The sequence below is a fragment of the Ochlerotatus camptorhynchus genome, unplaced genomic scaffold (assembly GCF_037179485.1).
Source record: "Ochlerotatus camptorhynchus isolate MF236.1 unplaced genomic scaffold, CSIRO-AGI_Acam_v1.1 ptg000241l, whole genome shotgun sequence".
Taxonomy (NCBI): Eukaryota; Metazoa; Arthropoda; class Insecta; order Diptera; family Culicidae; genus Ochlerotatus; species Ochlerotatus camptorhynchus.
In genome coordinates this window covers 514,775-658,953 of record NW_027040731.1, presented here as the reverse complement: position 1 = coordinate 658,953, position 144,179 = coordinate 514,775, and the positions used below count along the sequence as shown (strand labels likewise).

Genomic DNA, 144,179 nt, shown 5'->3' with positions numbered 1-144,179 from the left:
TTCATACAATACTTCTCCGTCAGTAGGTTCAGTACCAAAATATCTATCACCAAAATTACCGATACCGGGGATGACATAAAATTTCTCATTGATTTCAGGATCTAGAGCAGAAGTAACAATTTGAACTTTTGGAAAGGCGTATGCTATAGAATGAACACCAATCTCGGCCATCAACAGTGAAACTAACATTATATTTTTCTCTGGGACGTCATGATCGAGCAACACTCGGATAGCCATAATAGCTGAAAACATTCAAATGTTTAAAATGATAAAATTTAAACAAATGTAGTGTGATCTTACCAGCAGCACCAGTAGCAACAGTAGCGTCCATCAATATTACTCTATAATCTTTTATGTCCTTAGGGAGCCGTAAATAATACAGCTGAAAAATTAATAAATGATATATTTATGTTAGTAGGTAGCATTATTGATCCTAAAATAGATTACTTACAACCAGGGTTGCTTCCACTCACTTGTTATAAAAACATATTTTTCGGAATTATGCAATCATTAGATGATATAATTATATGCTGTACTTGTAAGTAATAAGAAGAGGGTTTAATGTATGTGTTTGACTCATAAAACCTGTCAATTTTGCTTTCAGATCGTCACAATAAACGATCTTATGATTCGTGAGCGTTCACTCAGAGTGAGCACTCACGAGTCGTAAAATTGCTGTTTGTGACGCACTGAAAGCAATATTGACAGATTTTATGTGTCAAACACATACTTCACGTCCTCATTTTGTAACTTACAAGCACTAATTATCACTATACCATCTCATGATTTCATAATTCTGAAAAAAAAAATGTATAGCAAGTGAGTGGAAGTAACCCTGTTTACAACAGTCATAAATTAGTTTGATTAATTGTAATATAATATAAGCATATTATCAAATATATCATATTAACAATATGATCCATTCATGCCTTTTCCAAATGTTGCAATGGCGACCCGCAAAATATTACCTCACGCACCATCTAGCGTTGAAAAAGGTCAGCAATAATCAATCAATTACAATCGAGGGGTGCGAATATAGCACTTATTACAAAAGTAAGAGTCAAATTATTTTCATTAATTACATTGTGTATATTGCTTTAAAATTTATCTGACATGTCACTGTTGTCATCAAATAATATAAAATGCTGAAATACATTCATTTGAAATACTAAACAAATTTTCATTTGGTTTACCCCTCGTGACGATAAACAAATACATTGGTAGCCTTTTTTGACCACAGAGGCGCTTTCATCGCTAAAAATTCGGTTCGCCAGCTAAGCGAAAGAGTTGATCATATTGTTAATATAATATATTTGATATTATGCTAAATAATAGCAGGCTCACTTCGTGCTAAAGTTGGATCAATCAGCTATCAACATAACCTTTATATATGTATGTTTGTCGAAAGTTTTTCAAAAAAGTACTGAGTTGTCGTCACGCTAATGCAAACTTTTTGTGTTATATTTGACAGTTCACAAGAGTGCTCTGACTACCTAGCAGGGTTACTTCCACTCACTTGCTATAAAAAAAAGTTTTTTGGAATTATGAAATCATGAGACATGAGGTATATAGTGATAATTAGTACTTGTAAGTTACAAGAAGAGGATGTAAAGCGTGTGTTTGACACATAAAATCTGTCAATATTGCTTTCAGTGCGTCACAATCAGCGATTTTATGACTCGTGAGTGCTCACTCTGAGTGAACGATCACGAATCATAAGATCGCTTATTGTGACGCTCTGAAAGCGAAATTGACAGGTTTTATGAGTCAAACACATAATTTTCATCCTCTTCTCGTTACTTACAAGTACAACATATCATCTAATGATTGCATAATTCCGAAAAGTATGTTTTTATAGCAAGTGAGTGGAAGTAACCCTGCTACCTATTATGCAGTATCTATTATAATCAACGAAACGATCGCCTTAGGGGTGGGGGGGCGGTTGTTTGTTTGTTGGCAATAATCCACGGCCCATACAAACAAACAAATTTTAAAAATTGCTGGGATAGGGGGAGCAAGGCGTTCCATATTAAAGGGTGATACGGTCAAAATTTGGTCAATATCAACTTGACGTACTTCTTTCAATTTTGCATTTAAAAAACCTGAACACCCCTCATTTTGAAGGTGTGTGTGTGTAGAATGTTGCTCCTATTTTGATTTTGGATTTCACTCTTCAGTTGTCAAAATGCCGTCCAAGCAAGAAGAGCAGCGTATCAAAATTTTGCTCGCGCATCGCGAAAATCCGAGCTACTCGCACGCAAAGTTGGCAAAATCGCTAAAAGTTGCCAAATCAACCGTTACCTTTCCTGAAGAAACACGGTTGTTCCGTACTGTTTTGGCCGGATTTGGCATCTTGCCATTACGGTAAAAAGGCCATGGAGTGGTACGCCGCCAACAACGTGCAGGTGGTTCCCAAGGACAAGAACCCTCCCAACACGCCAGAGCTCCGCCCAATTGAGAAATACTGGGCTATTGTCAAGCGGAACCTAAAGAAGACCAAAAAAACTGCTAAGGGCGAGCAGCAGTTCAAGGCAAACTGGCTTTCTGCGGCGAAGAAGGTGGACAAGGTGGCTATACAAAATCTGATGGCAGGGGTCAAGCGTAAGGCCCGGCAATTCGGATTTGGAAAAGCGGAAGCCTAACTGAATATTTTTCCTGAATTTTATACTAATTGAACTTGAAAAAGAAATTTAATTTGATTTTTTAAATAAACGATTTCACTGATTTACACGCGTTTTCCCTTGACCAAATTTTGACCGTATCACCCTTTATGCACATATATGGAGGGATAGCTGTACATTAGTATGCACACAAGCGCTGCATAGTGAGCTAGTTCAGAGTCTAGCATTCTGAGGGCCTTTATCACCTGTACAACTTTTTCGAAGATAGCATCTTCTTACACAGTCAGAATGTTAAGATATAGCAGCATATGCAGGAAGATCATATGGACGCTAGCGCTACGTAGTGAGAGAATTCTGAACTAATCTGTATAACATCCGGAAGACCTTGATCACATGAAAAACTATGCTGAAGACGGTAGCATTTCATATATCCAAGTTCACGAGATATCCCGTACTGGAAATATCATGAACATGTACCACTTTTTTTCTTTTTTCTTTCCTTTATTTAACGTCGGTCTCTGTTCCGCAATCTAGTGCCAATCACCGACGGACATCGATTGCCATCCATTGACGGTAATCGAATATGCAGGAAGGCAGCTTCCACACCTGCGTAGGATATCGCACCCATTCAACAACATACATGGGCCGGGACCAATGGCTTTACTTCCCTTCCGAAGGAAGACGTGACCAGAGATTTTTATGCCTCAGAAAAATCCCACCGACCTCGACTGGGATTGAACCCAGACCCATTGGGGTGAGAAAGCAGTCACGCTTACCAATGTACCACTTTTGCTGGCAACATTTTCTGGATGCGGTAAATTTTGTTGCACATCAACAGACACAAAAACTTTCGAGTTTATCAGCCAAATTTTGTTATTTTTTGTATGATCACATTTATTTAACTCCTCTGCAACATATTTATGCAATTTAGTTGAGAAAATTTGATGAATTGATTTTATTATTAAAGTATTTTGAATAAGAGCGTCTCCTGTAAAATAAACTCTAGCGGATTTAGTACCATTTTCGCTCGCAACGGTTCAATGACGTCGTGATTGTCTTTTTTGATACAGTTGTCATTCTTGTTTTCATCGCAAGGAACCAATTCCTATTGAAAAACAGACAATTGACACCGTTTTCAACCAGAGATTGCACATACTGAACACTTAACACTATACAACGGACAACATACAACATCAAGTGACCAGTAGGGAAATATTCGGGTTGCGAAAAGTTCCACCGGCTGGAGCGGGAATGGAATCCTCACTTCATGGCACTCACAATCCGCCTGAACTCGGGTGACGCCGCTAACCGCCCGACCACGAAGCCCACGGTCCCGCTATGTATACCCTTCGAAGGTATAAATAGCGATAAATAGCAACATAAAGCGCCCATTACACATATCAATATATTGACATTAAATTGACATACTGACAATAATATTGAAAAGGTGATATTGAAGACGATAATTGATGGCAAGTATTGACGAAAAGCTGATTTTAATTTCATTTTGTCAATCCTCAGAATGTATTGACAAAAAACCGTAAATTTCGTCATCAATATCATTAATATACGAATATTGACAACATTAATGGCAACACGTTAGAAGCCTTTTTACTTCAATAGTCAATATTACATGTCTCAATTCCTGCACACAAAAAAACATGGATCAGCGAACGAAAGTGTGTATAGAGTTAACGTTTGCATTCGGGTCCAAACAGAAACGATTGCTGGACCTGTTTGTATAGAAAATACTAGCTACACACTGAATTCGATTCACCGAAGGCGGTAAATTTTGCCAAACAAAAAAAAATCAACAAATTTGATTTGTATCTTTAAAAGGGGTTTAAAAATCTCCAAATTTTAAAATTTTCCACTGATTTGTAAACTTTTACCGAACAGTTCCGTAGTTTAAAAACTACCAAACAGCGGAGTCCTGATTTAGTAGATATATATAGAAACCAATTTTCACCCAACTTATACTTGCACATTTTAAATTATTTTCCAGGATTTTTAGAATAAATAGTGTTATATAATGATCTAGTCCAAGTCTATTCTTAAGTTCTCATATAAATTTAAAGGAATGTTGTTTACAGAATGATGAATGAACTAGGTGATTAATTATAGCATCCAATTTTATTTTTGATATCACTGAACTCTCCTGTTTCGTTAGAAGAATAACGTTTACCTAATGTTGCCCATACATATAATGCTTAGTTTTATCACAGACAAACAGACATAACTCATTGAATATTTCTCACTGTAAAACATCGTCGCTAAAACATTACCGCCATCTGTTGAGTACAGTGTGGTGGGTAGTACGCTGAACAGATGGCGGTAGTGCGTAAACGTCAAACGCAAAAGAATTGAGTATGCGCGCCACAGGTGGCGGTACTACCAACTACGATACTTTTAAATTGACCGTTAAATGCTTGTTCGATGAACAACTTGCGAGTGTTATGTCTGTTTGTCTGTGGTTTTATCTTAATGATACACTATATTTATCATGATGAAAATCCTCTTATACTTTCTGAAAAATTACTATTGATGATTATTAAAGTAAACTAATGACCAGAAGACGTGCAAGAAAGTTAATGTAATGTGTCATACAAACTGTATTAATGGCCACACATATAGTTTATTAATTAACATAGGAAGTACCGTGAACGTGAGTTATTTTGCGACTTGTCATTCAAATACCAAATGTTGTAACTGTTTGACAGGACACAGAAAATGCACAGGACAACAGATCACATGACATGTACTTCCAAATGTTTCAAATTTAATAAAAATCGATTGTCGAGTGCGTTTTGTTAAACATTCATAAATGAAAATCATACATATAATAATTAATTTACGTTACGTGTAGGTATGTGAAACGCTGATAATATTTATGTTATTTTGAAGTAAAAAAATAACATGATTATGCTTGTGATTTTGTAGAAAATGTACATCCATATAAACGAAGCCTGGGTGATTGTTGACTATAAAAAAATACATTTTTTATTTAGTTTGAAATCGATCTTATATCACACACGAAGATTTAAACAAATGGCAACACTGCATGCCTCGCTACATGGGCAAAGGTGCATTGTGAGTCAGTCGATCTAAATGACGTACGTTCTCCCTCCCCTTGGGTAGGGGAAGAATATTGACAAAGTGCAATGAAAATCAGTTTTTCAACAATACTCGTCATCAATCCATCGTCATCAATATTACCTTTTCAATAATATTGTCAGTGTGTCAATTTACTTTCAATATATTGACCCGTGTAACGAGTGCTTTAGTGTGTTGTCATTAATGTTGTCAATATTTATGTATTGATAATATTGTAAGAAAAATTGACAATACGATGTTTGTCAATATATTGACATGTGTAATGGGCGCTTTTCATTACTGCAAAATCCTGGAGTGGCATATGATAGTGTTTGTTTGTGTTTGAGAGCAATACTACGAAACATTTTCGGAGATGAAAAGTGGTGACGACACAAGAACCAACTCTCCGAACAAAAATCGTGATTGTGACGTCGCAACTTTATTGTCTCTGGCGCCTGAAGCTTCGGGTACACGGGGCCACACTACCACCCATAAAGTTTGCCCCGCTTACTAATACATTCGTAAGAGGCACTGCCTCACCTATAGGTAAAGCTCATAGAGTTGTCAGGACTAAGGTTCAGTGGTAGAGGTACAATGCCTATCCGTTTTTGGTAACACAACCCCATCAGCTATTACTAGTGCTTTCTGGACATTTTTTTTTCATGAAATAGGGTATACGTCCCTAACCTCGGTCTAATATGCAGCCATCGATTACGTTTTTAATCATAACTCATCAATGAATTTACCTGCAAACGATATTCTACTGCTAAATGGTATGCTTAGATATGCTTATCATGTCGTTTGCTATCAGAAACCACGAAAAGTTGAAAAACTTACTTTTTTTAAGACAATAACTCACGAGGGAAATGTATGTAATATGGGTCTATTGTCCCCAAATTGGGTCTATTTATGGATGCAACTTCGTCCTATCTTGTTTGATCCTCAAAAAAACGCTCTTGGTAACGTTTTCTGATGTATTTTTTTTTATCACTATCACTGTTAACTTAATGCTCTTCATTCCTCAAAACATTTCTTAGAGAAAATTTTACGAAAACTACATTAAATCACTCAATTTAAAAATTAAAAATTAAAAAATTTCGCTTATCGTCTTTTGACCGCAGAATATCTAAATCAGAACATTGTGATGTTCATTATACAGGTTTGGCAGAAAAAATCTCCCTTCCTGTTCGTTCCTTATCATCCAAATGCAAAACAACATTGTTGACGTTACTCTTATTGCTATATGCTGTCAAATGAATTTCATGGGCCATAGTTAGGAACATAGAAAAGAAATGTGTCCCTAAAGTTGGGTCCATGTTTTACTTGTGAAAACGTTGTTAAACAATTAAAATAAACATAAAATATTCAAACAGCAACTGTAAGTTTTACGTCTAGTGTGTATTATCAGGTAATTCCAATCAATAAATGCCATAATCAGGCCATTTGATGATCGTCAGTCAACCTTCCCATCTTAACCTTATAAGTCATGGCGGCTAAAAACTCCGAACATTGTGATATTCTCAACCAGTTTTATTACTTACGAGAGCTGAAAATGTATTGAAATGTTGTGATATAAATTGATTTGTGTGTGGTACACATTTATCAACCATCAGTGATCAATATTTTCCTTATTTTTTGTGTAATATTCCTTAATTAATTATTTATTTGCGTGATAGGCCGAATGAAAGGACTAGACCCACATTACATACCGTAACCCTACCACATGGACCTCTAACCCATGAAGAGTGGTACACTACCGCTCATGACAAGCCCGTCCCATAGCACAAATCAGCAAACCGAGGAAAACGTGTTTTAAGTTTGCTTCGTATCATTGCTTCGTACGCAACCTGGGCAATGTTGTCAATCCGACAATAGCAAAGCGAGGAGGTGCGGCACGAACACTGGTACGATAACCGTAGCACGGCGTTAAAGGAAATACTTCGCCAACAGGAGTGTCCACGACGGAGAACAGAAAGCAACAGAGAAAGATTACGAACTGATTTTATGGCAAGGACTTTAAGCGCAAAACAAGTACAATTCGTATATTTTAAATTAACCATAGACCGTAGAAAATACATGTAGGGTAGATAGGGGCAATATGGTCCCCCTAAGAAAACACATCATAACACATGAAAAACATTCATAAATGTATGATAGCTGTGATCATGCTCACGCTTTGGAATATGTTTGATAATATACAATGTTCAAAATATGGATAAAATATGATAGACTCAATAATAATAATAATTATGTTTGAAAAATTTCAGTTATTGCTCCGAAGAACAACCATACGGAGCAATATGAGCACCCTAGTAAAAGTTAACGTTTTGACAGGTTTTCACTAGAAAATAACATTCAGGAATCATGTAGAAACATAAGTTCTTTTAGCAACAGCTACGTGTATTGCTCGCTGTAGAACCAGCGGATCAGTAAAATGTAATATACAGAATGCAATGCTTGTTTTCTTGACTGCATATCTTATAATATTCTAGAGATGTTGAGCTAATGTTACATTTCCATTATTATCTTAGACATGTAATTAAATTTTGATACGATTTTCATGGAGATGCACATTAGAAGCATTTTCAACAAGTTTGTAAAAAAATTAGGTTGAGTTAATAGGTATTATGCCCAAACGAGCGGTGAAACAGTATTTTAGATTTTGTAATTATACAAATGTATTAAATACTTAAATGGAATAAATATACTAAAAAATAAAATTGTTCTTTTAAAATAGAAGACAGACAACTGAAACCAAAATAGGAATATCACTGAACCACCCGCATAAACAATAACCATAAGAAGAGCCTAACCACCAAATCGGGATATCATCCCAACTTTATGTGGGATGGTCGTACCATCTATGATATCGTTAGAGTATGGTACCCGTTTATTAGGGCATTGTTCACTCAATGAATAACAACGGTTGATTTACAAATTTATTTTATACTTCAAAAAATTGGTGGGGTTGTGTACAAGACACGACCGTCACATTTTTTGTATGGACCTTAATTTTTTTTGCATGGTTCGTCACAGTTTTCAAAACCCCCTCTCCCCCCCCCCCAAATGTGTGACATAATTAATGGACGACCCTTTACCCCCAGTACCTTCCCGTAAGACGTAGTCTACGTCAAAAATAAAACTTGTATCTTCAAAGATTTTTTCGCTATATCAAAGCAAAGAAAATAATATTGCTGACTCAGTAAATAAAAATAGTTGATTCAACAAATATAAATTGTTGTTTCAAAGATTGTTTCGCCATTTCAAAGAAAATATGTTTTGGTCCATGAGTTATATATATTATAGAAACAAAAGTTATTTTCATTGAAGTCAATAAAAAAAATTATTGGTGTCAACAATATTTATCGTTAGTCGGGTTAGTCGAAAAAACAACGCCATCATTTCATTTACTCAAAGACGCTCTCAATACGCTCAAAGGATTGATTTTTGTTGAACCCTCAAGATTAGAAATGTGCCAACACCCAGTTAGAGCTGAATTTATATTAGGCCCAAAATCATCGAAATACCCTTTTGTTTAAGTAATTTCGCAACTCTATTTAAAATTTGAAAATAACAACCATTCTCAACCTACACCGAGTAATTAATCTAGCGAAGTCAGTCATACTTATTGATAAGTTCCTGTGATTAAGAAATATTTTCCAGGTAGTCGACACCCTGGAAAAGGTGATTCCTATGAGAAAAACTTCAAGGAGGAATCTTAACGGGAAGAGCAGATTAGTTTTCAAAGAGAATTATAAAAAAGAATTTATGCGAAGAGAATTCAATAAAATTCGGAGATAAATACAAAAAAAATCGTATTCCAAGGTTAATTAAAAGAAAACCAGAGGAAAATTTAAAAAAAAAAATCAAGAAAATTCGAAGGGAAATGTATTTATGAAGTTCCGAAGGATTTCTAAAGAGAATACACAGAAAATTTTGACAAGAATCCAAAGAGGATCGAATTCTCAGTATAGTTTAACGCAATTCTAACGATGATTCAATGGAAATTAATAAGAAAATTCCAAACGAATTCCAAAGAAACTTCCGTGGTATTATGAAAAGAATAATCTGATTAATACCTTGAAAATCCTGAAAAAGCTTAATTTTCAAGACTTGACCCATTTGAATAAATTTTGCTTCTATCTTTGACAATACAGCAGAAGGACTAGCCTATGTTGGCAGCTTGAACACTGGATTCGTGTGTATTGTTTCAAGATAGCTATAGACAAAATTAAAGGGTTGTGTCCTAGACACGACCGCAGTATGACGTAGAACCACACAAAATTGATGTTTTTCATGCATTTTTGACTTTTATACTTTATCTTAAAATTTTCAAGTATTTCAATGTTTCGGTTATGGTTCACTCAAAACAATTTAAACATTTTTCTTGACAAATATATTAATGTGAAATTCCACATGATTTTCATTTGACCACACATAAACAGAATCCACTCAGAAGTACACATGATATTTATACGCAAATGAATAGTATGTGTGGTCACGCATGGTTTTGTGGTTTTTATATGTACATATATTACGTATGTGGACGACACATGGATATTGATTTGTTGATCACGTTGCAACAATTAATGTGTGGAACACATAAAAACTCCAGAACAAGATGCTTGGGATGATCCTAAACAGTCCAGGACCCGAAATTCTTAGGTACACCGCTTGGCTGGCCTTCAGCCTCTCGAAGAGCGACGAACGGTCTCCTTGGAAAGGTTCAGAGACACCTGTCTGAGATCAGATCTTCAGATCATACGTTAGACTCGTTATCAAATTTTTCAATTAAAACAAGACACCTCCCAAGGGGTATTCTGTTAACTAGATGAAATACGCAAATACTAAATTAGAATATCCAATGAACAAAGATGAAGAGTCAGATAGACTAATCAATTGAAATGTAAAATCAATGTATACACCATAATCAACAGAAATAAACGAAATTTTACTACTACTACTTTTACAGTGAGTGGTGTGTAATCCATCAACATAATATCATCGAATATGTCTTTCAAGCAATCTTTTTTCTCAAATTTGAAAGTTATGGTGCCGGAAGAAATTAAGGGAAAAACTTCTGTTTTTACTAATAATTGTGGTTTGTTTATTTCCCGGAAAAAAGTGATTGTCAAAGTCCATGTCTTTTTCGGGTTATTGTTGAGGGGGAGGGGAGGTTGTTGTGAAGGGGGAGGGGGTTTACATACATTGCTTTTCCTCATTCCTCATTGTGTCGCATTCTTCATAGTGGTCACGCCGTGATTCACCTTTAGCCACTGACTTGGTCCTGCTTGCTACAGGACCAAGTGCCACGCCGTCCGAGGCGACAATGAGCAAAAGCACGACAGCAGCGCTGTTTTATATCTTTTCAGGATCAAGCAGAACGATGTGCAACCGAACTTGATAATGATTTCCCGCCATTTTTTATGAATGGGGTGGAGCAGAAAGTTTCTTTTGTGCAGAATATGTAAAATAGGATGGACTTTGGATGTTAATATAATTGCATATATAGAGGTACCAGACATGTTTTACAGTCAGTTTTTTGTAATCCATCGAGTGTATGTCCCTGTTAAGCAATTGTTTTTTTGAAAATGTTGGCTCTGCATGTAAAAAATCAATTGTTTATACATAATTGTAGTTTGCTTAAAATTTATTTCCCGGGAAAAATGATCGTCAAAGTCCATGTCTTTTTCGGGTTATTGTTAAGGGGGGAGGGGGTGAGGTTGTTAAGGGGGAGGAGGTTTTACATGCACGTTTTATCAAGTCTCATTCCTCATTGTGGTGGACACGCCGTGATCCACCTTTAGCCGCTGACTTAGTCCTGCTTTCTGCAGGACCTAGTGCCACACCGCCCGAAGCGGTAATGAGCAGAGGCAGGAGAGCACCGCTGATTTATATCTTTTCATGTTCAAGCAGAATGATATGCAACCAAGTGGTATTCGTTTATGATGTCTGGGTTTGGGAAAAAGGCTTATTTCATGAAAACAGTGATAAAATTATCATTTGTACATTTTCAATAGTTTAATTACAGAAAAATTGGAAAAAAATTAATTTAAGCAGGTTCGTAATGTAATATCCTATCGATTGGCGTATTTGGATTTTAATTTCATCTATAAATGACAAAGTTACAAGCGTTCAAAACCTAACACTCCTTCACCATACATATTTTTTGATTTGCACCCCAGTATAGTCGACAAAGACGTAGTTCTACGTCAAAAATGCTGTGACGTGTGCGCGCAGATACATCCACGTAGTAATCCGATTAAATAAGTAAATCCGTTTCGAACGAAATATCTAAATCATGTATGTAAGTTACACAAACCGCGCTAATTCCCAACGCCGTGCAAAACAACCGAAGCGAGAAAAAAAGGCTTGTTATCATTTAAAGAGTGTCACCAAAATAAATGTGATAGCATATGTTGGCAAGTTGATTAATTTTGGTTTACTCCCTTGATATTCTACTTATTTTACTATTGAGCTTTGTTTCAAATAAGATATTTTACCGCACGTTTTAACCATTTCAAAATTTTGCGACCGTACCGAACAAATTCTAAACTACATAAGCTTAAAAAACTTTTGGCAAGCTCTACCGAATTGCGAATCATTTCTGCGTAAGATCCGTAGACGTAGGCACGTTGAATCCGACAGCCGCGAAAAGTTAAACATGCATCAATGCCACATAAGGAAAGATCGATTTTACGGTTACGTAGGGTTTAGTTCATGAATTAACTGCTGTTTACAAATGTAAGTACTTGAACACTAAGAAATAAGTTAACTCAAATGCTTTAACCGCATATATCAGAAATTTCGCGTATTGAGAGAATAATATAGTAATCGAGAACAATAAACTCAGGGGAAAACAATAACTACAAAAGATTAAAAGTTATTAATTGTCACATAGAGGTATTTTACGTATTTCCCAAACTATTCCTCTCCTTGTTAATCTGCTTAATGCTATTGGTCTGCTTGCGTTTTCTTATTGAAGTTCAAGACTAAATAGGAAGATTTATTCTACAACTTTAAAGGTTAGTTGCCTCCCTAAGCGGACCCCCTGCATGCTAATTCTTTTGTTAATCTACTTAATGTTATTAGACTTTCTCAATTTTCTTATTTAAGTTCATTTGATGATTATGATATCTCATTAGTCTAATTTAATAAAATATTGAAATCTCTAATTCACCTAATCGATCATAACCCATGCTTTATTAAGTACCTGCACGTGTGCTTGTAATCTAAAATTAAACGTGTTTCAAGTACTTTTGACTTTGACCTACATTTATTATATCTTAGTTCGACCCAGGTGACACCTTCAAGTGACTAAAATGCTTCACTTTGAAGTTAGTTTCCTAGCTGATTTTTAAATTATTACGCTCATACGCTTCCACTATGTCGGACCACAAAAATACGTATGGGTATTTCATAGTTCAAACACTTATCCCAAATCAAAATGAAGCACATATAAGATTATTTACAATACCATGTACAAATGGTGTTTAACATTGTTCCCTGAGTAATACTTCAATGAAAACAACAATGAAAGTTTTTCACGCAAATTGAATGACTGTTGGGCACTTTCTGAAATATTTCAACAGTATAATTTAAAATTCCCTTGCAAACTCAAATAAATCTATCTGCGTAAAAATAAATAAAATAAGAGTGATTTGCGGAAAAACCCCGCAGTATCGCACACAACGTCCGTGCCTATACGTAAGCAGACTACAACGCGGCTCTCAAACAAAGGAGTAACCAGTGTGATACTATCACTGCTAGACTAGATCTTTGGTTCTTTCATGCAGTGGTTGGTCAGAGAGGGGAAGCTTAGTAATCCCCATCGCCTGCCTATGGCGCCATTCTATCGCGGCATGATCCAGGAACACCGGTCATATACCTACCGTCTCCAACACTCCACTATAAAGCATGAAATTAAGCCCGCCCACCAGCAACAAGGTGCAAAGACTAGCCAAGGGGAGGGAAAATAATTGCATGCTAATTCTGAATTGAAACTGTAAAAAAATTCTCGGAAATGTTTTAGGTAAGTTTTCGTTTTCACGCATATTTTTTTTTTTCCTAAGTCCAACATCTTGAATATTTTACTTTAAGATTGATTCCTTGAAGAGTCCACAAATGACTGGCTAATATGCCCTATCACTTCATGTTTTCTAGAGCACAACATTAAATAACATTGACGTACTCTCTTCGTCGACTTTATCTTTGCATCCTCAGTTTGAGTGCGAATATTCAGGTGGCTCTGGAGTATCTGAATATTTCCTCTCGGGATAATATTTTTAATGATTCCTGGGGGACTGACTTGGACGAAGTAAAGTTTATAACGAAAAAGTTTCAAAATATGAAAGCTCCAGGTGATGATGGAATTTTCTATATCCTCATCAAAAAAAGCTTCTAGCTACCGTCCAATAAGTTTGCTTTCTTCAATAAGTAAACTTTCTGAAAGGATAATTTTAAATAGAATGATGCTTCACATCAATACGAACTCAATTTTTGCAGATGAGCAGTTTGGATTTCACCATGGACATCATCAACTCGGGCTACCAATTTAATTAGTTTTAACAAATCTGGCTGCTCAATTAGAGTTGCTCTTCTAGACATAGAAAAAGCATTCGACAGTGTTTGCAAAAAGGATTGATTGTCAAATAAAAAAAAATCCAATCTATATTATAAAATTAGTTCAAAATTGAAGCAATTGGGTTGTTTTGCGGACTGCTTAAATAAAACAGCAAAAAAAAGTATTATCTTCCATTTGATTCCACTTTATTAATTTTGGTATCCATGACAGATACGTATGTCGACTACAATGTGCAGTCTTCATCAATGTCATTCCCACTAAAGACTTATATCTAAATCCTTATCCTTTTGTTAGACTTATAACAAAAACCTAACTAGGAAAAAAGCACTTCAAAGGATTCAGAACAAAATTCAGAAGATGATTTTGTAGTTGCCTCCCTGGTACAGTACTACCGAGGTACACATAATTTCGAATGTATAGACTCTAGATCAAATGTCCAACAAAATAATTAATAATTTCAGACAAAAATCGTTGCAATCCTTAATTGCTACGATAAATTCTATTTATAATTAGATAAGATTTAATTTAAGTTTTTAGTTATAAGATGTAATTTGTTATTGAAAACCTTTTTTTTTTTGTTTCTTCATTTAAGAGGTTTTCAGCCTTGTTTCCTAGGCTGGTTTGCCTAGGAAACCTGTTTAAAATACTGAACTGTCAAGGCAAGAATAATGTAAACTCGAATGTAAACACATATAGATACATATTACACTGAAAACGAAACTAGCTCAGATAGTTAGTCACTTTAACTCAGTAGTGAGTCACTTTTATTCATTCGTATGGATAAATTTCTAAAATTATAGGTCACTCAACGTATGAGTACCTAACCTTAGCTTTTAGAAATTTATCCATACGAATGAATAAAAGCGACTCACTCTCTGAGTAAGATTCGTTTTCAGTGCATTACAAGTTTTGTGCACTCTAAGCTACGATTAACTAAAATTATCGGTATTTTTACCGATAAAGATCGTTACTTTTTACTTTAAATATGCTATTTTTTACGTTAATTATTGGTTATCCATGATTATTGATAATTTTGGTATGTGCAGTTTCTTCGATTATCGGTAATTTTTACCGATATCTAGGTATTCTTTACCGACTTTAAGGTATGTGCATCTAAGTGTGTAAGTTACTTTTGCACACTCTAAGCTACGATTACCTAGAATTATCTTTATTTCATACCAATAAAAATCGTTACTTTTAACTTTAAGGCTGTGGTCCATTTGGTGAATTTTCACTTAAATTTGACACTTCGAAACTAAATTATAATGTTCGAAAATCCCTCTGTTGTTGATCGGCCAATTTTCGAGAAGGTGTGTGTCAAAATTGATTCCTTGTCTGTCAGATATAAGTCTGCTGGAATAGCAGGTTAATTTGGAAATTTTCCATCTGTCAAGTTTAAGTGAAAATTCGCCAAATGGAACACAGCCTAAGTATGCTATTTTTTACTACAAATTAGGACATTTTTAACGATAATTTTTGGTAATCCATAGTTACCGATAATTTAGGTATGTGCATTTTATTTGATTATCGGTATTTTTTAGGTATTCTTTACCGACTTTGAGATATGTGCATTTCAGCGTTGTCATATTGTTTTCAAGCTTATCGGTTTTTTTCCTTGATTTGTTTTCCGTCGATCTTGTTTTCCGGGCTGAGCACCAATGCTACCGACGCCAGGGAGGCAGCTCCCACACCTGGCCTCTACCTTTCGACCCATCAACTCATAAACCGGGGACCAACGGCTTTACATACCTGAAATCCCCGCTTACCACTTACCTTTTTTTTTCGAGAGTTGACCAACTGCAGTCTTAATAGGCTAGCATCTCGGTTGGGCTCTCCATGCGATACACAATACTAACAGACGACTTGAGCTATGGTGCTCACTAGGTCACTGCAGCTTTTAGGCTCGTATTGTGATCAACTGTGTATTAGATTACGACCATATATATATATGTGGTAAATCATTTAAATGTAAATGGAATACAGTAATGTCCCGATTTTGTCAGCCCCCTTTTTTGAAAATGTTTTCCAATGTTCTACAAAACCCATGCCCTTTTTCAGTAATCTTCTTGAACCTGCACTTTAAATATCCCTCTTAACGAATGACGAATGAGAAAAAATTAGATTTATGATTATGTGAAATTATTGACAGAAAAAAATTTGAAGCGCGGAGGGGCTGACAAAATCGGGTCATTACTGTATTTAAAATAAATAAATTTATTCTTATGGTTGTTTGATTATTAATTGCTATTATTACCTGCTTAGAGTTGGCTCTTTTAAAATACTGTGTAGAATTTACCTCATTACTCCTCAGCTCTATCGATTTGCGTTCCTGCGTGGTTTTTGTGATAGAACCACGCTCAGCATATTATCCTGTAGTACGACTTGGGCATGCACCATGCAAGTAACTCATCTCTCGTCAAAATGATGGGATATGGGGTGATGGTGAAGGGATATAGAAAACGAATAAAAGAACAGAGCGAAAGGTATTAGTATTGGTTACATTAACCACCCCCCTCCGGGGGGGCCCCTCACACACACACACACACAACGAAAAAGAAACATAAATGCACAGACAAACAGAAATAACACATTTAATATTTCTCTCCACAAAACATAGTCCCTAAAACACTACCGCCATCTGTTGAGTATCATGTGATGGATAGTACGCTGAACAGATGGTGCTAGTGTGCATACGTCAAACGCAAGGGAACCGACCGTGCGCGCCACAGGGGGCGGCACCACCAACCAAAAACACTCAAATTGACCGTCAAATGCGTATTCGATGAACAACCTGCGAGTGTTATGTCTGTTTGTCTGTGATAGATGGGTTATTAGGAAAGTACAACTACATTATAACTATTAGTGCAATGGATGAACGTTAGTTTCGGGGTCATGTTAGTGTTAGAGTTTTGTTAGTATTGACCCGTATTCAGCCCTGTCGGCCCACGAACACTAGTCGCAGGCAGTTGTTGTTAGGACATGCAACACTGTCACTGCTACTATGTTAGAGGTATGACCCGTCAAGTTTTGAAGTGCAAAAAAAAACTGTTAGAACTTTCTTATAAATTAACTTCACACTCAAAGCAAACTATTTACCTTAGCATTACAAAAGCGAATTTAAAATTACTATTTTATTTTATGCTAATATTAAAATTATGATAAAACTACAATTTACGGCTCCGTGAAATTAACTCGCATGAACCTTTCAAATCAATGAACTGGAGAAAAACTACAATTTCAACAAATTGCAAAAAAAAAATCAAAGCGACACTAGACAAATCATCATCAAGCCCCTCATCCTTGGACAGGGGGTAATCACGCTTACCACTTATCGGTATCAAAAGTTTTAAAAAAATAGGTATTTAATGGTATTTACTGTTTTAATTTATTAAAAAAAACCGTTTTTCAAGGCGAAATATAAACTTTTGGACTAGAACGGAAAATTTACTTTCCAAGAGAAGTCGAAAAAATTTTCGGAGAATATTTGAATTAGCTTCTGAAGTAAGCACAACATCTTCCAGAGAAAGAAGAAAGAAGCTCTTCTGGAGGAAGTTTGAAGAACGTTCAAAGAAAGTCGGATAAACATCCTGGGAACTTCCAAGACAATATTAGGTGATTTCTGGGGAAACTTTGAAGAAATTTTCGAAAAAAAATCAGACGACGCATCCAGAGGGTTTTAGAAACCGGAAAAAAATTCAGGGGAAGCTTGAAGAAGCTCAGAAAAACCTTCCAATACAAGTCAGTAAAAACCATCGAAGGAAGCTAATGGAGAAACTTCCAGAGAAAGACGAAAGAAACTTCTGAGAGAAATCTATAGATTCTTCCGGTTGAAGTTTAAAGGAACTTCTTGGAGAATGCGGAAGAAACTTCATAAGGTAGTCTGTATGAAACTTCTGTAGAAGGTCAGCACCTTCTTCCAGCAAATGCCAGAGGGTTTACGGGACAGTCGATAGAAACTTCTAGGAAAAGTTGGGAAAAGAACTCCGGAAGCAAGAAAGATATTTCCAGTGGAAATCGGAAGAATCTTCTAGGGAAAGTAAGCACAATATTCCGGGGGAAGTTGGAAAAAAAACTGACAGGAAATGACGGAAGAACCTTTCCAGCGAAACCAGAAGCTTCCGAGGGATGTCGAAATAACTTTCTGGGAGGAATCACAAAATAACTTCCAAGCCAAAATAAAATAAATAAAAAGTTAAAAAATTTGACCTATTTGGTGACTGGCTAAAAATATTTCCCGATTTTCAGAAAATATCAGGATAAGCCATCAGCTGTTTCTCGATTCCTGGGTAGCCATCAGTATAACTGGCAACGCCCTGCCTTAATAAACGGGTACCATACACTAACGATATCATAGATGGTACGACCATACGGCCATACCATAAAGTTGGGATGATATCCCGAATTGGTGGTTAGGCGCTTTTTATGGTTATTTTTAAGCGAGTGCATCTTAGCGTGTAGATAAAAACATGAATGTAAATTGATTTGAATTTGAAACAGCAAAAAAAAACATCAGCTAAATGTCAAGTCCATGTTGGGCTAAAGTTGGGTCAATGTCGACCCAATTTAATGGACAATGTCGATTTTTCCTAAAATTATGACTGAAAATACACCTTACCTCCGGTTCGCCCGTTAGTTGATTAGTCTGAATAAGAATTTTTCCAATTCTTATATGTTTGCAAACATCACTGACGGCCTGCTCCATTGTTTCTCCAGCACGAAGGATAGACACACCGCAGATTTTCTGACAAGCCATACGTTTTCCCTCATATGGAACGCCTTGTGGAGTTTCCACCTCTACATCCTTAAATGGCAGCAGACTGAGAGCGTATTCCAACACTAATCTGATCAAGCGTTTTGAGTAAAATATAAATTCATCTCGAGGTGTGCTGGCATTGCGAATAAATGTGTGAAGACCTTTCACCTAGAAATGCAAATCAAAAACTAAGTAATTAATCATATTTCAAGCGCATGCTCAATACTGTTATAAATCGTATGAACGTTACTCATAACATACATATGAATTATAATAGCATTGATTTTGCAATGGAAAGTGAATAAATTTCCTACTTGTGGAGTCATAGATAGAAGTTTCAGAGAATCTGGCATCGGTTGACCGATGTATGAATGTGCCAGTGCTTCTCGTAGTTTGAACCCTCGCTAAAATGAAGTAAAGAAAAACCTTAGTTCATACACAATAAACACAAACTAATGTTACCAATTGGAGCTGTGTGTGGACGTGTTGAACGATTAGTTGAATAGCCACAACGTTGCTAGAACCGCGTGGAACGATTATATCGGCGTGTGCCATTGTCGGAGCTATGTAATTACTGTATGCTGGTTTCACCATTGTTGAATATTGCTTTAATACACCCACTAAGTCTCGACCGCGTTGTTGAATATCACGCTTCAGGCGTCTTGCAAGACGAACGTCGGAATCCGTATCGACAAAGATTTTCATGTCCAACATCTTGAGAATCTCTGGATTGTGAAACGTGAGGATGCCCTCGAAAATAATCACATTGGCACCGTACATGGTTTTCTGAAAAATAAGGATGACAAATTATATCTAATTAAAGGTTGTGTGTAAATAACGTTGAATTGTAACTGGGAAGAGGGTTTGTCGAAGTTGTGACTAGAAATACTCAGAAGAAGAGATTAGCGGAGAGATTTGTTAGGACCGGGGGTAGATTACAGACGGTATAGTAAACACAGACCGGCGGATAAAAATTCAGTAAAATTGGCAGCACGGTTATTTTTACATTATTTTTCCTATTGTCTAGCAACACTTGCAAATGCTTACACATAGAATGACTCGTATTCAGTGCAGCAAACTGTTATGTAAACAAGCTTTAATTTTGGTTTGAAAATGAAGTTTTTATATCGAGGGGGCGACACATCTAAAATTTAGATGCTCAATAAATCTCACACTAGCGAATAAATTTTCAAAAAATCTTCTTTCATTTCTCGCATTCTGCATCGCGCATCATCTTTTTGCAGGAAATCTTCAAAATCGTGATAAATCTCCTTTCTATCTACTCAGTGTACGCACAGCTAGCCACAGCAAAACACAATATTTCCTGCATCGTAGATAGAGTCGTCTCCCTCGGTTTATATAAAGGATGCATGAATAATTCCCACTATTGCATAAAAAATGTTGGGTTTTCCCGATTCCCCGCGAAGAATGGCATTCTGAAACAATGAAAACTGTTTTGCGGACTGCCGGAAGATTTTCGAATAGTCGGAAGTAACCGACTTTGTAGCGTAAGTAAACTTATTTTTCACAAGTGAAGACTTAACAACAAAGCTTTTCAAACCGATTTTAGTTGCACTTTGGCGAGGAGCATGTATATTTGGACTGTGGAGGAAAAATCAGAAATGTTTCCGGGGCGATTCCCTGCTACTCAGATGTCCACCAAATTTCTCATCTAAAACGCACTGATCGTAGTATGGAGGATAACGTTGATGATATTGAGAACATACATCCAAGCCCACAAACCTCGACAGTATCAAGTATGCAGTATCAAGTATGCAGTATCAAGATATTGAATATCTTGACGAAATTTTCCTACAGCCGGATGAACATGACGGTGAAAATAGTGCCGATTTTGTTTATTATTCTCAATCCGTTAATGATACAAGTATGCAATCAAATCTTACGGAGAATCTTGAATGTAACCAATTTGTCTGAAACAAAACCCAGAGTCAACAGTGTCAAAAATAAAGTTCTGTGAGATCAAATAGTGATTATTTTGTGTGTTAGATCAATGTGAATCTATTGCGTACTTCACGTCTAACTGGACAAATGATCGCATTTTAACTTATTAAAAAGTGTGATAAAAGTGCTCGTTTACGTCTCATGTTATTGGTGTCTTCGGTGCGCTTATTTCTTGCATTATAAAGAATAAATGCACCCAAGACACCAAGAAGATTAAACGTTTTTTTATCATTAAAAACATAATAACGGAAAACCATGTTCGGGATTACAATACTCTCCACACATTATTCGTTTGTCCGTTTGGCTCAACATTTTGACAGTTCGTTTGGCTCCGCTAGATTCGTATCCGCCGGTCTGTGTTTACTATACCGTCTGTAGGGTAGATCTCAAAGTTTGTTTCGAGAGAAGCCAATTATCAAATGGATCAGGGGGCTGTCCGTCAGCAAACCACGTGGACTTTTAGGATTTTAGGCTCTCGCGCGGGGGGCATGGAAAATAATTCATGTTTTTATCTTTTTTTTTTTTGACGATAGTGTCTCCCAGGGATGGATCGCTCTGTTGGGACTTTTCATTAGTTTTTAATATACAGGGTGGCAAGTGAATTTCTGATTTTAAATTCCTGGTTTTTTCCCGGGTTTCCTGGTATCTTCTACAGTCGTACCTAGATATACAGCAACGTTACGTTATATCGAGTTACGATATATCGAAGCAAAAAATTTTTTTTTTTTAAATCGGAACTTGTTTATTGTAATGGAAATTTTTTTCTAGTCATCTAACAGGTTTACAAAACCTTTCTTGTATAATTTCCCCCAATTTTATTAGATAAGTTCCCAAAGCTTACATGAAAGATATGATAGGTAGATATAATTCCACGAACCCCTCATGTTGTCTGTCAAACTTTCATAGCGAAACATATTGTAGTACTAGAATTTCGACTGAACTAAAGAATTTGACCAATTTTAAATTTACTCTTTTGCAAAAAAAAAATGGATGGCCTGGACAAGGGCCCTTTGGTTTATAGCGAATTTGTTTTTGATTCAGTTCCAACCTGGATCGGGAATCAAGATTGGGTCTGCTTGTTGTCTATTAAACGACAGTGTGATAGTTTGTTTTTGTAACGTGCTCGGGTTGAGGTTTGCACTGACAATAAACTGGGGTTCGCACGGGTTGGAACTGGTTCCCCCTGGATAATAAACAAATTCGCTATTAGTTACACTTAAGTGTAGAAGGCTGATAATACGAGCAACGGGAGGTCTTTTGAGATAATGATGACACACTTAGAGTGGATTACACAAAGGTTCGTATTCTTCTGGTAGTGGTGGGTTCGATCTTTGTCGTGGTTGTGGAATTCTGAGATCTTAAGGCACTTTCTTCACAGCTACGGTGAGCTGGTTTGATGTTTTTCGTCATTACGATAAGGCGCTTGATGACGTTGGCCCATAGTGATGTGTCTCACGATCAGCAACTGCACATTGGCGGTGTGGCTTCTTCACTACTTCTCTGGCTATAGCGGTCTTGTAGGCAACCTGGGTGCAAGCTACTTGCGGGAGCCTATCCCCGCATATCGTTCGATATGAACACGTCCGAAGTTCGAAAGGAAATGCGGCTTCGGCTTGTTTCGTTTGGTAACAACTATGTGATGTCTTTGTTAGGAAAGGCACCTTGTGGTCTAAGCAAATATATGGGAAATTTTGATGCCACAAATTTTAGATAAAATTTCTTAGTTGTTTAACTATTTTCACTATTCGTACTATATGCCACAAAACTGCTGGATTAAGCCCCCGTCGAATGGCAAATTGCATGACATATTTCACAATAATGCTTTGGAGAAATATGCGTTTGAAAACCCCCCAGTATAGTAATGAAAGACGTAGTCTTTCGTCAAGAAACTATAAATTGAGGAAATTAAGTATCGAATTTGAAATTTTAGGATTATTTATTTGATCAACAAGTTTTCATGGTTTTCCTTGAGCAAAAAGAGTAATTTCTCAATTTTATGTATTCACCAATTTGTCAACAACTTTTGAACGCATCTCACGCAATGTATACTGGCTATTTAGCGGTCAACCATTCTCCTCTGTGTATCTGATGACCACATCAAAACCGTTTAATGCTGCCTCATCGGATACGATTGAGTTGTAGTCACTCTCGTCACAAGTCATAGATTGTAATGTACCATCCAGCGTTGGTCGCGTAGAATCGTCTCCGGCATAGAAATTGTCCACATCTTGACTAGGGTTCAGGACGCTTGCGATGATTTCATCATCCTCCGTTGCGTATTAAGCATCTTCCTCGTCAATAACCTCTGACAATGTAATCTTCTCCGCAATATCCAGCAATTGTTGTCTAACAACAGATAGTGGTACATCATCCTTATCTTCAATTTCTCCAGGCTTGTAGAGCATGTTCCATGATTTGCGAATCGCTTCTGCAGGAACTTGCTCCCATGGATGAGCAACCCAAAAGATGGCTTCCTTGATGTTAATCTTCTTCACACATTCGCCGAAATCTCCTCCACGAGCCTGAATTTCTCGCATCATTTGATTTTTGGATTTCCCAATTATCATCAGAGGAAGCTTTAACGTACCATCCATATTACTGCATGGCATGAATGTAACCCTTTCCTTGATTATTTTGCACCCGGGTGCAGAATTTGCATCTTTGTCAACGTAGGTTTAAAAAACAACCCACTTTCGTAAGAATTGGAAATCTGACACGGAGATTTTTATTCCACATTTCTGCTACGAAATTGGCTGTGTATTGATCAATAACTGCCACATTACTGGATAATTTTTCCCCACTTAGTTTCAGTAGGCGAATACCGTATCTTTTTATGAACTTTGCAATGTAACCGCGGCTTCCGAAGTCTCCTTCTCCAACAATTTGGTTGAAAAACTTCTTTCTCTGCATTTGAAGCGTCTCTTGACTTACCGGAATATGCAGCTGTCGTTTCTGGAGAAACCAGATGTATAGAGCTTCATCCACCTTTGGTTGTTGAGCTTGTTTGAAGCGCTTGCGGTTAACTGTAAATGGTCATTAATGATAGTTCAACTTGGATTTACTCTATGTACATATGTACTACACAGAAAAAAAAAGTTGTTGAATATTACATCCAAACTGCTGCAACCAGGTCAATCCATCGGTTGTGTAATATAACGTTGTACGATGTACATCGATTTTGCGACCAAAAATTACATCCATTGATGTAATATTGTATCTGCTTTTTGCTATTACATCATTATTTCATACATCAACTTGAATTACATTGATCGATATTACATTTTTTTTTTGCTGTGTATGTATTGTGTGTCTTACCAAGAGTTCCTTGCTGTTCCCCGAATTTCGTGAGAATTTTGTTCTTGGCATATTTTATGCTGTAAATGGTAAAAGCAGACCCAATTCTCCATTTTCGAGCTCTTGTATTATCTTTACCTTTTCAGTTAACAATAAACACGCACGTTTTTTCATTTGCGCTTCTTTGCGCGGTGAACGAACCATTTTTATTTTATTTTCGAAGACTTTTCTTCCTGGTACGTATCCGTAGCAATAGATAACCAACAATATTCAAAATGTCAGACAGAACAGTGTGTGCAGAATTTTTGGAGATTTACAAATTCTTATTTACAGTGCTACCTAGAGGTAACTATGGTGCTACTGAAAAACATGAAATACATACACGATATTTGAAAACTTCCCAAATTTGGGTACAATTCACCCTGATCGCTCAAAACTGAACCTACCCAAAAATGGGTAAACTGTGTTGGAAGTGACAAGTTAACAAATGAACTACGTCGGTCGAATTCATGCCAATGTTTTCCATTTGTCAACTTGTCACTCCCAACACAGTTTACCCATTTTTGGGTAGGTTCAGTTTTGACTGATCAGGGTAGATTCTACCCAAATTTGGGTAATTTTGAAATAGCGATTACTGAAATGATAAAAATATGAGAGAGAGGAGACAGCTTTGCTATCGCTCACGCAAACGTCATCGAGATCCAGTCATGAACTATCACTGCAAACTACACGGTAACCAGTGTAAACACATAAATGAGTAAAAAAAATACACATTTTTTATATTTATATGCAGCTGTCAAAAAATGTGTAAATTTGGAAATCCTAAAATGTGTAAAAAAAATACACATTTTAAGAATGTAGTGCCAGTCAAAAAATGTGTATTTTTATACTCATTAATGGGTAAAAAAAAACTTCAAGCTTTGCTGCATCCTGCTTTGTTGACGCACGCCATTTGCTAAATTTGTGCGCAGCGATGGACATGCTAGAGGGTAGGTGATTTATACTTTTTCCATAGCTTTTAGTTTTAGTTTAGTTTATATACTTCATATACTGATTTTTGTTATTCTTCCCTTGATTTGTTTTCCGTCCTGAGCACCAATGCTACCGACGCCAGGGAGGAAGCTCCCATACCTGGGCCTATAGGCCGAACGTTAGAAATGGGGCTATCATCCTTTTGAAAACCACTTTTTTCGTGCGGACCCAAGCTTGCCTTCGCAAACCAACAGCACGATTGGACAGGGGAGAAAAAAAGAAGAAGAAAAAGAAAACAAACCATCCGTCATTGAGCTGGCTCCTCTCTCTCGGATAAAAATGATGTTTATTCAACCCAGCGTTATATGAAAAATTTAATAATACTATGTATAAAATAATTTAAAATGGATTTCTAAGGTTAATAATCGATTTGCTGCACTTGTGCTTGTAATCTAAAATTAAACGTGTTTCAAGTACTTTTGATTTTGACCTACATTTATTATATCTTAGTTCGACCCAGGTGACACCTTCAAGCGACTAAAATGCTTCACTTTGAAGTTAGTTTCCTAGCTGATTTTTAAATTATATAGGGTATAAGCTCTAATTACGCTCACACGCTTCCACTATGTCGCACCACAAAAATACGTATGGGTATGTCACAATAGAAGCACGCCAGTTTGAGATTCAGTTTGACCAAGGCCCAATACCGTTCAATAGGGCGGAGTTCTGGGCTGTTGGGAGGGTTGTGGTTTTTGGGTACCACAGCCACGTTGTTCGCATTTTTTTTTTTTCATTTGCCTTTTTCCCATAGTGGCAGCTCGCCAAGTCCGGCCAGAACAGCACAGGTCTATTATGTTGCTTTAGGAATGGTAGTAGCCGCTTTTCCAGGCACTTCTGGACATAGATCTCTTGATTGATGGTTCCCGTAGTTATGAAAATGCCACTTTTTAGACCACACGTGCATATGACCAGCCAGACGAGATATTTTTTCGTGAACTTCGATAGTTTGATGGTTTTGAAAATTTCAGCCACCTTCCTTTTACCTGATGCGGTATAAAACTTCTGTCCCGGAAGCTGCTTGAAATCCGCCTTCACATAAGTTTCGTCGTCCATGACGACACAGTCGAACTTTGTGAGCAGATTCGTATACAGTTTTCGTGACCGCTACTTTTCCGACGTGTTTTGTTTGTAATCTCGATTCGCCACCTTCACCTTCTTAAACGTCGACAACCCGGCTCGTTTCTCGGCCCGCTGTACAGTAGTATGGAAATCAAATGCAAATCAAAATGAAGCACATATAAAAATAGTAACAATACCTTGTACACTAGACCTGTTCATTTTAACAGAAATCTTCGGGATGCACCGGGTCAACCGTGATTACTTTTCATCATGTTAATTTGAACTACTATGCACATTTTCAGCAAAATCGGTGATGAGTGAGGTACTTCATGTAAATTTTATGTTTTTAATGTAATTTACGGCTTATAATATTCGTATCTCGAGACTGACACAACGAAAACTGCTGTAACAACTTTCATAGTAAAGCTTAATGTGTTATCTACCAACTTTGTCACCAAAGTCAAAATGAATAGTCAACCAAAGTGATTTAATTGAAGTTTGACTTAGTTGCATACTCGAATCTCTCGAAAAGTGAAGAATTTTAAAGTATTTGTTCTACGAACTTTTCACCTATACGATATAAAAATTTGTAGTCTACGGCATAATATTCCTTATACTGTTCTAGAAATAACATTCAAACATAGTTTTCGTGTAGATTCCATAGATAGAGAGATAAAAATCAGACAAGAGGCAGTTATAGCTAAAATTCACAAGACAACAGAGCCAATAAAAGTTTCAATTAGATTGACAGGACATAGTTGCATCATAGAGGTAACTCTAAGACCAGAAGGTCTCGAAGAAACACGCTTAACTTTTTGGCTCAGCTCAGCAATTTATAAAATAACGAACGTTTTGGATGGCTCGAGTGACACTTGCCTTTGATAAACAAAAACATGTCTACTGAGGATTCATATTTCTAAAAATCAAGACCAACAATTGAAATGGCCTTGACTTCATTTTGTAAACAAACTTTGTAAAGCCATTTTCCCGCGAACCGAAACCTTCATTCGCAAACCTAAACCACAAACGGGTAGAGGTGAATTTTCCCTACCTGTTCACCTGGTTTCAACAACGCTTGGGCGTGACTGATGCGAGTCTGTGAACACTGAGTATTCAATAGCCGTATGAAATTTGTCATTCTTCAATAATGGAACTGCTGCTTCTACAACACAAACATCTTCTGTACAATTAGTAAACATAAGATCCAAATAGGAATTGAGCTGGTTACGAACATGGTTAATTTGATGAAGTCCTAAGTGGATGCTTTTATCAAAGATGAATTGCAAAGTGTCGTTTTCACCTACAATTGGTCACAGCAGATAATCATTATCACTATCCTGTATAAAATTAACAGTACAGTATTCTGGTTAAAATCTCCATAAATATGTATTTTGGTTCTTGGATCTTCTCTTTGAAGTTTCAGTTCTGCAATAGTGAAAAACTTTTCGTAAGCTGTTTTTTTTTGGAAAAGTGTGGAGGAAAGTAGACAGAAGCGAAAAGATGTTCTTCACCGTTTATTAAAATTTTAACCCACACATCTTCAAATTCTTTTTGTCTTTCACTAGCAATTTGTTCAGCTTGAAATGTAGCATTCATAGCAATAAGTACACCACCACCTGATTTTTATCTGTTAATGATAAATCGCGGTCACATCGAAAAACACTAAATTTACTACCAAAGACCTCTTCGCTATTAATACTATCAGACCAACTAGTTTCTTTTCCAATTATTATATCATATGTGCATCCGCTTATTTTATTTTGAATTTCATTTATTTTATACGCTACGCATACGGTTAAAATTTTGGCAATAGACTGTAGTTTCACTTAAAAAAGAGCTACTTGATGAACTAGCGACATGGTCACTTACGTCGTGCTGGTCAGGGGGTGAAGTTGCTGCATACTGTCCGAAATCCCTCAAGTTATGTGAGATGCCATGATCCTCGGGTGTCATATTCTACCTCAGGTGAGTGCGTCAGTTGTGCGCCGAAACCACACATGTCTACATGTGAACGGCTGGCACGATGTAGAGGAAGAATACCCCGGAGCCATACCATGTGAATTCGGAAGACCACCCGAAAAAAAAATTACAGTGAAGTTTTCAGTGGAAACAATGCTCTAACATTAATATTTATTGTCGACAATAAAAATGATTGTTATAATGTTGTACCCTTCCGAAAACGGCAAAACTGCTACCTAGCTGTACAATGAATGTACATAATAAAATGTTGTTACAATGATTTTCATTGTATTTTTATTTATTTTATTGTTAACATGATTCGATGACGAACAATAATGAACAACTCTACTACAATAAAAATTGTTGTTACATTAAATATTGGTGTGTTTTCATTGTGGGTTACTTCACGAACAATAAAAATAAATCTGATTGAAGCATGCAGACTATGAGAGGGTCAGCAACACTGCCAATGTAATCAAGAAGCTGCTCGTATGGCTCTTGCTTTGACAGTTCGTTTGGCACTATTCGTTGCCAAGTCAATTGAACGCCTACGACCAGATCGGTTTAAGTTGAACTCAACTCTCCTGCCTCATCTAAATCCCGCTTAATGCAGACCTTTTCCGTGTAGTCAATAATCATACAATAATAATAAAAAAATCCACCACTTGAAGATGTCAGGAAATAACTCTCAGGTGGAAGCATATTTCATGGGCGATTCACTCCAGTTGAATGCATTAACTTATCAACGACGCTCAACCACCAAGGAGACGTGACCTAGAGAGATCGAGTGCAGGGGAGTTGGCCTCCATTTCTGACAAGTTGCGGATCGAATCTCAATCCATAACCAGTAAAAAAAAGGACTCACCCGTAACAGACATACCACCCCCTTCCCTTCCCGGGGCGATGTTTTAGTTTTTCGATTTATTTTTAAAGTCGATAAAGTAGATCTGTCAAGCCAACACATACACTCTAAAGTACACTGTTATTTTTTTTAATCAATAAATTCGTCAACCAACAGTAAAATAGCAATAATATATAATGTTATTGAAAAAAAAATTATATGGGGAAATCACGAAAATTTCATTGTTAAGATACTTAACAACCCCCCTTTTTTATTGTAAATTTTCCATTTACCATGAAATTTACTGTTTTGTACAACATAAATCAAGGTAAATTTATTGTAGACGTAACAATATAAATCATTGTTAAGACAATAATTTTCGTCTTATTGTAACATTGTTTTTTATTGTATTTTTGTTGTTATTTTTTTTTCGGGCACCTTCTGGGTACGGGTTTATAGTTTCCCTTTTTTCAAACTGCATCGTAGGTTGATAATTAACCGGTGTGGTTTGTTGAAGACATTTTTTGCTGCTGAAAGAAGCTCTCGATCAGGTGGAAGAAAACGGGGGTTGCCATGATTTCTGATGTGGAACTGGTAGGAACTGTTGTTTTTGTTATTATTGTTAATGTTATCCTGGTCGTTATGTCGAATGATGCTCCGGTGGCCGAACCGTTGTGGGAATTCATGTTTCGATGATTACGATGATTTAAACTGTTGCTGTGTATGTTGTTCCTTACGTTAGAATAATTTCATGCTGTATTTTGTTTCCTTTTCCTTCTAGCTTTTTCAGCATGTTTTTGTTGATTTAGCCGTCGTTATTTGCGCGCGTCGTAATCTGACCAGTCTGTCTTACAGACCCTCCTTATGCCCAAAAGACGCCCCCCTGAGTCATCAACGTTTTGCTCATAGTTTAACTCTTCCAGCAAACTGGGGAGGGGGTCAGGTGATGGTGATATCACTTCATATGTGGAGTCAGGCGTATTAAGTGTGACACAATTAATTTGGGTTACGATGTTGCCAATCAGGCTTGCAATTGCTCGTTACAGCTAAAATGTTAATTTCTGGAATTATGAAACTATGAGATACTATAATGATAATTTTTATTTGTAAGAAGCAAGAATGGGTGGTAAAGTTTGTGTATGACATACACAATTTATTATTTTTGCTTTCAGAAGGTCACAACTAGTGATATTATGATCTCTGATTGCTCGCTTATCACGTTGCTCATCGTTACAGCTAATCGCTATTGTGACCCTCTGAAAGCTAAATCAACCTGTTTTATGTATCATACAATACTTTACTTTCTCTTCTGGCATCTTGTCAATAAGAATTACCATTAAAATATTTCATAGCTTCATAAATCCGAAAAATAGCATTTTAGCTGTAATGAGCATTTGCAAACTTGTTGCCAATACCCGCCGATAACGTATTCCAGCTCTTCTAATACAATACCTAACCCTAGTATAGAGCATTTCTAGCTCAAATCGTTAAAAAAAATGTCAATTTTGTCTCGACCCCTTCTGATTTGAATGAAACATTGCTCACGTGTTCGCTGCTACTAATGGTTGCATTTTTCATTTAAATATGATTTTTTCCTCCAGAGTAACTTTTGAAAAGGGCGTATAAAAAAATTGATTATTTTTTTTTCAAAAAATCATAACTTGAAAACTATTGATCTGATCAAAACGGCATATGAGAAAAAGTTTTAGGTAATTAAATTATCTTTGCGGAAAAAATACACCGAAAGAAAAAACTTCGTAAATTAGTATTTAAAAACGTAAAACGATGATTATCTCAAAACACCCCCCCCTTCGATATTTATAATTTTTTTTTTCAAGAAAATTGATGGAATACCCTTAAATTTCGTGAAAAGTGTATGCTGGTAACTTCCTTAAAAAGAAATCTATAATTTTTTAAATTTTTGTTGTTTTTTACAAGTTGATGAAAATGCATATTTTTTTGAAAAATAATAACTTATTTGGATTCTACGCATAATTTTCGATAACTTTGCGTATGGAAACTTTTTTCCTAAGTCCAGCCGTTCTCAAGTTAATGCAAATTAAAAAAATATAATTATAACAATTTTCAACATTTTAGGCCATTTTCAAATGTTCGTCGAGATGTCCAGCAACGAGATTTTATTTCATGATTATATATTAAAAAACAAACAATTCATTCTCAGATATGGTAGCTGTCAGACTTACCCTTTTCTATCTAGAGGCAGCGGAAGAGAAGCACGTTGATGTGGTCAAATGGAAGATTTGTTGAGATAAAAAATAGTATATATTTATTATTTTATTTTACAACTCATATTATTTGAATACACTGGAGTCGCTTTTTACGCGGGTGATACGTCCCGCGTAAAAAAAACCGCGTAAAAAAAACCGCGTAAATGCCGGAATCCGCGTAAAAAAAACCGCGTTAATTCCGAAATCCGCGTAAAAAAAGACCGTGTAAGAAAAAACCGCGTAAAAAGCGATATACCGCGTCAATTCTGAAATCCGCGTAAAAAAAAACCAAAATCCGCGTAAAAAAAAACCGCGTAAATTCCGGAATCCGCGTAAAAAAAAACCGCGTAAATTCCGAAATCCGCGTAAAAAAAACCGCGTGGAAAAAAAACCGTGTAAAAAAAACCGCGTAAAAAGCGACTCCAGTGTACATTGAATAATTTGGGTGTATCGTTTGAATTAGAGAATATTTTTACTGCAATTTGGTTGTTTGAAACTGGAATATAGCAATGATATTTTAGAGTTCCAGGAATTGGTTTCACTTTCTTAAAAATTGGATCAAATTCCGTGTCAGCCTTTTTGTATTCTTCCGTAGAAACATAACAAAATGACTTTTTTGTTTGAAGATCTTCTTTACGACTATTTCAGTGCTAACATTTGAAAACGGCGCAAAAGCCATTTGTAAACAAATGGTTTGTGGGCCCTTTACTCGCTACCCGAAGAACGCCCACGCAAACCAACAGCATCGTCAGGAAGGGGAAAATTTCCCCTACCCGATGTTGCTGTTGTGTCGCGTGGGTGTACTTCAAGTAGTGAGTAAAGGGCCCACAAACCATTTGTTTACAAATGGCTTTTGTGCCGTTTTCAAATGTTAGCACTGATTTGCCCAGTCGTACAGTTGTTAAGGGTTCGTTATAGGGTGCTCGTGTTGCTTAGCTAAACTTGCTCTGGTTGCCATTCTCTTAAGGGTACCGCCAATCGCATCACAATGACCTTTGCCGTGTGAAGTTGCAAAAATATGCCATTCAATTTCTACATTATGCTTATCTTTAAATCCACAAATGCTAGCAATTTTTTTTTATGTTTTTGTATTGTGATGCTGCTCCATCTGACATAAAAATACACTTTTGGACTGTTATTTGCAACTTTAAAAATTCTAATAATTTTGAGATAAACAACTGAACTGCTACTATGTCATGCTTTGAAATTGATTTAGATGGAGGTTTACAACACTTGAAATTGTTATCCATCGTAAAAAACTACTTGCTTTTTAACATGAAACGCTAAGAGAGATGAACTGAATGGAACAGGTGAAGATCGTCCCAATATATATATATGTAGCAGCATAATTACAATGTTGACATTATACCTATCTTCATTAGGTACAATTGATTATAGCAAACTTTTTTAAGTGTGAGTGTAAGAAGCCTCCACGGGGTGCCTTTTTATGTAGTTGTGATATCGCGGGATGAGCTCTTAAGGCACAATATGGTATACGTCAGAGAAGTACCTAGAGAATTTATCTCAATTACAGGTTTAATAACATATTTGTTTACCTGTTTATGTTTTGAGCCTCTGTTATGACATACACAATTCTATCCAGGTATACAACTAATAGAGGACAGAAAAAAGGCACATGAGTGGGTTTGTTGATTATTTGGGTATATTTGAGAGTATTTACTTATAAACTTGTTTCTTTTCCGCTGCGTCTAAATAGAAACGGGTAAGTCTGACAGCTACCAGATTTGAGAATGAATTGTCTGTTTTTTAATATATATTCATGGAAAAACATCTCGTTGCTGGACATCACGACTAACATTTGAAAATGGCCCAAAATGTAGAAAATTATTATAATTTTTTTTTTAATTGCATTAACTTGAGAACGGCTGGACTTAGGAAAAAAGTTTCTATATGCAATGTTTTTGAAAATTATGCGTAGAGTCAAAATAAATTACTATTTTACTAAAAAATATGCAATTTCACCAACTTGTAAAAACAAACAAAAATTTCAAAAATTATAATTTTTTTTTTAAGAAAGTTACCAGCATACACTCTTCATCAAATATTAGGGCATTTTTTCAGTTTTTTTGAAAAAAAAAAAATATAACGATCGAAGGGGGGGTGTTTTGAGATAATCATCGTTTTACGTTTTTTAAATACTAATTTACTAAGTTTTTCTTTCAGTGTATTTTTTTCGGCAAAGATAATTTAACTACCTAAAACTTCTTCTCATATGCCATTTTGATCAGATCAATAGTTTTCAAGTTATGATTTTTTGAAAAAAAAAATAATCAATTTTTTTATACGCCCTTTTCAAAAGTTACTCTGGAGGAAAAAATCATATTTAAATGAAAAATGCAACCATTAGTAGCAGCGAACACGTGAGAAATGTTTCATTCAAATCGGAAACACTCATGACCAACCGGTTTGCGTTTTGGGCTGGAAATGCTCTATAGGGTTTTGTTGCATTGCAACAGTAGAGCACAGGTCAGAAGTTATATTGCTGATATTTTTCAGCTCGTCCTTGAGATAGTTTAGGTCTTCGGAAATTCCTGATGTTGGCATTGAATTTGCAAAATTTTCTTTTGAAGCTTTCATCGCTATGTCAAAAAGCGAGGTAATGTGGTTTTTAATAGCACTAACGTTGTCAGTAGAACCACTGCTTCCAGTTGCAGTCAGCTGTTGTTTTATATCGACGAGTAAAGCATCGAGTCGACGATCGCTTCATGGACAATGTCAGCATTATTTGGGTGAACCGTGGAGCGATGAGTGACCTCAGTGTTTTTGTTGACTTGGTCGACCAGCCACGCTTGTTGCTCCACAAGCGCGTTGAACTCAAAACTAGCCGTGATCATAGTTTGGCATGAGCTACAGCATGGTAATACACACAAACGAAGTGACAGACGACTTACTGGCGAAGAAATCCATTAAAATAATGTGGTTCACTGTAATAGAATTTTCTTGGAAGCTTGTGCCATCATCCACCAGATGGGTTAGTTTTTTTGTTTTGATTTGAACAAAGTTGATTTTGTGTACAATGATTCTTTGACAGTGTGCAAAGAGTGCGTATCATTTTGTCATTTTTTTATGCATTTCAGTTTTGATTAGAGTGAAAGAGATAGAACCAAAACATTCTAGTACATTCGGTTAAAATGCTAGTTCAATCTAGTAGTAGTGTTGCCATGTGGTACAATCCAGTGGTAGTGGTGTTGCCATGTGGTACACTGAAAAATTGCAATAGCAGGTTAGTCACCAAAGTTTTCGAGCCGCTCCGTCTGTCACTTCGTTTGTGGTAATACATATGACAAAATGTGTCTTGTTGCGAATTGAGCTCCTCTGAACAGGCACAGGTACAGATAATCCTAGGTAGTAGGCTGCGTGGAATTCACGCGGGCATCCAGCACATTCCCTAATAAAAATTGTATGGTTAATTTGCTTAACGACGTGTTCTGGGTATCATCCAAACCATTTGTGGAATAGTTCAATGATTTGGGTTATCGTTCGTTTATGGTTATTTTTTATTAGGGTTTCCACATGCCGGAGTCAGTGAAAGAATCCACAGCACAAATTTCACAGCTCATTTTAACGGCGTACAACAACAAAAATTAAAAAAAAAACACACACACACACACACACACAAAACGGCACCCGCAAGCAAAAAAATAAAATAAAAACGAAATTAAAGCGCACGCGGCTAGGAGCGACTGAAAAACGCGCCCACACTGATTGACGATTGAAAACCAATGTAACGGCCTCTTTTCTGATTTTTATCTCTCAATCTATGGAATCTATACGTAAACTATGTTGGAACGAAATTTCTAGATCAGTATGAGGAACATTATGCCGTAGACAACACATTTTTATATCATATGGGTGGAAAGTTCGTAGAACAAATACTTTAAAATTCTTCACTTTTCAAGATATCTTCGAGCATGAAACTAAGTCAAACCACAAACGAAGTGACAGACGACTAACTGGCGAAGAAATCCATTTAAATAATGTGGTTCACTGTAATAGAATTTTCTTGGAAGCTTGTGCCATCATCCACCAGATGGGTTAGTTTTTTTGTTTTGATTTGAACAAAGTTGATTTTGTGTACAATGATTCTTTGACAGTGTGCAAAGAGTGCGTATCATTTTGTCATTTTTTTACGCATTTCAGTTTTGAGTAGAGTGAAAGAGATAGAACCAAAACATTCTAGTACATTTGGTGAAAATGCTAGTTCAATCTAGTAGTAGTGTTGCCATGTGGTACAATCCAGTAGTAGTGGTGTTGCCATGTGGTACACTGAAAAATTGCAATAGCAGGTTAGTCACCAAAGTTTTCGAGCCGCTCCGTCTGTCACTTCGTTTGTGGTCAAACTTCAATTAAATCACTTTTAATAGACAACCTTTGGTAGCAAAGTTGGTAGATAACACATTAAGCTTTGCTATGAAAGTTGTTACAGCAGTTTTCGTTGTTTCAGTCTCAAGATACGAATATATATATTTCAATAGTATAATCAACAATCAATACGAAACTAACGATTTTAAATTGGCTCACTACTTGACTAGCCTATTGGTCACAAGCAAACGATTAACGTACCCCATTCTAGTCGAAATTCTAGTACTACACAATGTTTGTTTTGATTCGCTATGAAAGTTTGACAGATAAAATGAGGGGTTAGTGGATTTTCCTACACGAAACGAAAATCAATTATTTTATTCATGTGTTTCACTTATACATTTTTGCCAAAGCATCAGCCTTATATATTCCATAAGACAAACCACATAGGTCCTACAAGAATGCATAAAAGGTATGTGTGACCGCTTATACATTTCATTTGACACATGAGCTTCATTAACTTTTTGCAAGGCGTCTGCTTATTAGTTGACTTATACATTTTATGAATAATCAGCAATAGAAATTTGACAAAAGGTATAAGGAGATTTCTATCCGTGTATGTTTCGAGGGGTGAATCGATTAGCTTGGGACCGAAGAGAGTACCAGAGCTCAGCCAAAAAGTTGAGCACGTTTCTTCGGGACCTTCTAGTCTTAGAGTTATTTCTATGGTATAATTCCCTTGCAAACCCAAATAAATCTATCTGCGTAAAAATAAATAAGAGTGATTTGCGGAAAACCCGCCAGTATCGCACCCACCGTCAGTGCCTATACTTAAGCGAACTACAACGCGGCAACAAGTGTGATACTATCACTGCTATACTAGATCTTTGGTTCTTTCATGCAGTGGTTCATCAGAGAGGTAAGCTTAGTAATCCCCATTGCCTGCCCATGGCGCCATTCTATCGCGGCATGAGCCAGCAACGCCGGCCATAAACCTACCGTCTCCAACACTCCACTAAAAAGCATGAAATTAAGCCCGCCCACCAGAAACAAGGTGCAAAAACTAGCCAAGGGGAGGGTATCAAATAACTAGAATTATTGTTATTGTTATTGCTCAGTTCACATCCTGGCTGGCTGCTGCCTACCGATCTGCACTTAAGCCAGGCATGAACCTACGGAAATTTAGTCGTGGCCTATGCTAGACCGTATAGTACAACGACTTTCCTTTCACTAGCAGGCTTTTTGGTCCCAAATAGATTAAAAGAATAAAGTTGTTTCAGTCTTTCAATACTACGCAGCCTACTGACCAAATATTTAAAATCTTTTCCTTGATTTGTTTTCCGTCGATCTTGTTTTCCGTGCTGAGCACCAATGCTACCGACGCCAGGGAGGCAGCTCCAACACCTGGACCCTACCTATCGACCCATCAACTCATGAACCGGGGACCAACGGCTTTACTTCCCTTCCGAAGGAAGGCGTGATCCCAGGCCTGCTGGGGTGAAAATATTTAAAATCTTGTCATAACTGCTTTCATTACTTTAAATAGATTGTACGACTTTTCCCCGAAAACCAGTTCCCCGAAAACACTTTCCTCGAAAGTTTTATCCCCGAAATGCGATTCCCCGAATGAACTAGTTCCCCGAAATGAACGTTTTCCCGAAAACTATTTCCCCGAAAGAACTAGTTCCCCGGAAGATACAATTTACACTGTGCGATCTATTTAAATATGATCCTTGGGTTTGTTACAACTATCTATCTATATGAAATTGAGAAAAATATCTTTGCTGAATATTGATAAACAGAACAAAGTCGTTCAACACCCTAGATAAAGTTTGTGGTTATGACTTGTTATGACATTTGGCGGTTTATCAAATTGATATCTGATTGTAATGAGCATAAAGACTGAGCTTTGATATAAAGAAGGGAAAATTGTGTCAGTTTCATCAAATCTTTCGCTGGTTAACTACTTGTATCGAACAATACCACAATACACATATCAATGTGTGTCGAATTAAAGTGGACTCTACACGACTGTTTGTATTGACAATAATCGTATTGTCAATGCATTTCATATTGACGTCAATACATCGGTATTGACAATATATCTGTATTCACATCATCAATATTATTGTCAATACTTTTAAGTATTGAAAATATTTCTTAAGGGCCACCCACATTAGATCCGTTTGCGTTGCGTTGACGTAAATTTGACAGTTAGACAATAGATTTAGCTGTCACTTTGCCGCAACGCGTCCGATCCGGATCTAATGTGCGTGGGCCTTTACCGTGTGGGGTTCGCTTAAGACAATAGTTTGACTTTCGTTAAAACTACATGTAAAGGTCACACACTAAGATTATTTCACCGAAATCTGTGAAATTTTACCGAAATCTCAACAGCTGAACGTCCGGTAAACAGTTCGGTGATTTTTCACAGATTTACTGTAATTTTTTACCGAATATTCTGAAATCGGTGTATGGTGTTTTCTTCTTGCTCCATACAATTTTGGATTCGGCCTATAAGGAGTCGCAAAGTGACTATAGCATGTATTGCATGGGGACGCATGGTATCTTTTATTTATTAGTATGGAGTTTTTTAACGTTCGTACCTGTCCAACACACACACACACACACACACACACATACATTGTATGCAATTAGCTCCATGGAACATACCAAGTTATACGTCAAATAATCAACTAAGATAAAAAGAAGGAAAATTTCTTGCAACAAACAAAATTTTCCCTTCTTTGTATCACAGCTCGTTCTTTAACGTTTTGAAGAATAAATATCTTACTAATTTATAAAACTGATATCTAATCGTAATCAAATTAAAAAAACGAGCCGTTAGGGGCCATACATTAATTATGTCACGCGAAATTGAGGCAAAATTAATCAATCACAGATTTCTACACGTCCCTCCTTAGGGCGTGACATAATTTGTACATCACCCCTTATACAAAGAAGAAAAATCGTTGTTTGTTTCAAGAAATGTTCCTTCTTTGTAGCACAGCTCGTTTCTTAACGTATCGCATAATATCTACCCTAATAAAAATGTTATGGTTAATTTGCTTAACGACGTGTTCTGGGTATCATCCAAACCATTTGTGGAATAGTTCAAACATTTGGGTTATCGTTCGTTTATGGAAATTTTTTATTAGGGTATCTAATTGGTTTTATCAAAGAGATATCATTTTCCTTTCTTTGTATCACGGCTCGTTCTTCAATTTTATTACAATGAGATATCGCTTTGATAAATTAGTAAGATATTTATTCTTCAAAACGTTAAAGAACGAGCTGTGATACGAAGAAGGGAAAATTTTGCTTGTCGCAAGAAATTTTCCTTCTTTGAATCATAGTTCATTCTTTGGCGTATAATATGGTATGATCCATGGAGCTAATTGCATACAATGTGTGTGTTTGTTTGATAGGCACGACCGTAAAAAAAAACTCCATACAAACAAAGAAAAGATTCATGCGTCCCCATGCCATACATATTAGTCACATGGCGACTCCTTATAGGGTGAATCTAAAATTGTATGGAGCACGAAGAAATCAATATGTGTTGAATAAAGACAAAAGTTTGACTTTCGTTAAAACTACATGGAAAGGTCAAAAGCTGCTGAAATTTTTTTGCCATTTTATTAATTATTTTTAATTATATGTTGATTACTTTCAATACCGCTAAAAGTATTTAAAATAAAATGATTACTGTCCTCAGAGTATTTAAATTACTATGATGTATTTTAAATATCAAGCACTCATACCTGGTTGTCCCCTGGAATAGAGGATTTTGTTGTTTTGCTGAAAAGAAATAAAAAGAACCAAAAAAACACGCCGGCTTGTTGTGCAACATCAGGTTTGTTCGCTTTCATTTCCGTTCCAAGGGGCAACGTCCATCGTCGTCGTACTCAAATACCTGGGAACCTCTAGAGGTGCACAGGGGCAACGTGAAAGACTTCCATTCTAGGCAGCTGCTTAACCTGGGCCCAGGTCAAATTCCTATCGGCTTGCTTAATTTACTTGTTGACGCTCCACCGCCTTAGTATTTGCGTTTGCTGCGATGTTCTGGCGGATTTAATTCATAATCAAACGCTTGCCTGCAGACTTCATTTCTATTGCTATCGGCTTCTGATGACATTGACATCTGAGATCCATTTGTGAGGCCACCAGCCACAAGTTATATACCGCAGGCAGCGGTTGATGAGACCTGCACTGCCGCTCTTCGCATGTCGGTCCCATGGCAAAAATCAGCAAGCCGAGAAAATCGCATTTTTAGCTTGATTCGTATCATTGCTTCTTATGTGATGAGACAACCAATTTGGCTGTCTTTCCAAACTTTTTCAGAACAAAGTTATTGAGTTCATCCAGTATTAAGAAAATATGAGTGATCAGCTACCATTTGCATTGTAAAACTCAGTTTTGACAAAAACTGCTATGGGACCGACATGCGAAGAGCGGCAGTGCAGCTTTTGAGTGTTCTCCACTGGTACTGCACTGATTCCACGTTTTAATCGAAGTTTCGAATTTTGGTACGTTGACCAATCTGATTTGATCTCCGGTTTTGTGTATATGTCATATTATCACCGACCTTATTACCATCACCTTAGTGTGTGACATCAGGTGTACGCTCCTCTGTGTTTTCGTTACCAATGCAGTTAATTTGACACGTTTGTTGCATTTCCGTATGTCTCACTCGTTCATTGTGTTATGGAAAGAAAGAAAGCTAAGGTTAAATACTATTAGTGGACATGTTTTGTAACCCATTTATTGTGTCTGTTTACTTGTTTATTTGTTGTGCGCAAGAGGATGAGACAGAATGTGGAAAAGTAATTTATTAGACTAGAAGAGATCAAGACAATCTAACAAAACTTGCTACGAGTGGTGAAATGGGATCGGATGTGGAAGAAGAATCTATTAGACTAAAAGATATCAAAGTATAACAGGGCTAACTGTTGGGTTGCAACAAGTGGTAAAAAGTATTGACTTGTTAGAGTGAAAATAACTAAGGGTGACAGTGATGACACATTAAATGAGGGACCACTAACAGATGTGGATAGTCGTTAGTTTCGGGGTCTTGTTAGTGTTAGAGTGATGTTAGTATAGACCCGTAGTGAGCGCTGCCGGTCCCCCGACCTCAGAGGCAGGCAGTTGTTGTTAGTTCATGCAACACTGTTGCTGCAACCATGTCGGAGGTGTGACCCACCAAAAATCTTAAAAGGACTAAAAACATATTTCACAATATTTGTATATGAATTACATATTATTCTTGCTGAACCACCGTCAAACCCACTATCCAGAGGCAGCGATCAAATAACTAGAATTATTGAATCAATTTTCCTTTGACGATAATGAAATATGTATCAACTTTCAAAGCAGAGAAAATAGGGAGGGGGTCAAAAAGCCAGACCTGTATCGAAGTTGGCACGGGTTGGTATCCACTAGTTGCTCCACTAAAACCTATTCCTTACTCTCTCCTCTGCCTGGATCCCCCGGGACCACGGTGAAGCGACTACTTCGAGGGGACTGTGCTCATGTACTTCTCATACTCCCAGTGCTAGCTGGCGGTGCTAGATCACTGCTCATCTCTCCATTCCAAGTGTCTTCCTCTGGACACATTTCTTCGACGAAATTCTCCACATTAAGGACAGACATCTCCCTTCGCACTGTCTTGCACCTTTGACAGTCAAAAACCACATGCTCCAGCGTTTCATTCACGTTGCCACACTGCGGACAGAGGGGTGACGCTGCGTGTCCGTACCGATGCAGGTATTTCCTGAGGCAGCCGTGGCCAGACAGGAACTGCGTCAGATGGTGGTTGACTTCTCCGTGTTTTATGCTCACCTAGGTTGAAAGAATCGGTAATAATCGATGTGTCCATGCCAACCGTTATCCACCGTGTTCCACTCCTATTGCCACTTTGCCAAAGACTCCGCACCACTTCCCGTACTCTACCGGCTTCTCTCCAACTGTAGCACTCGCTGTTCTCCGCCGGGTGATGCCGATAGGGATCATTCCAGCGATAGCGCATACTGCTTCCGATGAGATGGCTATGTATGCACTCACGATTCGCATGCCTTGAGCCGAAACGTACTGCTCAGATTCCTTTGGGTCTGCATCGTTTCCAGTGCTGCAAACCAGGCTGGATCTCCAGCTATTGTGTTGATAGCCTTCGAAGCATTCTCACAGACATATTCGATTAGAGATGAACTAGCCTAAGGCTAAAAATCTCTTTAATAAAGAATTAAAAAAAAAAAGACATATTCGACGTGGCTGGTGAAGTTTAGCCGGTCATCGATCATCACTCCCAGGTATTTCAACACGCGCTTCGAGGCGAAGGCGTGCGTTGGACCAAGGATTGAGCCTTGTGGACCTCCCGCTGTGATCCTAATCGATCTATGTCCCATGTCTGTCTCGTAGATCAGAATCCTGCAAAGGTAGTCAAGAACCCTCATTCTATGCAGCACTTTAGCAATGGCTTTTCCAGCTGCTGCGCTGTTGAACGCATTCTTGACGTCGATCGTTATCACGGCGCAATATCGATCTCCTCTTCGCTTCTGTTTGGACGTCTTCTCGGCTCTCTCGACCATTGTCCGAATCGCATCCACCGTTGATCTCCCTTTCCGGAATCCAAACTGCCTCTCCGACAATCCAAAACAAAAACTTATAGGGCTGATTAGTTTGAAGCATTGTCCCTTTCAATTGACGATGTTATTTATCTCCGTTGAATTCGAGAATTTTGGATGACGAAATCTCTTGAAAATTGAAAGTCAATCAAAACTTTTATGTACAATTCAATGAAATATGTAATGATCTTTTTTTATTTTCTAAGAATAAAATGTTGCTGACAATGAAGCAATGTTTTTATTACAATTGCAAAAAAAGAAACACATTTTCCGTGGCAAAAATAATTTTTCCAGCAAACAGCAATTCAAAACTAATAATTCCTAGTAGGAGAATATTAAATTAATGAAAATGAATTAAAATGTAAAAGGTACATTGGATGAAAGACCTGTACGTTGGATTGATTGATATTTTAATGAAAAAGAACTTAAAATCGTCAATTGTTAATTTTACACCGTATGAATATTTTATCCCCGCAACCCCTACCATTTACATTTCAGCAAAGTGTAAGAATAAAAATTATTCACAGCGTAAAGTTTGAGAATTCATGTTTAATAACTCAAAAATTTAGTGAAATCTGCAGGCTGACAAAATCGGGAAAAGAAGCTGACAAAATCGGGAAAAAAGCTGTCAAAATCGGGGGTAGACAAAATAGAGAAAGCACTATAAATAGTTTAGTGCTATTTAATTCAAAATTTCAGCACCGCAGAGACACACTCTGTGTTTTCACTGAAGGTGCACTTGGGAGCGCTCTCAAGTGCATCTTCAGTGAAAACACAAAGTGTGGATCCACCGCGTGGAAATTTTGCATTTTGATAGAGAGATTATAGTGCTATTAATTAAACTATCTATTTTAAGATGAGTTAAATGAACATTCAACTGGATTTAACGTAAGCATTCTATATTAAAAATTAATGACAAAGTCCCAAAAGAGCGATCCATTACTGGTGTCTCCCTTAGATCAGTCGTTAAAGACGCAGTTACAAGCAAAGCTAGTTTTGAAGGTGGCTAGGTTCGATTCCCGGTCCGGTCTAGGAATTTTTCGAGTTGAGAAATTTCTGGATTTCCCTGGGCATAGAATTTATTTTAGTTTTTTTTTTATCATCGAAACTTTTAGCCGTGGATTGGTCCTAGGCATCATAGTTAGCGTATGATTGAATTTGTCACACAATAATATTAATGAAAGAATTTCACATAAAAATTGTTCGCTTCTTGCCTAATTGAGAAGTATGAAAATTAAATTTAGTCAAAGATTTCAATGCAATTTTGATTTTGAGTTTCAAGCAATCATACAGTTTTGACCTTACAACATCTGTTTTCAATTGGCGTTACTGGGTCGCGAGCAAATTTCTTCGAATTTCTTAAAGTGGATCGCAATCAACAAAAGTATAGTATGTATATTAGCATATAGTATAGTGAGTATAGTGTTTTAGTCTGTGCAACCTCTGGTTTAAGATTATATAAAGTTATTACTATAGGTACTTACCGTGTGCGATTCTCTAGAATGGCTGACAAAATTATAAACAGGTACTTCAACCTTACGACCTTCCTTTAGGCGTTGAAGTACATCTTTCATTAGTTCTATATCGAACGCGTCCGGATGATCAAAATTATATTCATTACGAATAGCTTGTTCATGCTGTTTCTGATTTAGGATTTTATAGAAACAATCCATTGACAACAGCGTGACCCATGGTACATCTAAACTTTCAATTATTTTCTGTGCTACTGTAGTTTTTCCGGAAGCACTGCCGCCACAAATACCTGAAAAAATAATGACAATGATAATAATTAAAATAACATCGCTATCATTACATATTTCTCACCAATTACGAACGGTTCGACTTGTTGGCCCGCGCAATTGTACCAGGGAGGTCTTCCAGCTGTGTAAATTGTTCTGTTGTTGGAACGAATTATTGCTTCGTTTGAATTAATCGTGTTTTGATTCACGGATGTTGTTCGCTGTCGGCGAGGTTTCGGTGAACGAATTTGCGAACCAGACGAATTAGACCTATTCGATTTGGCAGGCACTGTCGTTGGGGATGCTGGACAACATTCGGTTAATACATCTCCAGATTTCGGGATATCGCACTCGATGATTCCCGTGGCTTTGAATGGATCTTCGATGCACTCCTTCTGTTCAGTAAAATCGCTAAAATGGAGACGACAATTATTAGACTTCATCCTAACAACTAAAATTGACCGGTTGGTTTTCCTTGGATTATTAGTTATACTATGTATTGTACTTCAGACATGTAGTCAAAGGGACAGAATTACATCAATGCTTCACATCACTGAAAGACGTGCTCTATTTTTAGAAGAAACGTGTTTTACTTGAAAAAAAAAAGACGTGACCCAATCCCTTACCCTGACGAAACATTTACGCACCAGGCATAATGTTACCTAAATAAATCACAAAATGTAAAATACAATACAAATACCTACATATGAGGTATGTATTTTATTTTTTCACATTACGATTATGATCTGATTAGGATAACAATGATATCACCCCGGGACGGGACTTGACAATCGAGCTTCTCACTCTTCTTAATGTTTTTGAAGAATGCCCTTCGGAAACTTGTGCGTGGTGTTTGACGGAGTTGACCAAGGATGCCAGGAATGTAAAATATTTATTCTATATTAATTTGGATTTTATGCGGAGTTCCTTCCGCAGCTTAGCAACATGTGCATCATTTTTGCTCAACACAATAAAAACAACCATAAACAAACAACAATATCCAACGCTTAAAACACGCAATGTACTCAATTTTCCAACTTTCCTTTCGCAAATATAAAAAAATTAACAATGCCATTCACGTCAACATTGATTCCGGCATCACTGCTAGCCAGATTGATGCGATCCCTCTGTCCTTTTTATTCCACGATTGCTACTGTCAAATCGACCAATCAGAAACTGGCTCGGATTTGACAGCAAATTGGCTCGAAATCGCTACCCGATTGTCAAGTCCCGTCCCAGATATCACCCAAAGAGAAACCGAACTAAGAATCAAACATACAAATTTTATATGTACTACTTATTTAATACTACTTTACCTATCCGATGAAGCAGAACTTGGAGCGTTTTGGATTTCCGACATCTTTGAGACTGATTGGATCACGTTAGTATCTAAAACCATCATAAATTCAAGTCAACAGTGCAACAAATCAGATCACTTTAAAATGAAAAAAAAAATTGCCGATGAAGCCACTTGTGACAATAAGATCTTTTGCAATTAAATTAAATGATAATGTAGCATTTATTATTCATCATTGCAAAAATCACCGAAATTTGTAATTTTCACTAGATCGCAACATCCGCAAAATCAACTATATCTGTGTATGCTGTTAACTGACAACCGAGCTGACCAGCGAACAGTGACAATCAGCGATGCCACATTGCCAGATTTGTTTATACGCACGAAAAAAGTTGGGACCCCTTTGCAGAGCTGCCAAAACAATTTTTTTGTTATTGTATTTAATTCACGGAGAAAAAATAGGGGAATTTACGTATTCTCGTCAATCTAAGCAGCTTCCGCACTTCTATTAGCATTTTCTCAGTGTCACGCACACATATGACGTGTCTGTTTGTTTACATTCATTTGCTGCTAGCTATTCTATCCATTCCAATCAACAAAACTGTCCAAAACGGTTTGAAAACGTTTTTAAGGCGCTCCAAACTTCGCAGGTGAGTGTGACTATTGTCGGCAGCCTCTTTTACTTCGGCAACCTTTCCGTTTAAACTGCGTGTTAACCAGCTGTTCTATTATCGGCAACTCGAAATCAGCCGTATTTTGATGTGCTTATGTTTCTTTTGAAGAAACACCTGACATTACAGGTTTTATCAGTCGTAAAAATGTATTAGGATTGAAGCTGAAAGACTAAGGAATCGTTTAAATACATTCAGCGAAGTGTTTTAGTAAGAAAATACATCGAAATTAACGTTTAAATTGTGGTTGCCGAAAACAGTCGATGGCTGCCGAAGCCATCATTTACCCTACTTGAATTATTTGACTTAATTTTGAGTTGTCAAAAAAGGAACGAGAGATTCGACCCAACCAGACATGGAAAATCATTTGCATTCATTTGCCTCTAACTTTTTTCATCAACAGCATTCCGCAAAATTATATATAGAGCTTTTGTAGGTTTTGTTATTACACACAAAAAATTATCGTTAATATAATTGAAAAAAAACATTGTTAGAATTAAAAGTTATCATTGGTTCTTTTTGGTAGAAAGTACAGAGCTTTAAAAATAAAAAGCTGAAACTTGTCAAATTAAAAGTTTCCCTCATTGTTAATTTTAAAAGTTGAAGCTTTTGAATCAAATTGTAGAACCGTCAAAATAAAAACCAAGGTTTTTAAAATGACATATGAATTGTTTCACTTCAAATGATGCCGTTTAATATTTATTTTTATCGCAAAATGAAATTATTTTCAAATTAAGAGTTCTTAAGCTTAAAAAGAAAGTATTCAAACTCATATTCTTATCATTTCTAATTATTATGTATATTCATCATATAAATCAATAAATAAAAATCACTTTTTTATTCGTATGCCATTCATCGCATCGTCAAATGCCATTTATGATATAAAGGAAGTGACACTTTGGCAAACGGAGCCTTTTTAACAAATTCCCAGCACCACTCCAGGGTAGCGTAATACATGTTCCGTGTGAATCTGGTGCCCTACTAGAGAAATTCAATTTTCAATCGATGATCTAACGAAACAGCATCAATACGAAACTAACGATTTTAAATTGGCTCACCACTTTAGTAGCCTATTGGTCCCAAGCAAACGATTAACGTACCATATTCTAGTCGAAATTCTAGTACTACGCAATGTTTGTTTTGATTCGCTATGAAAGTTTGACAGATAAAATGAGGGGTTATTGGTTTTTCCTATGTTTCGAAGGGTGAATCGATTAGCTTGGGACCGAAGAGAGTACCAGAGCTGAGCCAAAAAGTTGAGCACGTTATTTCGGGACCTTCTAGTCTTAGAGTTACCTCTATGATTCTTCCCCGTTGGAGACCTTCCGTTTGAAGTCCAAATTAGGCTTTTCCGGCGGAACAACCACAGCTGATGCAGTGAACTTACTTCATCAGTTCCGCTGGTTGTGGACGATGGGATGGAGCAAACTGTTTCGGGAAAACAGTGATGATCTTCAGTGGGAGTCTATGAATGTCGAAAAACCATATAAATGTGAGTTAAATGGTTTTCCCAATAAAGAGATCCATTAAACCAACAATAACTTCAACGATTCACAGATTGACTTACTTTTAAAAATTTGTTGTCCCAAATTTCTACTGCAAACGGCTGACCAAATTTCCACTATCGGAAAAGGTAGAGTCGGTGTATAATGAGTCACGCCAAGAGTGAAGCCAAGTCTACCTATTGAACTGTCAAATCGGCTACCTATCGTGCAAAGTAAATAAACATTACGATGCTATGAAAGGTCCACGAAAGGTATTGCAATGAAATATAAAATAAAATTGAAGAAATCATCATAAACACGCAGCGAGCATTAAATGGTCATGGGATACGTTTGGTTTTGATCAGTAATGAGAATTTCTACTATTTTTTGATAAGTTAATTTGACAAAATCACTGATAGTATGATTCTGGGACGGGACTTGACAATCGGGTAGCGATTTCGAGCCAATTTGCTGTCAAATCCGAGCCAGTTTCTGATTGGTCGATTTGACAGTAGCAATCGTGGAATAAAAAGGACAGAGGGATCGCATCAATCTGGCTAGCAGTGATGCCGGAATCAATGTTGACGTGAATGGCATTGTTAATTTTTTTATATTTGCGAAAGGAAAGTTGGAAAATTGAGTACATTGCGTGTTTTAAGCGTTGGATATTGTTGTTTGTTTATGGTTGTTTTTATTGTGTTGAGCAAAAATGATGCACATGTTGCTAAGCTGCGGAAGGAACTCCGCATAAAATCCAAATTAATATAGAATAAATATTTTACATTCCTGGCATCCTTGGTCAACTCCGTCAAACACCACGCACAAGTTTCCGAAGGGCATTCTTCAAAAACATTAAGAAGAGTGAGAAGCTCGATTGTCAAGTCCCGTCCCGGGTATGATTCACTACAGCCGTTAGTTTTGGTTCTCGCTAGAAGTCATTTAAAGTTGATGTAGAAGTCCTCTGTTGCCAAGTGAAAAGAAAGGGAATCCTTCGGAAACCGTGATGCGAGTTCAACTGTTTTTCTCTTGGCGTGACTCATTATACACCGACTCTAGAGTGAACCATATTGTTAATTTATAATATTTGCTGGTATGTAGCAATTTTTAGTTCCGTGGCCCCAACCATGGCACTTACGGCACTGAGTGAGGATTTGGAAATTTCCTCCAGTCTTCTTGAAGTGTTCCCACTTCACTCGGACATGGAGCATAAGGCTAGCTTTTTCTAAGGCCTTAATACGTTAATACCCCGTTCACATTACAGCGTATATCACATGCCACGAAATGAAATGAATGTCTGGAAAAGTCAAAGATGCACATCAGTCTGATCGTAAAGATGTTTTCTTCTTCAATTCGAATGTTATATTGGAAGGATTTTACACAGGCTTGATGAAAATTATGATTTAACGCTTATTTTCACGAATTTTATATGCAGTATTTCAACATTATCATCATCATGCAGTGCGTTGAGCTTTACGGCAATCTCCCAATTAAATCGCGAAGGGACGATCCTTCTTCATCGTCCTCAAATATCGTTATCTGTCATGTTATAGTTAGAGATGGGATCGATAAAAAACGATAGTATTCATTTTAGAGATTTGAGCGCGATTATATCGGATGAAATGGATTTATTCAGATATAAATCAATTCATCAAACTAAACAAAAGTTTTTGATACAATTTGAATAAATCAGGGAGTTTCGTCCCACTTGAATTCTATGCATTTGTGTTTCTTGGGACCCGTTCATGGTTAAGAAGCTAGTGGACGGAAAGTACAATTATATCCTCGATTATAACACAATACTTAGGCTCTGAACCATTTGGTGGATTATTTTAACTCTTGGTTAAAATTTGACAGATGAAAAGTTATCGATTAACCCTGCTATCCGAGCATGGTTATTTCTGACAGACAAGAAGTTAAATTTTGACAACCGTGGCTCGAAAACCGGCCGATCGACAGCACGGGGATTTTCGAACATAGAAAATAACTTTCGAAATGTCACTTTTAACCACGAGTTAAATTTAACTCGGCAAATGGTTCAGAGCCTTAGGCTGTGAACCATTTGCTGAATTAAATTCAACTCGTGGTTAAAAGTGACATTTCGAAAGTTATTTTCTATGTTCAAAAATCCCCGTGCTGTCGATCGTTCGGTTTTCGAGCCATGGTTGTCAAAATTAAACTTCTTGTCTGTCAGAAATAACCATACTTGGATAGCAGGGTTAATCGATAACTTTCCATCTGTCAAATTTTAACCAAAAGTTAAAATAATCCTCGAAATGGTTCAGAGAAGTGACATTTCGAAAGTTATTTCTTATGTTCGAAAATCCCCGTGCTGTCGATCGACCGGTTTTCGAGCCACGGTCGTCAAAATTTAACTTCTTGTCTGTCAAAAGTAACCACGCTCGGATAGCAGGGTTAATCGATAACTTTTCATCTGTCAAATTTTAACCAAAAGTTAAAATAATCCACCAAATGGTTCAGAGCCTAATGCTCTTTCAAATGATAGAAATCAAACCAAACGAGCAATCAACAAAAGATCCCCATGTCTAGCAGATTGGAATCAATTCTCTTTGGTTCTAGTCGAACAGATTAAACCGGAAACTGTTCGTGACATACAGCTGCTCTGCTCACTTCCTTAATAAAATTAATGTAAATTTCATATCAAATTTACAAATATCCACACACAAATCTCCTAACATTAAATAATCAAACAATTTAAATCGGTATAGGAACCGAGCAAATAAACTAACACTGAGGTAAAAAATCTAGCGAGATTCATCGTTTTGCCTTATGTTTATTTGCCACAAGAAATCGGTAAGCATTTCATTAGTTTGCCTTATGAATTTAACTGAATTTCATCAAACAGATATCATACCTTTTTCATAAGGCAGCATTATGAAAATTTACAATCAGCTTTATAGAATTCGATCCATCGCAAATATGGAACCCGTTATTTATTATAATAAAATGCATTATTCCCCATTTAGCTTTTCATTGAAAGTAATTTATAAATTTTATTCTGGCCATTTCTATAAATTCTTGATACATTTTAAAACATGTTTGTGACGATGACAAATGCTAATCGTATACATGCCAAACCTTCTTCAGACGGACCTCCTCCTCTGCGACTATAACCGCCAATGTTATTTGCTGTGAGGGAATGACTGAAATATTTTTCAGGTTCAAAATATGCATCCGGCCTTGCTTCCGCCTGTCTGTCTTCCGAGGCACAGTTTCCAGAATATGAAACCGCTTGTGCTGATAGCTCGTTATTTATAATTGTGAGATTAACCAGACCCTGAAATATATTAAATAAAAAATCTCATTTTGATTAATTGGGATAGCTTATTAATACTATTATAGAATACTTACGTTCCTTTTACGCCAATCTTCTATCTAGCACTCAACTCGCTCTCACTATACGTCAATAAATGAACGGTTTTGATTCCAGAACCTGCAATTAAATTTTATTTTGCAATAAGTAAATTGTTTATTTATTTTATTAAACATTAAAATTAACTGCGATCAGCCATAATTCGTCCAATACAATGTTCGCCATACCTTTTTTTCATAAGATTAATTTTATGATTTTTTCGCACTGGTTACAGGAAAGAAAATCATAATGCGCCCCAATGAAAATTATGTGTATTTCATAAAGATTTCTTCCTTTTCACTTATAAAAGTCATTCAAACCATATGAAACCCATAACAGACTCATGGAATCATGTTTTAGGAAAAAATTAAGGCATCATAAGGTAAATTTTATGAATTTCGCCAGTCAACTTGCCTGAGTGAACGTTAGATATTTCATAAGTGTTTTGAGGTATTTTCAGGTATCTTAGATATTACTAAGAACTTTTGTTGTATATGAGAGAAGTTTAGAGTGGGATACCCCTAGCTAAAATCATTAAAACAATTATGGGTAACAGTTTCGTATCAAATTGGTAAAAAATTTACCCATTAATCAGTTAAGACACATTACTTCAAAATGGCTGAAATTCTACTCATTAATGGGTTATTTTCAATTAGCGTGAAAGGATTATTGATTCTTTATAAACATAAAAATATATATATCTTGGGAAAGTACTAGATTATTATGATGACGAATTCAGTTCGTTATTTATGTGCGTGTGAAAGAAAGGAATTTCGTTACTACAATTATATATCATAATAAGTTTGCTATGTTTTTGCTTTTAATCTGCATTTTATGTTTCTAATATAAGCAAAAACTGAAGAAATGCGTGGTGAAGTAAAACTTTCATAAAATCTATGTCAAAGTGCAGATTTCTTACGGAAAAACAAGGTGCGTAGACCAAGGGAGACAACGAAAGGACGTCAGCTACATATTCACAATTAGGCTCTAGCATTTGTAATTCTTTTTGTTAAGGCAATACAGTATTAAGAAGGCAAGTTTTTATTTCTGTTTTATGGAACCTGTGTAAAAATAATCGTAATTCATGGAGAGATAGTAATTTTCCTTCATTTGGGACTCGGAAATTCCACTAACTTTCATAACGCATATGAATTCGAGGGATAAAATAGCCATAAAATGTGCTCTGGTGGCGAATATGGTAACTACAATTCATCCAAATAATGCAGGAGACATTTGCCCTGAACAATAAGACGCACATTTCTCAAAGTCGATAAATAATACCTAAATATCTGTAAAAATTACCGATAATCGAAGAAAGTGCACATTCCTAAATTATCGGTAATCGTTAACTAGAAAACAAATTAACGTTTAAAATGTCATAATAATTCAAAGTAAAAATTAGCCTATTTAAAGTAAAAAGTTACGATATTTATGGGTAAAAATACCGGTAATTAATAAATTAATTAATAAAAAAATAAACCGGTAATTTGAGGTCGTATACGTTTGTCAAGACGATCGTTTGTTTTTAAAACCTACCGCAGGTTGAGGTTCGCACTAGAAATACTCAGAGGGAGAGATGGGCGGAGATAATGTTTTGAACCAATCGAACATTCCCATTAGAATTTTCCGAGGATTTCTTATTCTTACTAGATTAAATTTGAAAGTATTGCAATCGAACACAAATTCAATCACCTTTATGTTTCGTGTGCTTCTCAAATTTAACTAGGTTTTGGAATCAAAAACAATATTCTAACTCTTGATTAATTGATCTTAGTTGGTTAATTAATGGCAGCAAGAAATGTGTAAAATATTGCGATGCAATCAATTATTATTTTGCACGTAAGTCGAATCAAAAATAAAAGTCATGTAAAATGCTAGCTTCTAGCAACCCTAATAAACAAATACCATAAACGAACTATATCCCGGATGGATAAACTATCCCACAAATGGTTCGGATGATACCCCGAACACGTCGTTAAGCTCTCTTTCATGGTTATTTTTATTAGGGAAGGGTTGCAAGATAATTTAGGTACAAATTCCTTCTTGTATTTTGTTTTCTCCGCACATCTCTCCCTCTGAAGGCCCACGCACATTAGATCCGGATCGGACGCGTTGCGGCAAGGTGACAGCTAAATGTATTGTCTAACTGTCAAATTTACGTCAACGCAACGCAAACGGATCTAATGTGGGTGGCCCTTGAGTATTTCTGTTCAAACTATAGTCGCTATATTCATAGTCTGGCGGATATAATTTCGATCTATCAAAAAGCGGAACCTATTCAATATATTTTAGACCAACAATTGAAAAGGTACTATCAACTTTTATAAACAAAACGTTGATTATTCTTTCCTCGCCAATCGAACGCAAATTACCGGCATCATTAGATAGGGGAAACTTTCCTCAACCCAAAGATGGCGTTAGTTTGCGTAGGCGAGCCGTGACTCACGAGAAAAGGGTTTCCGAAGTTTTGTTCGAAATAGTTGATATGCTATTTTCTGTTGTTGGTCGTGATTTGCTCGATTGGTTCCGCTATTTGACAGCTCAATTGGTTCCCAAAATTCTATCCGCCAAACTATGAATATAGCGACTATAGTTTTCCGTGCTGAGCACCAATGCTACCGACGCTAGGGAGGCTCTGAGTATTTCTAGTTCGCACTGACAAAAATAAACAAATTCGCTATTAGACGCTGTCCAGACTGGAGAGTTATAACATGTTATAATGGTTGTGAAATAATTAACCACTACATTCGAGCAGTTAAAATGACGTTTACTACCACTCGAACTTTGAAATAAAATATTATTTTGAGATTTTTTCTTCTAGAACCTCGAGAAAAGTAGCCAACATTTGTGCGTTTCATAAAAGAATAGAAATTAGTTGGTCCAGTTTTGTGAAATCGCTGGTAGAAAGTCACGCCAAAACTGCGTTCTAGAAGAAAAAATCTCAAAATAATGTTTCATTTCAAAGTTTGAGTGGTAGTAAACGTCGTTTTATCTGCTCGAATGAAGTGGTTAATTGCAACACAGAAACCACCATCAAGATAGCGCTATAACACGTTATAACTCTATAGTCTGAACGTACTATTAGTTAATACTACAGAGTTATAACAACAATCAATACGAAACTAACGATTTTAAATTGGCTCACCACTTTAGTAGCCTATTGGTCCCAAGCAAACGATTAACGTACCCTATTCTAGTTGAAATTCTATTACTACACTATGTTTGTTTTGATTCGCTTTGAAAGTTTGACAGATAACATCAGGGGTGTGTGGATTCATGCAGAACATGCAGGAGTGAGTGAAATAGCTTGGGACTGCTTGGGACCGTTGTTCTGGTACTGAGTGAGCCAAAAATAATAATGATTTTCTTCGGGACCCAGTGGTCTTAGAGTTACCTATATGGTTATAACCTGGGAGGGAGAAACAGACTCGGAAAATGTGAATGTCAAGTGAAGCCAGAAATGAGCTGTCACAAACTGTCAGTGGGAGCCAGCAGTACAAAACATCAATCAATGGGAAGTATTGATATCGAATACAAAATATTTTCTTGCTTGAAAACAATTTGCACTGCAAAATTTTCGTTTCTTCAGTTCAGGAATCGGTTTGTAATTTAGCTAAATTGTAGGGTATCAAGCATGTTATATCGTAAATTTAATAGTTTTCTCAAAATGGAGGGGGTTGTATAGATATTCAGGTACGGTTACTCTAAATTTTCGGGTTCGTGTCGTGTACGAGTATACGAAGAAAATATTTTTGAGTTCGGATCGGGTAAGGGGTATATTTGGGTACGGGTAGCATCGAGGGGCACGCAAAAACTTCAACTCCGGCACAGGAAGTAGCCGTAATTAAATTAATTCCATTAATTACAGGGGTCAGGTCGGGTTCGGGTTCTTGAAATTTTTATGAATTGGGAACGGGTTTGGCTCAGGTATTCAAATGTCTATATCTGACCATCTTTATGGGATTGTTTGTTAATGTGATGTATTGTTATTGGTAAATAAAGGAAATGCTTAAAATATTCACACATTTATTCATCATTTCATAACAGTTGGTAACAACAAAATTTCAGCTCAAAAAAACTCAACATAGGGGAAATGACGGCTTCGGCATGACAGACTATTTTCGGCAACCCAAATTGAAACACTATTTTCACTGGATTTTCTTACGAAAACACTTCGCTGAATGCATGCAAACGATTCTTTATGCTTTCAGCTTCAATTTGACTATATTTTTACCACTGAGAAAAAGCAATCTAGCAGGGTTTTCTTGAAATGAAACACACGCACTACAAATTGTAGCTGATTTCGAGTTGCCGATAATAGAACAGCAGATTTACATGCAGTTCAAATGGAACGGTTGCCGAAGAAAAACTGGTTGCCGACAATACTCGCTCTCACTAGAGAAGATTGGAGCTTTGTAAAAGCGTTTCAAAACAGTTTTTGACAATTCTTTCGACTGAAATTGTTAGAGCAGCTGGCAGCAAAAGATTGTAAACAAACCAATACTGCATATGTGTGCGTTCCATAAAAAGGCTATAGAAAGAAGGTCGCTGCTTAGGTTGCCGAGAATACGTAAATTCCCCTACTTCGGCTATCAAATTTTCTTTTCCTCATTTTATGAACTCTGTTAGTTTTCATTTTGAAGAGCAAAAATCTTTTAACAAGCTTGAATTTGATATTATGGCAATTGTGAATTTGCAGCGGCAGCGACATCAATGTCTTTTGTGCCTGAAGGATTACACTTCTGTTAGCTGATGCCTTGTCAGTGAAATTTTCTTTGAAAATTGAGTCCATACACGTAAAGAAATAAAATATTTCTTTCGAAACTTAGGCATGAGGCCTTCCTCTCGCCTTTGCTTGGTAGAAACAAACTTGTTATGTGAAATTGTTAGGAAATTATCTCAGCAAACCATTACAAATATAATCATAACTTGTTTTCTAACAAAAAAATTACAGTCAAGGAAAAATACTAAAAATATTTTAAAAAATCAAAAGAAATAAGGAATAGAGTGATGAACACAACTGAAACTTTCAGAGTGGTATCTTTTACCGTTTTTGAGCTATGTTGGTGAAACTTAAAGTAAGTCATATGCCACCAATCGTTTTTTGTTTGTTTTTGTGATTAGTTTATCGACGATAACTCAGAAACTGTAAACAATACCACGCTGAAATTTTCACTATTGAAAGAAAAGAAGTTTTCAAGTAAAGAAAAGTTTTCATCTCGCTGAAAATGAGTTTTCCTAATTTCTTTTGATTTTTTTTTAATATTTTTGACATTTCTCCTCCAGTGTGACCTTTTTATGTAAGAAAACTAGTTAAGATGATATTTTTAATGGATTGCTGATATAATTTCATAATAATTTCACATCTTAAGTTTGTTTCTACGGTGTTCGTTTCATGAGTTATTGATTTTTGAAATATTTAAAGGTTCGCAATAATCGGAAAGCTTAAATAATAACGTTCGTTTTTTTTTATAAATAGCTCAACAATGGTAAATCACACCACTCTGAAATCTTCGCCAGTGAAAGGAAAGAAGTTTCTAAAGAATAAAAAATAAATTTCATGGCTCGGGAACGGGTTTTTCAGGGATTTTTATTAATTTTTGCGCAGTGAAACGGTATACGAGTTCAACATACACCCACACACCCCCCCCCCCCCACACACATACACACACATACATACACACACACACACACACACACACACACACACACACACACACACATACTACTAGGACCACTGTTTTACACATGCAGGCAGATACGTTTAGGTCCTCAGACGTGGTCAAAACATCATACTCTGGCTCTGGGATTCCCACATCATTCCGGTACATGATATTACTACGCGTTTATTATTATACCTGAGCAACTTGAATGAATTTTCCTTCTCACTAGCTCTAATCCTTGAGCCCGAATGAGTTCCTTCGATACACGCTGTACCACAGACCGGTTCACTTTGTGGTTCGAACTTTTCCTCCAAATCTAGATCGTTCCTGGCGACTTCCGGGTCTGAATCCTCTTCAGTGTTCTGTTCATCTTTTTCATCTTCAATAGCAATCCATTCAGGCACCACAGCAGCAAAGCTCGCGTAGTTATGATCCAGAAGAGCCGGCGAAGAGTAGAGGGGACGGGATTTATAAAAGTCCAACAACCGATCGCTCTCTTCTGGTTCGTCGTCAGGAGGTAGCAAGAAAGCTTCAATCGACGGAACGGCATCTTTTTTTTCGTTTTCTTCCCATTTTTATCGACGCGGAAGCAGTCCTCTAAGAAATGGGCCTGCACATAATTAAAAAAGATCATAGCAACATTGATAAAATGCAAAACACTTATACCGTCAACACTTACGCTACAGACTTGCGAGCTTGGTTTAATTTCGCCGGTTCCGGAATCCATCCGACAGAACTTAATCCATTGGGATCTTGTGATATAATCAGTAGGAAAGCGCAAAAAAACCCAATCCAGGATAATTCCTGCTGTTCCGGCCGCAGTGTTTCACCTGACACTTCATTTTGGCTGATTCACTACGAGTCTACAAGTGATTTTTCAACTCCAACTTTCCACAAGCATTAAGTCATCGGACGGTAACACGTAAACAACAGAGACACGAAAAACCGAAACCCCTCATTATGGGAATAAATTACTAGATAATTTTTATTTGCCAAGAATTTTCTTGTGCAATATTGTGATTGATTTATTAGATTTTGTGTGTAGTATTTGCTTCTCCCTCCCAGGTTATAACATGTTATAGCGCTATCTTGATGGTGGTTTCTGTGTTGCAATTATTTGATAACCGTAATAACATGTTATAACTATAGTCGGTATATTTATAGTCTGGCGGATAGAATCTTCGGAACCAATCGAGCAAATCATGACCAACAACAGAAAAGAGCACATCAGCTATTGCGAACAAAACTTCGGAAACCCTTTTCTCGTGACTCAAGGCTCGCCTACGCAAACTGACACCATCTTTGGGTTGGGGAATATTTCCCCTATCCGATGATGCCGGTAATTTGCGTTCGATTGGCGAGGAAAGAAACGATTTGTTTATAAATTTGATGGAATCTTCTCAATTGTTGGTCTAAAATATATTGAATTGGTTCCGCTTTTTGATAGATCAAAATTCTATCCACCAGACTATGAATATAGCGACTTGGACACCGCTTTACATACACCGAAAAAAAGTTTTTATATAGTTTCCATTGGGAACGCACATGATATATTTTTCCAAAAACAAAATTAATGATTTTTATCTGAAATTCACATAACATTCATATTTTTTTTTTGTCTTTATTAGAGAGATTTTTAGCCGTTGGCTAGTTCATCTCTACAGATAACAAACATTAACATAGCATTCATATGATCACATGAATTCTATGTAATAAATCACATAAATTTCATTGGACACATAAGGTTCATGTGATTTTGTAGTGCGATTCCCAATTATGAGATCACATGAAAGTTATGTGATATTCTAATGGATATTTTCCATTGGAAATGTAATTTATGTTTTGAGGGTAGCATCGTAATGTTTGTTTACTTTGCACGATAGGTAGCCGGTTTGACAGTTTAATAGACTTTGACGCGTAGCTGCAAAGGGACAGCTAAATTGATTGTTGTTTATTAATTTATTTGATAAGGCTCAATCGAATTAACTTTACAGAGCCGAGGATTTTTGTTCACTATACAATACATCTTAAAACTAGTCAATAGGTAAAAAACAATAAACACTTTATCCTCCGCTATCCAAAAAGCCTCCTCATCAGAACGGGAGCTGCTTCCAGTGGTTTCATTGTATGGCAGTATTGCCAACGTGGGTCAGAACGCTTCAATTGCAGCAATGGACGCAAAACGTGGTCAGCACTCACACACTCACCACTAAACGGTTGCTTTCCAAAGTCAACGACGCATCGACCGAAAGAACTGCTGATGAAGAGCAATGAGAAGGACCACACAATGGTTGCTGCCGAGAAAACAGACGATCGCGTGGCACACATCGAGAGTGGCCTGCTTTTGTCGACAGCCGAGTGAACACTGCGAGCTAAATTTATTTATTGTACAACTATAAGTCTGTAGAATTAACTGCAACAGAAGAAAAACGGAAAAATGATAGCAAAAAGAAAAAAACGGAGCGCACCCAGAAACAGCGCTCAGAATAGCCAAGACACAACCACATCTAGACTACGGACTAACTATTTCAGCAGGTGCTTCAAAAACGACATTCGCCAAATTATAAACTGTATTATTTATATATCAGAACAGCTATGAGATATCTAAAATCCACTCCAAATCAGGTAATCCTAGCAGAAACAGGTGAACTGTCACTTAAATCAAGAGCAAAATATTTAGTTTTTAAGGAAATTACTACGAACATTTACTACGGAAATAGCCCAATAGTACCATTTCTCTTCATGCTCATACTTTCGAATGATATTCCTAAACACAGCTCTTTCTTAGAAAGAACCGCAAGCATAAATAATTTTCATTTATTACAATTAGCGAAACTTACTTCTTTTGAATCAACATTTCATTTAAAAATTAGATCAGAGATTAAAAATCTTGCGAAAAAAAAAAACCAGCACAAATAGTTCCTAATTTGATTAGATCGCAATATTCACAATGCTATCATATACACACATGTGGCTCGAATTCGAAGGACATAACTGTATATGGATTTTACGATAGTCAAGAAAAAACCTCATATAGTGGAAGATTAAAAAGTCAATTTCCTATCATCAATGCAGAAGTAACAGCAATACTCAAAGCTATAGATTATATTATTAAAAAAAAGTTATAAAACAGTAGTTATATTTACCCTCCCCTTGGCTAGTTTTTGCACCTTGTTGCTGGTGGGCGGACTAATTTCATGGTGGAGTATTGGAGACGGTAGGTTTATGACCGGCGTTGCTGGCTAGAGAATTAAACTATTGAAATATTTCAGAAAGTGCCCAACAGTGCTCCTTCTATTTGCGCGACAAGCTTTCATTGCAGTATTACCATAGAGGTAACTCTAAGAGTAGTAGGTCCCGAAGAAACGTTCTCAACTTTTTGGTTCAGCTCTGGTACTATCTTCGGTCCCAAGCTAATCGATGCACCCCTCGAAACGTAGGAAAATCCACGAACCCCTCATTTTATCTGCCAAACTTTCATAGAGAATCAAAACAAAAATAGTGTAGTACTGGAATTTCAACTAGAATGGGGTACGTTGATCGATTTGCTTGGGACCAATAGGCTAGTTAAGTAGTGAGCGAATTTCAAATCGATAGTTTCGTATTGATTGTTGGTATTACTCAGGGAACAATGTTAAACACAATTTGCAACTAATCTTATATATGCTTCATTTTCCAATGGAGTATCCAATGAGACTTGATGATGGTCAGTTATTGCCTGATGTATCTGTGATTTCCAGGGAGAGCAGTCGTTCGATTCCTTGCCGCAAGCAGGACGTCGTGATCTTCTACCAAAACGCCGGTGGAATGAATTCGGATGTTGAAGAGTAGCGGGTTGGAGGCAAAGGCCATCGAGAACGATTCATGGAACTATGTGGAGCAGGTTTAGACAGCCATCAATCTGGGTGATCGCACACTATTTCTATGCGCTTTGTACATTCCAACTGATCGAGTCCGCGACAATGAACTCATCGATACTCACTGTCGGTCAGTTTTCACAGTTATCGAAAGTGCCACTCCAGTTGATGAGATATTCAATTTTGGTGACTTCAATCTGCCAGGCGTTTCGTGGAGTCTATCTCATAACGGATTCCTGTACCCACATCCTGATAGCTCTACCTTTCACACAGGAGCTATTAGCCTTCTCGACAACTACAGCGCAGCGACGCTTTCTCAAATTAACCATGTAGTTAACAAAAATGGTCGTAGTTTCGACCTCTGCTTCGTGAGCACACAAGACAGGGCTCCATCAATTTCCTCGGCTCCTTGTGCACTAACTAAGCTAGTTCCATATCACTCTCCTCTAATTGTCACTGTTGAGGACAAACTCGTGCGCGATTTTGACGACTATCCTGCTACGGTTTCTTATGACCCGTAAAGCTGACCACCGTAGCATCATAGATGTATTGTCTAGCATGGTATAGGAGAACATCCTTGATCCAGATGACGTTGAGGCTGCAGCGCAAACCTTTTCACATGTCTTGGCATATGTCATTGACAGACACGTCCCGAAAAGAACTCACCACAAAGTGTCTCACCCTCCCTGGCAGACGAGAGAGCTACGTAGGTTGAAGTCAATCAAGAGAGCAGCATTGAGAAGATTTACGAAGTATTGCACGCTTCCTCTGAAACTACATTATGTGAGGCTGAATCACATGTACCAGCGAGTCTGTCGTGAATGCTTTTCAAGTTTCCAACGAGGCATCCAGCGCAAACTTAAGCTACACCCGAAATCCTTTTGGAACTACGTGAACGAGCAACGCAGGGAATCCGGCCTCCCATCGTCTATGGAATTCAACGGAGAAGTTGCTGCCACCGTTCAGGATATATGCCACCTTTTTTCCGAAAAGTTTGCCAGTGTATTCACTAATGAGATACTAACTGACGACCATATTAACCTGGCTGCCAGGAACGTTCCAGTAAACGATTAAACGCTGGGTGCATTTGATGTTAATGCAGAAATGATTTCTAAGGCCGCGACTCTGCTCAAGTCATCCTTCAACCCTGGACCTGATGGAGTTCCATCTGTATTTTTGAAGAGACATATTGCTAGCTTGTTAATTCCGCTTCTTCGCCTGTTCCGAATGTCTCTCTCCAGTGGCATATTTCCATCTTGCTGGAAATTTGCGCACATGTTTCCCGTCCACAAAAAAAGGAAGGAAACGAGCTGTGGATAACTATCGAGGAATTACATCGTTAAGTGCCGTTTCGAAGCTATTCGAGCTAGTGATTATGGAACCGTTGCTGTCCCATTGCAAGCAGTATTTGAGTGCTGATCAACATGGGTTTACGGTCGGCCGCTCTACAACCACCAATCTGCTGTGTCTCACATCGTATATAACCGAAAGCATGTCGGATCGAATTCAAACGGACGTTATTTATTCAGACCTATCCGCAGCATTCGACAAGTTGAACCATGCTATTGCGATTGCTAAGATATTGCCTAGATATTATCTAGGGAGGAAACCAAAATTAATTAACTTGCCAACATAGGCTATCACATTTATTTTGGTGGCACTCTTTAAGTGATAATAAGCTTTTTTTCTCTACGGTTGTCTCGCGCGGCGTTCGCAATTTGCGCGATTTTCGTATCTTACGTAATTAAGATTACGATTTTCGTATCTTCCGTAATTCAGATTCGTATCTTACGCGATTTTCGTATCTTACACAGATTTAGCTCTAAACTGTTGACTGATTCGAGGTCGTTCATTAAACGCTTTTGGTGCATGTTAAACCTTTGGATTCAACGCGCCTACGTCTACGGAGCTTGCGATTCGGTAGAGCTTTTCAAACGCTTTTGAGCTTATGTAATATAGAATTTGTTCGGTACGGTCGCGAAATCTTGAAATGATTGATAAGTCCGTTAAATTAACTAATTTGATACATAGCTCAGTAGTAAATAAGTAGAATATCTAGGGAGGAAACCAAAATTCATTAATTTGCCAACATAGGCTAACCACCAGGCATGGAAAATCGTTTGCATTCATTTCATACATTTATTTACATTCATTTGCCTCTAACTGTTGTCATCAACCGCATTTCGCAAAATGATGTATAGCGCTTTTGTAGGTTTTCTTATTAGCTACAACTTTTGCTCATAACTCAAATCTCTATCTCTTATGCATCACGAACTAGAGCGGGCAGAACTTGTGGCTTCTGTTCGTTCTTGTTCGTCATGCATCAGAGATATGGATTTGACTTGTTAACAAAAGTTGTAGCTAATAACAGTACCTACAAAAGCTATATACATCATTTTGTGGAATGCTGTTGATGACAAAAGTTAGAGGCAAATGAATGAAAATGAATGTATGAAATGAATGCAAATGATTTTCCATGCCTGGCTACCACATTTATTTTTGTGGCACTCTTTAAATGATAATAAACCTTTTTTCGCTTCGGTTGTTTCGCACGGCGTTCGGAATTTGCGCGGTTTTCGTAACGTATATAATGTAGATATTTCGTTCGAAACGGATTTACTTATTCAATAGGATTACTACGCGGATGTATCTACGCGCACACTTCACAGCATTTTTTCTATAACTATAAATATTGAAACAATACACACGGAATCCAGTGTTCAAGCTGCCAACATAGACTAGTCCTTCTGTTGTATTGTCAAAGGTAGAAGCAAAATTTATTCAAATGGGTCAAGTCTAGAAAACGAAGCTCCAGCTTGATACCCAATAAAATAAAATAAAATAATAATAACGTTTAACGGTAATCAATTTGCCCCCAGTTAACCGTACCACAATGTTTAAATCATTTCTAAATACGAGATCCTTTCAAAATGTTCAAGTTCGTTATCTCGATTTTTTCACTGATTCTCAATTTTTGTGAAACATGAGATACCTCAATCAAATTCTATGTTCAATTTTTTACTACCCGTAATTTGATCTATAATGGCCTCACGATCTAAATATAATCTCAACTCTCCTTAATCACCTGTTTACATATGTGCTGGTTCATAATGCTGATTAACCAAAAATGGTGATTAAGGTTGTGCCATAAATTGATGCGCTAATGTTAATCAGCACCGATAAACTGTTTAAATCATGCTAATAACCATGGGTTTGCGTACGACAGGCTCACTAGCACGTGATTTCGCTAGATTTCGTAAACCACGAAGCAGCAACTACTGAATTTTATGGTCGTCAATGATCATACTCACTTGTGAAGGTATGCTAACAGATAATTATTATTCTTTTCATGATTATAGTAGATATGTACATTACACAATCGCATAAATCTGAGCAAGGGTAAATGTCGGTTTCGGCAACAACAATTTACCGTAAATTTCACTTGATGGGGAACAAAACACTTCGCTGAATGTATTCACACGATTCCTTCAATATGATTACTTTTTTGCGACTGATTAATTTTGTTATGTAAGATTTTTCTTTATATGAAATATTCCATACAAAATGCGGTTGATTTAGAGTTGCCGATAATAGAACAGCTGGTTACCACGCACTTCAAATGGATAGGCTGTCGACAATAGTTTTGAACAATTATGTCGAATGAAATGAACATTTAGTGTCAAAAAATTGGGCATTTTTGTTGATAAAGGGTGATACGGTCAAAATTTGGTCAATATCAACTTGACGTATTTCTTTCAATTTTGCATTTAAAAAACCTGAACACCCCTCATTTTGAAGGTGTGTGTGTGTAGAATGTTGCTCCTAATTTGATTTTGGAATTCACTCTTCAGTTGTCAAAATGCCGTCCAAGCAAGAAGAGCAGCGTATCAAAATTTTGCTCGCGCATCGCGAAAATCCGAGCTACTCGCACGCAAAGTTGGCAAAATCGCTAAAAGTTGCCAAATCAACCGTTACAAATGTAATTAAAGTGTTTGGGGAACGTTTGTCGACAGCCAGGAAGTCTGGATCGGGGGGAAATCGAAAACCGGAAGCCGCTGAGACGACAAAGAGAGTTGCCGGTAGTTTCAAGCGAAACCCTAACCTCTCTCTCCGAGATGCCGCAAATAAGCTGGGTGTATCGTCTACAACCGTGCATCGAGCCAAAAAACGAGCCGGACTATCGACTTACAAGAAGGTAGTGACTCCAAATCGCGATGATAAACAAAATACGACGGCCAAAGCGCGATCCCGGAGGCTGTACACGACGATGCTGACGAAGTTTGACTGCGTGGTAATGGACGACGAAACCTACGTCAAAGCCGACTACAAGCAGCTTCCGGGACAGGAGTTTTATACGGCAAAAGGAAGGGGAAAGGTAGCAGATGTTTTCAAGCACATGAAACTGTCAAAGTTCGCAAAGAAATATCTGCTGCAAGCCATCTCTACCTGTGGCTTGAAAAGCAGCATTTTCATAGCTTCCGGGACTGTCAACCAAGAAATTTACGTAAAAGAGTGTTTGAATAAACGTCTGCTGCCTTTCCTGAAGAAACACGGTTGTTCCGTACTGTTTTGGCCGGATTTGGCATCTTGCCATTACGGTAAAAAGGCCATGGAGTGGTACGCCGCCAACAACGTGCAGGTGGTTCCCAAGGACAAGAACCCTCCCAACACGCCAGAGCTCCGCCCAATTGAGAAATACTGGGCTATTGTCAAGCGGAACCTAAAGAAGACCAAAAAAAAACTGCTAAGGGCGAGCAGCAGTTCAAGGCAAACTGGCTTTCTGCGGCGAAGAAGGTGGACAAGGTGGCTGTACAAAATCTGTTGGCAGGGGTCAAGCGTAAGGCCCGGCAATTCGGATTTGGAAAAGCGGAAGCCTAACTGAATATTTTTCCTGAATTTTATACTAATTGAACTTGAAAAAGAAATTTAATTTGATTTTTTAAATAAACGATTTCACCGATTTACACGCGTTTTCCCTTGACCAAATTTTGACCGTATCACCCTTTAATCATAACATCACAACGGAATTCATGGTTCACAACAATAGAAATCATGGTATTTGAGAAATTTACAGTAACAAAGGGGGGTTGTTAAGCATCTTAACAATAAAAAAAAAAACTATTTTTTCTCGAACAAATTTAATCTCATCACATAAATTTTCATTGTTTGAGCATTGTATCTATGTATAATTTATTTTTCTCCGTACAATAATTAAACAATAATTATTAATGTACTCAAAATTCAACAGTAAAAATCTTTGTAATTTCATTGTTTTATTATAAGCAGATTAATATGTTATCGTATAAAGTTCTACTTATTAATTTACATTTTTTCTATTTTCAGTTTATTACGTCATGGTATGAGGGAACCGAATAGTTTGGAGGAAGTTGTAAGTACGGTTGCACAATACATCCTTGAAATATGTTATACAGTAATTCTTCATGAGGTTCAGTTATTTGACTAGTCGACAAAATATCACCGATGCACTCTAATAAATCAACAAAATTGATAAACGTACCGTAAACCCAGTTATTATGATTACTTTTAATCTGAAGGGTTAACATAAACGCACTTTTTGGATACTGATCTGGTAGTTTTCCTGATTTTGGTAGTGTGATCAGATTGAGTAGGATTCACCCATATCGGTCAAAATGGAACCTATCCAAAAATGGGTAAACTAATAGTGAATTTGTTTATTATTCAGTTCCAACCTGGATCGGGTATCAAGATTGGGTCTACTTGTTTTCTTGCAAACGTCAGCTTGATCGTTTGTTTTTAAAACCTAGCTCAGGTTGAGGTTCGCACTGACAAAAAGTTCGGTTTCGCACTGGGTTGGAACTGGTTCCAACCCCGATAATAAACAAATTCGCTATAAGTTGAAATTGACAAGTTGACAAATGAACAACATCGATTGGATTTACACGCTATTTCTGACTAAAACTGAACCTACCCAAAAATGGGTAACCTGTGCTGGGAGTTACAAGTTGACAAATGAACAACGTTGATCGGATTCATGTCGATGTTGTCAACTTGTCACTATCAACTTTGTTTACCCATATTTGAGTAGGTTCACTTTTGAACGATATGGGTGAAACCAAATTTGGGTAGTTTTGCAATAGCGTGTTCCGTTCCGATCAGCGGAATGCTGTCAACAAAACAAACTACATAATTGTTTAAAAATGCATTTTTTTCCTTGTCGGGTATTTTCATCACTGCGACCATTTTTCTGATCTATTGTGATATATTCCCCATTTTTTTTTTAGCTATATCAAGATACCGTATCACTATTATTAGGAGTGATCGCCATCGTTTGACTAATAGCATTTACGGTGTGTTTAAATATTTGACGATTTTTTTTATGTCTTCATGTAGTAAGATGATGTTAAGGATGACTACTGATCACCTCTCAAAATTATGAAAGTTTGAACTGCAATAGCAGGGCGTTGAGGTGTCTATATGACTTTGAAGTCATATTTATATCTCACTATTCTTAAAACATTCAAATTGATATCAGCTTTGTAATTATATGTAATTGGAAGAAACATATTAAAAAAAGACCCAGAATACCCAACAAGGAACAAGTGAGCGTTTAACGAATAGTGATTGGACATGAAGTCTCGACCCACCTCCAATCCTTTGAACCAAGGATTCTTCGACACCTTAGAGATGATCGAACATAGCTATCGTCCCAAACTCCCTTCACTCCATTTATTTTGCCAGCTGGTGAGCGATTGTTGACGATAAATGAAGAAAAATGAATTGAAGGCGATTTGTAGCTCGTAAATATCGTCTTCCGCTATCTCATTGCCGGGAGCAATGAGATGGGATCCATGCAAAGGTGATGAAAAAAGATCTTAAAGATAAAGCAATAGCCTCTACAGAACGGAAACCATCCGTAAAAATGAAATAAAGATCTGGTGAAAGTGAAGCGATAGTTTCTTGCGTATTGCCGCCAGCTCAGTGACATATACGGAACAACGAGCTTTAGCAGCGGATGCCTCCATTAGTGATCCATCTGTGAAGAACGATCTTAGTTAATTCAACATGGCCAATCTTTGCAGCGTAAATTGACGGAGCAATCATGCTCTGGGATCCGATTTAAAATGGCTAAATGAATAGTTATTTACCTTTTTCTATAAAATTCCAGGAAATGTCGTACAATCACAGGCGTTCATATTTATGCTTATTGATTTACTAACCAAAAAAATCGTAAATCCACACAAGTGTTGAAAGTCACGTATGACAGAATATGAAAACTTGTTTCGGGTTACGAAACGCAAAAGGAACGTTTTTTTGTCTGAAAGAGCCGGAAAATGTCTCTCTTGTCTTAACTATGTATTCCAGTCCAATGCATCTCAATGAACCAATATTTTTTTTTTTCAAATGTAAAGGTCTTTAATAAAGTTTCGGAAATGTTCTATGCTAGGTAGAGTATTTAAGTTTTTTTTTTAATTATAGACGCCTGTAAGGCTTAACACTTCCGAATTGCGAATAATGGCGCTTCGACAGCAACAACAAATTGATACCCAACAACAATTATTAGCCGCCAGAGAGCAACGTCTCCGTTTCTTAAAAGCGCAAGAAGCTTGTGAAACCGTAGCAGCAGCCGAAGGAGAACGTTTACGTAGACTTCGAGAGCGAGTGGAAGCCCAAGAATCGAAGCTACGTCGACTAAGGGCATTACGAGGACAAGTGGATTTACAGAAAACGTACAATGTAACTCTTGGTAAGTAATAAATTTATATTGATTATGTGGGGTGACTGGATATGGATTGATCGAATCGTCCCCTTTTGAATTTGGTCACACAAATCAAATCTCTTAAAAACTGTTCCCGTGGTTTCCGTACGGATCTATAACATTCGCCCAAATGTCATATATGAATTGAATTTTCCTTAAAAATAAAAAAAATCTAATTAATTCGGGAGCAAAAGTGCTGGCACCCACCCTGTTGGCGCCTATGTTTGTATTTCTTAGTTCATCACTCGGCAAGTTATATATTGAATATAACTTATTTAATGAATAGTTCTATAATTGACGAAAATATAGGATTGAAATCTGCTGGTTTTGTAAGACTGAACATACCGTTTGAGTATCTCGTTCTTTTTGGTGTTTGGTCCTCTTGGCTCTGTTTGCAGTGTCCACAAAATGTCGGTATGAATGTTTCTCTCCTCCAGTTGCAACTGTTTCAATTAGCAATTAGCTGTAAAATGGAGGATTCCCTTTCTTCAAAATTGCATTTCACTTTTATTTATTTATTGATTGATTGATTGAATTATTTATTTATTTATTTAATTTAATAATCTAGGTAGGCATATACGTAGAAACTCGAATGAGTTCTCATCCAATGAGTATCATCCCTTCTTATTATAACATGCTATTCTTTTTGACTGAATGCATGTCTTGTAAGTAAACAAGTAGAAGTAGCTTATCAGAATTTGATACTCATTGAAAATAGAATCAAATTAATCATGAAAGGACTGGAGTAGGTGCTGATAAAATCCTTTAAATGTTGTGGTTATTATTACTAACAAGGATTCACGGAGGCTAGCACTTTTTTCCCCTCACCGGCTATTTTTCGCGGCCTGTACTTGGCGGATCGAAGGACACCTTACAAAAGATACAAAAGGCGTCTTCATATTTATCTTTGCGGGTGACATCGTTATCCTCGCCGCAGGACATAGACCCACCTTGATCCTCAGGAAACTCCAAAGCGCCATCGAGGCAGTGCATGCTTGGGCATCATCCTTGGGTTTTGCATTATCGCCATCCAAGAGTCAATCCTTCCACCTGTGCTCAGGAAAACACCGCGCAAAAAGGAATCCCCCAAGATCGGCGAAGAAGAAGTCCCTTTCGACGCCACGATCCGCGTCCTCGGAGTATACCTAGACCGTCACCTGAGTTTTTAACCTCACTGCAAATGGATAAAGAAACAATGCGAAAATTTATTGAACCTGCTACGAATCTCACCAGCAACCGCGACGTGGTAGGATAACTGGGGGTAAAATGAAAAAGCTTATGAAGGTGAATTGCCCATACAAAATACCAATGAAATCCTCTTGGTCATACGTCAAAATCTCAATCGAGTTCGACCTGCTTGAACTTACTCGTACGTCGTACTAAATTATATGAGCTGTTCAATCATATCGCATTCGGTTGTGTTTTGGCTGAATGAACACCGGCACAAGCAACGCGAAATAGGTTGGGTCGGCTGAATGAATCAGCGGGTTTATCATTTTCACTCACTCTCTCGATCATAAGATTGCTTATTGTGACTCTGAAAGCGAGATTGACAGGTTTTATGTGTCAAACCTCGGTTGTCGTCGTTGTTCTTCCGTTTGTCATATCATTTAGAGAGCTAGTGTTGGCCAAGTGCCGTCGTTCGTCCGTTGTCGTTTTATTGTTCGTTACGGGGTTATACGTAGATTCAATCTTCCAGTAGATCTTTCCCTGTCTGGGTCATTGGATAATGCGTCTCTGATGCTGATACCGATACCGTTTTGATAAGCAGGACAATTTATTATGAGATGCTCAACTGACATTTTTGGTTGAGCACCCCACACATAAGCCGAAAATTTATCAAAAACTGAATTTGTTGAAAACCGCATCCAAACAATCTGCCTTTGTGCTCGCACTCGGCTCGTTAAATGGTTTGCATTCACAAAAAAATGAAGCCAAGATGAAATTGAATTGTTCTTACTACCTGACTTTTTGGGAAAAACCAGTCAGTGGTAAACTGCGGGTAAGAGAAGGGTAAGGAAATGAAAGATGCGATAGAGGTGAACGGTTTATTTACACATACCGTATGCGTGATAATGTTTGCACCATGGTACAAATAAGGTTCCCGTTTCACCTGTGCATACAATGCCTTCACGCAGAAAAATTGATTTTTGTTTCAGGGCCTAATGTATTTTATTATTGTTTCAAACATATTGTATCACTATTTCAACGAAACATATTTTTGAATCAACAAACAGATTATTGACTATACAACCGGTTTTTTTATTCAAAAATATGTTTCTTTGAATTAACCGAATAATATATTTGAATCAATACCAAAAATATATTAGGCCCTGAGTCAAAAATATATACATTTGAATTCAAAAATCATTTCTCTGCGTGTTGGTTTTCTTTGCATGCACGAAAGCTATAGCGAGACCTATAGCTCATACCGTAGTAGGCTGCCGTGGGAGTGTCCCGGTGGACCGTCAAAAGGGTTTTAGACCGAGAAAAGAAAGGACAACTATCCGCGAAGGTGGTCGCAGGTCGTCCGAGGTCAGCTCGGGTTCCGAGGGTTATCGCTCCTATCAAAAGGAAGATTCGGGTGAATCCAGTGCGTTCAATAAGGAAAATGGCAAAGGAACACGGGATCAGTGACTTTACGGCACGGAAGATCGTAAAGGAAGATTGCGGGGCGAAGTCGAGGGCCCGGAAAAAAAACTCACATGATTACCAACCGCATCCCGCAACCGTAGGTCCCGACTCGAACAAGAAAATCTTGAACTTCCTTAAGCGAAAAAATCCGGTAATCCTGTTCACTGACGAGAGCATGTTTACCGTCGATCCCGTATCAAATTCCAGAACCGATCGGTAAATTAGTTCTCTTCCGGTAAAAGACGTGGCCGACGAGCACAAGAACGTGTATCTGACCAAGAATCCTGCTAGCGTTATTGTGTTTGGATTGGTGGCTTCCGATGGCAAAATAAATGGACCCGGTGTTCATTCCAGAAGGTGACAAGGTCAACACGGAGGTCTACATCGGGATTTTAAGTAAGTGTGTTCTTTCGTAGATCAAAGAACAGTACGGTCCGAAGCCAAATGTTGTATTTCAACAAGATGGGGCTCCATGCCACACCTCGAACCGCACTCAGAAGTGGTTGCAGGAACATCTTCCGTTCTGGGCGAAGGATATGTGGTCGCCATTCAGCCCCGATCTTAATCCGCTGGATTACTCAATATGGCGTGTCATGAAGGCCAAGGCCTGTTCTAAATGCCACCCGAGTACAGCAAGCCTCAGACAAACATTGACCCGTACCTGGAGAGAAATGGATCCAGACTACATTATTAGAACCTGCCGTGCATTCCGGAAGCGTGTGGAGGCCGTAATTGCAGCAAGTGGAAACTCGCTCGATGATTAACATAGTTTAAGACTCTGAGAAACATCCCCCTTTGAATAAATAAAAAAAAAAACTCGAGAACGAAATTTTTGAGATTTTTTTTTTAATTTTGACATTGCTCAATGGTGCAAACATTATCACGCATACGGTACGCAACATTCTGATTGGGTAGCGAGTTGTGCAAGCAGTTGAATGTGTGTACCGTAAAACGGGGTAACATTAATAGTTTTTTAAAGTATATTCTAAATAATTTTTAGAGCAATGAATGTTTTTCAAATTTTATATTTTTAAAACAAGTACTGAGGATCCAAGAGTTAATTCGTTAGTAATTTGTTTAACGAAAATTAAAGCATTTGCACTATTTATTTTTTTAGTTTTGTGACCGAATTTTAGTTTTTTGATTTGGGGTTACTTTGATAATGCTCGATGAATGTAGAAAAAAAATGGGTGAAACTCAAACAATTTAGTTCTTTAAATATGAAACTTTGAATGAGTATATAATCAGAAAACATCATAAGCAATAAGAATACAACATTGAATTTGTGATGGCTATATCGGAGATACATTTCATAAGTGATGGTTTGAGTGCTTTTTCAAACAAGCGAAAAACATGAAAATTGTTTTTTAATATGTTTGTTAAATATGTAACACATACTATATAAAAACTATATACGATATCAACGGAAATACCTTAAGCTACAACATGAAACCAATTTTTCTAATTTGGAAAAGCGCAGCGAGTAAATTTAATCTTTACATTATACTATCAAAGTTACCCGCATTATCAAAGATACCCCGTTTTACGGTAACTAGAACGTTCAGCAAAACGAACCAAGAGCAATCTCGCTGCTAATTACGATTTTCGTTTGGGAATACTTCCCATATTGAATTTCCCTCCCCATGGACATGGAGTTTGCCGGTACGGAAGCAAAGGGTTATGTTTAATTTATTTATATTTGCAACGATGCTGATTTCCTATAGTGACACATATCACCTTAATTCTTGATTGTTAATAGAACTTCCTTGATGAAATTGGCTGCTTCATGCAGACTGAGCAATTCTGATTATAGTATCAGATTTGTTCTATATACAGAGGAACTGGGAGGGCTTATTGGAAACTTCTCACCAATAAAGTAATGGTCTTCTAGTAAATTTTCCATATCATTTTATTAAAATTTTATTTTATTTTAGTATATTATTTTTGTTACAGTCAATTGGCATTAGCATCAGAGCTGAGATTTGTAATTGTCATTGAAAGACTTTCGCGCGATATTGACAAAATTGTTCGTCACACAGTCACTGATAGACTTGATCCTCAAAAAAACCTTCGTCAAAATCTCATTCATTTTTTCGTCAATGACAAAGATTCACCTAGTAACAAAAAGTGTAATTTCGTACATTCTGTGTTACATTATTGTTATCCAAGCAGTTCAGAATGTAGATGCTTGTTCACATTAATGGCTCCATGTAATAGTGTTGCTCAAATCATTTAATTTTAACGGCGCCGGTGGTGTAATGGTAAGCGTGATTACCTCTCACCCCAGAAGGCCTGGGTTCAATCCCAGTCGGCGCCGCCGGGATGTTCTGAGGCATAACATCTCTGATCACGCCTTCCTTCGGATGGGAAGTAAAGCCGTTGGTCCCCGGTTCATGAGTTGATGGGTCGATATGTAGGGTCCAGGTGTGGGAGCTGCCTTCCTGGCACGTCGGTAGCATTGGTGCTCAGCACGGAAAACAAGATCGACGAAAAAAACAAACCAAAGGAAAAAAAAAATCATTTAATTTCGTTACAAATTTAGTTAATACAAAAATCTACACATGTTCGTCACTGACAGCATTATCATTGACAATTGACATGGTTTGCCTTGACTGTGACTGTTAGCTCAAATGAGTGACCAAAGCAGAACTGTCAATATCACCGTGTATTGTCGAGATTTTGCAGCACTGATTAGCATACGATACAAAAGATTTAATATTACTTGCTCGTTTTTGCGTAAAATAATCAATAATACCTTTGAAAGTTTTTAGGATCTGATAGATCTCCCAGTTTGGTTAGAAGTTTTGAAGCTAACGCATGTCCTAAATAGAAAGATAGGCCAAAAAAGTGTAACATGAAGAATCGTTGTATGCAGGGTTGCTTCCACTCACTTGCTATAGATGAGTGATTTTCGGAGTTTTGAATTCGTTAGATGTTGTAATGTAGATTTGTGTTGTTGGATGCGGGATGAGATTGAAGGGCGGGTGTTTGACGTATAGAGCCTGTCAATTTCGCTTTCAGAGTGTCGCAGTCAGTGGTTTTATGATTCGTGAGCGCTCGCGATTCGTAGAATCGTTGATTGTGGCTGCAAGTGGATTTGACGGGTTTTGTGTGTCAGACGCTTGCCTTTTGGCCTCTTCTTGTGTTTAGCATGTACAGAGTATCATTATAGCGTCTAATGGTTTTCAGATTCCTGGTTTGTGAGAATATCTTTTTGAGATTTTAGCAGTCACGTTTTGTTTATAGTTTATATTTTGTTTCTTTCATGTAATTATCGTAAATAATAGTTATTCAATAATAGATAATTCATCCATGTATTCAATAATAAATTTACGAATGACTATAATTTGGATACAAGTGGACAGAATCACTAGCAAGAATAGGTTGCGAAGTGTTCGTCTTCGAAAATATCGAAAGACATTAAATTGGAGGCGAATTCTGGTACGGAATTATAGGCTGCTATTTTGAGCAACTTATCGTCATAAAATCAAAAATTAAATGTAGGTAGGGTTACGGTATGTAATGTGGGTCTAGTCCTTTCATTCGGCCTATCACGCAAATAAATAATTAATTAAGGAATATTACACAAAAAATAAGGAAAATATTGATCACTGATGGTTGATAAATGTGTACCACACACAAATCAATTTATATCACAACATTTCAATACATTTTCAGCTCTCGTAAGTAATAAAACTGGTTGAGAATATCACAATGTTCGGAGTTTTTAGCCGCCATGACTTATAAGGTTAAGATGGGAAGGTTGACTGACGATCATCAAATGGCCTGATTATGGCATTTATTGATTGGAATTACCTGATAATACACACTAGACGTAAAACTTACAGTTGCTGTTTGAATATTTTATGTTTATTTTAATTGTTTAACAACGTTTTCACAAGTAAAACATGGACCCAACTTTAGGGACACATTTCTTTTCTATGTTCCTAACTATGGCCCATGAAATTCATTTGACAGCATATAGCAATAAGAGTAACGTCAACAATGTTGTTTTGCATTTGGATGATAAGGAACGAACAGGAAGGGAGATTTTTTCTGCCAAACCTGTATAATGAACATCACAATGTTCTGATTTAGATATTCTGCGGTCAAAAGACGATAAGCGAAATTTTTAATTTTTAATTTTCAAATTGAGTGATTTAATGTAGTTTTCGTAAAATTTTCTCTAAGAAATGTTTTGAGGAATGAAGAGCATTAAGTTAACAGTGATAGTGATAAAAAAAAATACATCAGAAAACGTTACCAAGAGCGTTTTTTTTGAGGATCAAACAAGATAGGACGAAGTTGCATCCATAAATAGACCCAATTTGGGGACAATAGACCCATATTACATACATTTCCCTCGTGAGTTATTGTCTTAAAAAAAGTAAGTTTTTCAACTTTTCGTGGTTTCTGATAGCAAACGACATGATAAGCATATCTAAGCATACCATTTAGCAGTAGAATATCGTTTGCAGGTAAATTCATTGATGAGTTATGATTAAAAACGTAATCGATGGCTGCATATTAGACCGAGGTTAGGGACGTATACCCTATTAGGCAACAAATGTGGATAGTACGTTAGATATGTTATGGTATGAACTTTTGCAACGTTTTTTGTTTGTTTTTTTTTAGTTAATTATTCTTGAACGCAGTTAAAACTAGGAGATGAGGAAGAAATATAATCATTTGGTGCAAACACACACACACACACAGATACACAAACACATCATGACATTAGACAAGAAAACATTCATACATTAAAACTGACGTACGAATGAGAAGAAGACATAGACAAAGACAGACCTGTGATTACCGAACCATAAAGATTTTCAAAAAGATTATGATTAATCAAGGTCGTGAATCCGGTGTTGAATTGGTCACCATAGACTAATCCGTCAGGCATCGCAGTCACTTGAAAAATTTTCTCATCAACCCCGATCATTGCAATCCTATGGGGATAAAAAAAAGAATACTTCCCATATTGAATTTCATCTTGAACGAAGCAATCATCGTCATTGAATACTCAACCATCCGGAAAAATAAACCTAACATCACTTTCTCTCTCATTCAGCATCTGTAGCTTTTCTGCTCTTACAACTGAGTCGCCTCGTTGAGTGGTCCGCATTTGTGTTTTCGGCCTTTTGTGATTCGGACCGCTTAGTACTTCCGTTCACAACTTCCTATTACCTATAACTTACAAGTACAAAATATCATCATAACATCTAATAATTTAATAATTCCTAATCGCAACCTAGCCTAATAAAATTAAACTCTACTATTGTTGCAATGCATTGGAGTGATACTGGTATCAGTTCCGAAGACAGCACTGACTTAATAATTAACTTGTTTTTTTTTTGTAGGTAATGATTTAGACTCAATACGAGCTTTATTCAGTGAAAAAGAAAAGGAATTGACGCTCGCAGTAGCCAAAGTCGAGGCATTGACAAGGCAACTTGAGGAGCTTAGACGAGATAGGAGAGGCACACTGAATTTGTTTACCGGTTTACCCAGTCATGCACAGCTGAACAGTTCGCCTGCAACCATAGAATTAGAGAAACTTAGAAGAGAGCTCATGGTAAGGTCATGTTCACGTTCATGTTACGCTTTCACTTTATCTGTTCTATTGTTTCATCAGTATCGAAATCAATTATCTTTGCAACAAGATGCGCGACTTCATCTGCAACGGGAAGCTTTACAAAAACGGCAGGCGGAACTTCAATCAGTAGATCAGCGAATTCTAGAACTGCAAGGCCGTCTAAACAAAAAGAGGACATCGAATATCATTCAACACCAACAGAGCTCTTCAACGCAAATATCCCATTCCAATAATCATTGTGCTAATCATGTTCGGTGAGAAACTATTTGTTATATTCTCAGAAGATCTCATGCTCAAATTATATCGTTTTAGGTCGGTATCTTCAAGCTTTTATCCTCAACAAAGAGTCCCACGAAGTAATATCGTTGCCGTTGAACCATTTAACCACATACCGCAGAAAAGTATCGCACTGGGTAACAACTGCAATAAGATGAACATTTTAAATAACAATACTAATATAAACAATTCAGCACAAACTCAAGCTGTCCACGAGATTGCAAGTAACAAGTCTCAAGATAATCGTCAATTTCCAGCACAAGTGACCAGCAGTTTTAATCTGAACGAACATAATATGGCTGCTGAAAGCGATGAGAATAAATTGGCCAGACAGAAAAAACAGGAACATGTGCTTAAAAATACAGCGGAATATGATCATGAACCCACATTTTCGGCCATGGAAGCGCAAATCTCACAAGTTTCAGATGTCAGTAAGCTATCGAATAGTCATGATCAGATGAATAACAATAAAACGATGTATGTGGAACATGACATTCATAACGACGAGCTTATTGTAAACAACAGATACGATTATAATCATGAGCGCAATTCCGACAATAATAGAACTATGTGCACGAATAATAATGATGTCGTAGATAACCAACAACTATCCAGTACGAATGATTGCGATAGCGATAAAGTTTCTGATTTGAATGGGTTTTCATCGCGGACGCAAGTAACTGCAACGGTTCACAGTACGCCTTTAAGCTTCTTAAACAAATCCGTTGCTGTACCGGTAACGCTGTCGAATTTACCCATATCCAATGATGAGCAAAAAGCACTGATCAAATCTAAATCTTTGCAAAACAATAGCAAAGGATTCGCTTACAGTTTGTTGCATAACATACCATCTGGTAATTTGGTTGTGCCACCTCGTAAACCAAACAATGCATCACCGCTAGCTGGAAAACATGTGTCTCAAGATATCAAAATTAATATGGTAACACCTCAAACACAAAACCAACACATGTCTCAATCAGAGGAAAGTGTTGACAAATTAAAACCAACCCTGCCACCGAAACCCAACAAAAATAATACTCAAACACCAGAAATAGACTGTGGATTTAAATCTGTTGCTGAAAACAATAGCAATAACGAACATATGCCAACTGGTACCAACATTCCATCAAAGGCTAGCATTAGTAACAACCCATCGGACAATTTACCTATTAAAGCCAAACCACTGACAATTAAAAAATCACCACATTCCGAGCAACCCAGATTGAAACACATTTCTAACAACATCAATGCATACAAAGTTCAGCATTCGGGAACGCACCGCATGTTGGAATCATCATACTTGCTGGCCGAAGTGGGAAAATCTGGCGATGACCCTCTATCAGATTCACTCCTTATAACAGACGCAGAAAAAAGTGACAATGCAAACAGACAACTAGAATACAAAAATCAAACTCAACGTACTGCCATCAAACGCTTGAATATTGAAAATTCATCGGAGATCAATATTGGTGACGAGCAATCGCATGATAAGAAATTGGAGGAAGTATCAAGGCGGAAGCGTAGTTTCATATCAGCAGTAGTAAACGATGGGAAAATAAAACTAGCCCGTCGTGTAAGCTTTGATCCATTAGCTTTGCTACTGGACGCTAGTTTAGAGGGTGAACTCGAGCTTGTGCAGAAGACCGCATTGCAGGTAAGTTCAAAATGGACATACAACTTAGCAACTATGTCTCCCATGCTGAACGTCATCATTAACCTAATCAAAAGTAGGGTTCTACATTTTCGAAGCTCTAAAATGAACTCGAGTTTTGTTTTTTTTTTGCATACAACGTGTTTAACGCATCATTTCTATAACGCCTAGCTAGCACGAAACTAAAATTTAAAAGGACGAAAGGCTGGCCGCTGACTGTAGATTTTCACGTCGTTGCTTTGCTCACCCCCAGTGTCATAAATATTCATTCGTACGTAGGGGAAAGTGGGGCGATATGACCAATGGGGCAATGTGGCCATCCGCTTAAAAATCAACTTATTGAACATTTTTTACAAAAAGATCTGTTGCAGCCTTTATGCTTGAAGCCTCTTTTTTACTTTTCTCTAGAGCAAATATTCGAAACATGTTAGACTAGCTCAAAATGTCAAAACTGTTAGGGGCTGTCCATAAACTACGTAGACAGATTTTTCTCCATTTCCAACACCCCCCTCCCCCCCGTAGACAACCGTGGATATTTAGCAACTCCCTCCCCCCCCCCTACCTGTCTACGTGGTTTTTTCCAATACTCCTAAATACGCTGAAAAACGAAAAAATAGAATTCTTCTGAAAACAACAAATTCAAATTTTTATTTTTTTTACGTAGATATAACTTAAATATAACAAGAAGAAAAACTGAAGAGGAAAGTAAGAAGTAAAGAAATATAAAAAAAAAAAACAAAAAAACCTTAATAGTGACTCTCCATATAGTCTTCAACAAAAGGTTGCTCAAACCAAACGTTGAAATTGTCAGTCACCGAGAACTCCATGTCTGAATTATTGAACAACATTTCATCAGGAGGCAACTCAACAGAAACGTTATCCAGCCAGACAACTTCCATGACATCTGCTGGGCCTTCAACCACACAAAGCACTTCCTCCGATCGCTAATTAAATATTTTAAGTGGTCGTGCCTTGAATTGACTGTCAATCAGTTTGTGGAAGTTTTTAATGTGAGCTGCCACATTGCTCTTTGATGCAAACTATAGGCCATATACAGTGCACACACATCCTGGAAAAAGGTAAACATTAAGAAAATAATCGATACCGATTGTCGTTTGGGCAAATCCAGACCAATGAGCTAAAATCGGAATTTCAGACTCGACCCTTTCAGATTACCGTGAAACTTTGCAAATTGTTCGCTATGGGAAATCATTGACACTCCCGATAAAAAATTTGGGGATACCCTCCAAATAACATATCATTTAACGTAAAATTTCCATTTTCTGTGTGAAATTTGAAAGATATTGAATGAAATTTACTTCGTAAGTATTTGGATCCATAAGTTTTGTAAAATAAAACTTCACCTAAAGTTACATTTTCCCAAATTCACATTGAACAATCATGACTGATTTTCTCAGAATTTGGTTGGCCAAATTTTGAAATTAAAGTGGTAGTAGCACCCTTATTGTATACCCATCAAGCACCGTTCATGATTTTTTTTTTTGAAAATATTATAAATAATTAAAATAGTTAATTATGACATCGCTCACAAGTTTGGAGTCACCCTAAAAAAACTGAAAACCTCGTACTTTGATAATTTATAACTCATTGTCGAAATTACGTTGTATAGAGAAATGATAAGAAAATTATCTCATCAATACATTCAAATAGCAATCTATCTATCTGAAAAATGTTTTCAACGGCATTTATCACAGTGGAGGAAAATCGAATTAAAATCAGGAAAATCCTTCGCCAGGTTTATGAAAATTTTCTTATGATTTAATACATCCTTGAATACTTCTTATCTTTCAGTGGTAATACTAACGACCGGCCATAGGATCTCTAAGAAAACTATCATTTTCTTGTTTAATGATTTTCTTAAAATGGCCCATAATCGTCCATTAATTTTTCCGATAATTACTTTAAAACGGTAAAAGATACCAGTAATTTACACCAGTAAAAGATAAGAAGTAATGGTCACCGGGGCAAGTTGAAACGGTATTTTGAAACTTGAAATTTAAGGCTCTCTGGAACAGTAATAAATTTAGATACACCAGATGTTTTTACACCAACAGTTTCATGAAAGAGTTTTCCAGAAGCATATTTGTTAAGCATACAATAATAGTGTGAATTATTTCATGTTACCCCATATAGTGGGGCTGTTTGAAACACTTATTATACAGCAGTTTAACGATGAAAATTGTAAAAAAATCCTTAAAACACTATTGTTCATGTATAAAATAACCCTTTGCGGATATTATACATAAACTCCTGGCGGGATTAAAAGTATCTCCCAAAGTGTACGGTTTATTTTCCTTGTCGGGTATTTCCATCACTGCGACCATTTTTCTGATCTATTGTGATATATTCCCCATTTTTTTTCTTCAGCTACATCAAGATGCCGTATCACTATTATTAGGAGTGATCGCCAACGCTTGACTAATAGCATTATCCCAGTACGGCATTATACTTCGAATAAAGTGCACTGCTGTACTGGGAGTTGTTTCCCAAATGTCAAAGGGTTTTATCAGCCCCTTGTCGAAGAACTTACGCCTTTTATTGAAAATTGCCGGACAGTGGCATAGCAAATGTTCCGAGTCTTCCTTTTCTATGCCACAGAAGCGACATACATCATCTTGAAGTTTTCCAATCAGCTTCAAGTGATAACGGCTCGGACAATGACTAGTTATAAGACCTGCATATATACTAAGATCTTTCTTAGAAAGTTCCAGGATTTTGTGGGTCACAGAAATGTTTGGATTAATGAATCGCTTCGACTGCCTAGCAATAGAAGTGTTCTTTCAGTTTTCCTCCACTTTTGAAGATTTCCACGCTTTTAGCCCCATTCTAAGAGATGCAGCCGATAAGCCACAAAAGGGCTCTGGCCCGATGAACTTATGAGAAGATCCGAGTCTTGCTAGTGCATCAGCTCTTTCATTTCCCTCAATCCCGCAATGACCAGGAACCCAATATAAGTTGACTTCATTATGACAAAACAACTTTTGAAGTGATTGAACATTTAAATGATTATTTTTAGCAAAATAGACGATAAGCCTGAAGGATTTTGGTGAAATTTTATCCTTTTTATTAGCCTTGGGGATAAAAATAACCCACACTTGTCGCCACACTGCCGGTATATAGCTTAATATTAATATTTGTTAGAATAGGTATTAAAACCACTTTTCCCTTCTGTAGTAGTACAGGAAAAAATCCATCCCTACCTGTTGACTTGAAAGGTTCAAAGGAGTCAATCGCCCATTAAACTTTTCTTTCAGTATAGATTTTGTTGGCCAAAGTGCAAGCATCAGCTCTTGTTCTGTCTAGCTCAGTCGTTTCATTCAATATTTCATGAATATCCGTCCTGGTTTCATCGATACCTATTGCTGTTGTCGTTACGTTTTGGTCTTCGTTAGAATTAATAATAGAACATGGAAAATGCGTTCTCATAATCAACTCTAACGTTTCATTTTTAGAAGTAGTAAAAGAGCCATCCTCTTTTTTTTCAAAGTGCCCAGACCAGTGCCCAGGAATGATCTTTAGCGAGAATTTTCTGCAACCTAGCAGTTGCTGGAGTATTTTCAATGTTCTAACATGTATGCCTCCAGTGTATCTTCTTTGATCTCCGTATTTCCTTATTATAAGCGGTGAGGGATTTCTTATATTGTTCCCACTGTTGTGTTCGTTTAGCCCTATTGAAAAGCTTCCGGGCTTTTTTCCGAAGTTTCTGTACTATAGTGAACGGTTGGTAGTGTAGTACATCCAGACAATAATCAAGGAATTACAATGAAATAAACATTAAACAAAATACTTTCAATTGTTTAGTTGTCGCATTATAAATGTAATTTATTAGCAATATGAACATATTTAGTGTTACTACAACAAGTTGACCCCAGTCTATCTGTAAATGCATAATACATTTATGCATTATAATAATCTGTAACAATGAAATTAATTTTAAATGATCGGATAGAGCAACAATCAATTACTCGTCATCAATCACTACTATTTCCGGTTTGTGTTGCACTGCACAACTGCACTGTTTTTTTGTAATGAGATTGTGACAATCATCATCCATTTTAACTTGCTCCTGTACTCATTTCATTTTACCCTGTGGGGTGCAAAAATATGGGGCAAGTTGAAATGCTTTAAATATTTCGGAAAATTAGTGGGACCGAAATTTTGTGTGCAATCACTCTAACTGGCCTTCATATGTACATCACTGGATTAAATTATACAAAACTCATCTTTTTGGAGAAGATAACTACTTCCAACTATTTGTTTTAACAGTAAAAAATGCATATAGGTGCTTATTATACTGAGTAGTTCCACGCCAAATGACGAGTCGATCAGACGCGACCTTCTCCGATTTGAATGAAACTTTTCATAATTGTTTGTTATGGTCAATCATGTACATTTGAGCTAAAATTTGGCGATTTTGAATCTTGCAAAACAAACTTCAAAATGGCGTATTCAAAACTTTTCAATGAACCATAACACGAAATCGTTACTTCCAATCAAAATGACGTCCGAGATAAAATTGTAGGAAAAAAATGCTTTGCAGAAAAAATATAAAAGATTCATTAAATTAATGTAACTTTTGGTACGAATCCTTAAAAGTGTTAAAAACTTTAATAACAGAAAATGACCCTCTTCAATATTTTTGAACCATTTTTATTAAAAAGCATACTCAAAGTTCTATTGTATTGTGAAATTTTCAAGTTGAACACTTAAAAATTGACAAAAATCATGGTACAAGTTTTTGTAATTTATTTCACAGAAAACAATTTATTAGGTCTAAGCAATCAAATTGTGTGCAACAATATACCAAAAAATCGTTTTAACAAAAAGTTAAAACATTTGACTCGAAGTTCTTGTTCTATGATCTTTATCAATTTTTAAGTGTCCATTATGATAAATTCTATTTTTTGTGAAATTTTCATGTTGGACACTTAAAAATTGATAAAAATCATAAAACAACAACTTTTAACCAAATATTTTAACTTTTTGTTTTGACGATTTTTTGGTATATAGTTGAACACAATTTGATTGTTTGGACCTAATAAATTGTTTTCTTTGGGAAAACTTGCAAAACGTTGTATAAACAAAAAAATTTAAAGTTTTTCCATGATTTTTGTCAATTTTTAAGTGTCCAACTTGAAAATTTCACAAAAAAATAGAACTTTGAATATGCTTTTTAATAAAAATGGTTCAAAAATATTAAAGAGGGTCATTTTTGTTATTAATGTTTTTAACACTTTTTAGATTTTTTACCAAAAACTTCGTAAATTTTTGTACCATTTATATTTTTTTCTGAAAAGCATTTATTTCTTCCTACAACATTGTCTCAGATGTCATTTAGATTTGTTGTGGCGTTTTCGTGGATTTATTGAAATATTTTGAATAACTTTTTGCATGATTCAAAATGGCTTAATTTTAGCTGAAATGTGAATGATTTACCATACAAGGCAACTATTTTTATAAAGTTTCATGCAAATCGGAGAAGGTCGAGTTTGAAAATCATTTTTTTTGCTATTTGGCCTGGAACTGCTCTGCTCAATCACAGTGATATCACATTTCAGCTAATAGTTACGCCTTCCTTTTCAACTTACCCCGGTGTACCTTATTCAAGCATAAAAAAATATAAGAAAAAATGATTCACCCTGGCAATGGTTTTCCGGATTTTTCATGCGGGTTTTTCGTGGATTGCTGAGATGATTTACTTATGCCACGGATACACTTGTATGAGAATCTATGAGCATAAGCATTTCTGAGCACTTAGCATAAACTAGTAATCCTATCCTATATATATATGTGACCAAGATTACCAATGGATTTTTTTTTCAAAAACGATTTTATTTTAAAGTCAATTTTTGAACCGCACGGCCGATTCCAAAGATCAAAATATAAAATGGAAGGTAATTAAAAATGCTTCTTAGTAAAAATATGATGATAATACTCAACTTGTTTTTTTTTTATGTTAGCTTTGTATCAATGGAGAAGTATGGTAGTCTAGTCGCTAAGGAGTATTGAGTAAAAACCCAAAACTTGATAACTTCTAAAAATATAATTCAAAACCAAAAAAAAAAAAAATTGCTGATTTTTTCAAATTTTGTGTAAAAAGAGAGAATATCTATTCGTATTACTATGTCCTGTGGATTTCCTATATACATGGAACTGTTATGCGAATAGCGGTGGTATCCACAACCTATTTCCACTTATCTCAGACTCTTCCTGGGTCTCTCCTTAAATGATACTGCCAAATAATTTGAATATCCAGCTAATTAGTCAAATCTTACTTAAAGCTTACGCACATTTGTTTCGTTTACGAAGCGTTGATGCAAATTTGATAGTTAGACAATAGATTGAGCTTTTATTTTGCAGGAACGTATTACAACCGGATCAAATGTGCGTGATACTTTATGCATTGTGCGCCGGCCTTCAACCGTTTGCACTAAGCGAAATGGAATCCTTTTAGATGAATTGGAACAGCATTTCACTGCTGACCTTATATTTTATTCTTACTGAATAATACTCCAGATAGTGGTCATTTGAATTTCATAGACTTAACAACTAATCAATAATCCAAAAAGACCAATAATTCGGTCAGCTTCGCATCCTGATTTATCCAAAACTGAATTTAGGCACACCAAATTTTGTGCAATTCAACTGTCTATTCCTGTGGGTTATGTTTCCTCATAATGTTCAATTATTGGGTTATTTGTGGTTTTGTTCTTGATCTCTCAATGAAAATGTTCTATTCGGAATAAATTTGTAGATGGAAGCATCACAATAGTAAGCGGCTAAATACATAAAAAAAACTGTTCTAATAAAACCACGTAGACAGGACCTTCACCCCTCCCCCCCCCCCGTAGACAAACGTAGACATTTTTGGAACCCCTCCCTCCCCCCTAAGTGTCTACGTAGTTTATGGACAGCCCCTTACAAGATTTCTGAATCCGGTCAATCAGTAGTTCTTATAACTTATCGTTGATATTCCTTCAGCAGCTTTAGCAGTTTTTAAAAACATTAAATATTTTCTTAACAAAATATTACTAAAGTCCATTCGGGGCAATATGAGCACCGCTGATATTCCAACTTAAATTCTTCAATTTTGCATTTTTCTTTTCATAAATATAATTGTATCACATGAAATCACGTTTTACAGTAGTTGCTTTGTTAAAAAATTCGTCATTTTCAAGACTGAAAAAATATAGCCCTAAATAGCAGTACTTCATAAATTTAATTTATTCTACAGAAAATAATTGCTTCTTTTAAATCTTTTTTTGCTAAAACTGTTTGCTGTTGGCCCTTCATAAAGCCTCAAGAGAAGGGAATATTCTTACCCGTTGTTTACAAGGTCGCTCATACCACCCCGAAAGGCGCTAATTTTACCCAAACGGTTTTATTTCGGTTACAAAACGAACATTTTTTAAACCTTTTTTCATAAGATTCAATTGTTTATTTTTAATATTCAATTTGTATTTATGATGTAAATAGACCTTGAAATTATCCCCTCCCCTTGGCTAGTTTTTGCTGTTGGTGGGCGGGCTTAATTTCATGCTTTATAGTGGAGTGTTGGAGACGGTAGGTTTATGACCGGCGTTGCTGGCTCATGCCGCGATAGAATGGCGTCACGGGCAGGCAATGGGGATTACCAAGCTTCCCCTCTCTGATAAACCACTGCATGAGAGAACCAAAGATCTAGTCTAGCAGTGATAGTATCACACTTGTTACTCCTTTTAAAGGGTGATACGGTCAAAATTTGATCAAGGGAAAACGCGTGTAAATCGGTGAAATCGTTTATTTAAAAAATCAAATTAAATTTCTTTTTCAAGTTCAATTAGTATAAAATTCAGGAAAAATATTCATTTAGGCTTCCGCTTTTCCAAATCCGAATTGCCGGGCCTTACGCTTGACCCCTGCCATCAGATTTTGTACAGCCACTTTGTCCACCTTCTTCGCCGCAGAAAGCCAGTTTGCCTTGAACTGCTGCTCGCCCTTAGCAGTTTTTTTGGTCTTCTTTAGGTTCCGCTTGACAATAGCCCAGTATTTCTCAATTGGGCGGAGCTCTGGCGTGTTGGGAGGGTTCTTGTCCTTGGGAACCACCTGCACGTTGTTGGCGGCGTACCACTCCATGGCCTTTTTACCGTAATGGCAAGATGCCAAATCCGGCCAAAACAGTACGGAACAACCGTGTTTCTTCAGGAAAGGCAGAAGACGTTTATTCAAACACTCTTTTACGTAAATTTCTTGGTTGACAGTCCCGGAAGCTATGAAAATGCTGCTTTTCAAGCCACAGGCAAGGAATCAAAAATATCTCCAAATGACAAAATAACAAGCGATCAACGAACCGAATAATAACGCTATGTCAGAAGTGGAAAACAATAATGATATAATCTTCACCGTTCTTTTTCATGACAAGCAGCTCGTGCGACCCAATTCATTCGGGGCGGTAGAAGGAAACGAGCAAATTGTTGGCAAGCTGCTTCACGAAGTAAAGCCGAAGATGATACACGTGTGTTAATGGGAATTTTTTTGTTATGTCTTTTCCCGATTCATGTCAAGCTATGTCCTCATCCGTGTATATTGCAACAAAGCAGGCAAGCAATATATCATTATCCTTCTACCACTCGGATCGAGCTTTGTTACAGAGCGAGTTTGTCATGGTAGTCGTAGCAACCGTTTTGTCTGTATCGTTGGTTGCTTTATGTATTTGGATTCGCTGGCCACAGGTACATATGGCTTGCCAAACCAGATATTTCTTTGCGAACTTTGACAGTTTCATGTGCTTGAAAACATCTGCTACCTTTCCCCTTCCTTTTGCCGTATAAAACTCCTGTCCCGGAAGCTGCTTGTAGTCGGCTTTGACGTAGGTTTCGTCGTCCATTACCACGCAGTCAAACTTCGTCAGCATCGACGTGTACAGCCTCCGGGATCGCGCTTTGGCCGTCGTATTTTGTTTATCATCGCGATTTGGAGTCACTACCTTCTTGTAAGTCGATAGTCCGGCTCGTTTTTTGGCTCGATGCACGGTTGTAGACGATACACCCAGCTTATTTGCGGCATCTCGGAGAGAGAGGTTAGGGTTTCGCTTGAAACTATCGGCAACTCTCTTTGTCGTCTCAGCGGCTTCCGGTTTTCGATTTCCCCCCGATCCAGACTTCCTGGCTGTCGACAAACGTTCCCCAAACACTTTAATTACATTTGTAACGGTTGATTTGGCAACTTTTAGCGATTTTGCCAACTTTGCGTGCGAGTAGCTCGGATTTTCGCGATGCGCGAGCAAAATTTTGATACGCTGCTCTTCTTGCTTGGACGGCATTTTGACAACTGAAGAGTGAATTCCAAAATCAAAATAGGAGCAACATTCTACACACACACACCTTCAAAATAAGGGGTGTTCAGGTTTTTTAAATGCAAAATTGAAAGAAATACGTCAAGTTGATATTGACCAAATTTTGACCGTATCACCCTTTATTGAGAGCCCCGTCGTAGTACGCTTACGTATAGGCACTGACGTTGGGTGTGATACTGGCAGGTTTTGCCGCAAATCACTCTTATTTTATTTATTTTTACGCAGAGAGGTTTATTTGGGTTTGCAAGGGAATTATACTATTGAAATATTTCAGAAAGTGCCCAACGGTGCTCCTTACATTTGCGTGACAAGCTTTCATTGTTGTTTTCATTGAAGTATTACTCAGGAAACAATGTTAAACGCCATTTTTGTGCATGGTATTGTAACTAATCTTATATGTGCTTCATTTTGATTTGGAATAAGTGTTTGAACTATGGCTCGGGATTGTGTGCTTCTATTGTCAAGGTTGCAAAGACTCATTTCAGCTAAAATAATGTTTTTCGGAATAATAAAACCAAAAGATGGTATGATGGCATGTTTTACTTGTAACAAGAAGAGGTTACAAAGTATGCGTTGGAAACATAAAACCTGTAAATTTTGCTTTCTATGAGTCACAATCAGCGATTTGCTGATCGCTGAGTGAGTGAGTGAGTGAGTGAGTGAGTGAGTTTGTGAAAAATCGCTGATTGTGACTCTCATGAAGTGAAATAAACAGGTTTAATATGTCAAACACATTCTTTGCAACCTCTTCTTGTATCCTACCAATTCAAAATTTGATCATGGCATCTAATTATTTCATAATTTAGAAAAACAATGTTTTAGCTGAAATGAGTCTTTGCAACCTTGTCTATTGTGACATACCGTGTGCTTCTATTGTGACATACCCATATGTATTTTTGTGGTGCCACATAGTGGAAACGTGAGAGCGTAATTGGAACATTTACCCTATACAATATACAATTTAAAATTAGCTTGGAAACTAACTTCAAAGTGAAGCATTTTAGTCACTTGAAGGTGTCAAAGCCAGAAGTACTTGAAACACGTTAAATTTTAGTTTAAAAGCATGGGTTATGATTGTGTAGGTTGATTAGAGATTTCAGTTATTTATTAAACAAACTTCAATTAGAGAATTCAGAAAGTTAATTAACATAAGAGATAGGACGCGGGGTCCGCTTAGGGAGGCGACTAGCCTATGAAGTTGTATAATAAATCTTCCTTTTTAGTGTATTTGTTAATTACAGACAATGTCAATAGCGAAAGTCATATCTTCAACCAAGCGCTTACGAACAAGTGAAGTTTTAAGAAAGATGTGTTAAATATGTTGATAGGTTTGAAATAAGAATTAGGATTGTTGTGCTTTAGTTTTCGGTAAGGTATGATGTGTCAACAAAACCCTTTTGAGCAAATTTTCAAACATCAAATTGATTGAGTGATTTATTGAAAAACATTGCGTTGCGTTGACAAGTCGTACATGTAACATAGTAGTAGTAGTAGTAGCAGTGTCGCATAATCTTATCACAATTCCTGCAAATAGTGTTGGAGGGGCCGGCAGGGCTGTATACGGATCAAAACTAACGTAACTACTAACACTAAAATGATCTTTCTATTGTTTGGATCAAGTACAACTAATACTAATCTACCTTTATGTATGTTTTACTCCCTTTTAACCCATTATCTTTAATGGCGAATCATATGACGTGAGACACGTACAAGCTGGAACTCAAAGAATTACTTCGAACAGGATATCAAACAAATTCAGGACCAATCCAAATGAGACCAGAAACCAACAAGGTATCGGAGCGTTATATACTCGGAGAGGTATTTGATAAATAATCAAAAAGTGATAAGTTAAAATCATAGTGGAGCCAAGGATCATGATAGGTAATTGTCAATAATTCATTAATTAGTAGAAATCTCGATAACTTTTTAAAGGGAGCGTATCGGCTTTTGTAGGCGGTGCGTTTGGTCGTCGATTTGGCGTAACTGGTGGCTAGCCCGCGCGTGCTGACACTATCATCAGATAGGGGAAATTTTCCTCTACCTGCTGCTCTGCCGCTCTTCGCATGTCGGTCCCATAGCAGTTTTTGTCAAAACTGAGTTTTACAATGCAAATGGTAGCTGATCACTCATATTTTCTTAATACTGGATGAACTCAATAACTTTGTTCTGAAAAAGTTTGGAAAGACAGTCAAATTGGTTGTCTCATCACATAAGAAGCAATGGTACGAATCAAGCTAAAAATGCGATTTTCTCGGCTTGCTGATTTTTGCCATGTGACCGACATGCGAAGAGCGGCAGTGCTGGTGTTGATAAGCGTGTGCGGGCTGCCGGTTGCGCTGGATCGACGATCGGATGCATTGTTTGCAGGAGCTGGTGCTTCCCTTTGAAAAAGTAATCGAGAAATAACCATATTATCCTGTAATTGATATTACTATTTTTATATATCAATGAAATTAGTCATGAGTAACAGAACGAGTTTAAAAACAGGTGGGGAAGGACAATATACACAAGTTGACACAATAAACAAGACAAGGGGGGGTTAATACACAAGACAAAATGACAAAATAAGTGACGACAGAAGGCAAGACTGGGACAAAAATCAACCTTTTAAAAAAACAAGAATGCGCAATTACATTATCAAAACTATTTGGATCAACACAAAAACAACAGTGACCAAACGGGCACCATTGCCTAGGAACGTCTGTGTGTTGATTTAAAATAAAGGCTCATAGAAGCAAAATTTATCAATAAAAGGGGTCCAGTGTAAACTTCAAGCAAGTTGCTGCCACTGTGATTACAAAAAAAAAAAAGGCCTTGAAACTATCCATTTGGTTGAACACATCACTGAATTTTGTATGATGATGATGATTTTCTTAAGGTGGCCAAACTGCCCCATTTTCTGTATCCGAATGAGTACGAACCGTCGTGAAGGAAACGTGAAAAGCTTGTGCCTTGCACGTACGCATTCATTGTCATTTGTCCGTACTCATGCAAGCATTTTGAAAGCTTATCAGTTGCTCTTAAAGTGCATTCGGCGATACTCGTGTAAGAAGTAAAGTGAAAATCTTCATCGAATGTGGACATATCAATTTCAGTAAAACATCCGAAACAAGATGGAAAACTAAATCTTATCTATCGACATCTGCATCAGTGGTCGTGACCGATGAAACTGTAGGGGAGAAAAGGCAATGAAAAAGATGAAGATTTCAAAAGATTTTATATGATTGGATAGATATGAATGAACTTTGACAGGAGGCGGTTACCCAACGGCAACATCAATATCATCAAATTCTGTCAGGCAAACCAACTCCTGTCATTTTGTAAATGGACTGTTTTCTTTTACATTCTCTTCCGTTAATAATTCAGCTTCAAGCTGTTGTATTTGACATTCTGAGCGCTACACGCAGAGAAATATGTTGTAAATCCAAAAGAATTTTGCTTACCAGTAATTATTTTTGATTCAACTAGTACGGTCATTAAGTTCCACTATAAAGTTTGTTGTTACAAGAATTGCTCTAAAATTTCCAGCTGTCACAAACAAAACAAAATCATTGTTGAAACAAAAATATGCTTTGTTAGATCAACGCAGATGTGTATACACTCAGGCAAAAATAGCAAATGATTTTCATAAGATCCATCTTATGAAGCGAGTTTTTATTATTTTTTTGTGCTTTCATAAGATTCTTATGTAATTCACACGATCTGAGCGAAATTTATACGACACAACGTTATTTTCCTTACGTTCCGCACACCCATTTCATAAGCGCTCTTATGAAATCCGTATGTCACATCAGTGTGAATAATCATAAGTGCTTCGTGTGAAAAAGAAAAATGGCGACCGAAAGTTACTTGTTGTCAGACCTACCGATTACTTCTTCCGTTTTAAACACATTTAAAGGTAATGTATTGTTTGAAATAGATAATAATCGATAATTCAAAATAATTTTTCACACAGATTGAGGAGTAGGAACGGTGCCACAGCAGCAATAGAAAGATTAAATGAACTGAGTGTTATACATATTGAAACCATAGATGGACCCCCTTTCAGAGTACACGAGATAGCTAATAAGTTCTTGTATAGAAATAAATGTATATTTGATAAATAGAATAATGATGTCTTTTATATGAACTTCAATTATAAATTAACATTTATTACACCGAGTATTGCAGGTTCGGTATTATGAATGTTCAAGATGCTCCATGTATACATAAACTTAATTCCATTAGAGTGTCTTATGAAGCCCATAAAATAGATTAGATGTCCGCTCACAAGATATCTTATGAAAAATTCTAGACCATAGTATGAAAAAAAAACTTCTTATGAATTTCAAAGTTCCCTGTCCAAGGATGAGGGGCTTGATGATGATTTGTCAAGTGTCGCAATGATTTTTTTTTGCAAGTTGTTAAAATTGTAGTTTTTCTCCAGTTCATTGATTTGAAAGGTTCATGCGAGTTAATTTCACGGAGCCGTAAATGGTAGATTTATCATAATTTTAATATTAGCATAAAATAAAATAGTAATTTTAAATTCGCTTTTGTAATGCTAAGGTAAATAGTTTGCTTTGAGTGTAAAGTTAATTTATAAAAAAGTTCTAACTGTTTTTTTTTGCACTTCGAAACTTGACGGGTCATACCTCTAACATAGTAGCAGAGACAATGTCGCATGTCCTAACAACAACTGCCTGCGACTAGTGTTCGAGGGGCCGACAGGGCTGAATACGTGTCAATACTAACAAAACTCTAACACTAACATGACCCTGAAACTAACGTTCATCCATTGCACTAATAGTTATAATGTAGTTGTACTTTCCTAATAACCCATCTATCACAGATAAACAGACATAACACTCGGTTGGACAGGTTGTTCATCGAATACGCATTTGACGGTCAATTTGAGTGTTTTTGGTTGGTGGTGCCGTCACCTGTGGCGCGCACGGTCGGTTCCCTTGCGTTTGACGTCTGCACACTAGCGCCATCTGTTCAGCGTACTATCCATCACATGATACTCAACAGATGGCGGTAGTGTTTTAGTGATTATGTTTCGTGGAGAGAAATATTAAATGTGTTATTTCTGTGTGTCTGTGCATCTATGTTTCTTTTTCGTTGTGTGTGTGCGGGGGGGTTAATGTAACCAATACTAATACCTTTCTCTCTGTTCTTTTATTCGTTTTCTATATCCCTTCACCATCACCCCATATCCCATCATTTTGACGAGAGATGACTTACTTGCATGGTGCATGCCCAAGTCGTACTACAGGATAATATGCTGAGCGTGGTTCTATCACAAATCGATAAAGCTGAGGAATAATGAGGTATATTCTACACAGTATTTTAAAGGAGCCAACTCTAAGCAGGTAATAATAGCAATTAATAATCAAACAACCATAAAAAGGTAAGAATGAATTTATTTATTTTAAATACAGTAGTGACCCGATTTTGTTAGCCACTCCGCGCTTAAGACTTTTTTCTTTCAATAATTTCACATAATCATAAATATAAATTTTTCTCATTCGTCATTCGTTACGATTTAAAGTATACTTTGGTGCAATAGGTTCATGAAGATTACTGAAAAAGGGCATGGGTTTTGTAGAACATTGGAAAACATTTTCAAAAAAGGGGGCTGACAAAATCGGGACATTACTGTATTCCATTTACATTTACATGATTTATCACATATTTCCGGAGAGCTTCGAGGTTGGAGCGTAGTTGCTTTTGTAGATGGGCACGTCATTTGTCGGTTTCTCGTGAATTGGGGCTCAGTCTGGAAAAACTAATAACACAAACAGGTAGATGAATAGTTCCTCTATGATTTGGTATAGTTTGTTTGCAGGATTGTTCTTTTGTTCGCGGGAGACCGACGATTGACGTGTTTGTTTGCAGGGACGATTGCGCCCGGATCTCGGGGTTCTCCGGATTTATGGTCGTAATACACACAGTTGATCACAATATGAGCCTAAAAGCTGCAGTGACCTAGTGAGCACCATAGCTCGAGTCGTCTGAAATTATTGTGTATCGCATGGAGAGCCCAACCGAGATGCTAGCCTATTAAGACTGCAGTTGGTCAACTCTCGAAAAAAAAAAAACATGAATTTCAAAGTTTTTTCTTTTGTCGAAATTTCATAAGCATATCTTATGGAGCTCATACGTAATATTTCCTCAGTGTAGAAATAGCTAAAGATATCTTTTTGAAACAAAAATACGTATTATTGTTTTAACAATTTTGTATATTAGTTCCAAAAATATCAACGCATTGTATCGAAAAGCGATTTTGTTCACTTTACGCTAGATTCTTTTTGTGTTTTTATTACTCATAATAATACAATAAAATATTTTCTTTGCGTCATTTATTATTGTCACGAAATTACAAAATCTAACGCAAATTAATATTACATGTTTATAATACTTTTACACCTGTAATTACAGTCCTACTCATTGTTTTGTCTACTTCAAAAGATTGAAAACATTCATCAAAACTTCACGAGTGTATGTTGTAACATATCATTAAAAAATTGTCAAGGTTGTCTAGTATGATGTCCTCTAATTCATAGATATTCACTAAATTATAATGACTTATGTAAAATATGGTTTTCCTTGTGAATTCCGATCCGTGTTTTAAAAATTTATCAACGTATTTCACTGCGTCGCTATCAATTTTATAACTTTTATGGATAATTCCAGTATTTATTTATTTATTTATTTATTTATTATTCTCTTCATCGGACTTTTGTTGTCTAAATGAAGCTTGATGGGGAAAAGCCTATTTGGCAAATATTTGCGCAAATAGGCGTAAAAACCCCATATCTTTTCAATCTTATGTTCACTACTATTAAGATACATGACCGATAACTTAGACTGGGACAAATCAATAATTAATGGAGTAAACGAATTACTGAATCCATTACAAGAAAATTTCAAACCAGCTTTAATACCAAGCGATTTACACAGATTGATCTTGTTATTATTAACTCACCAAAACAAATGATTGATTCAAAAATAAAATGTTGTTGACCTAAATATTGATATTGTTGATTTAACAAACATGAATTGTTGAATCAAAGATAGTTAGCACAATCAAGAAGAAATATTGTGTTCGAAAGTAATTTTTTTTGTTTTGAAAATACGGTTGTATTAGAAAAAAACTAATTAAAGGGTTGTGTCCTAGACACGACCGCAGTATGACGTAGAACTACGCCAAATTGATGTATGTCATGCATTTTCGACTATTATACTTTATCTAAATTTTTCAATTATTTCAATGTTTCCGTTATGGTTCAAAACTCGCGACAATTCATGTTAGCATAATCGATCACCGTTCATCTTACGCATGAGATAATGTATATAAATTTACTGTAATAGTTAAGAATTGACAGAATTTTCCCTACATAACTACATAGGGTTGATCAATGTTGAGATATTTTGCTGTGATCAATATGCACTGAATTCGACATCGACTACAATAGGAACTGACACTATTTCGTCAGGCATTTTTTGTTGATTTGCACCTCAGTATAATACACAAAAACGTCATGCATGTTGTGGGATAAAACAATTAGTAAAAAATACGTTATTTTTTTCAGTAGTTTTGAATTACGTCTCTGAAGCAGAGAAGAGAGTGAAGGTTGCATTTTATGATAAAGCAACAGGCAGTTGTTTTCCCTATCAGAAACCGGTACTTTCAATATTGAACAAAATGTTGGTTCATATGTCAGCGAAGTAGGGGAGGAAGGGGTATAACGATCATACGGGGTTAAAGCACCTCTTTGTTCTCCATAACATAAAATTATCATGCATCATCATTATGTACTTTACAGCGTGTTCGTAGAATGATGCAAAATAGAATACTGTGACGTTTCTGAAATCAAACAATTGGTTTCCAATAAGTAGGTGCTTAGTACAACACCTGTTCAATGTTTTGATAGTAAGCATCATAGTTAAGGTACACCGGGGCAAGTTGAAACGGTACGTGTATCTCTTAGCGGAAGTCAATGTTCACTGTAATTATTTGTGAGAGGCATTGTGTACTACCGCAAACTACTGTATTAGAAATAATCTCAGTCGTTATTCACTTCCGCTAACAGATACATCTACCGTTTCAAGTTCCCCACGCACTTCTTTCTCTATTATGCACGGTACATGCATCATTTAGGTTAACATCCGACGTCCCTCCTTCTTTACATATTCTGCACAAAAAATACTTTCTAAGCCCCGCAACTGACAAGATTTCCCGCCGTTTTTTCATGAATGGCGCGGGGCAGAAAGTATCTTTTGTGCACAATATGTATAAAAGGATGGACTTCGGATGTTAATCTAAATACATATATGTATATAGGTACCAGATCTGTTTTACAATCAGTTGTTGGTAAATCACCAATGCCGCTTAAGCAATTTTTTTTTCTCAAATTTGAAAGTTCTGGCTCTCTGGTAAGCGGGTAAAAAATGAACGAAATTTTGTTGTTACTTATAATTGTAGTTTGCTTAACAATCATTTCCCGAAAAAAAAGTGATCGTCAAAGTCCTTGTCTTTTTCGGGTTGTCATTATAGGAGGGGGGAGGGGGGTGTTTTTCATAAATAACTTTTCCCAGTTTCGGTTAGTCACACGGGACCCAAGTCTCATCCCACCTCAAGGTTGTCAAGGTGATCACGCCATGATTCTCCTTTATCCGCTGACTTGCTCCTGCTTGCTGCAGGATCAAGTGCCACGCCGTCCGAAGCGATTATGAGCAGAGGCATTTTTTTTTTTTTTGATTTAAATGTTCTTTATTTCTTGTGTTTCTGTGGTTTACATGTATGAATTTTTAAGTGACATAGATGCGTCTTTTCAACTAAAGTACATTTGAAATCTTAATTATAAATTACAGTTCCTAGTCCTATCAGGCCTGTTTTAGAGAATGACCACCTTGGTGGGATTGGTTTGTTTTAAATTGAAAAAGGAAACTACTTATAACTACTATTTACAACTACAACTAACCTACAACTACTATATACACCTAATCTACTATATAGAAATTGCTTATCAAAGCATGTTCTGATAAAATACATTTTTGTGCAAATTTAGTGTTAATTTCGTTAATTCTGGAATTTATATCTTCAATGCCTGCCTCAACGTGCAAATATGTTATTCTAGTGCCGAAAGGACGATCAAGAACCATCCTCAGCACTCTATTCTGAGCAACCTGAATTTTGTTCCTGTGAGTCTGTGCCCATGATTCCCACACCGGAGCTGCGTAGATGATCGCAGGGGCTATGATTTGTTTGTAGACAGCCAGTTTGTTCACCTTTGAGAGGCGGGATCTGCGGCAAATCAGCGGATACAGACACCTAACCAAGGCAGAACACTTGACTACAGTTTTCTCTACATGCGAACGGAAGAGGAGCTTTTCATCGTACAACATCCCGAGATAGGTTACTTCGGCAGACCACTCAACCCTTGAGCCATCCATGATTACAGTACAAGATGGAGCCGGTTTCAGTTTGGGCGATTGCCGATGGAGGAACATGATCGCTTGTGTTTTGGAGGGATTGATTTTAATTTTCCACGTGGTGGCATAATCAGCAAAGGCGTTAAGGCATCGTTGAAGTTTGTTCGTTATTTCGTGAGGTATCCTTCCTTTGACGGCTATTGCGGTATCGATACCTTAAACGACCTTTGCTGGAGGTAGTTACGGGTGATTTTGATAAGATGTAAAGGAAAGTGGAAGTTACACAGCTTGTACACAAGTCCATCATGCCAAACATTGTCAAACGCCTTTTCAACGTCTAACAAGGCCATGGCTGTGGACTTGGATACAGCTTTGTTACTTCGGATGTTATTCATCACCCGTACTAGCTGGTGATTGGTGGAGTGCCCGTTTCTGAACCCAAACTGTTCCGGAAGGAGAATGTTATTTTCCTCGACAAACTTGAGCAAACGATTGAGAATGAGTTTCTCGAACAATTTGCTCAGCGCTGAGAGGAGGCTGATTGGTCTGTAGTTTGAAGGCAATGTTGGATCCTTCCCGGGTTTGCGGATTGGTATGATTTTAGCTACTTTCCAGATAGTTGGTCATGACGAGAGGAGCAACACAATAGTTGGGTAAAGAAGAATTGCATTGTAACACACCATCGACTGGAAATGCTCTCGCAACGTAGGGCTTTAGGTAGTGATGAAAACGTCGCTAGAACTATTCCACAGCCGCAGTCAGTTTATGAGCAAAAGAAAGACGCACATTTTTTGCCTGTAGACTTGGAGACATACTTCAAGTCTCCGCGTACATCGTACGGGTTAGGCAAAAGATGTGCGTCTAACTTTAAAAAACTGTCGCATTAATGGCCCTTCGCTCATTTTCAACTTCTATTCAATTTCCATACTGCCGTACTCTAACGGAACTATCCACCTACCCTCAGCTAAAGATCATTCTCTAGCTAATAAATTATCACACTTAAGCTTCATGTTAGCATTTCCAACCAACTCTGAAAATCGCTAACTTCGCGTAAGAAGTAACATAAAAAAACACTTTGAATGTCATGAATCTTGTTTGAGGATTTCGGTCGAGCAGCTTCTCAAAGTGTTCTATTACCAAAGGATTCATTACTTCATATCGGATGAGAAACCGGAAAGACAGCTCAGCGAAACGATCTGTCAGTGGGAGAACACCCGCGCGTACTTCGAGGCTCATCGTATGAGTCGAGTGCATACAGCCTAGCGCAATACGAAGGCAACGGTATTGAATCCGTTGCAGCTTAAGGATGTGTGTTTTTGCTGCGGATGCCGTTCTCTAAAACCGAAAGGATGGTTGTTCGGTACAACCTGATCAGATCTTCCGGGTGTGCTCCCCACCAAGTTCCGGTAATTGTACGAATAAAATTAATCCTTTGCTGGCATTTTTGTTTCAGATACGCAATATGTTTTCCCCATGGGCATTTGGAATCGAACCAGACACCTAAATACTTGAAAGATATACATTGAGTGATTGTTCTACCCTTTAGTTGAAGCTGTAACTGTGCAAGATGATGCTTCCTAGAATAAACAACCAACTCAGTTTTCTCCGGAGAGAATTCGATACCCAGCTTCATTGCCCAAGTAGACAAATTGTCTAAGGTATCTTGCAATGGTCCTTGCAGGTCCGGTGCACTTGGCCCTATAACGGACACACACCATCAATGTCTTTTACATAAAAATTATAACAGGGCTAAAACATGAGCCCTGGGGGAGACCCATGTAACTAATTCGTGAAGTTGTCGAGTTTCCATGAGAAAAGCTAATATATTTCTCAGACAACAAGTTGCTCAAATAGTTGTTAATAATTGGTGAAAGCCCACTATCGTGGAGTTTATCCGAAAGGACATCTATACAAACAGAATCAAAAGCCCCCTTAATGTCCATGAAAACTGAACCCATTTCTGTTTTTGCGCATAGGCCAGTTGAATTTCAGTTGAAAGCAACGCAAGACAGTCGCTCGTTCCTTTGCCTCTCCGAAATCCAAATTGCGTGTCTCAAAGTAAACCATTCGACTCGACCCATTTGTCTAGACGAAAAAGAATCATTTTCTACAACAATTTCCGTATACAGGACAGCATCGCGATGGGACGGTACGAGTTATAATCCGACGCGGGTTTACCGGGTTTTTGAATGGCGATAACTCTTACTTGCCTCCAGGCATCCGGAACAATGGTGTGCTCCAGAAATTGATTGAATAAGTTCAACAAGCATCTTTTCGCGACGTCTGGGAGATTTTTGAGCAAGTTGAACTTGATTCTATCCATTCGTGGAGCTGAGTTGTTACATGAGAGGAGAGCAAGTGAGAATTCCACCATCGAAAATGGGGAATCTATTTCGTTATTACCCGACGGACGATCACGAACGTTGTTTTGAACCGACAGCGAATCCGGGCATACTTTCCGCGCGAAGCTGAATATCCAACTGTCTGAGTACTCCTTGTCTTCGTTGACCGGTGATGACGCGTTTCGCATTCTCCTGCCGACATGGAAGTCTCTCGCGACAAACCATCGATGAACCGACGCCAGTAACCGCGTTTTTTGGTTTAATCAAGCCCTTAAAGTTTTCTCGAGGTCGGTGTACCGCTCGAAATCCTCGACCTTACCGTGTTTGCGGAAGCGTTTAAACGCGGCGGACTTCTAGCTGTTCGCGTTGGTGCAATCCTTATCCCATCACGGAGTGAGAGGTCGTTTGCGAACGGAAACACCCGGAACGCGTTTCGTCTGTCATTGAAGAGCGCAGTCAACGATAAGTCGCGATAAAAAGGAGTACTCATCCAGCGGAGGGAGTATCTCAACCGAATCAGTACCACCGAGAACCGCGGCCGCAAATTGTTGCCAGTCGATGTTTTTCGTGACGTCGTACGCGATGTCAACCGAGCGAGTGGAAGATTAACCGTTGGTAATAGAAATTTGGATTGGCAAGTTGTCACTACCGTAGGGATCTTGAATTACTTTCCACGAGCAATCCAACGATAGTGAACTCGAACTGAGGGAGAGGTCTAATCTACTTTCTCTTGCTGGAGGTTTGGCCACTCGTGTTACTTCCCCAATGTTCAGAATTGTCATTTTGAAGATGTCGCACATGTCGTATATCAAGGTTGAGTGGTTGTCGTCGTACAGTTCCCCCCAGCCTGTACCGTGGGAGTTAAAATCTCCTAATATCAACCGAGGTTCAGATAAAGCTGAGCAGATATCAGAGAAACCTTGGCGAGAAATCGCAGTTCTTGGAGGAAGATATACTGAGGCTTTTACCTCGGATATTTACCTGACATGCGACAATTTCAATGACCGTCACGCAAGGCAGATCGATTCTATAAAAGGAATGGAGCTTATTAATCCCGAGAAGCACCCCTTCATACGAATCTGCTCGATCTAGGCGAATAATGTTAAAATCGTGGAAAGGGAGATCGGTGTCTGGAGAAAGCCTTGTTTCACAAAGAGCAAATGCATCACAAAGTGAGTTGTGAAGTAAAAATTTGAATGTGTCAAGTTTCGGTATAAGACTTCTACAGTTCCACTGAAGAACAGAGATCATATCCCCGACCTCATTCGGAAAATTATCCATCAAAGGATATGATCGACGCAAGGAAGGACCACCTAGAAGCTAGTTGCTTCAAAAGAGTTTTCACAAAAGGAAGCACTAAATTAATAATGTTCCTAGTTGAGTCAGAGACGTTGAATATATTGAAGATGCTCTCCACAATTCCAGAAAACGTGAACATGGCAACGTGGGTTTAAAAAAAATCCAGTTTTTCAGAAAACAAAACTTTTTGCGGCGGCGGGAAAGTAGCGTAAAGTGAACTTGCTCTGTCGAACGTTCGACGAGGAAAATGAGGCTGCACTTTCATGCTGAGTCTCTTCTCGATCAAGTTGAATATACCGACAAACCCGGGAGCCTTCATGTTTTTTGTGCATTTCAGCGCTGAGCAAATCTGTTGTACTGTAATCATATCCGCCAGAGGCACGACACAAGAGGAGGCATCTACCCAGAAAACCAGAAGTCGTATAATAATGTACAGACAGTATCGTGAATTACTACAGTTTTAGTCAAAATCGCATATAAGAATGGCATACCTCGCATTATGTTTAAGTTAAGTCGTATAGAATGCAAATTTCCGACCAATATGACCCATTTTGCCATCGTACTGTATCACAAATTAAATCGGATTACATCGTAAGACTTTTCAAAATGAATTTGTTATTACAGATTAAATCGTATATGATGTTAAATCAACTCGTTTAAAATTAAATTAAAATATGGGCAAGCGGGTGGAATTAATTTAATTTCATTGTTATACCCCGTTCACATTACAGTCTACATCACGTAATATAGGCTATCTTGCAATGAGCACTCATACATATGATTTCCAGTGAAAACTAGATGTATGAGTGCTCATTGCAAGACAACGTATATCACGTGATATACGGTGTAATGTGAACGGGGTATTAGTTGATTTATCGAAAACAGGTGATCGTCAAAGTTCATGTATTTTTCAGGTTTCCATTATGGTGGGAGGAGGGAGGGGGGTGTTTTTTGTGTACGTAATTTCCGTCGTTCATACTAGTTACCGTCTCTCCTTCGACATCACTGGTTGTCAAGGTGATCGATCCCCTGCGTTGATAAAAAAAATAAAGTGGTATGGGATAATTGCCTCTAGGGAATCGTTAAATCTGTGTGGATTAGCTAGTGCTAGTGTACTAGCCAACTAGCACATACTGGAAGACGCTGATGACCTGCTTACATTATGCTGGCTGGCTCTCAATAAAGACTATAAAGTAAGCATTTTCGAGGGAAAAAGGGACTACATTAAATGAGTAAAATGTTTACCTCTTATAATATAGGCTGTCTTGCAATGAGCACTCATACATAGGATTTCCAGTGAAAACTAGATGTATGAGTGCTCATTGCAAGATAGCTTATATTACATGATATAAGCCATAGTCTGTCCAGGGTATTAGGCTGTGAACCATTTGCCGAATTAAATTTAACTCGTGGTTAAAAGTGACATTTCGAAAGTTATTGCCGATTTCTCTTGAATTAATGCTCAATCTTATAAACAAACTACATGGTGACAAGTGAACCAGGAAAACCAGGAAAATGTCGGGAATTTTGTTTTATCAGCAAAAACCGGGAAAATAATAATTTACAAATGTATGTCGGTTTGAAATGATGACGTTACTATTTATGTGTGATGCGTGCAAAATAATATACCTGCATATTTCCAGTTCAGAGAAAAAATAAATTTGACAACCAAAATCAACAATCGTCATTGATAGCTGCTTTTGAGATTTTCGAACACTGATCCAAAATCGTTCCTTGAAGACCGAGTTGAAGACCTTGTTCGCATGACAACACATATAAAATAATATGAAAGGAAACATTCAAAACAACAATTCAGGTGGAAGTTCGCAAGATAAATTGAAGAAATTTTGAAATATTTGAATAGAAAAATAAATTAGAACTGCTTTTCAGCGCATTGGCAAAAGAAGATCCTCCTGGACTACTTCACTATTTCATTTCATGAGGACACCGTCTCTACAATTATTTATTAGATTCTAGGGTTACATGCGGTTTCAGTATAGCCTGATTGATACAATTGATAATCCAGCGGATCAGGTCGATTGCATCAAGAGGGATTGATCTGTCTTTAACCGAAGCTTCGGAGAATGATATTTATTATCCGGTTGTGTTTATGTTTGACAGCTGCGGGTGTTGCTTCTTCTTATTTGTGAAATGTCGATGCATGCTAAGATATATGTGAATCAGCAATATTCAATACACTTTCGTTGCTGCTGTTATGACAACGCAACTTTGCTTTATGTTTTTAGGCTTTGTTCCAATTGGTGAATTTTCACTTAAATGAAAAGAAATTAAGATGTTCGAAAATCCCTCTATCCCCCTATTTTCGAGAAGGTGTTTGTAAAAATTGATTCCTGGTCGGTCAGAAATAAGTCTGGTACAATAGCAGATTTATTTTAAAATTTTCCTTCTGTCAAATTTAAGTGAAAATTCACCAAATGGAACACAGCCTCAGTTCAAATACGATGAAAGCTCATAGAGATCAGTGCACGGTCCCTAACCTCACAATTTGGTCTTGTTGTATCCCTTTCATTTAACACCAGAGTAAAAGTGATGGCAACAGATAACCATAGAGGTAACTCTAAGACCAGAAGGTCCCGAAGAAACGAGCTCAACTTTTTGGCTCAGCTCTGGTACTATCTTCGGTCCCAAGCTAATCGATGCACCCCTCGAAACATAGGAAAATTCACGAACCCCTCATTTTATCTGTCAAACATTCATAGCGAATCAAAACAAACATAGTGTAGTACTGGAATTTATACTATAATTGGGTACGTTAATCGATTTGCTTGGGACCAATAGGCTAGTCAAGTAGTGAGCCAATTTAAAATCGTTAGTTTCGAATTGATTGTTGGGATAACTACAAATGTGAACCGAAACAAACCACCCGAAATTGTCAAATTTGACATCTACGTGCACTGATCTATCACAAATCTTGCTTTCGGTGCGGGATACGTGATTAAGGGTGTCCATCCAACCGGGAAATCCGGGAAAAAACCGGGAATTCGGATTTACCGGGAAAAATGCGGGAAAACCCAAATTGCACCGGGAAAGATCATATATACTCATCCCAAGTAACAATTTTGATTTTATATTAGTCTTGTAGGTAATAATTTGGTCTTGAAGAATCCTTTAAACTTGTAATGTTACTTGGAATCAATCAATTTTATAACACATACATCATTATATTCTCTTGCTTACAACTTTCATATTATTCTTTTCTCTCACTCGCAATTTGTTTGTTCCCGGATTAAGCGGTGATTTTGTCGTTGTTTCCACTATGCTGGCTAAATTTACAGAATTTCATATGGTGTCATTCGAATACATTTGGTGTCATTGCTTGAATTCTTTTGCAAAAGTTTTCCTAGTGAAGTAGTTCTAGTATAAAAGCCTGAGCGAGACATATCCTGTTACGAAGCTACTGCAAGATAGAGCAGCAGATTCATGCCGTCTCAAACTCCTTGCAAACTCCGATCATGCTTGGCATGCAAATGTTGGCACCGGACATAGAGATAAATTAAACATTAATTTCTGCACTTTGTGCTAACCAGATACCAAGATTAGGACATCTTTGAATACCGAGGTTAGTCTATAAAACATAAAGATCTGAATCCATACCTCTCACTTCAAAATCATGAGTTCAAATCTCACCGGAATAAAACACGAATGATTCAAGAGTGTGAAAATTACTATTAATAAAAAAAATACTTTCTAAAGATTATTTTAAGATTATTTCAAAAATCATGGAATTCCCGTGCATTTCTCTTCTCAATTCCAATCCCCAATTGTGAATAACATGATTTGACCTTACTACATATTACATACTGTATTCTTTAGGGTCAACACTTAAGCGAAATAATAATCTATGCTTCAAGTAAGGATTTGGGTTTTATCATGCGATAAACTTGTGGCGATACTTAGTGTATTTTACCATATTTAACTGTTTCAATTAAACTGGGAAAACTAGGTTAGACAACTGGAAAAAAAACCCGAAAAAACAGGTTTTTAAATTCTAAAATAGAATGGTAAGAGTGAATTTGTTTCAAGTTCGTTATCTTCAAGAAAAATTTGGATGTACAATTTTTTTCCATTGTCTATGATCTCGAGATATTACAAATTTTATGAGGTTTCGAAAAAAATAAGCTCTGGTTCCGATATCTCTTCGTCATCTTGAAAGTTTTCCAAGCCTTATATGTCTAGGAAACTTTTCAAGTGCTAGAGATTTTTTCAAAGACCTGAATTTCGATAAATCTTTAAAAGCCGGAAGCTTTAGTATCGGCAAACATCGAAAAATCATGTAGTAGAATCTTCTTTTTTCAGAAGTCCTGCACTTTCTACAAGTCCGGAATCAGCAAATTTCCAATCCCAGATTTTAGATAAATTCTATTCATGAAATATTTTCTACATTTTAGAATCATAAAATGTTTCTCGGACTGTATACTTACATTCTAACATATCGTAAATTATTGCACGCTTTCTTAATTTGTTTGTATTAAAGATAACGAATTACTAAGTACCAGCATTAAACAAAAAAATGTCAAATATCTCTAAAATGTATACCAGAATCTTACAACTTTTTTGAAGATCGAGATTTTTCGAGAAAATTTTCCTCGTTCCAGAAAAAATGATAATTATTGATACGATCCAGAACACTTGTCTAGGCTCCAGAGATATGAAAATTTGTCTATGTTTGAAGTTTTACAGAAGTTACTATATTCGAGATCTTTAAAATTGTCTAATTGAGCTTGTCCTAAAATTGATTTTTTGCTGAACATTTTTCTCTGCGCTTCATTTTTTCCAATTTCAAGATTTCATAATAAATTTCTATGTTAAATCTTTCGTATCCCGAAATTTAACCAATGCGCGATCTGAAACTAAATTCAACTTATTCAACGGTTGGTTTCCAAAAATTCGTGGCAGAAAAATGATAACTGTGTGAGGAAATGGAGGTTTATTTAAAATAAAAAAGCTTGTAAAATGCTCATGGTGGTTTAGGAATTTATAATATTTGAGATCTTCCTTTTGGCGTAGGCAGTGACTAGGGTGGTCCTCTTTTTTCAAAATAAAAAAATCGTAACTTTTTATTTATATGTTTTAGGGGAATACTTGCTTGTACAAAGTCAAAGATAATTTAATTTCAAGCAACTTTGCCGAAAACATCAAAATTCTATCTCATCAACACATAATTCTTTGAACGTTTTTCTAAATTCAGATAGGATGGTTCTGAAAAAAACTGTTTTTTTTTTGTTCTAACTTGTTTTTCTGTTTTATTCTGAAAGTCATCTTCAAAGAACTTCAGGATCATGAGAGGACGCATCTTTTGAGAAGAGGTGGGGATTGATAGATGTTTTTTTTTTTTCTTTTTGGTTTGTTTTTTGTCGATCTTGTTTTCCGTGCTGAGCACCAATGCTACCGACGCCAGGAAGGCAGCTCCCACACCTGGACCCTACCTATCGATCCATCAACTCATGAACCGGGGACCAACGGCTTTACTTCCCATCGGAAGGAAGGCGTGATCAGAGATGTTATGCCTCAGAACATCCCGGCGGCGCCGACTGGGATTGAACCCAGGCCTGCTGGGGTGAGAGGCAATCACGCTTACCACTACACCACCGGCGCGGCTGTGTTTTTTTTTTACAAAAAGTTATTCCTGTTTTTGTGTAAAAAAAAAAGTCAAGTTTTCCAGGACACTTTCCTCCATAAGGAGCAAATATGAGCAAAATTTCTACGCATAATCTAAAAGAACATGGTTCTGCCCACACAACCTATAGACTATTATCTGTACCCTTTTGTACCCTTGATGAGAAAAAGATGATTGGAACTAGAGATAACATTGGTTGAAAAAGGGCCAAAAGCACCCCGTACAGGGCTAAATAATTACAAAATAAAACTTTTAAATACTTAAATTCACAAAAAAATCTATACTCTATAATCTATGTATAAGCTGTAATTCTCTAATAAAGAATAAGAGTAAAGTTACAGTAATGCATACATTTAAATGTGAGAATTAATAGATTTTACAGTTATATCATACAGTTATTGTGTGCATATACAGGGTGCGTGACGAATTTTTGCAGTAAATGGCATATTTGAGAAAAAATACACCAGTTAGTTATTCTAGCAATGAATTTTGTGCGATTTATTTTCTTTCGCAACATATGGAAGTTGCAAGTAAATTTATTCAAAAAATAATCCAACGGATTGATATCGGGACTGCTTGGGGGGCAAATTTCTTCCTCCCAAATTTACGAAATATTTTCCGTAAGCCATTTCTGTGCTTTATTAGCAGTATGAGCAGGTTATACTATTTTATATTATTTAATAATATATAAATTAATCTTTTTATAATATATAATTTTAAATATTTAAATAATAATTTATGTTTTTAGTTTTATTATTTATTTATAATTTTTTAATAATACGTCTTATCACTTTCCCAAGCCTTTTTTAATATTATACACTGTTCTTTCAGACACATTTATCGATCGAATTATTTCTTTCATGCATACTCCGGCGCGCAACAAAGCGACAACGGCTGACAGATTGCTCTCTTGTTTCGACATCTTTACGTTTACTCAACATTGTTTGTTTAAATCTTACACCTAACAGTATAAGCTATCCAGTGCTGCCAAATATATCTAAATCATGATGCACAAGCATGAGAAATTACTATTTGAAATTTACTGCAAAAATTCGTCACGCACCCTGTATTTCAACTTAGTCGTACGTCTGGTCTTTGATGTCCATATATCCTTCAAACCAATGAAACCCTAATTCTTGCAAGCAGTTAAATAAATCTTTCCTTGGGTTGTTCTTTCTTTTGTGAGCTGTGAGAATTGGGTCGGAAGATTCCATCGGCCGATAAAATACATCTACCATATTGGCAGCTCTTGAGACTTTCCGTGCGTGAAATAGTCGATCGTTTCTATAGTGCACTAAAGTTTTGTGAAGTGTAGCTGGCATGGGATACCATTCGTACATTTCAATATTCACAATTGGTCGAAGTCCTCCAGGTTTTCCCATTTCTAGACTGTTTATTATCAGCAAGTTTGCGGATAGGTTCCTAACTAGGTTCTCGTCTAGACCGAGTCCCAATGCAAGTTTACATGGTTCCAATGAAAGCCTACAGCATAATCCCCCTGTTAATATCGATCCAGCTCCACCTTGCTTAGGAATATCAACGTGTGCTATGAACTCTTGGAGTAGAATCTTTTGAACATCCGCTTTTCGTTGTTTAAAGTAATCCTTTTCATCAGGTTTCCTAATTTGCCAAACATGAATTCCTATTCTGTATGAAATGTGCAGCAATCAATTGAAAATATTAATTGTCGCGTGCAACGGCTGGCAACCAAAGTGGAGTGCCTTGTGTGATGTTGGATAATCTAGCCTATTTTTCTTATAAACCTGGCTTGGTTTTGCATGGCAAATAGGACAAGATTGAGATGATTTCGTATCTGTCAGTATGTTTAATATCTTTCCGTCAATCATCGTTTCTTAAAATTTACATTCAATTTTAATGTTTTTATCGTTATTAGAGAACTCAAAGATCTCCAAATTGTCAATTTGATCTTTCACATTTTTATCGATTCTTAGTACGAATTCCGCTTGTTCTTTTGCATACTCCAGTGGTCTTACTGATCGCACCGATTGTGGTGCATCGTTTTCCAATAAGACCTTTCCACATTTACTTTTCCATTCAAGGAGTCATGGTTACGGTAAAAAAGGAATGATCGTCTACCATTTCTCCTTTGTCATCGGCTTAGGTATATACAAATTGTCCCATTGTTCCGTCCAATCTACGGGAAAAAATCATGATAGGGAAGAGCGCTACTTCGTCGTAATCGCCCATTTCCGTTCTATCGAGCAGAAATCATCAATAATACACACAGAGAAATGATTTTTAAATTCAAATGGATATATTTTTGGCTCAGGGCCTAATATATTTTTGGTATTGATTCAAATATATTATTCGGTTAGTTCAAAGAAAAATATTTTTGAATCAACAAACCGGTTGTAGAGTCAATAATCTGTTTGTTGATTCTAAAAACCATTTTGTTTGATTCAAAAATATGTTTCGTTGAAATAGTGATACAATAATATTTGAATCAATAACAAAATACATTAGGCCCTGAAACAAAAATCCAATTTTCTGCGTGTATCAATGATTTCACAATGCACAAAACAATAATACGTTTGTTCCGATGCGTTAGTGCATTAGCTACAACATAAATCCTATTAGAGCGCATTATATGCATATTAACGCTCATTGTTCTCAAAACAAAAGAAGCGCTCCTAGCACATCCCCTTTTTCTCCGTTTATCCGTAGGACGAAGGAAATCTAATGGCGTTTCAATGCGTTTGGACGGAATTGAAACGCGTAGGACGAATTTAGAAGCAAGAAACAGTGTTAGATTTTTAATAATATCTCAACATTGTTTGACTCTTTATCAAATCCAACGGTACGTATGGAAAGTTGGATAAATTTAGAAGTTATCTTTGATGAAAACATTCCATGTTTTGTTCAAACCCTTTCCAAAAAGCGTGGTAAAGTGCGCGATGTCCTTAGTAGGACGGAAATTAGATCAAAAACCCTAGCTATAAACAAAAATGAAGATCAAATGAAATGAGAGTAACTTATGTTTACCTTCATCTGCTTGTTCAATCAATGAATTGTGATGCACAATCCTACTGATCGTATGCTTAGCAAGTGCACTCATCGTTGCAGAAGCTTTAGTTGAAGTGATTTTAATCTCGTTGTTATCAGGACGACATTCATCCTTCGTTTTCATGACCTTAACGATAAAAAAGAAACACAGCTTTTTCAAACATTTATAAGATTGAGTAATTTGAAGTTCAACAATATTTGAGCTAGGGAAAATGTTTAAGTTTTTTTCCTTCGTGTCCCTTCTTAGTCTTATGTAAGTAGCTTTACTCATTGATTCGTCCAACAATAAACTCAAAGCTCAATCGAGATTTCAATACACGCCAATACGATTTGAACTGTCACCGTGTCCTCCTTTCGAATCTGCAGAACTATCTGACAGGAATGAACCCAACTACTGCGGGTGCCGGACAGCGAGGTAATGTTGATCTCTCTACGGCGGTAAATTCCGAATCCCTTTCGTCGGTTGTCCTAGATCAGGACAAGGATGCCACACACTAATAAAAATTCAATGTTAATTTTTATGTGTCCCACACATGAATTTTTGCAATGTGATAAACAAATGATATGTATGTGTCGGACACATCGTTCTTATGTGTACACATAAAATTCATGTGTAACCACACATACTATTCATTTGGCTTATAAATATGTACTTCTGAGTGGATTATATTTATGTGTGGACACATGAAAATCATGTGGAACCCTACAAGGAAATTCGCCAATAAAATACGTCGAATTTTATTAGTGTAGTGGAACATTTATCTACACTCAAAAAATAAATCACATTTCCAATGGAAAACATCCATTAGAACTTCACATAACTTTCATGTGATATCATAATTGGGAATTGCACTACAAAATCACATGAACCTTATGTGTCCAATGGAATTTATGTGATTTATCACATAGAATTCATGTGATCATATGAATGTTATGTGAATTTCAGATGAAAATAATTAATTTTGTTATTGGAAAATATCATGTGCGTTCCCAATGGAAACTATATGATTTTTTTTTCGGTGCAACATCGAAGACGGTGAAAACAAGAAACAACAACAACTCAAGGAAACCATATCCTCACCGCAATTCCAATAAGCGCTGTCCATGTTTTCCAATGCCCTACAATAGGGACAGCTGGGACCGGACGTATCGCAATTTCAGCTGAACACGGAAGCCGTGGCAGCAGCCAACAAGGGCGATTTGGAACAGTTTATCAAAGCTTTGGAAAATGCCCACAAAAAGAACCCCGATGCGGAAAAGAGCAAATCAAGGAAAATGAAAAGAATTGGTTCGAAACTATTTTTTTTTTCAAAGATGTCTGAACTTGCAAATTTAATTTACTGCTCCCTGAAATTTGATCAAGATTTCAGACTATCATTGGAATTTCTACAATATTTCCATCTACAACACTCCCTGAATCCCCCCGAAATACTTCAAATTCTAACAGAGCTTATATGTAGTTCCAAGAATTTCTACAAAATTCCTTGCTCTACTTGCAATTCGTTCAACTTGTACAAAGATCAGTAAAGTGCTTTAAACTCACTGCCCTTCCGGAGGAGAAATCTAAGGAGGATAGTTGACCCACAATTTGTACAATTGAATACGCTATGCTAAATATAAGGAATATGTTAGTAGAACTACATTAATTTATAAGGAGAATTTAGAAACTGTAAGTTGAATTCCAAGGGAAGGAAAAAATCCAAAGCGATTTTAGAAATCAATTCAGTTCTGAGAATAATTCCATTGAATTTTTTAGGAGTATGACATATAAATTCAAAGGTGAGTTCCGGAAAAGCATTTAGTTGAACGTTGAACTAAAAAAAAATTCATCTGAAATATCGGGAGAATACTAAGAGCGAATACAATAGACTGTCCAAGAGTTCAAAGTTCTTCGAAAAAATCTAAAAAGATACCAGCATTCTCAGAAATTATCGTAAACACCCAAGACTTCAGTATAATCATTCTTCTGGAAATATTCAACAGCTCAACACGCCACAGGTATGAAGTTCTTCACATTTCCCTGAAGTTCTACGAAATTCCTTGATACTCTATGAACTTCCTTGAGCTTTCACAAATTCCTCGGAAGACATGTTTTTCAATCTTCAACTTGAATTTCTTTGATGATCTACAAACTTTCCTGAAGTTCTGTGAGCTTTCCTTATGTTTTGCAAATTTCTCTGATGATCTATCAATATTTCTAAAGTTCTGTGAACCTCTTTGAAATTCTGCAAATTTTTTGATGATCTACGAATTTTCCTGAAGTTCTGCAAATTTATCTGAAGATATAGGGGAAATGGCTCTAATGTTGGCCTATGGATCTAATATTTGGCCCATCGGTGAAAATCTGCTATTTATCAATTTTATCTAGATGAACGCGTCATTGGGACGGTAGTAATGGTTATTTTGGTCGTTATTTAAAATTGAGTCGATTGCTGAAATTATGTATGGGCCCAAATTAGGGGCATTTATGCCGACATTACATCCATTTCCCCTACAAACTTTCTTTGAAGTTATGCGAACTTTCCTGATGTTCTGTCTATGAAATTTCCCGAAGATCTGCAAACTTTTCTGATGATTTCTAATGCATTCCAGGGGAAGTTAAGTTTTGTATTTTTTTCTAAAGATTGACCAACTTTCTTTAAAATTCCATGAACTTCCGTGATCACCAGTGGTGAGAAATCTGGAACATCAAACAAAACTGTAAACAAATATCACTAAAATGAAGGAAATTGCCAAAATACTTCAACGCATTTTCCTCTGCTTGTAAAGAAACTAGCAAAAGCGTCTCTTCTTCATCCGATGACGAATCCATTGCTCACGATCGCTACGACGCTGCGAAAAAACTGCCGCTACCGCGGTTAACGTGATTTATTCGCTACCGCTGCCGCGGCGCGGGGGACTTTCAATCGATGCTCCTGCTATTACACTATATACTGTCCGAATAAAGGTTCACATAAAAAAAATAAACATTCACATTAACATAAAAATCTGAAACAATTATATATTTAAACATCATCATGTAAATGTATGCATAATATGGGCTGTGGTTAATTGCTTACCGGCCTTATAATTGAATTAGGTAAAATTATTTTTCTACAGATAATATTCTATAGATTTTGTGGGCAGAACCATGTTCTTTTAGAATATGCGTAGAAGTTTTGCTTATATTTGCTCCTTTTGGAGGAAAGTGTCCTGCAAAAAATTGACTTTTTTTTTTTTACATAAAACAGGAATAACTTTCGTAAAACAACATCTATCAATCCCCACCTCTTCTTAAAAGATGCGTCCTCTCATGATCCTGAAGTTCTTTGAAGATGGCTTTCAGAATAAAACAGAAAAAAAAGGTTAGCACAAAAAAAGAGTTTTTTTCAGACACACCCTATCTGAATTTAGAAAAACGTTCATAGAATTATGTGTTGATGAGATAGAATTTTGATGTTTTCGGCAAAGTTGCTTAAAATTAAATTGTCTTTGACTTTGTAAAAGCATGTATTCCCATTCGCAAGTATACATATAAATAAAAAGTTACGATTTTTTTTATTTTGAAAAAAGAGGACCACCCTACGCCAAAAGGAAGATCTTATCTTGTAGACAAACTCTTCCTAAGGCATCAAACCCCTAGAGTGCATATTTTTCGAGATATCGATTTTTGTCGTGAAATTTTGCGTTGTCGACCATAGTGCATCCGTATAAATGAGCTCGTGTCTTTGAAGTTTCCCGTAAGTTTTTCCAGCTTTTCTCGAACTTCATCCAGGAGAGCTTCTTTCGTCTTTCTCTGGATGTTTTTTCAGCTCTATTCAGAAGCTAATTCAAACATTCCTCGGAGTTTTCTTCCGGAATTTTCCGATCAAAGTTCAAAAGCTAAAATTTTGCTTTGATTACCGGCTTTCTCAGTCTTAAAACACTGCAACGACAACGATGTAATCTGCCCAACATTTCGGCCATAGGTTGTGGCTTTTTTCAAGGATATTTTCCTAGTCTAGTCCTAGTCTGTACGGGGTATAAGCATAGAGGTAACTCTAAGACCAGAAGGTCCCGAAGAAACGTGCTCAACTTTTTGGCCTAGCTCTGGTACTATCTTCGGTTCCAAGCTAATCGATGCACCCCTCGAAACATAGGAAAATCCACGAACCCCTCATTTTATCTGTCAAACTCCACGGTCGTGAAAATTTAACTTCTTGTCTGTCAGAAATAACCATGCTCGGATAGCAGGGTTAATCGATAACTTTAGGCGAAGACAACAAATCAAGAAGACATCGATAACTTCCCATATGTCAAATTTTAACCAAAAGTTAAAAAAAATCCACCAAATTGTTCAGAGCCTTAAACAGCAATGGGACATGCACGGTCACACAAAATGCCCAATAGTGGCTGTAAAAGACTTCCTTAATAATAAAAAAATACCATAAACGAATGATAACCCAAATGAATGAACTATTCTAATCATTTTTGGATGGCTGGCATGCGGAATTAAAATGATTATTCCCTTCGCAAAGTTTTCTTGCATAGGAATGGATGCAAGAAAACTTTGCGAAGGGAATAATCATTTTAATTCCGCAGTCGAAGGATCGAAATGACTTGCAGAACTATAGACCGATCAGTTTGCTGAATACAGACTACAAGATTCTCACCAAAATTTGTGCAAGCAGACTCAAGGCTTGCATGAATTCACTAGTAGGTGAAGGTCAAACTGCAGGGTTGGAGGGGAAGTCTTGTGTGCAAAACCTGGATAAGATAAGAACGGTCATAGCAAGGACGCAGTAGAGTAAACGGGTAAAGATCGCGCTACTCAGTGTGGATCTTCAGAAAGCTTTCGATTCGGTGGACCATGGTCGGCTTTGGGAAACACTGGAGAAACTCAAAATTCCAACGCAGTTTATAACATTCATCCGGAGACTCCGATGCGTCATCACAAGTTATGGTGAATGGGTTTCTCACTGCTTCCATAAAAATCGATCGTTCCGTGCGGCAGGGTTGCCCACTCTCGATGCTTTTGTTTTCGCTCTATGTGGAACCTCTCATCCGTCAACTTCATGATAGTACGTTAGGCTTAATGATTGATGGTAACTTGATAAAAATAATGGCATACGCAGACGATTTAACGTTGATCGTGAGGAGTGACAAGGAATTTGATCTTGTAATGTCTGTCATAAATGAGTTTGCACTACAGGCTGCTATATGTATTAACTTTGAGAAATCGGGTTATATTAGATTCAACAACTGCAAGCTGGGCCCCCAAATATTCCAAGAAAAACAACAAATGAAAATATTAGGAATAATAGTTAAAGACAAATGGAAAGATATGATAAAATGCAATTTTGATAAATTATTGAATTCAATTACTTTTGCTTGCCAGATATATAGTGCTAGAAAACTCAATTTATTAGAAAGGAATACAATTCTAAATACGTTTCTATTATCAAAGCTCTGGTATGTTTCTCAGGTCCTGCCACCTAATAATTATCATTTAGTTGAAATAAAGAAAAAATCAGGCTATTTTCTCTGGAATTCCCATTTTTTTAGAGTTAATAGGAATCAGCTATATCTTGATTATAGCAAGGGTGGATTGAAATTGATTGACCCAGAAAGCCAATGTAAGGCGCTATATATCAGGAGTTTGTTGTTTAACTCAGGTAAAAGAATCAATCATTTTCTGTTGGAACAAGCTAATCAAAACATATTATCCTTAAACAGTAAAAAATGGATTGAAGAAGCAAAAAAAACTTTCAAACAATAATTGTATAGAAAATAATAGGAGTTTATACAACTATTGCATAAGCGAAATGAAAACACAACCAATAATTCAGGAAAAGTATCCACATTTGTGGTGGGACTGCATATGGGAAAATATTAATCAAAGTTTCCTCAGTTCAAATGCTAGATCAATTCTTTATCTTGCTTTCAATGATGTTATTCCAAACAAAGTTAAATTGTATAACTATACTGACAAAGTTAATAATAATCTCTGCGAAATTTGCAAAAAGCCTGATACAAACATTCATCGAATAAAAGAATGCAACCATTCCGGGTTAGTCTGGAAATGGATACAAAATGTCATAGCAAAAAATCTAAAAATCAAACTGCAATCACTAGAAGAAATTTTGTATTACGGTATATCAAAGAAAAGCCATAAAAAGAAAGCAGTATTATTTATAGTAGTTGAGGCAATGGCGTATAACGTTATACATTACAAAAATCCAAGTTTATATTCTTTTCAAAAAATAATAAGGGATTATAGATGGAATAACAGAAAAGCATTCAATATAAACTTTAAAACATATCTTAACATCTGTTAACTAAATAACCAGACATAATTATTACTATTTGTGTATATAGATGCTACATGAAACAGTTGTAATTTTGATATTTTTATAATACTCAGATAATAAAGACAATTTGTAAAAAAAAAAAAAAAAATATGCTTCAGTATGCCTCAAACGATTAATTCTTGGTTGTTAATATAACTTCCTTGATGAAATCGGCTGCTTAATGCAGACTGAGCAATTCTGATTATAGTATCAGATTTGTTCTGTATACAGAGGAACTGGGAGGGCTTATTAGAAACTTCTCACCAATAAAATAATGATCTTCTAGTAAATTTTGCATATCACTTTATTAAAATTTTATTTTATTTTAGCATATTATTTTTGTTACAGTCAATTGGCATTAGCATACGATACAAAAGATTTAATATTACTGGCTCGTTTTTGCGTAAAATAATCAATAATACCTTTGAAAGTTTTTTCAAGTTTTTGTGATATGATAGATTTCCCAGTTTGGTTAGAAGTTTCGAAGCTAACGCATGTCTATAGGCCTAATAGAAAGGCCTAAGGCTAAAAATCTCTTAAATAAAGAATTAAAAAAAAAAACCTAATAGAAAGATAGGCAGAAAAAGTGTATCATGAAGAATGGTGGCATGCAGGGTTGCTTCCACTCACTTGCTATAGATGAGTGATTTTCGGAGTTTGGAAATCGTTAGATGTTGTAATGGGGATTTGTTTTTGTTGGATACGAGAGGAGATTAGAGGGCGAGTGTTTGACGCATAGAGCCGTCAATTTCGCATTCAGAGTATCGCAGTCAGCGGTTTTATGATTCGTGAGCGCTCGCGATTCGTAGAATCGTTGATTGTGGCTGCGAGTGGATTTTTTGGATACAATTGAACAGAATCACTAGCAAGAATAGGTTGCGGAGTGTTCGCCTTCGAAAACATCGAAAGATATTAAATTGGAGGTGGATTCTGGTACGGAATTACAGGCTCCTATTTTCAGCAACTGATCGTCATAAAATAAAAAATTACATTTAGGTATTAGTTAACAAATGTTGATAGTAAGTTAGATATGTTATGGTATGAACTTTTGCAACTTTTTTTTTTAGCTAATTATTCTAGGAGATGAGGAAGAAATATTACCATTTGGTGCAAACACACATAACACACACACACACACACACACGCGCGCGCGCACCCACACACATACACACACACTAACACATCATGACATTAGACAAGAAAACCATCCAGACATTAAAAATGACGTACGGATGAGAAGAAGGCATAGACAAAGACAGACCAGCGATTACCGAATCATAAAGATTTTCAAGAAGATTATGATTAATTAAGATCGTGAATCCGGTGTTTAATTGGTCACCATAGACTAATCCGTCCGGCATCGTAGTCACTTGAAGAATTTTCTTATCAACCCCGATCATTGCAATCCTATGGGGACATTCAGAGAATGCTTATCTCACCTACTGACACCAGTCTGGATGTTGGTCAGTGGAAAATATGAAATTTTATTTTTTAGTGGTCATCTAGTTGATACGTTGCACAAGTTGCCTGTATTTTGTTGGAATATACGAGCAGAATGCACATAATTAATTAATATCTTCATAATAATAACTTGAATCGTGATCCTGTCTTCGGAAAAGTTTATCCTTATTGTTTAAGCTACATGTGCTTAAATTCTGAGATTAATCGAGTTTGCTGAACCAAATTTATGCACGAAAGAGTGAAGGAGTATTATTTATTCATACATTTCAACCAATATCCTCATATAAACTCTAAATCAAAAGCGCCAGTTCGTGTTGCATCCGAATGAGCTGAAATTTCCGAGATTGGGTTTCTCACCTAATGGCACAAATCTAGGGGTTGGCCCGTTGAAAAAAATATAAAAAAATTCCCCTATATAAATGTGGGCCAGTCTACACACACTCAGCTAGTGATTTCATAATACCAAAAACCAATTTTTTATAGCAAGTGAGTGGAAGTAACCCTGCTTGCAATGTTAAACCTTTAAAACAACCTAAAGTATACATTTTAATTCAATCATTTTTCTACTTCAAAGGTACCTAATCCGAGTGCCGCAAACGATGAAGGTATTACTGCGCTTCACAATGCAATTTGTGCCGGTCACGTGGAAATTGTTAAGTAGGTGTAGTACATACATATTTGATAAACTGCATTCTATTTAGCTTTCTATGTTATTGTAGATTTTTAGTTAACTTTGGCTGCGACGTTAATGCACAGGATTCCGATGGATGGACCCCACTGCACTGTGCTGCAAGCTGCAACAATCTCTCAATGGTGAAATTTTTAGTTGAGTCCGGAGCTTGTTTATTTGCGGCAACCTTGTCCGATCATGAAACTCCTGCAGAAAAGTGTGAAGAGGATGAAGAAGGCTTTGATGGCTGTTCTGAATATTTATACAGTATGAATGTCGATTTATTTTCAAAATATTCAGTAAATACAAGTTTATCATCTTTCCAGGTATTCAAGAAAAACTAGGAATATTGAACAGTGGAGAAGTTTACGCAGTATTTTCGTACGATGCTCAACAGCCAGACGAATTGAGTTTTTCAGTAAACGATAAGCTAACCATTATACGTAAAGGAGACGAATCTGAGAGAGAATGGTGGTGGGCAAAGGATTGCGGCGGAAGAGAGGGATACATTCCCAGAAATTTACTTGGAGTAAGTTCATGATATAGACAATTTAAAATAAAAAGCTAACTCATTATTTGCAATTCCAGTTTTTTCCACGTGTTACACCTTGCAGTGACAATCACCTTGAATAGCATGAACACAAAGGTGTATATAAATATATACATATCTCTATTTTAAATTATGTATTGTAATGCTTTACGAAGTGAGTTTGTTATAAGATACAATTTATATGGTCAAAATAAATATTTTGTAGCTAAATTAAGTTTTTCGTTTTTTTTTTCTGAAAATAAGCTTTACGTTTGATGAGATCGACTTAAAATTGAGTTAAATTCGACTCAATTTTGCAAAAAAAAAAAAGGGATTTCCTCACAAAGCGAGTAAAATTTTCCGAACTTTTCCAGAAAAAAAAACTTTGAATATGAGGAAAATCGAGTGAGGTTTCACTTATGGCGGTGAGCTCCAAATAGGATTAACTTATAATCCCGTCCATGTTTTTATGATCTGCAAAGTGTTTGCTTAGAATCGTGTTGATTACATCTGATGTCGACATCAAAGTAGTCGGACAGTCTTGATCAAGATTTAATCCGAGGATAATACCAGTTGGATCTTACAACTATGTGAGTCAGTGTATTATAACATATCATGAACAACATCCAGTTGTCCCACAGCTGTCTACAGCAGCAGTCGATTTTTTTTTTCGGTGTGAACCACGTGATAGCCTGTTTTCGAGACTCGCTATTATATAGTTGCTCTTTACTCGTTGCTAGCAGTTCGGTGCCTTTTGTTGCTACGGTGCAAGATGTGTGAAATAAAAAACACCATCAAGTTTAGCTTCAGCCATGGTGATGCTAAACCAAACATCGGAGAGATTGTTAATTTCGCACAAAGCACTCGACGCGGATCTGGCTGAAATGGAAGCTGTTTATCGCTTTGGTGAGGAAAGGGGAATCTTCATGAAGTTCAAATCAGAGGAAGCGATTCTTAATCTTCCATTATGCGAATGGAACGACAGCAAAGGTACGCATGTCGCATGCTGGTGAATTCATCCAATATGTGCGTATGACTTGCCACCAGAGGTACCCGACAACGAGCTGGATAAAGTGCTGGGGAAATATGGAAAAATTAAACGCTTCATCCGGGAGAAATTTCCAACTTTGTTTTATATTTGTCGTCAATCAGTGTAGACCGTTTTACAATAGTTGCCTTACATGCTATTTAAATTCAAACGTTTTATTTGAAATTGTCAATAAATGTAAATTACATATACAAATATCTAAGAAATAAAAATTTTTTTAAACTTAACGAGATGAAAGCACAAACGAAGTGACAGACGACTAACTGGCGAAGAAATCCATTAAAATAATGTGGTTCACTGTAATAGAATTTTCTTGGAAGCTTGTGCCATCATCCACCAGATGGGTTAGTTATTTTGTTTTGTTTGAACAAAGTTGATTTTGTGTACAATGATTCTTTGACAGTGTGCAAAGAGTATATCATTTTGTCATTTTTTTATGCATTTCAGTCTTGACTAGTGTGAAAGAGATAGAACCAAAACATTCTAATACATTTGGTGAAAATGCTAGTACAATCCAGTAGTAGTGTTGCCATGTGGTACAATCAACAATCAATACGAAACTAACGATTTTAAATTGGCTCACCACTTTAGTAGCCTATTGGTCCCAAGCAAACGATTAACGTACCCTATTCTAGTTGAAATTCTATTACTACACTATGTTTGTTTTGATTCGCTATGAAAGTTTGACAGATAACATCAGGGGTGTGTGGATTCATGCAGAACATGCAGGGGTGAGTGAAATAGCTTGGGACTGCTTGGGACCGTTGTTCTGGTACTGAGTGAGCCAAAAATAATAATGATTTTCTTCGGGACCCAGTGGTCTTAGAGTTACCTCTATGGTACAATCCAGTAGTAGTGGTGTTGCCATGTGGTACACTGAAAAATTGAAATAGCAGGTTAGTCACCAAAGTTTTTGAGCCGCTCCGTCTGTCACTTCATTTGTGCTTCTAGTCTTAGAGTTACCTCTATGATGTTACTGTATTCATCAGATGCGTAAATATTTTCGTTTGATGTTCCAAGAACATCTTGAATTGGTCATTATCCATATCGATGAGGATTTCCGAACCTAAATCATATGAAATTTTCCACTTCCCAAAATGGCCGCCGACGCGACGAAACAGGAGCGAACAAGTTAGATTTTTTTCTCTTTCTTTTCGCTCTGTGTGGTCAGTTTGATAACTTCCGCGATTTCACTTTATGACACCGGAAACAGTTAGAAGCCTGCGGCACTTCCTGACACCATGTTTCAATATTATTAAAAGTCCAAGTGTTAGCTATTTATATAAACTTAATTGAAGCGAACGATCTTAACACGGCGAGGACTATAACCAACAATCAATACGAAACTAACGATTTTAAATTGGCTCACCACTTTAGTAGCCTATTGGTCCCAAGCAAACGATTAACGTACCCTATTCTAGTTGAAATTCTATTACTACACTATGTTTGTTTTGATTCGCTATGAAAGTTTGACAGATAACATCAGGGGTGTGTGGATTCATGCAGAACATGCAGGGGTGAGTGAAATAGCTTGGGACTGCTTGGGACCGTTGTTCTGGTACTGAGTGAGCCAAAAATAATAATGATTTTCTTCGGGACCCAGTGGTCTTAGAGTTACCTCTATGCTATAACCACAAACGAAGTGACAGACGAAGCGGCTCGAAAACTTTGGTGACTAACCTGCTATTGCAATTTTTCAGTGTACCACATGGCAACACCACTACTAATGGATTGTACCACATGGCAACACTACTACTAGATTGAACTAGCATTTTCACCAAATGTACTAGAATGTTTTGGTTCTATCTCTTTCACTCTACTCAAAACTGAAATGCATAAAAAAATGACAAAATGATACGCACTCTTTGCACACTGTCAAAGAATCAGTGTACACAAAATCAACTTTGTTCAAATCAAAACAAAAAAACTAACCCATCTGGTGGATGATGGCACAAGCTCCCAAGAAAATTCTATTACAGTGAACCACATTATTTAAATGGATTTCTTCGCCAGTTAGTCGTCTGTCACTTCGTTTGTGCTAGAAGGTCCCGAAATAACGTGCTCAACTTTTTGGCTCAGCTCTGGTACTCTAACCACTAACCCCTCATTTTAACTGTCAAACTTTCATAGCGAATCAAAACAAACATTGCGTAGTACTAGAATTTCGACTAGAATGGGGTACGTTAATCGTTTGCTTGGGACCAATAGGCTAGTCAAGTAGTGAGCCAATTTAAAATCGTTAGTTTCGTATTGATTTTTGTAACATCGTCACGTAGTGAATCAGCACCTTCTCGAGAAGCAACACAACCACAAGCAAGTACGTCGTATGTTCCGGTACCGCAGCCGTCACCTCTATCATTGGAGGGTGACATGTCGGAAAACTTCGAATTCTTTGAGAGGAGCTGGGAGAACTATTCGAAGGCCATCGATATGGATAAATGGCCTCCTACAGATAATGCCAAGTAGGTAAGCTTTTTGCTGTCGGTAATCGGTGAACCAGCAAAGATGAATACTAAGATGAAACTGTCGGAAGAAAAACCTTAAATTTTAGTGTCCTCTTTCACGGTCCCTTTCATCCAATGAATACCCCCCGTATTCAAAGTAATTTTGCGGTTTTGCTGCCCCCTCAGTAGAGATGAAATTTTGCGCTCATTTTTATCAAAACAAACACACCAAAATCAGAGATGTCCCATTTTTTAATTACTCGATTAACAACTAATCGATTATTTTTTGTTCGCTGTGCTGCCATTTTGCCACCACGATCGGCACGATATAACCACAAACGAAGTGACAGACGGAGCGGCTCGAAAACTTTGGTGACTAACCTGCTATTGCAATTTTTCAGTGTACCACATGGCAACACCACTACTACTGGATTGTACCACATGGCAACACTTCTACTAGATTGAACTAGCATTTTCACCAAATGTACTAGAATGTTTTGGTTCTATCTCTTTCACTCTACTCAAAACTGAAATCCATAAAAAAATGACAAAATGATACGCACTCTTTGCACACTGTCCAAGAATCATTGTACACAAAATCAACTTTGTTCAAATCAAAACAAAAAAACTAACCCATCTGGTGGATGATGGCACAAGCTTCCAAGAAAATTCTATTACAGTGAACCACATTATTTAAATGGATTTCTTCGCCAGTTAGTCGTCTGTCACTTCGTTTGTGATATAACCATAGAGGTAACTCTAAGACTAGAAGGTCCCGAAGAAACGTGCTCAACTTTTTGGCTCAGATCTGGTACTATCTTCGGTCCCAAGCTAATCGATGCACCCCTCGAAACATAAGAAAATCCACGAATCCCTCATTTTAGCTGTCAAACTTTCATAGCGAATCAAAACAAACATTGTGTAGTAGTAGAATTTCGACTAGAATGGGGTACGATAATCGATTTGCTTGGGACCAATAGGCTAGTCAAGTAGTGAGCCAATTTTAAATCATTAGTTTCATATTGATTGTTGATATAACCGATTACAAATATTTTACTTTTCGGTTCTTTAATCGATTAATCAATTATTCGAATGAAAATCGGCCATCACTAGATGAATGTGAAACGTCATTTCAAATATAAGGACCGTACATAAATAATGATACAATTTGAAAGGGACCGGGCTAATCACGAATTACTTCCCCACGGTAACTGAAATGAACACGAGTGTTCACCGGTTGGTACCAGAGCTGAGCCAAAAAGTTGAGCACGTTATTTCGGGACCTTCTGGTCTTAGAGTTACCTCTATGCTAATACCAGTCTTATTTGACATGCTACCTTGAAGAAGCTTTCCGGAGTTCAAGCACCGCCACTTCTTCCATCTAAGTTGCGTCTGCAGAGCTTTGGAGGCAATCCAATTAACGTTTTGGGACAAGTGAAAGTGCCATGTCGTCGGTCAGGTAAGAAGTTTCTCTTGGTGCTTCAAATAGTGGATGTTGACCACCGTCCGCTATTGTCTGCTAGAGCTTTCCGTGAACTCGGACTGGTTAAATTTTGCAACACAGTTTCGTTTGGCAAACCGGAGTCAGATCACCTATCAACCCAGCCGGAAAATCTGTTCAATATCTATCGGGTGAAAGCGTAGAAGATCGTCGATGATCATCGGAAACTCTTTAGTGGCTATGGAAAACTTCCAGGAACTGTGGGTTTGGAGCTTGATCACAGTGTCAAACCATCGGTCCAAGCTCCACGACGGGTGCCTATAGCGATGAGAGGTAAGCTGAAAAGTGAATTGGAATCCCTTGAGAACGATGGAATAATTGTCAAAGAAACAAGTCATACTGATTGTGACGGTGAGCAATATCGTGATTGTTCAACGAGGAGGTTCGAAATCAGGACTTCGAATTTGCTTGGATCCAGTTCCACTCAATAAAGCCGAATCTTCAGTTCGTGACATTGGATGAAATACTATCGGAGCTAGGCAAGGCGAAGGTTTTTACCACCATGGATGCAAGGAAAGGATTCTGGCACGTCGTACTGGATGAAGAAAGCAGTAAACTGACAACGTTCTGGACTCCGTTTGGTCGTTACCGTTGGACACGTCTTCCGTTTGGAATTGCACCGGCACCGGAAAATTTCCAAATAAAGTTGCAAGAAGTTATCGAAGGTTTAGACGGCGTTGAGTGCATCGCGGATGATTTGCTTGTATATGGTATTGAAAATACACTTGAGGAGGCATTAGTAAACCATAACAATTGCCTCGAAAACTTCTATGTCGGTTGGAGCTTAACAACATCAAACTCAACAAATCGAAGCTAAAACCAACAATCAATACGAAACTAACGATTTTAAATTGGCTCACTACTTGACTAGCTTATTGGTCCCAAGCAAAAGATTAACGTATTCCATTCTAGTCGAAATTCTAGTACTACGCAATGTTTGTATTGATTCGCTATGAAAGTTTGACAGATAAAATGAGGGGTTATTGATTTTTCCTATGTTTCGAGGGGTGAATCGATTAGCTTGAGACCGAAGAGAGTACCAGAGCTGAGCCAAAAAGTTGAGCACGTTATTTCGGGACCTTCTGGTCTTAGAGTTACCTCTATGCTAAAACTGTGTGAAAGATCAGTGAAGTTCTACGGGCACGTTCTCACTAACGGCGGTCTCAAACCGGATGAGTTGAAAATAGTGGCTATTCGCGAATTTCCGCGGCCGCAGAATCGGAAAGATGTCCATAGGTTCGTGGGTATGATTACATACTTGGACTCAGCGCTAATTTAACCAACCTTCGAAAGTTGATCCTGGAGACAGAACCTTGGAAGTGGACATCTGTGGAAGAAGACGAGTTCAGACAGGTAAAATCACTTGTATCGGATATAAAAACGTTAAGATACTATGATGTGAATCAACCTCTCACTATTGAGTGCGATGCAGGCAGTATCGGCACAAACGAAGTTACAGACGACCTTCCGCCACTCACCGCCAGGTTCGCTAGTATTTTTGTTTTGAATTAATTCAAGTTGGTTGTGTGTGCAATGATCTGGCAACTCGCGTTCTCGCTCGCATTGACGGGGTGCTGTTTTCTCACTCATCGAAGGAAATTTTGATTAGAGTGAGAAAGTAAAAAACAGTCAGTGCGGGAGCCGTGTGCGTTGCTATAGGTGCGGCAGAAGGAATGTAGTCGACTTTTTTGTTCTCACGGTGTTCTTACACATGATCCAACGTTACGTCACACTATATTATGCATAAGAACGTCGTGATAATGAAAGACCTGACTTGTTTCCTTCTGCCTCACCAATCACTTTGATCACAGCAATTGCGATTCTCCGTCGGTTCGTTTCGCTGCGCGAGTTAAAGTTTTGAGCGTCGGAGGATCTTTTTAAAAAAGATCTACTCACTACTGCTGCTACCTAAAAACTACTTTATTCAATCAATAATTCCTACAGAGAACCTAGCACTCGCGAAAAGTGTCCACTATGCAAGTCCGGAGTCCAATCGATCGCCCGATTGCGGAATGCTGATGAAGCTCGCTGCTGTTGTCGTTCTGTGCATGCGTCCTAGATTCTGACGAAAGCACCGACGATGGAATTTGCCAATTGCGGTTGGCACCGGCGTTAACTCGCCCCTCCTTAGTGATGAACCTCCAGGAGCATCGTATATCCAAATGAAGATGTACTTAGGTTTCCGACGTTTTTTCCAGGTTCCGATTTTCCACGATGATCGTTGGTGTTTGGCATCGTCTCTAGTTTGATATTTGTTGTTCTGCGGGAGAAAATGCTGAGGAAAATAATGATACCGATTATGGGAAGGATGGTTATCCCTCCAAAAAGGAACCAGTGTGGGAAATGCAGACTGTAGCTTTTTAAACGGAGTAAGTCAAAATCTTTCCGTGTTTCTGTTTGCAGTTTGTGGAGATGTTCCATACTAAGGTTCAATATATGACTGTCCTTGGAAATAGCTATTCCGTCCAGATGAAGGTGGACCGGATTTCCAGCAGTGGTTCGAGTTCTGCCGGCATACGAAATGTTGTTGATTCGTGTGGTGCAATTCTCGTATCGAATCAGATATGATCCAGTGAGAATTCTTTCATTGATGCTGCAATCTGATGATAGGGTGAAATTGTTCATTGAATTGAATTCACCAGTAAATAATACTTATCGATGGGAACAATCTCCTGCTGTATGGGATTTGATGAATAGTTGCAAATGGCTGGTCTCGCATCTATTAGGTTTGGTATGCATGTAGACTCGGTTACTTCAATGTCCTCAATTCGATAAATGATGGGTTCTAGGTTCTTGACGATAAATTTCTGTGTCGGATGGATCATGAAAGATCTCTCTGTGGTGTGGATTTGTTGTTGGTTGTGGAATGTTGGGAAAACATAGATTCTACGGAAAATTCTGGGGTCTAACTTCTGCATCTTGATGAATAATACGATCTTCTTGCGGTTGGTGGCGATTGCTGTCTTGGCATAGGTTACGACTTCGGAATTTGAGTGAACTGTAATATTTTCTCTCTCTAAATCTCTCCTAAACATTTCAATTTCATTTTTTGATAGAATTTTTTCATTTAATAATCCTACTTTTGCTAAGGCTATAGTATCAATAATGTTGTTTATTTTATCATTTAATTCCTTAAGGTTGAAAAGAATATTTATGGAATATAGTTCCGAAGTTTTTGAATTGAACAGTTGAATAGCATCTTTTGTTTTAAATACTGTCTCTTTTAACTGTAATGCCATTTCTCGGTTAATCTTTACTTGTATATTGTTATTTGCTACGAGATTGTTAATGGTTGAATTGATTAACTTTAAATCATCTGCGTCGGGGGATCCGGCAATAAATTTCCAAACTTTTCCTACTGCGTCCCAGCGTTTCTGTCTCTTGGTTTGTAAAATAGTTCCTAGTGAGAGGTTTATGTCGTCAAACTTTTGGACTATCACATCTGTAAACTGCGTTTTTCCTACTTTATCAAATTTATCTCTCAAATCGGTTACATGGTGGTTCAAGATTTCTATGTTAAAATGATGTAGGTAATAATAGGTAATAGGTAATAAATAGGTAGGGTCCAGGTATGAGAGCTAGCTCGCTGGCATCGGTAGCATTGGTGCTCAGCACGGAAAACCAGACCGACCGAAAACAAACCAAAGGAAGAAAGAAAAAAAGAAATGAGATTAACAGAACTATATCTGTACAAGTTCGGAATAAGTTTCATATTTTTGAATTTTCTGCAGAGTTTTAAACTTTTATCGAACAGTCCGCAATTAATCATGTGATTTTGTTTTTGTGGGACACCAGCGGACGGGTTACAGAACCGGACAACCCAACAGGTAGCGCAGCACGGAGAACACAACTGACCGAAGTTCCAATGGCGTTTCGCGACAGTGAAAATAACACGCAACACGGACTATTAGTTTCACACGTCTTTATTGTTCGGTTATTGACAGAGAATGATAAAGTGATCGTTACCTTGACGTTGGCAGCATTGGGGTGCAGTGACGGCGTTGATAGAAACATCGCCCCCACCTTTTATATCTAACACTCCTCCTCGATGTTCTCTCTTCAGGCCGGATCATCGGTAGCGACCAAGCCCATCACCAGCGCAAAACGTTTCTGTTTAACAGGACCCAGCGGCTTCGTTAGGACATCTGCAGCCATCTCCTCTGTGCCACAGTGACGAAGCACCACTACTCCCTTGTCAGCTAGATCTTTGGTGTAGTGCATCCTAGTATCTATGTGCTTCGAGCGTCTGGACTTGCGATCTGTTTCCACAAAATCAATGCAGCTGCGGTTGTCCTCCAGTACTACAGTGGGTTCACGTTGAGGTTCCCCAATCTCTTCAAGAAGCTGCCGGAGCCAAACCAACTCTCGACATGCTTCCGACAGTGCCATATACTCGGCCTCCATGCTAGACAAAGACACGCTTGTTTGCTTGCGGCTTGCCCAGCAAATCGTAGCTCTTCCCAATTGAAACATGTATCCCGAATTTGACTTGCGGTCCGAAGGATCACCACTCCAGTCTGCATCACAGTAACCAATGAGAGTTAATGGTTCATCGTTCGCAGCTGACAGTTTCAGCTTGTAGTCGGCAGTCTTCAACAGGTATCGTACAACGCGTTTTAGTTCGACCCAGTCGATCTCCGTTGGGTTGCTAACCTGCCTGCTCAGGATCGAAACACTTGCGGCGATGTCCGGCCTTGTATTCACTGCAACATATAACAGCGCACCTACCAGGCTGTGGTAGTGCTGGTTCGTGTCCAGCTTCGGGCTGCCTACCGGACTGCGGTAATACCCAGGATCGAGCGGAATACTCGAGCCTTTCGCGTTCTGCAGACCGAAACGCTGCGCAAGCACCTGGATGAAAACGTTCTGGTCCAAACAGAAGTACCCTTCACGGTCTCTTGACACTCGAACTCCAAGGAACTGGTTTACCTCTCCCAGCGAAGTCAAAGAAATCTTCTTCTGCAATTCAGCTTCGATTCGCTTGATCTCCTTCTGAGTTGTGCTCGCGACTACCATGTCGTCAACATAGATAACGAGGTACACGACTCCACCGTCCGGCAACGCCTTCACGTACAGACACGGATCTGATCCCGATTGCGAGAAACCAAGCTCTTTCAGCATCGAACTGATAGTAAAGTTCCACACACGCGCCGCCTGCTTTAGGCCGTACAGGCTGCGTTCGAGTCTGCAGACCAGTTTCTCTTTCTTTGGAACTACAAATCCCTTAGGCTGCTGCATGTACACTTCCTCTTTCAGCTTGCCGTGTAGATAAGCAGACTTGACGTCCAGGTGATGAACTGACATCTTCTTCTGTCCAGCGATCGTTAGGAGAATCCGCAAAGTCGTCTGAGTTGCCACCGGAGCAAAAACAGCATCATAATCGACTTCGAACTTCTGCGAAAACCCTCTTGCTACAAGTCGCGCTTTGAACCGAGACACGTTGCCCACGCTGTCGTGTTTCTTCTTATATACCCACTTGCAGCTTATAGGAGCACGACCAGCAGGTAGCTCAACAAGTGTCCATGTTCGATTCTCCATCAGCGACTGGTATTCTTCCGTCATCGCGGCCTTCCACAACTCTTGCTCCGGACCGGATATGGCTTCTTCGTACGACACTGGCTCCTCCTGCACCAACATGACTGCGTTGACTTCATAGTCGGCGAACCGCCTTGGCAGCACGCCTCGGGTGCTCCGCTTTTGACCTTCTTGCACTGGCGCATCCGTTTGATCGGGCTGTTCCTGCTCGGCATCCGTGTAATCTTCCGATTCGTCCTCGCTTTGAGACTGTCCAGGACTTGACACATCTTCTTGCTGCTGACTTCCGTTGCTCGTGATCTCGACTTCAACAAGTTCTTCCGTTGGAGGCAGCCCACCAGGCGTCGGTGGCTCCTCCTGAATCTCCACAAACCGAGCATCACGACTAATGGTGATTGCATCTGTCTCGGTGTTCAAGAACCTGTAAGCCTTCCTATCACTGCAGTAACCCACGAAAATCAGCTTCTGGGCTTTACTGTCTAGCTTGGAACGTTTAACGTCCGGTATATGGACGAACGCAGGACAACCAAACACTTTCAAATGAGCTAGTGTAGGTCTCTTGCCGAACCACCTTTCGAAAGGAGTTCTATCAACAGCACGAGATGGCAATCTATTTTGCAAATACGCAGCGGTGGCTACCGCCTCCCCCCAGTACTTTTTATCTAATCCTGCGTCCAGCAGCATGCAGGTGGCCATCTCCTGGAGTGAGCGGTTTTTCCGCTCGGCCACTCCATTCTGTTGAGGGGAGTAGGCCGCAGTATACTGCGCCTGAATGCCTTCCCGCTCGTAAAATGTCTTCAACTCATGGCTGGTGTATTCACCCCCGCCATCGGATCTTATAACGCATGGAGCCCGACCAAACTTGTTCTTGACGTGCGCAACAAAACGTTTAATGCAATCTGCCACATCACCTTTTCGCCGCAGTAGGCACACCACAGTGTACCTGCTGTAATCATCTATTATGGTCATCAAATAGCGGGCACCCCCCGGCGTTACGTTCTTCATTGGACCACACACGTCAGTGTGAATGACGTCAAGAACACGTTGGGTCCGATTGCTCGCTGATTTAGGAAATGGAATTCGGGAAGATTTACCTGCAAGGCAGCTCTGACAAACCAGCCTGATCCCGCAATCCTGAACCTTGAAGTCCTCACTCAGCTCGTTTCGCCGGATCTCATCCAGCGCCGCTGGATCTCGGTGGCCGAACCGACGGTGCCAGGTATGCTGGCAGTTCTGCAGGTGTCGAGCCTCCTTGCCCAACCGAGCTTCCACTGCAACTTTCAAGACGAACAAATTTCCACGGGGTTCCGCTACTGCCACTACTTTCCCTTGCACCGATATGATTTCACATCGATCACCACTAAATTCCACTTTTAGTCCTTTCTTCACTAACTTCCGTACCGAAAGAAGTCCACTTTCCAGCGACGGCACGTAGAGCACGTCTTTGAACGGAATGTCCATGAGAGTTCCATCTCCACTCACACACTTCACCGTGCCACTACCGAGTCCACCCGACATTGTCTCTGATCCATCGGCCAGGACCACTTTCATTCGCACATTGGTGTCCAGTTTATCGAAGAACGTTTTGTCGTTTGTCATGTGGCTGGAACAACCACTATCGACAATCCAGGGTCCACTACATTTTGCTCCAGCCACAAAACAAATCGCACTGTCACTCTCTGCAGCCTGCTTCGCATTTGCACTGCCCGATTTCTTCTTCGAAACACCACCACTGCTCTTCTCTTGCTTCTGCAACTGCACACAATCTCAGCGAAAATGCCCCGGTTTGCGGCAATGGTAGCAAACTTTTTCACTTTTCTTCTTGTTCTGCATCTTCATGGCCTTTTCGCCAACATCCGCCGAACGCTCACGGCGACGCTGGTGCTCGTCGATCAGTTTCTGCTTAACAAGCTCCAAAGTCTGATCAGCATCTGGTCTACTTTCAAGGGCTGTAACCAGACTGCCGTATGACTCCGGCAAGCTCCGATAAATCATCGCGATCTTGAGCGACGTTTCTATCTCCTGACCAGCGCAAGCCAACTTGTCAAAGAGTTCCTCCAAATCGAACAGGTGCTTTTCGATTTCATCACCCTCCGACATATTCAGGCTACATATGCGGCGAAGCAATGCCACCCTCGACGTCATCGATGTCTTCTCGTGGAAAGCCTTCAGCTGGTTCCACGCTTCTAATGCTGTCGTAGCATTACGCACGAGATTAAGCTGGCTGTCTTCCACATACAGCACAATGGTAGCCAGCGCTTTCTCGTCTGCCTTCGACCAGGCCGCAGTTACCGGCACGGGTGCTATTCCCACTATGGCACTCCACAAATCGACGCGCTTCAAACACATTTCCATGCGCGTCTTCCACACAGAAAAGTTTTGGTTGTTGAGGGGGGCAAATAGAAATTTCTCACTCATTTCTGCTTCGATCGATCGACGCACAAAGCACACGACGAGACAAAAAAAAACTACCGAGTCGAGTCCAACCAAATTTCTTCCGGCCTCACACACACCAACACCGAAGGCAAACCGTTCGAGTCACCACCGAAATGACACGCACACTTTTACAATTCAACGCGTGCTGCCACACAACCCGAGCCACCACCGCACCGAAAAAAAACTGTACCCACACCGAACCGTCCACGCACTAATCCTTTCAGGAAACATTCACAGTCCCGGAATCACTTTTCTCCTGCCACAAGCCCTGGGCCCATAACCTGTGGGACACCAGCGGACCGGTTACAGAACCGGACAACCCAACAGGTAGCGCAGCACGGAGAACACAACTGACCGAAGTTCCAATGGCGTTTCGCGACAGTGAAAATAACACGCAACACGGACTATTAGTTTCACACGTCTTTATTGTTCGGTTATTGACAGAGAATGATAAAGTGATCGTTACCTTGACGTTGGCAGCATTGGGGTGCAGTGACGGCGTTGATAGAAACATCGCCCCCACCTTTTATATCTAACAGTTTTTGACATCATCCACATCCAGAGGGCCAGTCAACTTCGAATGTATGAGAATGGTAGGTAACCATTTGGAAATGCATGAAAATTTTCAGTTTTTATTCATTATCGTCTTTATGGGCAGTTTTAGATGCACAAAAATTGCACGAGTACATTACTATGGTGATAAGGTAAACACTCGTTTATTTGTTTCCTTCTATGAAAGCATGTTTAGTCACAAATCGTGGATTTTCTGATATTCTCCATACTGCCAAAATGATTTTCCTACCACTGAAGGGGCGACATCTCTCGGATCTTCAGTATAGCTACTACTCAAATCATATAATTAATTAAAAAACCCAGTAAAAACATTACTGACTGGATTAGTGTGCATATGTTATGTGCAACTTATCTGTTGTAATATTCAACGAATTGGTTCGGTATTGGTGCTTAGTTGAAAGTTCACAATCGCATACATTGTTTCGTACACGTCTTTGGAGTCGTCAGCAACATCTCGAAGAGCTGCCAATAATTTTACGAATTTAACATCAATTGCAGCCGAGCAGACTCCGGCATCCTTAAGGCAGTTCTCCACGAGTCTTATCAAATAACTATCCGTTAGAAAATCGAATCCGTATTTGTACTTGAAGTCGACGACCAACCGAGCAAGGTCCAGCATTTCTCTTCCGGGGAGTAGCTGCACAGCAACCTGTATCCAATTGACCAAAAATCGCAACCCGGAGTCCAGCAGCGATGGCTTCTTTTCGCATAGCAAATCGTCCAGAGTTAGCATTTTATACCTCAGAAATCCATTGACCAATCCGACCAGTTCTGGACTGATTTCCTGCCGGCCTTGGACATGGTCATCGCCAAGTTTATAACTATCGTTGAAATGTAATCCACAAAATTCCAACTGGAGCTTCCACAGCGCGAGCAAATCTGGGCTTGATTCCTGGGGCAGTATTTACTGAATTTGACCAACGATTTGCACAAGTGTGATGAATATAACGATTTCTACCAAAATAGGTAGTCTTCGCTTGTATTCGTTTCGATCAGTTGATAGTTGGAAACCCGAAAACTACGGTCAAAACCGATCACAAACCACTAATAACTGTGTTTCGCAAACCACTCTTGTCGGCAACTCGTCGTTTGCAACACATGATGCTCAACCTTAAACCACAAACGAAGTAACAGACGACTAACTGGCGAAGAAATCCATTAAAATAATGTGGTTCACTGTAATAGAATTTTCTTGGAAGCTTGTGCCATCATCCACCAGATGGGTTAGTTTTTTTGTTTTGATTTGAACAAAGTTGATTTTGTGTACAAGAAAATTCTATTACAGTGAACCACATTATTTAAATGGATTTCTTCGCCAGTCTGTCACTTCGTTTGTGGTGCAAAGAGTGCGTATCATTTTGTCATTTTTTTATGCATTTCAGTTTTGAGTAGAGTGAAAGAGATAGAACCAAAACATTCTAGTACATTTGGTGAAAATGCTAGTACAATCTAGTAGTAGTTTTTCCATGTGGTACAATCAACAATCAATACGAAACTAACGATTTCAAATTGGCTCACTACTTGACTAGCCTATTGGTCCCAAGCAAATCGATTAACGTACCCCATTCTAGTGGAAATTCTAGTACTACACAATGTTTGTTTTGATTCGCTATGAAAATTTGACAGATAAAAAGAGGGGTTCGTGGATTTTCCTATGTTTCGAGGGGTGCATAGATTAGCTTGGGACCGAAGAGAGTACCAGAGCTGAGCCAAAAAGTTGAGCTCGTTTCTTCGGGACCTTCTGGTCTTAGAGTTACCTCTATGGTACAATCCAGTAGTAGTGATGTTGCCATGTGGTACACTGAAAAATTGCAATAGCAGGTTAGTCACCAAAGTTTACGAGCCGCTCCGTCTGTCACTTCGTTTGTGCTTAAACGATACAGGTTGTCAATCGAATTCGTCGCCGGAAAAGATATCGTTATGGCTGATGCGCTGTCTTGGGCACCGTTGTCGAACATCGAACCTCGAGACGAGTACAGGAAGGAGAATATTTTCAAGGTTTTCGAAGCAATTCAAGAGATGAAGCTGAGCAACTTTCTTTGCGTGTCAAGTGCCAGATTGGATGAAATTATGCTGGAGACGGAAAAGGACCAAGCGATGCAGTTGATCATTGATTACATCCGTAACGGGTGGCCTAAATACGCTGACAGTGTTCCTGATAGCATTAAGAAGTATTTCGGTTATCGTAATGAGCTTTCGAAACAAGATGGATTGGTATTCCGTGAGGATCGCATCCTGATTCCACATGTTGTTCGTAGAAAGTTGATTGAGAGCTGCCACGCAAGCCACAATGGAATTGAGGCTATGTTGAGGTTGGCTTGTGCTAATCTGTTCTGGCCGGGGATGACGTCCCAAAACAAGGATGTGTCGAAAGGATGTGCAGTATGTGCTAAGTTTGGAGCGCCGCAACAGAATCCACCGATGAAAAGTCACGAGATCCCTGTATATCCGTTCCAGCTTGTTTCCATGGAGGTCTTCTTTGCCGAAATGAATGGTGCCAAATGCAAGTTCCTGATCACGGTTGATCATTTTTCGGATTTCTTTGAGGTTAACCTTTTGAAGGATTTGACTCCCGAATCTGTAATCGCAGCGTGTACATAAATTTTTTCTCGCTACGGAGTACCGCAAAGGGTCGTTACAGATAACGGTACTAATTTCACTAGTCAAAAGATGATCAAGTTTGCAATAGATCCGACTTCTGGTATGCATTGCTTCACTGGCGGAATATTCCAAACAAAATTGGTTCTAGTCCGGCAGCACGTCTGCCTTCACGCTCAACTCGCTGTGGTGTCCCTACAGCTGCAACTACTCAACTTCCGAGGGTGGTGGAGGCTGTTCCCGCTAGAATAGAAAAGACCCGTAAACAATCGAAATTGTATTATGATCGAAAGACACGAAAATTACCGGAGCTGGAAGTTGGTTCTCCGGTTACGTTCAAGCGCATCCTGAATCTTCGAAACTGTTTTCTTCTTTCTTCTTCCTTGCATTCCAAGCTTATTGCGTATACAGACTTCTGTACACGAAAACAGTGGTCACCCTTCTTTAATTGAAAATAAAAAATATCAAATGAGGTATTTCGTGAAGCTACAATTAAGTAAATATTTGTAGCTATTTTTATATCTAATGCGATTAGAATTATTGTTGTTATAATTAAAGTTACAAGGGTTCAAAAAAGATAGTGTCCACCTTTAAGCCTAGTATACAGATCGAAGCGAAACGAAATTTGAAGCACGCGAAAAATCATGAAATTTCGCTAGCGAAAAAGGTTGTGAAAAAATGTTTGTGGAACATTTTCCAATTTTTCTTTTTTAGCAGTTTACAGTTCATGTGAAACGAAATCGATCAGTTTACACCTCCGGTGAAGTGAAAATCTGACAGATACGCTCTCCCGAAACGTCAACTTTTCGCTTAGCTGCTGCTCTTTTCGCGAGCGCTGCAGGCGCGAAAAAAATAAACGTTAGCGAAAAAGATGCGATCCACAACATTAGATTTCGCTGGATCCTATCTGTTTACAGTTCAGAGCGAAGCGAAATATTTGCCAATTGCGTTTTTCACGCAGGTGAAAAATGTAGTTTTTTGTATGAGATTTTCGGTTCGCTTCGATCTCTATACAGGCCTTAAAGGTGGACACTATCTTTTTTGAACCGTTGTAACTTTAATTATAACAACAATAATTCTAATCGCATTAGATATAAAAATAGTTACATAGTGTTACATAGATATTATCTCCCTTTTTTATGACACAGACCTGTTGGTCCATATTAGAGATATTATCTGGCATCGTTGATCACCACCGGTAAATGAAATGTCAGCGGGTGCCAAATCAAAAAGGATTCGTCCCATTACACCGTCGAAGATTGACCGTCCTAGGAGAGCTACTCGTGTACCGGAAAAGTGGAAGGATTTTCCTCGGGATTTTCATACAGTTCTGAATGCTTTTGAAGAAAAGGGAAGATGTTGCAGTATTGATGGCACCACTGATCTTTTCATGAGTACAACATGCTGGTAGCATAAAATACGTAGCACAGTTAGCGATCATTATCGTTATAGTCCTCGCCGTGCTAAGATCGTTCGTTTCAATTAAGTTTATACACGGAGAACAAATTATAGCAGACGCAATTATTTTTCCGGTCAAAATAACTATATTGTTCAATTGTTTTAGAGATAACCCGAAACTATAGTTGATTTGACTATATATAGAGGGTAACAACTATAGTCCATAGTTGGCTCCTCGGTTGGCTCAACTATATTTTCCAGTAGATGAACAAACGTCAATCTTCAAAATACAACTATGCTTTAGTTGATTCAAGAAAACTATTGTTAGAAAAGCAAAATTTTACAATGTTTATTAAACGAACTGCTCTTCATTATCGACATCAGGGTTACTTCCACTCACTTGCTATAAAAAAAATGTTTTTCGGAATTATGAAATCATGATATACTATAATGCTAATTAGTACTTGTAAGTTACAAGAGGAGGTCATGAAGTATATGTTTGACACATAAAATCAGTCAAAAATGCTTTCAGTGCGTCACAATCAGCGATTTTACGACTCGCGAGCGCTCACTCTGAGTGAACGCTCAAGGATCATAAGATCGCTAATTGTGACGCTCTCAAAGCGAAATTGACAGGTTTTATGAGTCAAACTCATACTTTACAACCTCTTCTTGTTACTCACAAGTACAACATAGCATTATTGCTTCTAATGATTGCATAATTCCGAATAATATTTTTTTATAGCAAGTGAGTGGAAGCAACCCTGATCGACATATTAAGGAAGTTTGTTTTGCTTCTTTATCGATCTCAAAAACACAACTGCAAAATCATAAAAAAGTGAACAAGAACATTCAACTTAGATTTGAACCGTGTTCATCTGCGTGAGAACCAGCTATCTTATCGCCTGCTCTACGCATCACAAGTTAAAAGTATGTGGATTTATGATGATCATTTGAAACCAAATTATATAAATAAATTACATTTGACGGTTGTTATAATTGATCAAAGTTATATTTGAATTGAGTATAAGATGAACAGTTGAATCTACTAGGTAGATATGATTGAGTTGACGGTCAAATTAATGTTGGAATAACTATAGGTTTCTTTCAAACAACAATATTTTTCCATGTGAAAGTAACTATTAGGATTGTTATCTTAACTTAACGAATTTGTTCTCCGTGTATAAATAGCTAACACTTGGACTTTTAATAATATTGAAACAGTTTTATTTGGCCAAAAACTTTTTTATTTATAATTGATTCGAAGAGTTTTGGAATGCACGAAATGATAGCAATCACGATGTTTTCTTATATCGGATTTTTTTTACCAGATTTATATAGATATGGGTATTAAGAAGGATTTTTTTTTTCCATCCCTAATAAATAAATACCATAAACGAACTGTATCCAGGATGGGTAAACTATCCCACAAATAGTATGGATGATACCCCGAACACGTCGTTAAGCTCTCTTTTATGGTTATTTTTATTAGGGATTCCATCGGGAATATACCGGATTCAAGTGACATCTTTAACAGCCAGAATTCAGATGCTAAGTTTTCCATAAAAAATAGGTGGGATTTCATCTGCTCCTAAATCTCTAGTGACGTCCAAATCTCTGTTACCGTTTGGGTAGTTTACCCTATATCACCAGCACTGAGCAATGAGAGTGAGTGTAGGTATCGGCAATCCATACTGCTATTAAGTATGAACGAGCAAGGCCGACTGCTAGCAATATGCTATTGAGTTATCTATAATATTAATCTATTTATTTAACGGTAATGCCGAAAGTTATTGTTTCTTTACTTAATGTTCTATGTTATAAAACTTAATTTATTAAAAACAAATGAAAATATGTAAAGAAATAGCAGAACAGATTAAAAATACCACTCCAAAGAAACGGTCAAATTAAAATTATCAGAACACAATTTGTAAAACATAAGGTACACTTCCCATACAGACACCACAACCAGGATCGGTTAACAGAAGAGGGAAATAAATGAAAAGTATGACGGGTGGAAACAGGGAGTATGGTCAAATAGGAGGTTACTACTGGGTCAGATCGAATGGGCAAGTTCTTTTCCACTTCAGCTCTTCTCGAAGGAGGTTTGGATCATAGTTCACAGACTAGTATCGGTATATTTACAGACAAAGTCCAAGTGTTCAAACATTTCAAGTCGAAGTGACTTTCCAGTTAAATAAAGTGGAAATAAAAACCTCAGGAACGCGTTAATCAAATAATCAGGACCCATTGTCCTTAGTTTGAGTCTCCGCTGTTCAGCGTTGAGCCACCGAACGCTTTCTAGACCGTCGGAGCGGTCAACCCTCCCAGCGAGCGTGAAGTTCCTCGCAATCACTGGCGATCAACCCGAACGCTTTCTAGACCGTCGGAGCGGTCAACCCCCCCAGCGAGCGTGAAGTTCCTCGCAATCACTGGCGATCAACCGAACGCTGTCTAGACCGTCGGAGCGGTCAACCAAGCGAGCGTCGGGAGACACGAGATCGCGTCATTCCTAAACTAGCAGATCATCCGCTGGGTCATCCGCCCAGCGATCCACGATCCAGCACGCCGGCCGGCCATTCACACACCCACACACACACACACACCCTATTATACGTAAGTAACGTGATATCCTAAATAAAAAGTGCCGAAAAGAAGACCGAGTAGAACGTTATTTGCGCCCTGATCAGCCTCACCATCTCACTCTTTGTCGAGATACGACCGGGGGAAGAGTCGTGAGCTAAGCCAACAAAAGAGGCTGGTGGAAAGCCCACCCCGTTGGTCTCCGTGGCTCTAGACCAGGGACTTGGGGGATTGCCATAATAGAGAGCTCTGCTCCCACAGAAGTAACAATTGGCGCCCAACGAAAAAGACAAAGCTGATCAGAGTGCAAATCACCAAAAGACGGAGTGAGTTAGGATTCAAGGTTAGGGAACACTTGATTTGTGAAACGTGTTTGGTGCTAAAGGGGGAATTATTCATTTGGTGTATGCGACACCTGGTCTCTCGGCCAGATTTTACAATATCTAGTGCTATATACTAGTGCGCGTACACTCCCAAAAGCGAAAAACTACCATCGATGATCAACCAAATATCGCGAAGATTGAGTTTCGGTTGCTTTTGATTTAGATCATTTTAATGGGTCTTGATTCTTCCAAAATATTGAAACACGTGTAAAAGAATTTGTTGAATATATTTAGTCCTTTTTTTTCTTTCATTCAAATACTGGTGTATTATTTGTAGTTTTTTTTTTTAATTTCATTTTCGGTGAGCAATATTCATTCAATATGGACTAGCAAAGCATGTACAGGAAAATGGATGTATCCCATCTCTCAGTGGACGAGATCGAGCATGAGTTGCTCATTCGCAATATATTTTTTGATTTGGACGAGCACGAGAGTAAGAAGAGGAAGAAGTTAAAAGATCGAATGCGACAGGAGAAAGAGTTAGAGGGTTAGAGTCAGTAGTTCATGCGGTGACTTGGAGAGATGCTACCGAGGAAATAAGAATAATTAACACAAAGTTGATGATAATTGAGGGTCTGCTGGGTAACTCAAAATGTGATTCACGATGCAGAGAAAAATTGAAGACCCGCCTGGTTTATTACAGAGTGAGAATATTCTCTCTCTTTCGTGCACCACAAGCTTAAAAATTTCAGGTTGAGGTAATGAAATTAGATAGAAAAGTAACTGAAATAGTCGATAACCATTTCCCCGATTGCTCTAAGGTTACTTCCGGCAACAAAGAAGAGCCAATACAATTGGAAAATGATGTGCATTCAGCTCTTGTAGATGTGCGAAGCGAAATTGAAGTGCTGAATGAAACCGCATGCGGAAAAGATCTCCAAAATACGGATGATGAAGCAAGTGGTGGAGTGAAGCAGTCAATTGAATCAAAAAAGTCGAAGATTGAAAAATCCGTTCAAAGATCTAAGGAAATTTTGAGTTGGCTTTTAGATTATGAGCAAGGAAAAATTGAAAATCCAGGGGATGTGACAAAAATGTTCAAAGATTTTGTGATCATGACCACAAAACAGCAGGAAGATAGGAGGAAAAGAGAGATTGAGATAGAGGAAAAACGGATAAAGCAGGCAGAAGAAGGAATTGAAAGGAAAAAGCGTTTGGAAAAACTTTTAATGAATCTAAATGAGAAAATTAAAATGGAACCACTTGAGGTTCCAAAAATGGAAACTGTAGAGAATCACGAAGGCAAAGATGATAAAATACCTACAAATAAGAAAAAGAATAGTTTACCCATACCTAAGGTGCCTAAGTCTGAGTCAGAAACTCACTCTGAGAGCACCTCAGATAGTACAGAGAGTTTGGGTGAGGACAAGAAAAAGAAAATAGAAAGAGGTACTAGCTCGAAGAAGAGTAAGCGAGACAGGCGAAAATCGCCAACTCGAAAGCTCAAAAAACAATCTAGGAAGGTGAGTGTCACTACAGATTCTTCGGATGAATACTCATCAACCGAGTTCATCAATCTCCAGTCATGATAGTTCCGTGAATTCAGAAACTATACGCAGAATGCAGAAGCAAGCTAAGAAAGGATACAATCGGAAGGAGAGGAAAAGGTATCAAAAACCACTAAAGCGCATTCCGGTGTCCGAATGGAGGATCAAATATGATGGTAAGGACAGTGGCAGAAAATTGGCTGAATTCTTGAAAGAGGTTAAGATGAGACGAAGAGCTGAGAATATTTCAGATCGTGAGCTTTTTAGAAGCGCGATTCACCTTTTTGCTGGTAGAGCAAAAGATTGGTTTATTGAGGGCATGGAGAATCGAGATTTTAGGAACTGGGCAGAACTGAAGGCTGAACTGAAAACCGAGTTCCTTCCGCCGGATCTCGAGATACAGGCAACAAACCGTAGACAAGCTCGCGGTGAAAAATTTGTGGATTATCTGCACGATATGCAGAAAATGTTCCAATCCATGACCCGATCGATCTCTGAAAAGAGAAAATTTGAGATTGTTTGGAGAAACTAAAGAATAGTTTACCCATACCTAAGGTGCCTAAGTCTGAGTCAGAAACTCACTCTGAGAGCACCTCAGATAGTACAGAGAGTTTGGGTGAGGACAAGAAAAAGAAAATAGAAAGAGGTACTAGCTCGAAGAAGAGTAAGCGAGACAGGCGAAAATCGCCAACTCGAAAGCTCAAAAAACAATCTAGGAAGGTGAGTGTCACTACAGATTCTTCGGATGAATACTCATCAACCGAGAGTTTGAGGACTGGTGCAGTTATCAAATCGTTACCAAAATTGAAACAGTACGGAAGAATTGTTGACGAAAATAATTGGAACATGTTTCAAAAACCGTTCGACAGTTCGAATAAACCACGTACCAATCAATTAAATGAAATTTCTGCGTCCAATAAATCCAACAGCAAACAAAACACTAAAAACAACACAAAACAGACAGAGGAAGGCAATAAACAACAGAAGCAACAGGAAGAGAGAGGACGGGGAAAGCAGGAAGGCCAGTTGGAACCGATGGAAGGTTCTGTGAGAGGCACATTGAAAACGTTAGTTGAACAATACAAGCGTCCACAAATCGGCACTTGTTACAATTGCCGAAAACAGGGTCACCACTACTTTGAATGTGAGGAGCCTAGACATAAATTTTGCCGAATATGCGGCTTTCCAGACGTTCTAACAAAAACTTGTCCTCGTTGCCCAAAAAACTTGGAGAGCTCAGCTTAAGGGAGGAAGCTAGAGCCGAGTTTTCTCAAACTCCCAACGTAGATACAATGAACGACAATCTATTAAATTTTGGTTTTGCACCAATAGATGATGACGATTATGAGTCGGACTCTATTGACGAACTTATATTTCAAATTGATGGAGACGCACGTCCGTTTATAGAAATTAAGATATTCAATAAAAAAATTATTGGCCTTTTGGACAGTGGAGGCCAAAAAACGGTCCTTGGAAAAGATTCCACAAAGCTTATCAAAGACCTTCGACTGAAAGTTTTTTCAACAAAAATATCAGCCAAAACAGCTTCAGGTTCTCCTATTGAAATTCGAGGCTACGTGAATTTACCGATAACATTTAATGGGGAAACTCACATAACATCCGCTCTGATTGCACTTGAAGTCAGACATAGACTGATTCTCGGCTACGACGATTTTTGGCGAGCTTTTAATCTCGAGCCAACAATCCAAAACCAGAGAGAGTACTATGAAATGAGTTCTAAAGAAAGTGAAGTGGAACTCGAGGAAATAGGAGAGGACGAGTTGTCCAATAAACAGAAGGAAAAGCTTATACCCTGGACAGACTATGGCTTATATCATGTAATATAGGCTGTCTTGCAATGAGCACTCATACATCTAGTTTTCACTAGAAATTCTATGCATGAGTGCTCATTGCAAGACAGCCTATATTACATGATATAAGCCATAGTCTGTCCAGGGTATTAGAGAGGTGAAGGGTATGTTTAACGCAGCAATGGAGGGGGAAACGCTCAATATCACTCACATGATATCTCACAAAATTGATTTTAAAGGGGAATTTAATAACTCCCCTCCAGTTAGAATAAACCCTTATCCCACTTCTCCTGAGCTTCAAGCTAAAATAAACAAGGAATTAGACAAAATGCTGGCTCAAAAAGTAATCGAGCGTAGCAAAAGTGATTGGTCGCTAAGCACAGTGCCGGTTTTGAAACCAACTGGAGAAGTGCGACTGTGCTTAGATGCACGACGTTTGAATGATCGCACAAAACGAGACACATACCCTCTTCCACATCAGGATCGCATACTTAGCAGATTGGGACCAGGTAGGTATTTAACCACGATTGACCTTTCAAAGGCTTTCTTACAGATACCACTTGATCCCAATTCGCGTAAGTATACGGCTTTCTCGGTGTTGGGTAGAGGCCTATTCCAGTTTACCAGACTTCCCTTTGGACTTGTAAATAGCCCCGCAACACTTGCCCGATTAATGGATGAGGTGTTGGGATATGGTGAACTGGAGCCCAATGTATTTGTGTACCTCGACGATATCGTCGTCGTAAGTAATACATTTGAGGCACACATCGAGAGTCTTCGTGAAGTTGCCAGGCGACTTCAAAACGCGAACCTCTCAATAAATATTGATAAATCGAAGTTTTGCGTAAACGAACTTCCCTATCTCGGGTATATCCTCTCGCGAGAAGGCTTAAGTCCGAATCCCGAGAGAATAGAAGCGATCGTAAATTATGAGCGTCCAAAATCAATCCGGTCACTTCGACGTTTTCTAGGGATGGCCAATTACTATAGGAGATTCATTCCGAAGTTCAGTGAACTAACTGCGCCGCTCACAAATCTCCTACGAAAAAAACCAAAATCAATCAAATGGTCTGACGTTGCTGAACAGGCATTCAGTAGCATCAAAGAACACCTGATCTCAGCACCTCTCCTATCGAATCCAAATTTTAACTTACCATTCATCATCCAAACTGATGCTAGCGATAGCGCAATTGCAGCTATTCTCACGCAAGAACATGAAGACGGTGAAAGGGTGGTAGCATACTTCTCTCAGAAGTTGTCGCCCGCACAGCAGAATTATGCTGCATCTGAGAAGGAAGGACTTGCAGTGATCTCAGCGATAGACAAGTTTAGACCATACATTGAGGGAACCCATTTTGTCGTCGTCACGGATGCTTCGGCATTAACCCACATTATGAAGGGCAAGTGGCGATCGTCTTCAAGACTTTGCCGTTGGAGCATTGATTTGCAGGGATTTGACATGGAGATACGACACAGGCGCGGGAGAGATAATGTGATCCCAGATGCTCTCTCTCTCGTGCAGTTGAACTGGTCGATGTCGATGGCAAAAAGAACGCCTGGTACTCAACAATAATGTCATCCGTTCGTGAGTCTCCCGATGATCACCTAGATTATCGGATAGAGAAGAATAGATTATTTAAATACGTTCCAAATAAAACCGAAACCCTCGATTACAAATACGAGTGGAAACAGTGCGTTCCTGACGAAGCTCGAGACCGTTTAACGCGAGAGGAGCATGAACAAAGCTATCACATCGGTTACGAGAAACTATTGGAGAAATTGAGACGCAAGTATTTCTGGCCTAAAATGGCAACAACGGTTCGGAAATTTATTGAACGTTGCACGATATGCAAAGAGTGCAAACCTTCGTCGCTGTCTCAACATCCCGAAATGGGCAAGCAAAGGCTAACTTCAAAGCCATTTCAAATCTTGGCTATAGACTTTATTCAGTCATTGCCTCGCAGTCGAGCAGGAATTTCTCACCT

General features: G+C 37.8%; 2 protein-coding genes across 4 annotated transcripts in view; one reads left to right on the top strand and one right to left on the bottom strand.

The window, feature by feature from the left end:
- l(2)k01209 (lethal (2) k01209) overlaps nt 1-45,681 on the bottom strand; it is a 46,039-nt gene extending 358 nt beyond the window's left edge. The window contains exons 1-8 of the mRNA XM_065225938.1: nt 45,428-45,681; nt 44,197-44,522; nt 43,857-44,134; nt 19,514-19,837; nt 19,366-19,455; nt 18,914-19,219; nt 301-382; nt 1-242 (exon numbers count right to left, since the gene is read on the bottom strand). The exon at nt 1-242 is cut by the window's left edge and continues 358 nt beyond it. Coding sequence (XP_065082010.1) covers nt 1-242; nt 301-382; nt 18,914-19,219; nt 19,366-19,455; nt 19,514-19,837; nt 43,857-44,134; nt 44,197-44,522; nt 45,428-45,513 — 1,734 coding nt within the window. The 5' untranslated portion in view covers nt 45,514-45,681. The remainder of the gene's footprint in view (nt 243-300; nt 383-18,913; nt 19,220-19,365; nt 19,456-19,513; nt 19,838-43,856; nt 44,135-44,196; nt 44,523-45,427) is intronic.
- Nucleotides 45,682-51,692: 6,011 nt separating this feature from the next.
- Nucleotides 51,693-118,628, top strand: ASPP (Ankyrin-repeat, SH3-domain, and Proline-rich-region containing Protein). 3 transcript variants are annotated; one of them, XM_065225937.1, is made up of 11 exons: nt 51,693-51,863; nt 65,797-65,842; nt 67,912-68,179; nt 76,189-76,403; nt 76,464-76,678; nt 76,737-76,837; nt 76,895-78,354; nt 117,773-117,855; nt 117,918-118,135; nt 118,195-118,397; nt 118,457-118,628. In XM_065225937.1, exons 2-11 carry the CDS (start codon nt 65,813-65,815, stop codon nt 118,499-118,501), a joined length of 2,838 nt encoding a protein of 945 aa, XP_065082009.1. In that variant the 5' UTR covers nt 51,693-51,863; nt 65,797-65,812; the 3' UTR covers nt 118,502-118,628. The 3 variants fall into 3 exon arrangements, with proteins under 3 accessions (XP_065082009.1, XP_065082006.1, XP_065082008.1); XM_065225934.1 differs by having other exon boundaries at nt 76,737-78,354; XM_065225936.1 differs by having other exon boundaries at nt 51,841-51,853; nt 76,737-78,354.
- The last annotated feature ends 25,551 nt before the right edge of the window (nt 118,629-144,179 follow it).

What these genes read in the sequence shown, in the direction of transcription:
- ASPP (XM_065225934.1), top strand. Translation starts at nt 65,813, where the DNA reads ATGAGGGAACCGAATAGTTTGGAGGAAGTT. An exon ending in CGAATAGTTTGGAGGAAGTT is followed by an intron (nt 65,843 to 67,911) that starts GTAAGTACGGTT and finishes TTTTAATTATAG; the next exon opens with ACGCCTGTAAGGCTTAACAC. An exon ending in CTGTTCTGAATATTTATACA is followed by an intron (nt 118,136 to 118,194) that starts GTATGAATGTCG and finishes TCATCTTTCCAG; the next exon opens with GTATTCAAGAAAAACTAGGA.